This window comes from Dendropsophus ebraccatus, chromosome 7 (genome assembly GCF_027789765.1).
Source record: "Dendropsophus ebraccatus isolate aDenEbr1 chromosome 7, aDenEbr1.pat, whole genome shotgun sequence".
NCBI classification, from domain to species: Eukaryota; Metazoa; Chordata; class Amphibia; order Anura; family Hylidae; genus Dendropsophus; species Dendropsophus ebraccatus.
Window position 1 is genome coordinate 45,968,161 of NC_091460.1, and position 121,896 is coordinate 46,090,056.

A 121,896-nucleotide genomic window follows, 5' to 3' on the forward strand; every position below is an offset into this window, starting at 1 on the left:
ATCATTAGGAATGCTCCAGGCAGATTGTCTCCTATTCATCAGCTGTGAGCTGTGTGAATACTGAACATCGAATTTTCCATATTTCCCAGTGATGGCCACCAGGGGGAGCTCCAGCAGGAAACTGCTGGTAAAAGCAGCCTGAAATAGGGATGCTGAAAAAAAGAGGCAGTCTCTGCTCAGCTGCTGTGACATCATCACCTCCCCCCTCTTTTCACAAAAGAACAAAGAGGGGAAAGGTGATATTATGTGTACTGTTGGGCATCGCCATTTTGTTGTTGTCTGCACAGCAGTACAGCCAGAAGAAGCATGTGACACTGCGGACACCAGAGAACAATAGCCTGTACTCTCCTGTGCGTCTGTCTATCTAGCCTACCTGTGCAATGTGTGACACAGCAGACACCAGCGTGTGTGTGTGTGTGTGTGTGTGTGTGTGTGTGTGTGTGTGTGTGTGTGTGTGTGTGTGTGTGTGTGTGTGTGTGTGTGTGTGTGTGTTATATATATATATATATATACACACACATATACATATACAGTGGTGCCTTGGATTACGAGCATAATTTGTTCCGGGACTGCTTGTAATCCAAATCCACTTTTAAACCAAAGCAAATTTTCCCATAAGAATTCATAGAAATGCAGACAATTGGTTCCACACCCCAAAATAATGATATATTATTCTGAATAACATGTAAAACTAATGAAACAAACATTCAGAAACAGCAGAATATGTGATATTATAAGTTACTGTACAGTAATGGAGAGGATGGGAAACACAAGGGCGGACAGAGACTGCAGGGAGCATGAAGGAATGAGCAGGGCAGATGTGGGCACATACATGCAGCACTCTCTGTCCGGGGAGAGAGGGGTTACAGCTATGAAGAGATTACCTCCACAGTCCTGTCCCCTGATGCAAGCCCCAGCCTGAAGTGGATCTGCTATGATTTGGAAGATGAGGGAGACTTCTTGGGTCAGAGTACAGGGCTGTAGACCCCGCTATGCAGACCATGCCCCTCCTCCACTCGCGCTCCCAACCAGTACAGGGAGCTCTTAAACCAAAGCAATGCTCTTAAACCAAGTCACAATTTTGAAAGACTGAGCTCTTAAACCAAAATGCTCTTAAACAAAGTTACTCTTAAACCAAGGTACCACTGTAATATATATATATATATATATATATATATATATATATATATATATATATATAATGTATATATTGTAGGGATCTTCCCGGGGGATGGTGTGTTTGGACACAGTTCACAGCAGACTTGGACTTGTAAAATAACAGCTTGGCGTTTATTTGCAGCATAAACAGTCCATAACAGAAATATAGCAACACTGTGCTTTAAGAACAAAACAAAAGGTCTTGCCCGTCTGGGCGCTAACTAACAAAGCAGGTTACCTCTCTGGCACTTCAGTCGGCAGTATTGCGGGGTGTGAACAGGCCCCAGCAGCGGCTGTCTTCCCAGCTCTCACCAAACAGACCACGCAGGCTGTTTACTCCTGTCTGAGAGCTAGGACCTGTACACTGAGCACACCTTTTGCCTTCTCAGGCTGATTGGGATCAGAGCTCACCTGATCCCAAAACCCATACTGGATCGGGGGAAGGGAATGGCAAGTCCCACTACCAAAACCTACCTGCCATTCCATGTAAGTCCAGGCCCGGCAATAATAAATAATAGCTCAGCAGCATAATACTGCTGAGCACCGATGCCTCCTGGACTCACCATCTCACGCTATGTATTAACCTGGGTGAGATGTACATCCCCTCGAGCACTTTTCCCGTCACATGTCCACAATATATATATGTATATATATGTATATATATATATATATATATATATGTATATATATATATATATATATATATATATATATATATATATATATATATATATGTGTATATATATGTATATATATGTATATGTGTATATATGTATATGTGTATATATATATATATATATGTATATATGTATATATATGGGGGTGACAGAGGAGGTGAGGGGATGATGGGGGTGATAGAGGAGGTGAGAGGATGATGGGGGTGATAGAGGAGGTGAGGGGATGATGGGGGTGATAGAGGAGGTGAGGGGATGATGGGGGTGATAGAGGAGGTGAGAGGATGATGGGGGTGATAGAGGAGGTGAGGGGATGATGGGGGTGATAGAGGAGGTGAGGGGATGATGGGGGTGATAGAGGAGGTGAGGGGATGATGGGGGTGATAGAGGAAGTGAGGGGATGATGGGGGTGATAGAGGAGGTGAGGGGATGATGGGGGTGATAGAGGAGGTGAGGGGATGATGGGGGTGACAGAGGAGGTGAGGGGATGATGGGGGTGACAGAGGAGGTGAGGGGATGATGGGGGTGATAGAGGAGGTGAGGGGATGATGGGGCATCGGGGGTCTAATCGGGGCAGAAAAATCCTATGCAGACCTGAGAGGGATCCGGGCAGCTGTCAGTGAAGCAGGCCGGCGAGGACTGGTGGTGCGCGGGGCTCCCCCGCTCCGGGCTGTGATAGGAGTGGAATGCAGCCTGGGAGATAGGGCAGCCCCGGCGTCCACCGCCCGCCGCCGCCGCTGTTTCCACCTGGTGGCCCTGGACGCCGGGGCAGCCCCATCTCCCAGGCTGCATTCCACTCCTGTCACAGCCCGGAGCGGGGGAGCCCCGCGCACCACCAGTCCTCGCCGGCCCGCTTCACTGACAGCTGCCCGGATCCCTCTCAGGTCTGCATACGATTTTTCTGCCCCGATTAGACCCCCGATGCTAAATCCGGCCCTATCACCTCCTCTGTCACCCCCATCATCCCCTCACCTCCTCTCTGCTTCCATAACCATCGTGATGCCGGCGCTCTCGGGTCCGGCAACCGCAGGGGGGACAGCATGCAGCAGACGCTGCTGTGCCCTGCTCCCCCTGCCATCAGCCTTACTCTCTCCATCTTCCCCCCGCAGCATCTCCAAGCCCGTTCCCCCACAGAACGCTGCTGAGCTGCTGCTGGGGGAAAGAAGGAGAGAGCTGCGGTGACTGGTGCCGGGACATTGCTGGGTGTTAGCAATGTCCCGGCACCCAAAGCAAATGTTTATTAAATTTCTCCCCCTCCGGCGGGGGGCGGGGGTGGAGAGAGAGCTGCACACAGTTCTCCTGTCCACTCACTGTGCGGTCTCTCTCCTCCCCGGTTCTCGGGCTGGGACCTCAAGAAAATGGCGCCGCCACCCGCCCCATGTACTGTAGCTTTGTACTGCGCATGTCTATGCACATGCGCAGTACACAGTGACGGAGCCTCCAGTGAAGTGAACCAGACGGACTCCGTCGGTTCACTTCAATGATGTGGAGGTGCCGTATAGTGTCTGTGTGTGTGTCGTGAAATGACGTCACACATAGACACTATAAACATGGCAGCCCCCTGTGCAGCAATACATTTTAGAAAAAAATACTGAAACACTACATTAAAAAAAAAAAAAAACATCCAACAGACTTATTTATACTTATTACTTTTCATTAAAAAATTATCAAAAATGTGACACTGTCCCTTTAAGGCACCTGTGCAATGTTCAGACAGGAGAAAATGTTCCAGTGGCATTCCTAATGATGAAGAGAGTGGGGAGGAGGGATGGAGGGGTGGTGCAAAGTTAGGGCACAGATATTCTAAGCCCTGGCCGTTGGGCACGGGGCTGTAAGTTTAAAAGTTGTTTTTTAGGACAATAACTGCATCACCTGCCAAACGGACACCAGGACAGATCTTGGATTAAAAGCAGCTATCCGAAGATACAATCAGTTTTTTGGGGGGGGGCGATTGTGGGTACAGAGTCGCTTTCAACTCTACACAAAACATCACATATGAGAGACGAGTTCAGGATTGCAAAACAGCTTCTAAAAAAATCCATGGACGCGTCACACACATACCCTGTGTGTATAAGTGACTCAGTGTCCCTGGTGTAGCCCACTAAGGGCATGTTATACATACTGTTCCAGTAGCCCACTATGGGCACGTTATACATACTGTTCCAGTAGCCCACTAAGGGCACGTTATACATACTGTTCCAGAAGCCCACTAAGAGCACATGATGCATACTGTTCTAGTAGCCTACATCGGGCACGTGATGCATACTGTTCCAGTAGCCCACTAAGGGCACGTGATGCATACTGTTCCAGTAGCCTACTAAGAGCATGTGATACATACTGTTCCAGTAGCCCACTAAGGGCACATGATACATACTGTTTCAGAAACCCAGTAAAGGCATGTGATACATACTGTTCCAGTAGCCCACTAAGGGCACGTAATACATACTGTTCCAGTAGCCCACTAAGGGCACGTAATACATACTGTTCCAGTAGCCCACTAAGGGCACGTGATGCATACTGTTCTAGTAGCCTACAGCGGGCATGTGATGCATACTAATCCAGTACCCCACTAAGGGCACGTGATACATACTGTTACAGTAGTCCACTAAGGGCACGTGATACATACTACTCCAGAAACCCAGTAAAGGCATGTGATAAATACTGTTCCAGTAGCCCACTAAGGGCACATGATGCATACTGTTCTAGTAGCCTACAGTGGGCATGTGATGCATACTGTTCCAGTAGCCCAATAAGGGCACGTGATGCATACTGTTCCAGAAGACCACTAAGGGCAGGTGATACATACTGTTCCAAAAGGCCAGTAAAGGCATGTGATGCATACTGTTCCAGTAGCCTACTAAGGGCACGTAATACATTTTAAGCTGGACGTGTTTCAAAGCATCCTTTGGCATTTTCCTCAGCCGCTGAGGAAAAAGCCAAAGGAGGCTTTGAAACAAGTCCAGCTTAAAATTTCACCGATATGAACATTTTCCACTAAAATCTCTTTGCCGAATAAACAAGTGGACCTGCCGCCAAAAACCCACGAGGTTCGGCGGGCAACAGGAGACAGCACGCATGCGCAAGACTGCTACGTCATAAAAGCGAGCAGCGTTCAAACACTAATGCGAGTGCCTGGATCAAGCATTGCACATCAAGCATCAGCACCTGTCGGGAGATTATGCCAAACGGCCTGACACCGCACGGAGAAGCTCAAGCGACCAGACTGGTGAGCGGTGCGTACAGCACCATACACTCATGCACTTATCCATAAAAGCTCTACCAAGTCACAATTAACGGGCAACTTATACAAATATAGCCAAGTTGTCATTGACACGCCCGAACAGTCTGCTTCATTACTACCTGACCTATGCCTACTACTGTCCTGCTGCACTAACGGGCCGCTCATTTATTTACAAATATATGTATTTCATCTGCGCATTGCGGCACAAGTCCCGATCCACGGCTGTTTTAACTCGTATGGTCATAGTGACTTTTATACATCTTATACATTTTATTACCTTCTAACATCCCTGGGACTGATCACCCCATGTTTGTTGGCCTTGGACCACATCATCGAAGTTACCTGCTGCATATATGCACTTGTATGTGCTTATTGTTTTTAATTTTTTAATTTTTAACTCTTTCTATTTTATTATTATTTTCATTTTTTCTTTTTTTCTCTAGCGTTACCTAGATATTTATCCATTGCATTTTCTAAGTGTTTATGTATATTTGACACATTATTCTATTACTGATACTCTTTTATGTCATATGTGATATACCATTTTACTTTATTATCTAGTCATTAACTATTTCTTTGTATCATCTTCAACCCTATTTTTTCTATAGACTCTTCAACATATAGCTCTTACTATCAGTCTTCCTTGAGGACCTGTTACCCCTGTTTTACTCTCATTTATCCTCATCTCCTAGGGCAGTGCTTCTCAATTCCAGTCCAATTATGTCACCTGTGAAATACTAAAGAAATCCTCAAAACATGACCTGTTGGTGAGGCCTGAGGACTGGAATTGAGAAGCACTGTCCTAAGGTATAGCAGCCTTACAGGTTCAACTCGTTAGACTCTCACTCAGTTGATCTTACACATACCTTCTTGTACCTCACTGACGTATGTCGGCACAAATCTCCCTTTAAGGACATGGCCCATTTTCGTTTTTAAGTTTTCGGTTTTTCTCCTTGTGTTTAAAAGGTCATAGCACTTGCATTTTTCCACCTAGAAACCCACATGACCCCTTATTTTTTGCGTCACTAATTGTACTTTGCAATAACAGGCTGAATTTTTGCATAAAGTACACTGCGAAACCAGAAAAAAATTCAAAGTGTGGTGAAATTGAAAAAAAAAAACGCATTTCTTTTATTTGGGGGAAATGTGTTTTTACGCCATTCGCCCTGGGGTAAAACTGACTTGTTATGCATGTTCCTCAAGTCGTTACGATTAAAACGATATATAACATGTATAACTTATATTGTATCTGATGGCCTGTAAAAAATTCAAACCGTTGTTAACCAATATACGTTCCTTAAAATCGATCCATTCCCAGGCTTATAGCGCTTTTATCCTTTGGTCTATGGGGCTGTGTGAGGTGTCATTTTTTGCGCCATGATGTGATCTTTCTATCGGTACCTTGATTGCGCATATACGACTTTTTGATCGCTTTATATTACATTTTTTCTGGATTTGATGCGACCAAAAATGCGCAATTTTGCACTTTGGGATTTTTTTGCGCTGACGCCGTTTACCGTACGAGATCAGGAATGTGATTAATTAATAGTTCGGGCGATTACGCACGCGGCGATAGCAAACATGTTTATTTATTTATTTATTTGTTTACTTTTATTTAAAACCTGGGAAAAGGGGGGTGATTCAGACTTTTATTAGGGAAGGGGGATTTTTACTATTAACAACACTTTTTTTTTTTTTTACACATATACTAGAAGCCCCCCTGGGGGACTTCTAGTATATACACTGTGATCTCTCATTGAGATCTCTGCAGCATAGATATGCTGCAGAGATCCATGAGATCGGCACTCGTTTGCTTTCGGCTGCTGCAGCCGAAAACGAACGAGTGCCGAGCCGAGGACGGCGCCATCTTGGACGCGTCCCCGGCCGGCATCAGTAACGGAGATCACAAGGTCCCGGAGGAGCGATCTCCCCCACTAGACCCCAGGGAAACGTTGCCTCCGGTAATCGGAGGCAGCTGTCAACTTTGACAGCTGCCTCCGATTAGCTTATTAGCGGGCACGGCGATCAGACCGTGCCCGCTAATAGCAGCGGTCCCGGGCTACTCGCGGCACCCGGGATTGCGGCACTTCAAAGCGGGGCCGCCGCGCGGCCCCGCTTTGAAGTGCAAGTGAGGACATATGACGTACGCATACGTCCTATGTCCTTAAGAGGTTAAGCGTAACTGTCATTTCAGGGTCATTTTTCTGAAAACATTAAATATCAATAGTACAAGCAATTTTAAGAAACTCTGTAATAGGTTTTATGTACTAAACGAGTTTCCTTCTGTACTGAAAAAGCAATCTCCCAGCCTCCCCCCTCACATCAGATAAAGCAGGATTTTTGTCTCCATTATGTGGCTATGGAGAGGGGAGGGGCTGTTAGGAGTGACTGAGCACGGAGGATTTCTGCACAGCACAACACCCTGCAATCTTCTCTCAGTAAGTTCATAGATAAGCACTGACCTTTCTGACACCTGAATTTAGCGTTTTAGGTGCCCAGACAGTCTACAAACAGCTGACCTTCATGTCACCTCTTCCTGCTCCCTCATCTCCCTCAGCCCCTCCCCCCTTCATAGGCTTACAATGGAGAGAGCAGAGCCCGTCTTCACTGGCTTCTCTGTAATGAAGATGTGTTTGTCTGATAATGCACAGATAAGAAGTCAGGGGGGGAGGCTGGGAGATTGCTTCTTGAGTACAGAAGGAGGCTTTTTTGGCTGATGAAACCTATTACAGAGTTTCTTAAAATCGCTTATACTACTGATTTCTGCAATAAAAAAAAACATGACAGTTACGCTTTAAGGTCCGACCATTTTTTGGGATTTGCCCACGGGTCCTTCGCCTGTTCAGATCCTGCTGGAGGGCACATATCACTTGGCTTAGGACATATCACTTGGCTTAGGGGTCACTAACCCCTTTCATGTGTGTTGGGGTTAGTGACAGGGACATGTTCCAGGGCATAATCCCTCTCATCCATGATTTTGACCATAAGCTTCAGCTCTTCTTGGCCAAAAGGGGACAATTTCCTGGACATTTTTTAGCCTCTCCTATGCTCTGCTCTGCTCTGCTGCAGCCTAATGTCTGTACAGCATGACACGTGATATGCATGAACGACATGACAGTCTACGGACGCACATTGGAATCATGTAACGCTGAGCAAGAAATACGAACGAAATGTGTGAACATTGCCGTAAACGTTTGTAAAGCATTCACAAATATTTTTCCTTTGCAACTGCGGAGACTGGCATTATACTGCAATTTTGAGGTGTTGGGTGCACCCAGGCATGCTTCTCCTAATGTCTCAGTGTCATTCCGGAGGTGTTGGCATCGTCTAGGGAGGTTTCATGGGGGTCTTGGTGACCTCCAAGTGGTCGAATTTTGATTTCCAAGTGCCGAGAATTTTTTTTCCCATAGACTATAATGGGATCGAATATTCGTTCAAATAGTCGAATCTCGGTCACTATTCGATTTAAATTCTCGAAAGTCAAATATTTCACTACTCGCTCATTTCTACTAGCGATGGCATAAGCCACATCAGGGAGCAGAGACTAAGGGCCCCTTCACAGGGCCGGCTCCAGCTTTTTGTGGGCCCTTGGGCGACAGAGCCTCGGCGGGCCCCTTTGAGGAGCAAATCATGGAGAGACAGGCGAGGAAAGATTTGCAGCAGAAGAAACATGCGGCTGCTGCATATCTTTCTCCTCCTGTATCTCCTGATCTCTGCAGTAGTCAGGACTCTGGAGGAGTCAGACACAGTGACAGGAATATATATATATATCATGCTGGTGCTGCTAGTTCTCTAGTATACAGCTCCTTCTGTGTGTGTGTGTGTGTGTGTGTGTGTGTGTATATACATACACACAGAGCAGGAGCTGTATACTAGAGAACTAGCAGCACCAGCATTATATATATATATATATATATATATATATATATATATTTATTTATTTATAATATGAACATGGTGAGACCTCTAGTTCTCCTATATACAGGCCCTGCAGTGATATACAGTGTGTATATATATATATATATATATATATATACACACACACACACACACACACACACACACACTGTATATCACTGCAGGGCCTGAATATAGGAGAACTAGAGGTCTCACCATGTTCATATGATAGATAGGAGATAGGGAAATAGATAGACAGATAGATAGATAGATAGATAGATAGATAGATAGATAGATAGATAGATAGGAGATAGGGAAATAGATAGATAGATAGATAGATAGATAGGAGATACAGATATCTAGTTGTTTTGTGTATAGAGGTCCTGCTGTAATATATATATATATATATATATATATATATATATATATATATATATATATATACTGCTGTAATAGATATAGATATATTACAGCAGGACCTCTATACACAAAACAAGTAGAAGAACCAGCACATACAGGACACTTAGTTTGCAGAGCCTACCTGCTGCCCTCTATCAGGTCATGTGTCCGATCACATGACCCGTGACATCATCAAAGGTCCTTCAGACTCAAAGGTCCTCTTTCCTACTCGGCTGTAGGGAAGATTTGTGATGGAAGACAGGTGCTCGGGGGCCCCAGTATGGATCGGCGGGCCCCTAACTGTCACATGCGGCCTCTAGGGGCCCAGTCCCCTTTGTTACTACACTTTTTTTTCTTTTTTACTAACAAAAAAAATGTAGTAACAAACGGGAGTGGGCCCCTAGAGGAGCTGGGGGCCCCGGCATTTGCCCTACTTAGCCGGGTGCTGACGCCGGCCCTGCCCCTTCACCAGAGATTCTCACAAGAAGGGATGGATTTGCTGTGGCAGGTGACCCCCTAGGCTGCCCCAGGCTTGGCTCGCTTGCTGGGACTTCATCCGACCAGATGCAAGCATCAAAGATTGGCACGTCTGTTCCCAAATGGACAGAAAGTCTTTGACCAGTTTGTCCACAGCTGGTACTTCGGAGGATAAAGAGAGGCAGCGGAGGGTGTAGACAATAAAAAATGGAGACATGCCTGTGGAAATCCAATCCAGGTTATATGAAAATTCTGCCAATACTATCAGACTTGACCAATTGTCCTCCAGACAAAATGGCGGAGATCATTTCCAAGGACCTGATTGACACTCTCGACTTGCCCGTTAGTCTTGGGGTGGTAGGCTGAAGAAAAGTCTAGCTTCACCAGGTGTTAGTAACAGAGAGCACACCAAAATCATTCCATGTCTATACAGCTGGAAGGTGTGCTGGAGGAAAAGGCTGCCAAGATGGGGAGTAGGAGGCAAACCAGCAAGAGGCAGACAATAGGATATTTTGGAAAAATGGTCTGTGACCACCCAAATGACGGTGTTGCCTGTCAAAGGTGGGAGGTCGATAACAAAGTCCATAGCTAGGGTGATCTAGAAGGGGCACAGGCTGACAAAGACTGCCTGGTTTCAATCTGGAAGTCTTCTTTTGGGTACAGGTATTGCAGTAGGACACGTAGTCTTTGATGTCCCTTAAAAGACTAGGCCACCAGTAATGGCGGGAGATCAGCTGCCATTTTTATAGGTTCCAGAATGCCCAGCGACCAAGGAGACACAACCACATTACAGAATTCTCCTTCTAAACAATGGGCGCACATAAGTCTTGCCAGGAGGGACATCCTGAAGAACCAAGGTGGCCACAGGTACTATGGGGGAGACTCTTTGAAAAATGATAGGTGGAATCTGATTGGTTGCTAGGGGTAACTAAGACAATTCTACTTTACACCAGTTTGATAAATGTCCCCCTAAGTGTTCAGGTGTTCAGTGGTGAGGGCTGTTCTCCTGACCAAGAACATCAGAGGCATGAGAGCAGCGGCATTCAAGTTTTTCTCTGCTATGTATGATGAAGTTGAACCTGGAGAAGAAGAGATACCAGTTACTGTTAAATCGTCAGCACTCCTGGTAATTGTTAATTATACTTTTGTCTCACTATTTATAAATTGTCCTAATAGAACAAAGAGACTCCTAAGGACTCCAAGGTCGTTACACCATAAGTGAAAGCAACTTCATTATCTCCTGAGCTTGGGTTAAAACATTCATAAACTTTGTTGCATATTCTTTAAAATTGGCCAATGTGTTTCAGACCCATGTGGTCCTTAGGGCCCTATTCCACTGGACGATTATCGTTTGCATATCATTAACGATTAACGATCGCAAACGACCACTATTGCGAAAGACCTGAAAACGTTCACTCATTTCCATTGAACGATAATCGTTACTTATGATCGTAATTGCGATCGTTTTTTCTTCGCTATTTATTCGCTATTGCATTCGTATCTATTGCGAACGACCGAACGATGTCTTATTCAACGCGAACGATTTGCGAACGAGCAACGATAAAAATAGGTCCAGGTCTTATAAAGCGATCAACGATTTCTCGTTCGGTCGTTAATCGTTAACTGCATTTCAACCGAACGATTATCGTTTAGATTCGAACGATTTAACGATAATCTGAACGATAATCGTCCAGTGGAATAGGGCCCTTAGTCATGGCTCTTAACAATCCTGTGCTGAAATGCTACTGTTAATGATATGATGCAATGTAGTCTGCATGTATACTACATGGTGCCGGTCCCGGCTTCCTGCATCCATCTGTAGACCACAACTTGAAACCATATATCTAATGAATGGAAGGCTAGACTGATTCAAAACGCACTTCTCCAATTTGGCATAAAGACGGTTGGCCTTAAGCTGTCGTAGCACTTGGCATTCTTGAGTCACATGGGTCTGCAAATCAGGGGGGTAGACCAGGATGTCATCCAAGTATACGATGACACAAACGTAGAGGAGATCCTGGAATATATAATTGACAAACTCCTGGAAGATCGTGGGGGCATTGCAAAGATACTTGAAGTGCCTGTCTCTGGTGTTCAAGGTGGTCTTCCATTTGTCACTCTCATGTATTCTGATCAAGTTGTAGGCTCCCCTGAGATCCGGGTTGGTGAAGATCTGGGCTTCGCAAAGACGGTCAAAGAACTCAGAGATTAGTGGTTCAGGCCTTGATTGTTCATACAAGGCCAAAGGGACCTGTCCTTTTTCTGGACAAAAAGAAACCTGCTCCAACGGGTGAGGTGGACTTAACGATGGAGTCCTATTGAAGGTTTTCCTTGATGTAAGTAGCCATGGCTTCAGTCTCCGGGACTAAAAGCAGATACACTCTACCACAAGGAGGAATAGCACCTGGAAGGAGGTCAAAAGGGCAGCCGTATGGCCGATGGGGTGGTAGATTGTCATCCTCTTTTTCAGAGAATACATCCACCAGACTTTGGTATTTGGCCGGAAGGCCAGGCAACGGCTTGGAAGAATATGGTGGTGAAGAAGGAGGTCAGATCAGAGGGATCTTCAGATAGTGGTTGGGGCAATCTGGTCCCCAACCCAAAATCTCCCCAGTCTTCCAGTCTAAGTTGGGGGCATGGAACTGCAACCAAGGAAGAGGAACAAGGTAGAATGTAGAGAGTGATCCTCTCAGTGTGCAGTGCCCCTACTTGAAGTGTCACTGTTTTGGTCTGAAACTGAACAGGCTCACTGAGAGACTCTCTAGTGACCGAGGAGATAGACAGTGGTCTGGTAAGTTGAACCACTGGAAATTGCGACTTCTGGACAAAAGATGCAGCAATGAAGCTGCCAGCAGGGCAAGAGTCAAGGAAAGCTGTGGACAGGAAGCACTTGTTTAGAAGGAGTCGAGATGGTAACTAGTAAAGACAGCCATGGAGAGGATGCATTCACACTAAGGGAGGCCTCTCCTACCGAACCTAGGTGCGGGAGTTTCCTGTCCCCTACTGGGGACAGTTCAGATGGAAGTGGTTGGAGCTGGCACAGTAAAGGCACAAAAATTTTATTCTTTCCTCAGATGATAGATGCAGTCTATCCACCTGCATAGGCTCCTCCAATGCTGGCGGTAATGGAAAAGTGGACGGCCTCTGGAAAGCTGGTGAGGACGGACTACTTTGTGTTCTTGTCGGACCTCCTCCTCCCTCTCGGAGAAGTGGACATCTATCCGAGTAGCCAGAAAGATCAGGTCATTTAGGGAAGTTAGGATTTCATGGCTAGCTAACACACCCTTCACACAGCTAGACAGGCCCTTCTTGAAGGTGGCAACTAGGGCTGCTTTGTTCCAATTAAGTTCGTCCGCCAGCGTCCGGAACTGAATGGCGTACTCACCCTCAGAGTTTCCCTGTCTCAAGTTGAGAAGGGTGGTCTCTGCAGAAGATGCTTGGGTGGGCTCCTCAAACACACAGAGGAACTGAGACAGGAAGGCCCGGAGATTGGCATTAACCGTATCATCTCGGTCCCACAGTGGTGTTGCCCAAGCCAGGGCCTTTCCCTCTAGGAGGCTGATGACAAAGGTCACCTTAGATTGCTCTGTGGTGAACAGATTTGCCAAGAGTTCGATGTGCATAGCGCACTGGGTGACAAAACTCCTTCACTTCTTCGGATCTCCACCATACTTGGACGGCAGGGCAAGAGGAGATGTCACAGGCGCCGGAGTTGGAGACACTGGAGCCTGTTGTGCCTGTTCATGCTGCTGTAAGGCTGCAGATAATTGCTGAATTTTCTGGGACTGCTGCTGGATCTGCTGGGTGGGCACTCATGATTTTAGGGACATCAGGCAACTTGCCACGATCCATGGTTGGAGCCTACTGTAACAACTTTGTGGATCCGCTGTACCACCGCTTACAATGACGTAAGCTGCACCAGGAAGCAGAGTCTAAGGGGCCGCTATTCTTCACCAGTGCCCAACGCAAGGCGGGATGGATTTGCTGCAGCAGGTGACCCCAGGTCGCTACCCCTGGCTTGGCTGGCCGGCGAGGTGCAGCTGGAGACATGTAGGCAGGCAGCAGGAACACAGCAGGACTCACAGCTGGAACCACAGACAGCAGGAACCACTGAGACTATTGGCAGGGACGCGTGACAACGGGGAGCAGGACTGAGGAGTGGTGAGGCGCCCCCAGGGGCCGAAGCAGCAGCGCCAGGCCCCTGCATGTGGGGTCCGGCGTCTGCAGAAGATGACCATGAGAGAGAGCGGGTGCGGCGACCCGGAGCGCGGGACGCAGCAGGCAAAACACTTTCCATATATCTTTGCCTGCTTCCTTGCCCTCTGTAAGCTGCAAATGTACATTGATAAAAACCCTGCACTGCATGCAAATGTGGGTTAACTAATCACCTGGGCGCAGGGCCGTAGCTAGGGGGGGCAGCTGCCCTGGGCGCCGAGACCAGGGGGGGCGCAATCACAGGGAGCAGAGAGAGAAGGATCACAGTGGATGAGGCAGCCTGGAAGCGTCCTGCCCTCTGTCATTGTGGGGAGGCAGGGGACGATTTTTACTTCATCAAAAGAGGTATTTTTCATACTGTACTGTCTCCTGGCTGCTGTTTAGCTATAATTTGTGCAAAATCACAGCGTTTTTACCCCGATTTTGCGCAAATTAGGGCTAAACAGCAGCCAGGAAACAGTACAGCAAAGTTACTGTGTAGATGGTGAAGGACCTTGACATGTGACTATGATGTCACCACAGGTCCTGTATGTACACTGCACTATGGAGGAGGAAGAAAGAAGAAACAGGTGTGTGGGAAGGGGAGGACAATCAGGGGTGTACAGTCTGGGGAGGGGGACAGGGGGGTACAGGGTGACACTTGTCTGGGATGGGGGGCACACAAGAGAGTTGGGGTCCAATGTCTATTTAGCGGTCTGATCTGGCTGTACATTATTCCATACTTAACCCCTTAATAACTGCCCTATCCAAATATATATCACATTTATATAAACCTTACCTAGTATCTGCAGGGGTAGGGAAGCTTGGCTCTCCAGCTGTTGTAGAACTACAACTCCCATCATGTCTGCACAGCCAAAGTTTTAGCTTTGACTGTCTATGTATGATGGGAGTTGTAGTTTTGCAACAGCTGGTGAGGCAAGGTTCCCTATGCCAATCTATAAAGCACCTTTACCTGTCATTTTTCTAAATTATTTCTATTTTGAATTTGGTGATGGAAAACCTTACTGGTGGTTTTACTGCTGTTGTCTCTGCTGCTGAGTGGAGTTGATAGAACCTCGATAAAAAATCCTAGGTTCTATAGAACTCGAACATTCACGAACCTGCCGCATTAGATTGGTGATGCCTTCCCGGTCCGTGGGGAAAGACGAGACAGCCCGGGTACCGCCTGGAAATCCGGGATTGTAATAGCTGGGTACTCTCCTCCTTACCCATGGACTGGGAAGGCATCAGCAATCTAATGCGGCAGGTTTGTAAATGTTCGAGTTCAATCAAACCTAAGATTTCCCAAAGTTTGATCAACTCTACTGCTGAGCGTATCTGTGCATTAGGAGACGGCACCATAGAATCACATTACACTGGGTGTCACACCAGATAGATCAGGAAGCTTTGCCTCCTAATTCACAGGTTCAGACGGCAGGGAGCGGAGACAGCAGCGCCTCCTCAGGTACAGACAGCAGGGAGCAGAGACAACGGCGCCTCCTCAGGTACAGACAGCAGGGAGCAGAGACAACAGCGCCTCCTCAGGTACAGACAGCAGGGAGCCGACACAACAGCGCCTCCACAGGTACAGACAGCAGGGAGCAGAGACAACATCGCCTCCTAATTCACAGGTACAGACAGCAGGGAGCGGAGACAACGGCGCCTCCTCAGGTACAGACAGCAGGGAGCAGAGACAACGGCGCCTCCTCAGGTACAGACAGCAGGGAGCCGACACAACAGCGCCTCCACAGGTACAGACAGCAGGGAGCGGAGACAACGTCGCCTCCTAATTCACAGGTACAGACAGCAGGGAGCGGAGACAATGACACCCCCTCAGGTACCGACATCAGGGAGCGACAATGCCGCCTCCTAATTTACAGGTACAGACAGACGGAGACATCGGCGCCTCTGTTGAGGTACTTAGGGACCAAATTTTAAATGGGAACATTCCAGGTACACAGTAAATATGACATTATGTATGCCATATTGTGAACACCACACTAGTGCTGCCAGTAGAGATGACCGAATCGCTCATCTAAACTATCCCTCACCTAAACTTCATTAAAAATAAAATATATATATATACATACATTGGCTTACTGTGCATACATGGGGGGGTTCGCGAAATTGAATCTTTGCCCCGGGTGCAGGAGAGGCTAGCTACACCTCTGCCTGGGCATTTACTGCTTACAAAGAAGTCATGGTCCCAGGGCTGACCAGTGCTGTTATCATGTCCCTCTGGGCGTGATTTAAAGAAATATATCTTAATTACATCACACAGAGGCGGACCTCGCATCGTATCAGCGCTCCAACATCTTTATTACTGCAGACATGCACAGGACAGAGGCATCCAATCCATAAACAGATGTCGGGCACTGGCATGATGCAAGGCCAGCCTCTGTGTGATGTAATTAAAGAGGATGTACCATCAAGTACATCCTCTTGAATTTGACCCACCGACAGAACGGCGCTGTCATGGGGAAGCCAGTGCCGCGGTCTGTTTTTCCCCACTGGGAGGAAATTTCCTCCCCTCTATGAAGCAGCTCCATTGATTCTAAAGGAGCCGCATCATAGTGCTGGGTGCTGGGACCATGACTAATTCGTAAGCAGGAAATGCACAGCTGACTAATTAACCCACATTTGCATTCAACACGGGGCTTTATCAAAATATATTTGCAGCATTTACAGGGCAAGGACGCAGTCAAAAGACTTTGATACTGACCCCTTAATAGTGACATCCACAGCGGCCTTATAATGGTAAAGAAAATTGCTCGGTTACCATGACAATCTTGTCGAAATCTGTATTTATGCAGTGAGGCAAAATTGTCCAGTAGGGGACATGTGACTGTGTGGATGTTGTCAGGTATTAAGTGAAGGACCTGTGAGTTTCTATTGGCTGCTACATTTCAGCCATTTGCATGTGTGCTTTGATTGGCTAGTTAGTGCTGTGCAGAGTAATATTTAACATTACGCCATTCATTTCTATGAGAAATTCTTGGTCTTTAAACGTAAATGTTTTTAAACAAATGTTTTGACAAATCCTATCAAAACCTAAAATACTTAGCACATGTATCACCACCAAGGGCTTTAAAACACAGTTTGAAAGGAGTCTGTGTGTAAAATAGTTCGGGCAGTATTAATTGCTGAAAACTTGAGCGCTGATTGGCTCAGGGGAATGAATAGATACTTGGCAAAGGTGAGCCAGAAGAGGGAGGTGATATTGGCTTTGTCAGACAATAATCATCCATTGTAGTAAAGCCTTTAGACTGACAGCAGGGGTGAATGACAGGGGTGTGGACGGTTCAGGCAGAAGCCCGAGGCTTGAGGCTCCTGGGGAGCATACAATCATCCAAACAGCCAACATTATAATCGTGTCCTGCAGCTGCACATCAATCGGGGGCACCAGAGGATGTGCAGCTGCAGGGCATTCCCTGAGCACATGCACTAGTACACTGACGGGTAACACAAGCAACTGTACCTGTGCCAGAAGACATATGAGGAGAGCTGTGCACCGGTAGAACTGCAGTAACAGGGACGCGTGTGGCAGGTGAGTTTTTAGGAGGGAGCAATCTAGTATATAGATGCAAAAAGGATGCTATATGGATGCACAGAGGGACCTAATACTATAAGAAGATGGGATCTAAACAAAGAGGCCTAATATTACATGGGACCAGCAGAGAGAGGTCTGATATTATAGGGGATTTGTATCAAGGGGGATATTACTGTATAGATGCTGCATAGAGGGGCCTAATACTATATGGAGGCATAAAGGAGGACTAATATAATATAAGGGCACAGAGTTGGGCCTACCCACTATATGAGGGTGCAGTTGGGAGTCTTGCGCATACGCCGTTGCTGGTCAGGCAACGCAGGTGCACTGAGGCAAGTGAGTTTGTCGCTCTAGGGTCCTGTGATCCCTTGGTTGTGACTGGACAGCAGAAAAGTATTGTTATCTGAGCATCAGATTTTATTGTGAACAAACTGAGATAATAGGAGAAGGTGACTAGGATCCTCTGCTGAATACGACTACCTTTGTACGTTCATAAATCTTTTAGTACTGTACATCAGTGCTTCTCAATTCCAGTCCTCAGGCCTCACCAACAGGTCATGTTTTGAGGATTTCCTTAGTATTTCACAGGTGATATAATTATACTCAGTGCATCAGGTATTATCACAGCTGTCCTTTGTATGGGATAGCCTCAAAACATGACCTGTTGGTGAGGCCTGAGGACTGGAATTGAGAAGCACTGCTGTACATTATGTCCACAATCGTACACAATCCTTGTCCGCAATCCACAAAAAATGCTTCTGTATTTCGTATTTTTTGCGGATCCATAAATATGGGAAGTCATTTGTTAAAATGGCTGTCATGGGAAACTACACCTGTGATATTAGAATTTTTCATGTCATACACCAGGGGCGCATTTTTTTTTTTTTTTTTTTTTTTCAAACTTATTTTTATTGTGTTATAAGGCAAAATAGTTTACAAGGGAACAGTCCGCAATACAGAGGCTGTACACAGACAACCATACATAAAATTTCAAGAGGTCATCATGAAATGAAATAAGGGAGCGGCGACCGTGGGCATAATTATACAGGAAACAAAAGATAGCCATAACACCCCCCTAACCCCCCCCCCCCCCCACTCCTCCCCTACCCCCCCCCCCCCCATCCCTTTCCAGACTCGCGGACAAAGGATTGACCAAGGCTATCCTGAAAGATGGCAATTGTCAACCCGGCTGTCAGGGATGCGTAACACCCCTAAGGTACCAGCAACATCCTTTCTCATGTACCATTTTGTGTCTTTGAACGGTTGGACAATCTCATGAATTTCTGGAGGTGAGAGAAAAGTGATAATAAACCTTTTCCATTTTTTAAAGAATGACTTGGCTCTTTTTTCCCTAGCTGGTTCGGCATCTAGTTGGTCCATAAGTAGGTATCTCTTGACCTGTTGGAGGACATGTTCCACTGACGGTATATCCGACACCAACCAACGGGACAAGAGACAACGTTTTGCCACTAAAATAAAAATGTGTATTAGCTGTGTAATTTGCGAATTATCCGGGGGGATATGGAGCATCAGCAGATGTGGGTCCAGGGGAACAGCCAGGAGAAGTTTAGAGCCTATGAAGGAGAGCAAGTGTTGCCAGAAAGTAATTACCCTTGGGCAAGAATAGAGACCATGGTATAGATCAGTACCAAATTCCGAACAATTCGGGCACGCCTCTATTCTATCCGGATGTAGCTCAGTTCTAGGAAAACTAAATCCGTACGTGGCGTGGTGCATGATGCGGAATTGGGTCTCTCTCCACTGTTCACAGACAATAGCTCTCCTGACCGTCCCCCACCCCTTCAAGATCAGCTGCGTTAGATCAGGAAGGGGGAGTTTATCTCCCCAGTATTTGAACAAAGTATGAGACGAGCCTTTCGTGATGGCCGTTCTCATGGTGATAGATAGAGAGGAAAGAGTATGGATGGGGGTAGATGTCACAATAAAGATTGCCAGTGGGTTAGCCGTGAATTCCTTAGTCAGGTTATGCAATCTAGAGGAGAGAAAGGTATGCAGTTGATGGTATGCCAAGAAATGTCCCTGCCCCAAGCCATATTTGGATTGTATCTCTGGAAAGGTCAAATAACCATGGCCCGACAGCTGCATAACATCGGCTGCCGTCCGGACCCCTCTCATCTTCCATTGCGAGAACATAGCATTTTGGTGACCTTGCGGGAATTCAGGAAGGTGCCAAAGGTCCATATGTTGGCTCACCAGGCTATGTAGACCCAATAATTTCCTACTATGGTGCCAGGCCTTAATAGTATCTCTGAAAATGAGACTAGATCGAATATGAGGCGGGAGTGCCCCGAACCTCGTATGAAGCAGGCCATTTAACGACCAAGGGTGTGCTAAGCGGGATTCCAGTAGGAAATTGGAGTGATTGCTAGAACCTCTGAGCCAGTCCACCCCATGTCTCAATAGGCATGCCAGATTATAACTCCGGATATCCGGCAGAGACAGACCTCCCTCCTCCCTGGGAAGCACCAACTTCAGCCTCGCAATCCTAGGGCGTTTGGAGGCCCAAATAAATTTGGAGAAGGCCGAAGTTAATGCCGACACGTCTCTGTGACTAAGAAGGATCGGAATGGTCTGGAATGGATAGAGGAGCCTAGCAAATCCTATCATTTTTAGCAAGGCCACTCTGGCCATAAGAGACAATGGCAAAGTGGTCCACCTCAGCAACTCCGTTTGGATCCTCTGTATCAGAGGAGGATAATTTAGCCTGTATAAGGAGCTAGAAGATCGTCCAATTTTAATGCCTAAGTATGTGATGTAGTCGGTAGAGCAGCGGACCGGGAGATTTTGTCTAATGGGGAATGAAGTCAGTTTAAGTAAGTCACTTTTGTCTTTATTTACTCTGAAACCAGCCACAGAGCCGAAGTCTTCTAAATGTCGAAAGACCACATCTAAATCTCTACTAGGGTCACTAAGAAAAATAAGTAAATCATCTGCAAATAATATGGCCCTAAGCTCTTCCCCCCCCACCTTGATCCCGTCATAATCCCTGGCTAGACTCAGTCTACGTGACAGTGGCTCAATGGCCAAGTTAAAAAGCAAGGGGGACAATGGGCAACCCTGTCGCGTCCCCTTAAAGAGGGGAAAAGGAGAAGAAAGAAAACCAGGAGTATGGATCCTGGCCACTGGAGAATGGTACAGGTGCCGAACATAGGAAAGAAAAGAACCAGAGAAGCCCATTGTCCCCATCACTCTGAACATCCATCCCCAGCTCACATTATCAAAAGCTTTTTCAGCATCAATGGAAAGTAGGGCTGGGGATGGATGTTTCTCAGGGTACGCCTTAACCTCATCCAACACGGCCATTACCTTGCGGATATTCATTACCGCGGATCTCCCTTTAATAAAGCCTACCTGGGAGGGAGAGATAAGAGAAGGCATGACCGCGGCTAAGCGGTCAGCCAAAATTTTGGACACAATTTTGATGTCCAGGTTTAGTAATGAAATAGGTCTATATGAGTTTGGTGTCTTGGGGTCTTTTCCAGGCTTCAGGAGGACCTTAATGTAGGCCGTGTTGGAAGAGCTAGGTATTGGGGAGGAAGAGAGATAGGTGTCATAGAGAGCTTTTAAGGTCGGTGTGATGTCAGGACCGAGAATTTTGTAGAAGTCTCCCGAGAAACCGTCCGGACCAGGGGCCTTGTGAGACTTCAGATGCGATATAACGCTCGCAATCTCCTCCCCAGATATTGGTTTATTCAGAGATTCCCTGTCAGAGTCCGTCAACGTCGGTAAGTCAAGGTCATGTAGCCAGTCACAATTATCCCCGTCTCCCCCCACCCCCTTGTCATAAAGGCGTCTATAAAAGTCTTGGAATACCCCATTGATACGAGCTGGATGTTTCTGCAGTGTGCCCTGGAGGTCAACTAGTTGCGTGATGGAGTGTTGTGGAAATGGTCCCTTGGCGAACCGCGCCAACAGTCGACCCGCTTTGCCCCCATGCCTAAACAACAGAGCCTCAAAGTAGGACCTATGTAACTCCTCCTTCCGTTTCATCCATTGTTCATATTGGTCTCTGGCTTGTTGCCAGGCCGCCCTCGTGACCTCAGTAGGAGTCACCAAAAATTTAGTATAGGCTTCCTTAAGGGAGGTGCTAAATTTAGAGATATTGGCCGATACCTTCTTTTGGAGAGACGCCCTATATGCCATAATGCGTCCACGTAGGACAGCCTTAGCTGCGTCCCAGAACAATTGCGGCTGTGAGGTGTGTTCAGCGTTAGAGGTAGAGTATTCCAGCCACCATCCCTTAAGGAGAGTCTTAAAGCCGTCATCTTTGGCAAGGCCTATAGGGAACCTCCAAATGAAGTCACTACCCCTGGGCAGTTGAGTAGTTACGGTGCACGATACGGGGGTGTGATCAGATATGACCATATCTTCAATATTGGGGGTTAAAATCTTTGGGAGGGTGCTAGAGGATGAGAATATGTAATCAATCCTTGACCAGGAATCGTGTGGGGCAGAATAATAGGTGTATTCCCTTGAGTCTGGATTGAAATACCTCCACACGTCAGTCATGGATGTCCGCTGTAACAGCGCCAGCAGCGGCGTCGTAGAGGCATGGGAGCCACGGGGCTTAGAGCGGTCCTCCAAGGGCGTTACGACCTCATTGAAGTCTCCAGCTATCAGTTTATTTTGCACTGGGTCTGCTAGGATCTGGTCAGTAAGATTAGAAAAGAAGAGAGAGTTGTTAGTGTTTGGGCCATATACATTATAAATAGTCATGTCCTCAGAGAGCATTCTGACGTGAAGTTTGCATAGTCTACCGGCATCATCATGCGACACCTGTATAACTTCGCCCTGGAAGGAGCGGCTAATCAGTATGAGCACACCCGCCTTACGATCCACTGCAGGAGAACCATAGACCTCCTTGACCCATAATTTCTTCAGGCGGAAAAAATCCTCAGATGTCAAATGGGTCTCCTGCAGTAAGACTACGTCCGGCTTCATACGTTTTAGGTGTCGTAGCATAAGCACCCGTTTCTGTGGGGACCGTAGTCCCTTAATGTTCCAAGACACCAATTTTAACATAGACCTGTATAGTACAGATAAATGACATATGGATTGGAAAACAAAATAGGAACCCTCCGCGAGTCTGGACCCTCCCCCTCCCATCCCTCCCTCCCTTCCCCAACCACCCAACTCCAACCCCCCCTCTAAACAGTAACATACCCGCTATTCTGGAACCCCACCTAACAGCAGTATCCAGCTAGCATTGGGTTATAGACCTCACTTTTTTCCACGCAGGAACTACGCTGTTCCACAAAGAAATATTAACCTTAAACCTGCCGGGTATTCCGGACCCGCGCACAGATAGGGTGATAAACATTAACTATAACAAGGGCAGAACTGCATAGCCAACGTCCCACCCCTTAAGATGGTCTAAATCGTGAACCATGGCCCACCGACTCTAAAGAGTCTAACTCATAACCATACTCAAACGGAGTCAGCTCTGGCCCAGATCAGTCCTGCGGTATGGAAGGACGGCGTTGTCGTTGTTCTCTTGGCGCGGCGTACCAGTCCCCTTCTCGGCGTTGCGCTGAGCGACAAGGGCTGCCGTTGTTATCCCGGGGAGATGACGGTGTTCTGGAGCGTCGAGACGATCTCGGTGTATGCTGCTTATCCATTAGGATCTCCTCTAGGCCGTCCTTGGCTGCTTCAGGTGAGTGGAAAGTGGAGTAGGACCCATCAGGATAGAAAACCCGGAGCGTCGCCGGGAACAGCAGGGCGAAGCGGACATGTTTCCTGAAGAGGGCCGAGCAGATGGGCGAGAATAACTTGCGCCTCCTTGTGGTCTCGGCGGAAAAGTCTCCAAAAATAAGCAATTTGGCCTCCTGGTATGTGAGATCTTGCTGCTGTTTGCGGAAAGCTTGGAGAATCTCCACTCTGTCCGAGTAATCTAAGTAACGCACAATAACTTGCCGCGGGCGCTTGCGGTGTTGTAGTGAGGCATGGGAAGTATCCCCAAGTTGAGTGCGGTCCGGGCCCAAGCGGTGGGCTCTCTCCACTTTACATTTATGTGGAATTCCCAGCAGTGTTGGAATAGCAGACTCACATAACTTTGCCAAGTCCTTTTGTGCTACTGACTCCGGCACACCCACTATGCGCAGGTTGTTGCGCCTGGAGCGATCCTCCAGGTCCTGCACCTTGTCCCAAAGTTTGTGGTTGTCAGAGCGCAAGTTGCTATAGGAGGATTCAGCAGCCTCCATCTGTTCTTCCAGAAATACTATGCGCTTCTCTGCCTCCGTCAGACGGTCGCCATGTTTAGTTACTGTGGCTTGTAGTTTCTGCAAAGAGGCCGCTATAGTAGCCGCCAGCGTCTCCTGGATTTCAGGGACAATCTGTTTCGCTACCTCCGTGGCCAGCCTTTTATAATCCACTTTGAACGGCTCTCGTTCTGCCTCACAGACAGGGAGATCAGTGGAGGAGCGGGACGGGGAACTATCCCGTGAGTCACGTGGTACAGCGCCCGCCATGTTGGGCACAGCAGAGGCCGAATCTTTGTCCGATCTGACCTGTGATTTGCTGCGGGTTTTGGTCTTCATCGTCTGGACAAAGCGGTCCATGCAGCCTCCGCGCCCGTCTGGCGTAATCGGGAGTCGGGTGCGACCGTGGTGCGGGTCTCAGGCAGTTCTATATCTGTGGCGGGTGCGGAGCAGCCGGCTCGTGCGTCCTCACTGCATGGCGCCGGAACCGGAAGAGGGGCGCATTTTGATAAATGTCCTTTGATAAATGCCCCCTTCAGCGCCTACTCCTGGGTCTATCTTTGTTTGACTGTCCCACCGATCGTGGGTCACCGGAGCTCCGTCCTGTGTCTTCGTTCCTTTGGCTGGTAGCATCAAATGACTGATAGCTTGCTAAGCCAATCTGAGCCGAGGAAGCTGTGAGACTACTGCTGAAGTTGCAGAGGGAGGCTGGCAGCCCCCCTCTGGGAAGACGTTATCGACACAAGATGAGATCGAAAGGGATCAGGTACGTATGCATTTTAATAATTCGGGGGGGCACTATTGCCTGAAGAAAATTTCAAAAAACTTGTGCTTGTTTTTAAATCCGTAGTGTATTTGCTTTTAAAGGTGCATAAATTCCATAGATTTGTTGCATGTTTTTCTGTATTGAATTTTATATAAATACACATATATACACCTTAGTAATTCCATAGCATTATCATATTAACACCTGTTCTCTGTACACCTGACTTCCAAGAATATTATCCTTTGGATGCTGGAATAACACACACACACACACACACACACACACAGCAGTTAAAAAAAAAAAAAAAAAAAAACTGCATTGAAGTTTTTGAGCCAAAGCCAGAAGTGTATTATATAATACAATATATAATATAGGAAAATAAAAGGATGGACTTTTACTTCTACTTTCTGCTTTGGCTCAAAAGCTGGAGTGGCAGTTAAAAAAAAACAAAAAACTTGTGTGTTTGATCCCAGCATTATGCATGACTGCTCAATCACCTGCTAAAGTAGTCACATACTGTATATTGGCACATCATTGCTAGGTTTACATTTGATTTACATGAGATAAAGTAAAGAACTTTTTGAATTTAATTGTAATTTTTTTTTTAATCATCTCAACGCACATATTATGATCAAGCATCTTTTATCTTTGAGCCCCACAATAAGGACTTTATCCGGTATTATCTTACATGGGATATACTGTTTATGCCTTGTTTTTTCTCCAGGTGGGATTGGCAGCGCCGGCTCTGATCCTCTGTGCATTTAGCATAATTTATTTGTGTTACTGCATCATTTGTGTAAAGACGCTGCAGTACTGCAATGAAACTCCAGCATATGTGAACGTAACCCTAAATTTTACAGCAGACTATTGCACAATCAGTGAAGTTTCAGCACCTGCTTCTGGCCGGTCACAGATGGTGAATCACTCAGGGGATTGGGGGATCCAGCCAAGCCTCCTGTGACATCTCGCCCTGCCCCCTGTCTGTATCATCAGCGTGCGCTCAGCAAACACACACAATGTGAGACAGAGACATAGAATCTTTGTCTCCTAAGGTGAGAGAGCAGTGGGAGCAGGAGACAATGTGAATTGGCACAGAGGCCATTTTTCTTCACTTCCTGGATTTCTATCAGCTACCAGTGTGGCAGAACCGCACAGATATGGTAATACATTATATAGACACATCTATATAACTTTTAATGTACTTTTAATAGAAAACAAGTTTTCCTTATGTGGAGTTCCCCTTTAACCAGAATTACAAACACATAGCCTCCAGAAACAGCAGAACTCTTGTTCTCAGTTTGTGTTTGGTATTGCAGCTCAGTACAGCTCAGTTCTACTGGGGACAGTTATGTCACACTTTTGAAAGAAATCAGCTACGTTTTTATAATACTGGATAAATATTTTATCTATTTTATCATCTTTCATCTATTTTGGCAGGAACATTCACAGAAATCCACATTTGGAGATCATTTTTAAGTGAATTGCCCCATTAATATGCAATGATTTTGTGTAACACTTCCTGTAAAGCCGGTTAAGTTTCATTTCTCAGATACTGTTTATGTCCTCCTCTCTGCCTCTGGGCACACCCATGTGATTACATAACTGTTGTCTTTATCGTAAGGCTTCATTTCTCTTTATCACAGAGCACTATAGAAGAGGTTCATTCCTGCACTGTTATGGCTACTCGTACTAAAAGACAGAGGACTGAAGAGGAATCTACTTACCGTGTCTGGTTACGGCTGTGTGATCCATTTATCCGTACTGATGGAAATCTGATTTGCCCTATTATCAAAGCTGAAACCTCTATACGAGTTCTCTTCAGACTTCGAGAAAAAGAGTTTGGGATTGTCTTACACAATGTGTACAAGGACACTGGAATAAAAACACAATCAGTCACATTGGTAAAACCACCACCACCTGATACAAACATGCAAGCAAATCTTTTTATTCAGTGTGTATCTCCTAATATCATCAACGAAGACAAACTGAATCAATTTAAGGAAAGACTAACATTCTACTTGTCGAAGAACACCACAGTAAAATGTATTTTAGTTGATCGAGTGAATAGTACAGAAGAGACTATCCCCCAGCCTATGATTTCAGGTAAGTGGGGAAAAAAACCCTGTATTTAATATTCATACTGATGATGTCATGTTTATTAGAGTGAAAGTTTGGATCCGCAAAAACATAAACGTTTGACATTTCCATCCCATGCAGACCGTGGACTATCTGAAAAACTTGGATACAGCTGTATCCATTTTTTCCAGGCAGCCCTCAGGCTGCATCCACCTTCTCAACAGTCACTGAGCTCAAGAAGATCAGCAAAGTACTCTATAAGAGTCTCCAATGATACATTGCCACCTGAAAATTTTGAAGAAAAAAAAATGGTGAGTGGAGCCTCAGTTATTAGGCTCAAAACATGGAAATAGCCAGATATCCCTCCTGGGAAGGAACCTGTTGCTAAGGGGTGTCTTCCAGTGGGGAGATCAAAAAACCACCCTGATACGTAACCCCTTAACTCCCACTCAGTTGCAAGTATTGGAACATAAATAGGGAAATACCAGGGTGGCCCCTTTAGTGTCAAAGTCATGACAAGGGAAAACCAAAGGCAGGCATCCATCTACAGACAGCTGTTTCACACACAGACACAAGGAGACCAGCGAAAAAATCCATCCAATAGTGTACTCATTCAAGAGTTTCCATTGAAACATTGCCCCCTGAAAAATTTGCTATACCCTAAAACAGTTGTCTGTGGATGGATGCCTGACTTTGGTTTTCCCTTGTCACGTTGCAATCCTCGCAGCTGAGTTAGACTTTGATGCAAAAGGGGCCACCTTGGTATTTTCCCATTTGTGTCCTAATACTTGTAACTGAGTGGGTTTCCTTCCCAGGAGGAATATCTGGCTAATTCTGTGTTTTGAGACTTGTAACTGAGGCAGGGGGATTCAAATGTCAATTGTTCGGGTTCGTGGAAACCCAAACTTTTTAGAAGGCTCATTCATCACAGCTATGAATGTGTTAAAAACCTACTCAACATTATGTGGTTAATAGTGACTTATAGAGCTAGATGTTACTGTAAACCTATACAACATGATACATATAGAAATAATTAATAGTATGGTATAACAAATTACTATTGAAGGGAACCTGTTAGGCTCGCTAGCTGCTGTATGATTCCCTCTTAACCCCTTAACGACATCGGGCGTAAACTTACGCCCTCGCGCCCTGGTACTTGGCGCATCATGGCGTAAATTTACGCCCGATGTTTCCCCGATCGCTGCGTGTTCACACACAGCGGTCGGGGAAGATGGCCTGCTATAAATCATAGCAGGCCATCTTAGCTTCACGGCACGGGGGGTGGTTAACACCCCCCGTGCTTACGATCGCCGCTATAGGCTGATCAATTCAGATCAGCCAATAGCGGCGATCGGAACCTTTCCGGGTCATCGGCGACCCGATGACCCGGAAAAAAATGGCGGTCGGTGCTGTCCGAGGACGGCACCGACCGCCATTACTGTAAAAAGTAATGGTGATCGCCGTGCCACCGGCCCGATCGCCGTGAACGGCCGGCCGGTACCGGCCGGCCATTCACGGCGATCGGGCCGGTGGCACGGCGATCAGAGTCCCACAATATAGTAAATACCTGCCCTGGACCCCTCAGCTAGGTAGCCGAGGGGTCCAGAGCAGGTATTTGTACATTACTCACCTGTCCCGGGCTCCTGATCGGCGTCTTCCGGGTTCGCGGCATCCTCGTCTTCGTTCGGGTCTTCGGCTTCTTCCGTGACGTCACGTTCGGCTTCTCTCGGCTATTTTCGGCTCCAGCGTCGGCTCTTTCCGTATTTTGCGCTCTGCTGCCCTCTAGCGGCTGATATGTGTAATACACTTATCAGCAGCTACAGGGATGTTCAAATGTAGAATTTTTTTTTTTTTTTTTTTCAAATTTTTTTTTTTGTATTTTGCGCACCCTATCGCCGCTGAGTGTTGATCAGCATCGCACGAAAGTGCGCTGCTAATCAGCAACTCCTCCTTTTTGGCGTAGGGTGTTTTTTTTCTATATTCTACTGCCACGGTCTGCTTATAAGTGCCGCACATAAGTGCGGCATTTATCAGCAACTCCTTTGTTGGCGTAGGTTTTTTTTTTATACTTACTGTAAAAAAACACGTAAAAAACACTACATTACACCACACTACATTGAATAAAGTTTGACACTACACCACTACATACCCCATATACCAATCCCCGTATAAAGATGGCCCCCAGGGTGTTTTCGGCGTCAGAGGGATACGTTATTATTACCTCCGACACCGAAACAGCCAGTGAGGATGAATGGGGGGATCCTTCTTTCCTCCATTCATCCTCATCATCCTCATCCTCCAATGACGTATCTGGGGGTAGCGTAGCGTACGCTGCCCCCCAGACACATCTTTTCCGCCAGTACCGTCCCAATAAGAGATGACGGTATGGTGTGAAATTCTACAAACTCTGTGAGCGTGCCTTAGGGTACACTTACAGATTTAGGGTACGTGCATACTGCGGAATGGAGAAGGATAACCCTTTGTGCATTCCACAGCTGGCACCCGCCGGCGGACTGATGCAGGCATGTGTCTCCACCCGTGTCATAGAATCCATTCTATGCACGGGCGGATTCCATCGTCCATCCAAAGAATGAACACGTTGGACGGAGAGCGGAATCCGCCCGTGCATAGAATGGAGTCTATGACACGTGTGGAGACGTGCGCCTGCATCAGTCCGCCGGTGGGTGCCAGCTGCAGAATGCACGAAGGGTTATCTGTCGCGATTCCGCAGTGTGCATGTACCCTTAGAGTGTATGTAGGAAGGGACACCCGAATCCAGCCCCCAGATGCCCCCCTCCCCCCCATCCTCGGAGTTAGTGGGAAGATCGTCCGGGAACTGATCTTCCCACTGCTGGATAAAGGTCACCACCTGTACGGGGATAACTTTTATACCAGCGCCCCCTCCTCTGGTCCCTCGCTGCCCTGTAGATTGAGGCACGATCCGAACATATCAGAAGTAGTAATAGGGCCCTAATATTTAGCAGCCATGGAGCGGACCCAGCGCTTCTGGATATGAGGGACCCCGTATCGCACCAGGACAACATTCTCCAGGTGACGTCCCCCACACTGGAGAACAGGAGACCCCAGAAGAAGTGCAGAGTGTGGCGTAACAGGGGGATCAGGAAGGACAACATTTTCCAGTGTGACGCCTGTCCTGATCCCCCCGGCCTCTGCATACTGGATCGCTTCAAGGCGCACCACACGTCACTGGGGTTCTACATTATCTAAATTCTGTTCCTTATTCCTATTTCAGGGGTCACGTTGATCCAGGGATTATTCTGATCGCCATTATGGAGTCAGGAAGGAATTTTTCCCCTGTGATGAGGCTACTGTCGTCTGCCTCACGAGGGGTTTTTTGCCTTCCTCTGGATCAACACAGATTGAGTTTGATGGACACCTGTCATTTTCAACCTTATAAACTAATAATTGGCCTAATACCCCCAAATAAATTAGAATTGTCCCTTTTCCCCAGCTAAATAGGTATGGCCGCCATTCCCATTAGAGGATGCCATGATGCAATTACAAAGCCTCTGTGTGGCCAGGACAGTAGAAACCCCCCACAAGTGACCCCATTCTGGAAACTACACCCCATAAGGAATCTAAGAAGGGGGGCAGCGGGGATATGGCCCCCTGGTGACGGCCACATTTGGGACGTGAAAATGAAAAAAATTGTATTTTTTATTTTCTCGGCACATGTTCTACGTAAGTGCCCGTCACCAGTGGGGTCCATATGCTCACTGCACCCCTTGTTAGATTCCTTATGGGGTGTAGTTTCCAGAATGGGGTCACTTGTCGGGGGTTTCTACTGTCCTGGCAGCACAGGAGCTTTGTAATTGCGACATGGCCTCCATCCTCCATTCCAGCCTCTAAATGGCGCTCTGTCCCTTTGGTGACTTGCCCTGTGCCCATATGGCACATTATGTCCACATGTGGGGTATTTTCGTACTCAGGGGACACTACCCTACACGTTTTGTGTTCATTTTCTTTTTTAACCCCTTGTGGAAATGGAAAAAAAATCAAGGCTAGACCAACATTTAGTGTAATTTTTGTAAAATTTTTACTCTAAATCATTAATCTTGTCATGTTTTTTCATTTTCACAAGGGGTTAAAAGATAAAAAAAAACATTTAATGTGTAGAGCAATTTCCCCTGAGTACGGAAATACCCCACATATGGACATAAAGCGCCATGCGGGTGCAGGGTAAGCCTCCGAAGGGAAGAAGCGCCATTTGGTTTTTGAAGGCTGGATTTGGATGGAATGGATTTCGAGGGGCCATGTTGCATTCAAAAGGCCCCTGTGTTGCCAAGACAGTTGAAACCCCCCACAAGTGACCCCATTATGGAAACTGCACCCCTCAAGGAATGTAACAAGGGGTGTAGTGAGCATATGGACCCCACTGGTGACGGACACAAATGTGGAACAATGTGGCGTGAAAATGAAATATTACATTTTTTACACTATAATGTTGGTTTAGCCTTGAATATATCATTTTCACAAGGGGTTAAAAGAGGAGAAAAAAAACAAAATGTGTAGCGCAATTTCCCCCGAGTCCGTAAATACCCCACATGTGGACATAAAGCGCCATGCGGGTGCAGGGTAAGCCTCCGAAGGGAAGGAGCACCATTTCGTTTTTGAAGGCTGGATTTGGATGGAATGGATTTCGAGGGGCCATGTTGCATTCAAAAGGCCTCTGTGTTGCCAAGACAGTTGAAACCCCCCACAAGTGACCCCATTATGGAAACTACACCCCTCAGGGAATGTAACAAGGGGTGTAGTGAGCATATGGACCCCACTGGTGACGGGCACAAATGTGGAACAATGTGGCGTGAAAATGAAATATTACATTTTTTACACTATAATGTTGGTTTAGCCTTGAATTTATCATTTTCACAAGGGGTTAAAAGAGAAAAAAACACACAATATGTGTAGAGCAATTTCCCCCGAGTCCGTAAATACCCCACATGTGGACATAAAGCGCCATGTGGGCGCAGGGCAAGCCTCCGAAGGGAAGGAGCGCCATTTGGATTTTGGAGGTTGGATTTGGCTAGAATGGATGATGAACGCCATGTCGCATTTACAGAGCCCTCCTGCTGCCAAAACACTGGAAACCCCCCACAAGTGACCCCATTCTGGAAACTGCACCCCTCAAGGAATCTAACAAGGGGTGCAGTGAGGATATGGACCCCTTGATGACGGGCACATTTGTGCCATGAAAGTGAAAAAATGAAATTTTTCCCTTTCACGTCACATTGTTCCACATTTGTGCCCGTCACCAGTGGGGTCCATATGCTCACTGCACCCCTTGTTAGATTCCTTGAGGGGTGTAGTTTCCAGAATGGAATCACTTGTGGGGGGTTTCCAGTGTTTTGGCAGCACGAGGGCTCTGTAAATGCAACATGGCCCTTGAAATCCTTTTCAGTGAAATTCAGCTTCCAAAAGCCAATTGGCGCTCCTTCCCTTTGGAGGCTCGTCCTGCGCCCCCTTGGCACTCTATCGCCACATGTGGGGTATTTCTGTACTCGGGAGAAACTGCGCTACACATTTTTTGTCTTTTTTTGCCTCTTATCCCTTTAAGAAAATGAAAAATTGAAGGCTAGAACAACGTTTTAGTGTAAAAAATAAATTTTTCTTTTTTCACGCCATATTGTTCGGAAAATCTGTGAAGCACCTGTGGGGTCCAGATGCTCACCGCACCCCTTGTTACATTCCTTGAGGGGTGTAGTTTTCTAAATGGTGTCCCTTTAGGGGTGTTTTTTAGGTTTTGACACCCCAGAGCCTCTGCCAACCTGAAGTGGTACAGTCAAAAATGACCAAATATAACGGAGGCGTTGAAATTCACTAGGCGCTCCCTTATATCTGAGGCTTGTGGTTGCGTCAAATAGCGCAATAGGGCCACATATGGGGTATTTCTATAAACTGCAGAAACGGGGCAATAATTATTGGGGTGCATTTCTCTGGTAATAGGTTTATAATTATGAAAAATATTGGATTACAATAAAATCTCTGCACAGAAAATTAAAATTTTCAAATTCCTTACACACTTGGCTTTTATTTCTGTGACTCCCCTAAAGGGTTAAAACACTTTCTGGATGTGCTTTTGCAGAGTTTGGGGGGTGCAGTTTCTGAAATGGGGTGCTTTGTGGGGCTTTCTAACATACAGGCCCCTCAAATACACTTTTAGTAAACCTGAACAGGTCCCTAAAAATATCTGATTTTGAAATTTTACTGAAAATTTGGAAATTTGCTGCTAATGTTTTAAGCTTCCTATCGTCTAAAAAAAATGAAAAATAGTTTAATAAATGCCGCCAACATAAAGTAGACATGTTGCTAATGCTATTTAATATATAATTTATGTGGTATAACCACTTTCTGTATACGCAAAGAAGTTTCAAAGTTGGAAAAATGCATTTTTTCACATTTTTTCACATTATTTGGGTTTTTTTCATAAAGATTTGTTATGAGTATCGACTCCAATTTACCAGAAATGTAAAGTACAATATGTCACGAGAAAACAATCTCAGAATCAGCCGGATAGGTAAAAGCATCCCGAAGTTATTAATGACTAAAGTGACACTGGTCATATTCATAAAATTTGTCTCTGTCATTAAGGCCATTTCAGGCTCTGTCCTTAAGGGGTTAAAGTGTCACCGTCATTTAAATTCTTTTTGCAGAAATAGTACAGGCAATTTTAAGAAACTTTGTAATCGGGTTTATTAGCTGAAAAATGCATTTTTATTATGAAAAAGCAGTTTGAAGCTCCCCCTCCCCGTCTTCATGGTTGGGTGGAGGGAGATGAGGCACCAAAACAGGACAACAAAGAGTTAATTTACAGATACATCACCGGCTATCTCCTCTGAAGTCAGCACTGACCTCTGAATATCGGCTTTCACACAGCTCCCACTCTGTAATCCTTTGTTCTCTTCTCTCTGCTGGCGACTAATCTCCCTCCTCCCTCCTCCCCCTCCCCTCTCCATAGGTTACACAGGGCTCGACTGATGTAAAAGAGTCGAGATTTCCTGATAGTGAATGAGAGAGAGGAGGGGGGGGGGGGACCTCGGGAAAGGCTTTTTGAATGCAGATAATGGCATATTTGACTAATAAACCCAATTTAAAAAGTTTCTTAAAATCGCCTGTTCTATTGATTTCCGCAAACAATTTTTTAGACAGTGACACTTTAACCACTGCAGTATTCATAGTTATATGTAAGGTTGAGAAGGAAATAGACCGGCACCAACTGATGTAACACGCTTCGGCTCGTATATATAAAGGACAGGAAAGCGCCGCCGTCCCAGATGTATCCAGACCACACAAGTCGTGGTGCAGAGACAAAAAAGCCAAAAATGCAATGGGGACAAAAAGACAGAGAATCTCGCACTTACCGACTTCACAGATGCTGGTGGTTTATTGTGGGTACATCAGAATAAGGTGCTGCGGGGAGAGGGAAGATGGAAACGCAGGTGTGTTCACAGGAGCAACAATGTTTCGCGCCTGCTACGGCGCTTCGTCTGGCTAGGAACGATTCATAGTTATATACCTGGAAAGGAATTGGTCTCCAAATCACTGTTAAGGTCCCCATCAGCTTCTCCTTGTTTTTCTGGACAAGGATTGATGTCACCCTATTTGGGTTAGGGTCCTTTTACATGGGCCGATTATCAGTCAGCATTGTTGCTAGAAATGCTCCTGCAACTGATAATTGTGAAAAGAGCATCAATCAGCCAAAGACCGGGCAAAGACGATTTTCAGCTGATCTCATCTTCTGTGCCTGCTCAAAAAATTTATTTTTATGGGCTTTTTATCTACACAGTTCTCCCTGTACAAACAGTGCTTGTGAAGCCGAGAAAGAGAAAAAGAGTAAGTATGGTAAGTGTAGACTGTTGCTTGTGATCTGGAAAATGACAGCACAGATATACTGTATACATATTATCTGTGCTGTCATTTTCCAGATCAAAAGCAGCAGTCTATACTAACCATCCGTATTGCCATCTGTTTCTCCGACCCTCTGGCCATCGGCTGTATCTTCAGGATGCTGACTCCTCCAAATGATTGACAATTGGAGGTGAGGCCTGAAGATGAATGCATGGGTATATACAAATCTGTGCTGCCAGTTGCCAGGGCCTCACAAACAATACAAGGATCATTTATGCAGCCCATCTGCTCGATTTCTCATGCCGTGTAAAGGCATGAGCAGCCCCCACTGCTGAGGAATGTCTTGGTCTAAAAGCACCCTAAGGGCCCTGTTACATCGATAATCGGCCAAATTGACCTCATCTGTGGCGAATATCGCTCCGTGTAATAGAGTATGCGTCCTGGCACTGTGCGCCTGTCTGAACTGCCGGGACCATAACGGCCAGTGAATGGCTGAGTGGCCTGTCAGCTCAGACAGGCTGCACTGAAGCTGCAGGGCGCTGTGCCTGGACACATACAGAGCGCAGGAGAAGACCAGGAGCGTGAACAGGTGCAGTATTAAAAGTATGAACTGTTTGGGCAAGGGCTGCCTAGACATCGCTAACAATGTCCAAGCAGCCCTTGCTAAATGATTATCGGGCCGTGTAACAGGCCCAGTAAATGAGCGCCCATCTAGAAGATTATTATTTATGAAATGCAAATTTTAACGTTAAAAACGCTGTGGCCAGATGTTAGATGAAAGTCACTGGGGGAAAACTGAATATCAACATGACATTTTTTTACTTAACCCCTTAACGACTGCAGGCGTATATTTACGCCCTGCAGCCGCCTTGGGGAGTTCAGAGCGTGGCTGCGCGGCGACCCCGCTCTGAACCGCCGCGGTCCCAGGTGCGGCATGTAGTCCGATCGCCGTGCCCGCTAATCAAGTTTTCAGAATCAGCTGTCAAATTGTTATAGTATGGTGAAAGGCGTAAACGGAAAAAACAAAAAACGCACCAAGAGTGCTGATTTTATTAAGTTATATATTACAAAAAAATTCATAAAAAGCAATCAAAATTTTTTCACCAATGTTACACCAATATGATATTATTAAAAACTAGAGATCATGGCGCAAAAAATGACACCCCCAACCAGCCCTGTAGATGGAAAAATAAAAGCGCTATGACTCTTAGAATGTGGGGAGGAACATTGCATTAATCTGACCCTGACTTTTGTGCATCAAAGGGCTCTGTCTTGAAGGGGTTAAGGAACATATATTTGTTAAAGGGGTTGGCCACTTTATTATAAAATAGGTCAGTACAAAGTATTAGTAAGTGTGCTCAATGTATATACTGACAGCAGCTCCCTGTGTACGTCATAGAACTAAAATCAGACTCCCCTCCTCCAGGCTGTGCTGCCCTGCTCTGTTTTGTTTCAGTCCACAAAATGGCTGACATGGAGGAGCATGTGACCATGCCCTGTCCACTGTGTCCTTCATAGACATATACAGGCTCAGTGGTGGACACTGGGGGGCGGGGCCTGGTCACATGCTCCTCCATGTCGGCCATCTTATGGACCAAAACACCACAGAGCAGGGCAGCACAGCCTGGAGGAGGGGAGTCTGATGTTAGCTCTATGAGGTACACAGGGAGCTGCTGTCAGTATATACAGTGAGTACACTTACTAATACTGTGCACTGACCAATTTTACTATAAAGTGGCCAACCCCTTTAACAATGGTTTGAATTTTTTACAAGCTATTGCATAATATAAAAGTTATACATGTTATATATCGATATCGTTATATATAACAAGTCAGTTTTACCCCACGGTGAACGGCGTAAAAACAAATACCCCCCAAATAAAAACAATGCGTTGTTTGTTTGTTTTTTTCAATTTCACCACACATTGAATTTTTTTCTGGTTTCGCGGTGTACTTAATGCAAAAATTCAGCCTGTCATTGCAAAGTACAATTAGTGGCGCAAAAAATAAGGGCTCATGTGGGTTTCTAGGTGAAAAAATGCAAGTGCTATGGCCTTTTAAGCACAAGGAGGAAAAAACGAAAATGCAAAAATTTAAATTGGCACGGTCCTCTAAGGGTTAAGGCCCTATTACACGGAACGATTATCTGCCATATTCAGCCAATATTGGCCGTTACAGCTCATAATCATCCCGTGTAATAGAAGGCAGCGATCAGCCGACATGAATGATGTTGGCTGATCGTTGCTGTCGTTTGTCTTGTGATAGCTGCGATCTTCTGCTGTCACCCCGTGGAATAAAAGCGGCGGCAGCAGACCGCTGCTACCCTTTATGGGCTGCCTGGACGATCTAGAGATCACCTGGGCAGCCCCCCTGCAGCTCCCCGCTGTCCCCCTTGCATTTACCCGTTCACTGCTGACGCGTGTAATGGCCCCGGTAGCGAGCGGGGATCGAGGAGCAAACCTAAACCTAAAGCAGCTTTAGGGTACAAACCCACACACCGTATACGCAGCAGATACGCAACAAATACGCAGCAGATTTGATGGTGCAGATTTGATGCTGTGTTCAGTTATTTAGATCTAATCTGCTGCTTATTTGCTGCGTATCGCAGCAGTAAATACGCTGCGTATACGGTGTGTGGGTTTATACCCTTAGGCATTTTTTCAGGGCAGTTTGGCATTTTTAAGTGCAGTGCAAAACTTGTATCAGAGAGAGGCCCAAAGGAATTGTCCACAATAGCAAGATAACTATCTGATCAAGAGGGGTCTGGCTGTCAGGTTCTCTGCTGTTGGAAGATAGATATGCTGATATGCTGAGGGACACTGAGGGACACTATAGCAGTTTCCCATAGCAACCAGACTTAGGCTCTACTTTTTCTGAGGCCTTTTTGAAAATGAAAGAAGCAATCTAATGGGCTACTATAAGTGTCTGGAGATCATGTTGTTGCGAGCTAGTAATCTTTATCCTTGCATCTCAGGGTATATTATGTTGAGTTTTAAATATATTAAGTGTATGCTTTTTTTCAGAACCTGATTTTGAAATGTACAAACTGGAACTTTGTTGCAAGACAATTTCTAAGATCCAGCCAGAGTCAGATGAGATGGATTCAGTATCCTTTATTACGGATAGCATAAAAAAGATGATAATTGAACATAAAGAAAAACGCACAAAGATTGCCCTACTGTCACAAAATGGTATGTCAGCTGTAATTTACCCCTGTTACGTCTTCTATTGCCATGGCACTTCCCATTTAAGATTGTACCTTACCTTGTGTTTTATGCATTAATATGATAATTTGGGTTAAAAGAGATATACAGTACTCATCAAGGACACTTCTGGCATAGCCATTGGATATGCCTTGTGTCCCCTAGATGCGAGTCCTACAACTGGGACCTTCACCTAACTTTAGATTGAGGGATTCTTATCCTCTTTCAGCCTTATCGAGGCTGCCGGGGGTGGTCAGAAAGCGGAAAATCCAGCGATTTATGCAGTTTGCGTAACTCATGTTGACATTTGTGACATTGAGAGTTGTGCAAATATATATGGAATATGTCCCCGCCTTTAAACTTTCTACTACATGACTACAGTTTCTTCCTTAATAGAAGCTTAATGGGTGGGTTTATTTTTTATATAACACATGTGATTAATCAGAAAAATATTAGTGATTGTATTAAGATAAAATGTATAAGATGTAATGTATTAGACATCTATGCATTCTTTATTCTTTTTGCCCTAAATTTATGTTCATTCTCCTACCTGGGTCCCCCACAGCACCCACTGTGATGCCATCATGTCTTTCCCTCATCCCCTTCCGGAGTTATCTGTATTGACAGCCAGATCAGTGAATCACTGTCCACAGTAATGTCCCGTCTGACTTAATGATTGACTGAGTGGGCCTTATTTGCAAAATGAGTTTGTATAGAAATTAGGAGACCTGGTTGGAGACCAAACAATGTCACAGTAGTAATGATTGTATGGTGCCTAACCATTGAATTCCCCTTTACACAACCCCCCCCCAATTAAAATGGAGCAGCAGGTCACTCATGTTTGCTGTCACTCTATTTATTCACAATAAGGCTGCATTCCCACATTCCGTGTTCCTCATGGAACACGGACGTGAAATGCCTGTAACGGACTCTCCCTCGTCTGGGCAGCATCTGTAATTAGATGCTGGGAGCGGGGGAACTATACAGATATGTGCTGCACTGTAATGACAGTGCCGTGCGCCTGATTCATTACAGCTCTGCACATATCTGTACAGTTCCCTGCTCCCAGCATCTAATTACAGATGCTGCCCGGGCGGGGGAGAGTCTGTTACAGGCATTCCACGTCGGTGTTCCGTGAGGAACACGGAACATGGGAATGCAGCCAAAGTCTGACCATTGGGACCCCCTTCCCCCGCAATCTTGAAAACAGGGGCTCAAGTCTCCTGTTAACGTTGTGCTAACAGATGAACACTGTACTTAACTGTTTCCATGACCCACTAAGACAATAATGGAGCAGCAGCTGTGCTAACCAGAGACTTGAGCCCCTGTTCTTGAGATTGTGGGGGAAGGGGGGTCCCAATAGCTATACACATCGGGGGAGATTTATCAAAGGGTGTAAAATTTAGACTGGTGCAAACTGGCCACAGCAACCAATCACAGCTCAGCTTCCAGCTCTGGTGAAAGGAAAGCGGAGCTGTGATTGGTTGATGTGGGCAGTTTGCAACAGTTTAAATCTTACACCCTTTGATAAATCTCCCCCATGGAGAATAAATGGAGCAGCGGCCGTTTTAATAGGTCACTCCGACTTTCTGTTGAGCAGCTCATCCTGGCACAGTTAAAGAGCAGTGCAGGACGTGTACTATCACACTGGACAGGGAGGAGTAACTAGACAGCCAATAGAAAAACAGTAAAATAACCACTTTTATTGGTCCGTCATCCACTTATTTACATGTGCCACATATCTTGACTGTCTGTAGCATTGTATGTTGAGTCTAGTCTCAAGTTATGATGGTCCAAAGACGAACATTGTACAGTATGTTAAAAATAGTGTATCCTGAGGCCATTGTAAGTTGAGGGACCACTGTATATTCTTTTTTTTTTTTATTTCATGCTGTATTTTACTTTTTTAGGAAAAGGAAAGAGTTTCTTGCTTAATTTGCTGTTTCTTTTAACAATTGACAATCAAGAAGAATACCAGAACAACAACAAAAACTTAAAACTACCAAAGGTATGTACTGAGTTATAGAAATTATACCTTTATATAACATATCAGCATCAGGTCTAGCAACATAACCCAAATGTTTTGTAGCACACATTTTTTTAATATTAATCCTTGTTAAAGTTACAGTACATAAATACAGTCTTCCATGCTATTTCTTCACTAAAGCATACTTGTCAAAGTGCAGCCTTAAAAACTTCAATTTCTAGGATATTTTTCATGGCAACCCAAACTTGAATTGGCAGCTGCGTCTACACATGAAAGCTTCAAAGGTTGTACTATTGCAGGTATGCTTCAATCCAATACTCAAAAATTTTAGAAAATCCTTTTTCAATTCAATACACATATTTAAAACCTAATTTTTAACTAAGCTGTGGAAAATGTTATTCAATTATTTACAAAAAGATAGGTGGGATGCTAGGCATGGCCGTATTTGCCACTAGGCACCCGCGGTCCGGTGCCTAGGGCGGCGCCCTGCGGGGAGCGGCACCCGCATGACGCTATTTTTTTTGTTGTTGTTGCTGTTAACCCCCGCCGCCCCGCCGGGGTAGTGCGGGGGGGTGTAGGGTCGGCCGGGGGAGCAGCCGGGCGGCAGGAACATAGGCAGGCTAGGAAGATCTCCCCCATGCAGCCCTGCATGGGAGAGATCTTCCTAGCCTGCCTCTGTTCCTGCCACCCGGCTGCTGTCCCTGCCACCCGTCTGATCCCTCGGCCCCCTGGCTGGTCCCCCTGCCCCCCGGCTGATCTCTCGGCCCCCCGGCTGGTCCCTCTTCCCCTCTGCCTTTCACCTCAGCTGCCAACACCCATCCTCTCCCCCTGCAACCCCAGCTACCCCCCATCTTCTCCCCTGCAACCCCAGCTTTCCCCCATCTTCTCCCTTTGCCACCCCAGCTGCCCCCCATCCTCTCCCCCTGCCACCCCAGCTGCCCCCCATCTTCTCCCCCTGCAACCCCAGCTGCCCCCCATCTTCTCCCCCTGCAACCCCAGCTGCCCTCCCATCTTCTCCCCCTGCAACCCCAGCTGCCCCCCATATTCTCCCCCTGCAACCCCAGCTGCCCCCCATATTCTCCCCCTGCAACCCCAGCTGCCCCCCATATTCTCCCCCTGCAACCCCAGCTGCCCCCCATCCTCTTTCCCTGCCACCCCAGCTGCCCTCCCATCTTCTCCCCTGCAACCCAAGCTGCCCCCCCCATCTCCCCTGCAACCCCAGCTGCCCCCCATCTTCTCCCCTGCAACCCCAGCTGCCCCCCATCTTCTCCCCCTGCAACCCCAGCTGCCCCCCATCTTCTCCCCCTGCAACCCCAGCTGCCCCCCATCTTCTCCCCCTGCAACCCCAGCTGCCCCCATCTTCTCCCCCTGCAACCCCAGCTGCCCCCCCATCTTCTCCCCCTGCAACCCCAGCTGCCCCCCATACTCCCCCCCTGCCACCCCCTATCCTCTCCTCCTGCAACCCCAGCTGCCCCCCATCCTCCCCCCCTGCCACCCCCCATCCTCTCCTCCTGCAACCCCAGCTGCCCCCCATCCTCTCCCCCTGCAACCCCAGCTGCCCCCCATCCTCTCCCCCTGCAACCCCAGCTGCCCTCCCATCTTCTCCCCCTGCAACCCCAGCTGCCCCCCATCTTCTCCCCCTGGCACCCCAGCTACCCCCCATCTTCTCCCCCTGCACCCCCAGCTGAAGTCTTCATGATGCTGCGCCAGATGGAGAAGAAAGCGACAAGTGAGTGACAGCAATAGGAGAAGACATCACCTGTGAGTCACTTCTATAGTGTGCAGAGCCTGTGTACCATTGGTGTCTAAATGGGTCAGTGTATTGTTTGCGGTAGTGTACTGACACAGCCCTGCGGTCACTACAGTACACTAGTTTAAACTAGGACCCAACTACAACAGCTGCAGGCACTACAACTCCCAGCATATCTTGAGGGCTGCAGATTATGCTGGGAGTTGTAGTGCCTGCAGCTGTTGTAGTTGGGTCCTAGGTGCATTATACACTGGATGCTTTGTGGAATATAAGAATACAGAGATCTGTGGAGGCTCAGTGCAGGGAAGTGACCCCAGAACATCACTAATAGGGGATAGAACAAAAACATCTACCCCTATCCCTATAAGTGATGTTCTGGGGTCACTTCCCTACACTGAGCCCCCACAGATCTATGTATTCTTATATGCCACAAAGCATCCAGTGTATAGGACCAAACTACAACAGCTGCAGGCACTACAACTCCCAGCATGTACTGACAGTCTGCAGCCCTCGGGATATGCTGGGAGTTGTAGTGCCTGCAGCTCTTGTAGTTGGGTCCTAGGTGCATTCTACACTGGATGCTTTATGGGAGATCAGAATACATAGATCTGTGGGGGCTCAGTGTAGGGAAGTGACCCCAGAAAATCACTAATAGGGATAGGGGTAGATGTTTTTGTTCTATCCCCTATTAGTGATGTTCTGGGGTCACTTCCCTGTACTGAACCGCCACATCTATGTATTCTTATATTCCACGAAGCATCCAGTATATAGGATCCCACTACAACAGCTGCAGGTACTACAACTCCCAGCATTTACTGACAGTCTACAGCCCTCAGGATATGCTTGGAGTTGTAGTACAGTGTAGACTGATGTATTGCTGGACCTTCAGGGCTGATGGTTGTCACCCACAGATTGCAGCCACCAGGAGACTCAGCACACAGTGATTTATTATAGGGTTGTCCTCTCAGAGACTACAACTCACAGCATACCCTGAAAGCTGTATAAATGGAGGGGGTCCTGAGAGTTTTAGTTCGACTGAAAATGTTGTTCACAAGGGATTTGTCACAGATACAGATGAATCCAGGAAAGGAGCGGGTCAGCATGTCGCGTTACATTGGTTTTATATTGGTGGGCCCCAGGTACCCCAGTCCGTCACTGGACAGAAGCGGTCCCCAAACTAAGACGTCCCCAGCCTACTTCCTTCCTCCATCACGTCTGTTTGATGAGAAGAGCCGGCATCAAGCAGAGCGGCACCCCCCGGCTGTCAGTAGTGCTTGGTGCTGGGGTGCCGCTCAGTAGTACTGGGTGCTGGAGTGCCGGCCTGCCAGCTGTGCCAGGGTATACACCATGCCTCTAACCTGTCAGTGCCGAGGGGGAGGGGGTCTGCCCTGGGTCTTAATCTCGTGATAGCTTTTACAAAATTTTTTATCTCAATAATCTGAAAGAGTCTATAGTTCAGTTGTGCAGACAGGGCTGCTATTTGGACCTTAATGGACCCAGGAGTAAGACCTTTGTCAAACCCCTCTTGCAAAAACTCCAAAAGTTGCGGAGTAGAGGGTTTAGTAGAACCCAATCCTTTATCGGTACACCAGGCCTGGAATATTCTCCAAACACGAGCGTATGAAGCATTTGTGGAGTCGCTGCGTGCATGAGATAAAGTTCAGAGAACATTTTCTGAGAAAGTTTCAGGACCTAATAAGGTCCTCTCAGTCTCCAGGCCGTGAGATTGAGGCTGGCTAGATCCTGGCACAGATGTTGTCCCTGAGATATCAGGTCGGGCTGTAACGGCAGTCTCCAGAACTCGCCCCTGCTCATGTTCATGAGCAGGGTGAACCAAGATCTCTTCGGCCAAAACGGCGTAATTATGATCACTGACGCCTGGTCTAATCTGATCTTCACCAGAACTCTGGGGATCATCGATATGGGCGGAAAGATGTAAGCCATCTGAAAATTCCATGGAATTGACATCGCATCCACCGTCGTCGGATGGTCGGCTGAATACAGGGAACAAAACTTCCTCAGTTTGGCATTGCTTGTTGATGCCATGAGATCTATCTGAGGAAATCCCCATCTTTTGGTTAACTGTAGGAACACTTTCCTTGAAAGCGACCATTCCCCTGGCACTGTTAGTCCCCGACTCAAACGATCTGCCAGAGTGTTGTGAATACCTCTGATATGAAGAGCAGATAGTCTGGCTATCCGGGGTTCCGCCCACTTGAAGATGTATTCCACTTCCCTGAGAAGTAGAGGCGACCTGGTACCTCCCTGCTTGTTGATATAGGCGACACAAGCAGTATTGTCTGTCCTGATTCTTACAGCCTTCTGTAACAATTTTGGAGCGAAGTGTAGAAGGGCTAGATAAATAGCCCTGAGTTCCCGTACATTCGATGGAAGGGACGACTCTTGAATACTCCATGTCCCTGACGCAGTACTCTCTTCTAGATGTGCACCCCATCCCGAACCTGAAGCGTCTGTGGTGATCGTAATCCACTGGGGTTCGGTTATGGAGGCTCCATGCTTCACCTGTCTCCACCATGTTAGAGACTGTCGAGTTTCTGTAGATAGGACATGAATCGTATCTAAATCTTCTAGGCTCCGGTTCCATATCGTCAGGACTTCTCTCTGGAGGTACCTCATATGCCACAGTGCCCATGGAACTGCCTCTGTGGCTGACGAAAGGAGTCCCAGGAATCTCATTAGGGTCCGAAGAGACACCTGACGCGGAGGAATGAGAAACTGGGCTCCCTTCTGTATACGTAACAGCCTGGGTGTTGAGAGGAACAGCTTCATCTGCGTGGAATCTATGATGAAACCCAAAAAAGTCTTTATTTTGGATGGCACCAATTCCGACTTCTCCTGGTTGATCAGCCACCCTAACTGCTGAAGAATGTCCAAGACATAATTTAGCTGAACGCTCAGAAGACTCTGAGTCTGAGCCATAATCAACCAGTCGTCTAGATAGGGAATGATCTTTATTCCCCGAAGTCTGAAGATAACCATCATGGCCGACACTACCTTTGTGAACACAAAGGGGGCTGATGTTATGCCGAAGGGAAGAACCTTGAACTGAAGATGTCTTACCTTCCCCTGCAGCTGGATGGCAATCCTCAGATATTTTCTGTGCGCTGGCAGAATAGGAATGTGGAGGTATGCGTCCTGGAGGTCTATCGATACCATAAAGTCGCCCTCCTGGAGGACGGTTTTTACGGATCTGATATTTTCCATACGAAATCTCTTTTTTATCATGAACCCGTTTAAGTAACGCAGATCGATAATAAGCCTCCACTTTCCGGACGGCTTTGGTACGAGAAAAATCGGAGAGTATACTCCCAGACCGACGTCTGACAGAGGGACCTCCTCCAGGGCTTCTATGTCCAACAGGTGAAAGATTTCTTTCTCTATAACGGGATGTTTGACAGGGCCTAAATGATGAGACACCAGAAACCTTGGGGGGGGAGGAAGAAACAAAGGAAGCACATAACCACTTTGAATAATGCTTATTACCCACACATCTTTTATTAGTTTTTTCCAAGCGGGAAGAAACAGAGTAAGACGCCCCCCCACAGGTATGCTTCTGGCGTCAGAAATCCGGCTTCTTGGCAGAATCTTTTTGCTGCTTGCCTGTACCTCTTCTGTTGTAGTACTTTCCTCTTCCTCGGGACTGATAGCGACCCACGTTGAGGAGATCTGCCTCTACGAAAGGATCCGCGAGGTTTTTTGTATGAACCACTGACGTAAGAAAGGGGTAATGACTTACCCTTCTTGTCCGACATCTCCTCCATGATTTTATCCAACTCCGAGCCAAAAAGTCGTCCCGGCTGATACTCCAAATTACACAACTGAAATTTAGAGTTGGAATCGCCAGCCCATGGTCTTAACCATAGGGCCCGGCGACCAGCAGTTGACAAAGCCATAGACTTAGCTGCTAAGCGAGTCTCCTGTGAGGCTGCGTCACATAAAAAATCAACCCCCATGTTGACTTTTTTGAATGAACGGAGGACCTTGTCCCGGTTCACTCCCGACTCAAGATCCTCCTGCACCTTAGCCAACCATCTTCTAAGACTCCTGGATACCTCGAATGCAGATATAGCAACTGCCCCTTGGGCAGCTGCTGCCGTGTATCATCTTTTAAAGGCTACTTCAATTCTCCTATCCATTGGATCTTTGAGATTCGAACCATCATCAGCGGGCAAGACAGTATTCTTGGACAATTTGGCTATGGCAGTATCTACTTTGGGAGGATCGGCCCAATCCTTGCATTGGTCCTCCTTGAGGACATACAAGGTTTTAAATTTCTTACTTAGAACCGGAGCTTTTTCCGGTTTTTTCCACTCAGTATAGAGCATAGACATGGATGTTTCCCCAATAGAAAAAGCCCTAGGCTTTCTCGAAGCTGAGGCTACGTCCTCGATTTCTTCAGGGTGAATTTCAGCCTGAACAGCTCTGCGTAGCTTGTAGATGCTGTCCATAGGGAAATAACCCTTGAAAATCTCCTTTTCATCCTCAGAAGGTGAAGATGAATCAGCTGAGGAGGAAGACCCAACTTCATCTATCACCTTAAATTCTGACCCCTAGGGTAGAAAAAACATAAGCTTAGCTAGGGTAACAAAACCCTGCTGTGCACCCAAATAATATATACTCACAGGATGTGAGGCAGAAGGAGAAATGCTACGCTTAGATTTCTTCTTATGACGACAGTCTCTATTGGCAAGGGATTTTTCTACATAATCCTTCACCCATATAACAACATCCTGAGTATCAGGTTCTCCGGCACTTTTTGGGCGGCATGAAGTACAACGTACTGTAATATACATATAATAGATAGATAGATAAGACATCATGAATATGAAAAAAATTGGAACCTTATAGTTGATAAGTAGTGCGTACGATATTCATATCCATCCGGCAAAGGATTTTCACAATCCGCACAGACCAGATGTTTGCGTTTGGAAGTTCTTTTACCCGATGGGCTAGTTTCCATTGCAGACATCTAATAAAAAAAGGTTATATCAACAGAAATCAATATAAGTACAGGCCTTGCCTGAACTAATAGAGGGTGTCATACACCAAAAAGACCACTAGATGGCAGCAGAGTTACTTACATTTAAACAATCTGCAGTAGTCTCAATAGGAAGCTGAAGAGAAATAGCGGCGCTGGTAGCACAGGATATACACTCTATGTAACCCTAGGTAGGACTCAAGAGTCAGACCTAGTCCTACCTGAATGAAGGAGTCCATTTAAATGGGATGGAGCCTGACAGTGAGGCCGACGCCGACGCCGTTCGAGCCGCACACTTCCGGCCTCCTCCGATGACGTCAGCTACCTGCGCCGGAGAATGACGTCGCTGGAACGCATGTGGAACGCATGCGCAAGCGCAGAAGACTGCAAGCCGCAGAATGATGATGCGGCCAAGATGGCGACCGCCATCCTGGACGCTCCGAACTGCAAGATTGGTACGTTTCTATCCCGCAGGGCCGGACAAGCGAGCGGCCTACCTACATGCAGGAACCAGCTAACTGAGTCCTGCTCCTAAGGTAAAACAACCACTACAATAGTAATACACAAAGAAAAAAGGAGGGAGCAAGGTCCCTTGGGGCTAGTCACTAGGACGAAGAAAAAAGACTGATGTGTGTATGGGGGGGGGCTTATTTATACTTCCTGTAGGAGGGGTTAATAAAGCTTTGCTATTGTTTTCATTAAAAATTCCTTCGTCCCAGGGGCTCGCAGGGGCGAAAATACCCCCTATCGTTGTGATGCCAATGGGACGTAAGGGAAACTGTGTTACAAGGAGAACACAGCAGGTAAAAACAGAAGCAGCTGATAAGTAAAGAAACTAAACAAGAGAATAAAAGAAGGTTCAGACAACAGAAAAGAAAACACCAAATACAGTGCAAGGCTATCAAAAAGCACAGTAACGGTCATGCAGGATCCTGATAAGCATAGCCCTAACACGGGCACAACCTTAAATAATGTGGGTGCACATCCCCCCCAGGTACACTGAGGTCAACACTACTACAACATCAAAAAAGATGTGTACTAACATAAATACACAGAGGGTGTACTCAGAGCATATAAAATAGAAATCTTTATTATAAATTCATGTTCCACAGAAAAACACACACAAAATCACTTAAAAACGCCAAAGCACACAAGGGGGAGAACAAAGCCTCACCCCACAAAAGGGACACTAACTCCCCCCTTCTCTCTATATCAGATGTAACCAAATATAAATAAGATACAGTATATATAATGATTAACACTACCACAAAATATGAAAAATAAATATCTTTATTACATGTCAAAAAGTATTAAAAAACTTTAAAATACATACAATACACTTCACTGGTACACAGTAAAGAGACAAAAGAAAGAAAACAGGGATGCACCCCAGGTTATGGGAGCTAGGCACCAAATATGATGTAACTTACCACATGGGACAGAAAAAACTACTACTGATGCCCTGCTTCACCGCAGCCACTGGGATCCCTGGACTGCCCGACATGCCTTTTACCACCCAGGGATCCCGGTGGCTGCGGTGAAGTAAGGCATCGGTAGTCATATTTTTTGTACATGTGGCTTTTTTAGTTCTGGCAGTGTAGTCTGTGTGCCATGATGTCACGGCCGCGGCGGCGTCCCGTGTTCCGGGCCGCCGCCGCGACCTCCTCCTGCCCCATGCAGCCGCCGGGGTCCTTGTGCAGGGACCCGGCGCTGCTGCTAGTTCGGCCCCTGGGGGCGCCTCACCTCTCCTCCGCTCCTGTCTCCGTCTGTGCCGGCCGGCGCGCGCGTCCCCGCCTCCTAGGGCGCGCGCGCGCGCCGGCTGTCTCAGATTTAGAGGGCCAGTCCGCCCTTAATTGGTTAGTTGCACCAATCACTCCCTATAAATCCCAGCATGCCCTGTCCCTTGGGTTGGAGCCTCTACATGCTTCCTATAGCGTTTGGCCCAGCCCCCTGTTGTTCCTGATACCTATCCGCTACCTGGTCCCAAGTCCTTGTTCCTGATACCTATCCGCTACCTGGTCCCAAGTCCTTGTTCCTGATACCTATCCGCTACCTGGCTCCATCCGCTACCTGGCTCCAACCATGGATCCCGGCGAGGTGCCTGATATCCGTGACATAGCCCGAGTGGTCGCCCAACAGGCGCAACAAATCCAGCAACAGTCGCAGCAGATCCAGCAACTCACTGCCGCCTTACAGCAGCATACTACAGCCCAGCGCACACCACCTCCTGCTGCTTTTTCTACACTCCGACTGGCTCTCCCAAGCAAATACTCTGGTGACTCCAAGTTGTGCAGAGGATTCCTGACTCAGTGCACCATGCATATTGAACTTTTAAGTAGTCAGTTTCCCACCGAGCGCTCTAAAGTGGCTTTCATCATCAGCCTATTGGAGGGTAGAGCTCTGGCCTGGGCCACGCCGCTGTGGGAACGAGATGATCCTGTTGCTGCCAATCTCCGAACCTTCCTAGTCGAGTTTCGCTCCGTCTTTGAGGAACCTGCCCGTGCCTCTTCAGCTGAAACTGCTCTCCTCAACCTCTCTCAAGGGAGCTCCTCTGTTGGTGACTACGCCATCCAGTTCCGCACCCTGACGGCAGAATTAGACTGGAATGAGGCGGCTCTAATAGCCACCTTCAAGAGGGGCCTGTCCAGTCGGGTGAGAGACGTGCTTTCCGCCCGAGACCTACCTACCTCCCTGAACGAACTCATCCTACTGGCCACCAGGGTCGATACTCGTTTTTCTGAGAGAGAGGAGGAGGTCTGGCATGAACGGCGACTAGGCCTGTCCCGTCGCCATCACCAGCTGGCGCCGGTCTTAAAGACTTTGTCGTCTGGAGCTGAATCTCTTCCTCTACTGCGGTGGTTCGGATCACTTTCGGCTGAGATGTCCCCAACGTCCTCAAGCGTCCGGGAAACTCCAGCACCTAGGTCCGGTGGGAGAGGTCTCCCTGAGTGTGAATGCCACCTCTCCAAGTTTGTCTGTGCCAGTTTCCATCCAGACACCCTCAGGACAAATTCACCAGACTACTGCCTTTCTCGATTCTGGGTCAGCAGGCAATTTTATTGCAGCTACATTGATCCAGAGATGGCGGCTACCCGTGACCCCACTAGCCAGACCCCTGACTATCTCCTTGGTCACGGGCGAGATTCTTACCGACCATGTGCACTACCAGACCGCACCTCTAGTCCTCCAGGTGGGCACTTCACATCTGGAAAAGATCTCCTTCTACGTCCTGCCCCATTCTTCTTCCACCATCCTCCTGGGACTCCCTTGGCTGCAATTACATGCGCCTAAACTGGACTGGAGAACCGGGAAGATTCTCAGTTGGGGTCAGGACTGTTCCAACCAGTGTCTGAGGTCACCTCAGCCCAAGCACTCTATGTTGTCACCCGAGCCCGCCAAGCCTTTGTCCGGCCTACCGGCGGAATACCAAGATTTGCCTGATGCCTCCTTCTGCAGGCAAGAAAGAGGGGGAGGCCAAAGGTACTGTCACGGCCGCGGCGGCGTCCCGTGTTCTGGGCCGCCGCCGCGACCTCCTCCTGCCCCATGCAGCCGCCGGGGTCCTTGTGCAGGGACCTGGCGCTGCTGCTAGTTCGGCCCCTGGGGGCGCCTCACCTCTCCTCCGCTCCTGTCTCCGTCTGTGCCGGCCGGCGCGCGCGTCCCGCCTCCTAGGGCGCGCGCTCGCCGGCTGTCTCAGATTTAAAGGGCCAGTCCGCCCTTAATTGGTTAGTTGCACCAATCACTCCCTATAAATCCCAGCATGCCCTGTCCCTTGGGTTGGAGCCTCTACATGCTTCCTATAGCGTTTGGCCCAGCCCCCTGTTGTTCCTGATACCTATCCGCTACCTGGTCCCAAGTCCTTGTTCCTGATACCTATCCGCTACCTGGTCCCTAGTCCTTGTTCCTGGTTCCTGCTCCCCTGTCACTCCATTGCTCCTGTGTTCAGCCTGTCACCTGCGGTTACGCCTACAGACCTCTGCCAGCACTATCTCCTGCCTACTGCTCCTGCCACGCCTCGCCTGCCGTCACTAGCAACCAAGCCAGGGGTAGCGACCTGGGGGTCGCCTGCCGCAGCAAGTCCATCCCGCCTTGCGGCGGGCTCTGGTGAAAACCAGCGGCCCCTTAGACTCCGCTCCCTGGTGAGGTCAGTGCTATCGCTGGTGACGGTCCAGTGGATCCACTACTCCAGGCGTTACACATGATTGCCTGTCTTATATAATATGTACTGGTGTATTATTATTACTTTGTGGTGACCAGGGGATGCTAGGTAGTGTATAGCTGCGCTAGATGGTGGTGCTCCTGAGGCACTTGTCACAGTGGCCAGGAGTGGTATGCGCCCACCCCTGGATACACCAACAAAACACTTTTTAATATGGGTGTAGGTGTGAAATAAATCACCAGAGTCTGGATTGAAATTGTCCAGGAAAATAATTTTACTCTAATTCCTTGAACGCAGTACAGAGTAGTAAGTCTTTCCTTTAAATAGAAGTGCAATATATAAAATCCAATCCTTGAGCTGGGTATCTTTAGATTTGAACACAGCTTCTCGCTGGAGGAATAGTACTTGAATACTTTATTTAATTGGAAAGCCTTTGAATATTGTAGTTTGGCTTAAGGAGAGGAGTGCACTGAGGATTACTACAGGGTTAAGGGGGCCCTCTACTTAGACCCTATGGTATTTAGCTGTGGGCTTTGGGGGAGAGTACCTACGTCCAAGTGTATGTGAGGTGTTCCACCCCCTCGATAGTATGAAGGTGGTGCGGCCGGTCACTTGCTAGGTGGTGGAGTGTGACACCAGTTCTATGGTGGTTGGCCGAGATGTAGCCGGACCCTAGGGTGTTATGTCGTTCCAGTTGGGCACACAGGTATGGTGGCACATCTGCTTTTATTTTAAAGGGCCGGATACACCTTTTTCCCCTGTGGTCAGTGACCTACCGGGCTGCTACAGGGTCCCTTGGGTTGTTATCACGGTGGTCCAGAGTGTAGTAGTGACCTACCCGGACTATTGGTTCTGCCACCCACAGAAAGGGGAAATGTCCCAAGGAGTGTGCGCCTTCTGTGTTGGTTTGGGATGAGGAATCACAGAGTCTCAAACCACAAACCACAAAATCTTGTTTACTCTTAAGGTACTTGTGTGCAACAGAACATACAGTTTCTCTTCAAGTAACCTCGCTCAGCACTATGCAGTGTTAAAACCTTTACAGGAGAGTACAGGTCGGAGATAATCTCAGCCCACGCCGTGGACTGGGAGAGTCACAGTGCAGGACAGTGTCCACAAAGGCAGAGGGCTTAGAACTGATCACGATAGAGCAATGTTGCTGGAAGCCTATGAACTCTATCTCCCAGCGTGGTTGTCAGCAGGGAACCCTCAGCATTCCGCTCATCCCAGGTAACAAGGTCTGGGGCTTGTGTCACCCTCTAGGACGGGTCCCCCAACACTGGTGGGGCAATAGGTGGTTCATTTCAACAAGAGTCGATGCACGGGCACAAGTATTCTCTTATAAGTATTCTTCTATTTCTACCTCGTCCTCCAACATCCTGGCAGAGCACAGTGCTGCTTGGGTTGGGACTCTGGCGGCATCCTCCTCTCTGCTTCTCTGATTCTTCTTTGTGCCTCTTTGCGCGCAGCCCAGTCAGCACGACTGCACTGCTCTCTACACTCTCACCACAGATCTGGATCCTGAACAAGTGTCTTATCAAGTGTAAAAGTATTCTGTCAAGGTAAAGCTGTTAGGTGCGTCTTGGCACTACAGAGTCTAGTGACCAAAGACCTCCTAATAAGGCTGGGGACCTGGCGGAGTGCCAGGGCCCAAAAGAACCACATTCTAGCTTGCGTCCTTCCCCTACAAAGTGATTTCCTCTAAGGTGTGCTGCCTGTAAGGTGTGCTGTGAATGGGTGAAGAATGCATAAAGAAGAAGTAAAGGAAAAGATGATAGGACAGAAAAAGAAGACACTCTCATTGGTTCACAGATCCATGTGACATATAAGCAAACAATAGCCCTTTCCATACTTCAGCTGTGCAGCAACTAAGTACACACACCTATAATAGCGATATCTTGTGGTGAAACTTTATCACTACTACATCACCACTCACTTACAAGAAAGTACAGGCTTTTGCGAAGGATGTAACCAATAGCAACACCCGTGGTGGGCTACCACATATGAATCTTCCGCCTGTTTGCTATCTATGGGCACATAGTGACAAAGGGCAGGAACATAGGTCCCAAGTTGTGGGTGAAGCTAGCCGTTGGGGGGGGGGGGGGTCTAGGGAAACCTAGCAAATTTAAGTGGAGTCTTTGCTTTATCTGCTTACCTAGCCACTGACTGGTAATCCTGCATTGGTTGTCAGGAGAGAGAAATAGCAGCCGCCCAGTAGAGGTGGTCCCTTCAGTCCTTTTTCACCTCAGTCTCCTCAGTATGCCTCAAGCCAAACATGGCTAAGATGGGGTTGACTGGAAAGAAATAATCTCCTTGTTATGGGGTCTTAAGCAGGGAAGCCATAACAGCTCCCTCACAGAAATCCTCTCAGTAACTCGATCTTCCTCAGGGAATGAACTCTTCCCTAATTGGGCAGAAAACAGAAAGGCTTTGATACTTGACAGTGATTGGCCAGATCACTTGAGGTACCCAGCTCATTGATTGGTTAGGGGAATATCTCCCCACACATTAGTGACAGTTAACCCTTTCCTTCAGCTGTGCATCCAATACATGCAATATATTGACATCTAGTGGCATTAATAAGTAGTGCAGGCAGAAATAAAAAATATTGGTATTAATAGAAAATACAGGCAGAGTGCAGATGCCATTGACCCAGAGTGTCCTATACAAAGATACCAGACTTTAGGTAGGCAAGAAATACAGCTGAGGCCACACCTACTCTGGGATACTGCACATACAGGGTTTGCACTTAAAACAACCCTGTACCCACAATCTGACCCCCCCAAACCACTTGTACCTTCGGATAGCTGCTTTTAATCCAAGATCTGTCCTGGGGTCCGTTCGGCAGGGGATGCAGTTATTGTCATAAAAACAACTTTTAATCCGGCAGAGCTGTGTCTAACGACCGGGGCTTACATTTGTATATGCATTAGGCTGGCACACCCTCTCTGTCCTTCCTCCCCACCCTCCTCCTCATTAGGAATGCTCCAGGCAGATTGCCTTCTATTCCCCACCTGTGTGCATAATGAACATGGGCTGGATCGTTAATACACCTGTGCAAAGCTCAAACAGCAGTAAATGTTCCTGGATCATTCCTAATGATGAGGAGGGTGGGGAGGAAGGACGGAGAGGTGGTGCCAGCCTAATGCATATACAAATGTAAGCCCCGGCCATTAGACACAGCGCTTCCGGATTAAAAGTTGTTTTTATAACAATAACTTCATCCCTGCCGAACGGACCCCAGGACAGATCTTGGATTAAAAGCAGCTATCCGAAGGTACAAGTGGTTTGGGGGGGACAGATTGTGGGTACAGAGTCACTTTAACACTTTTATCATGTCACCATAGTGACCAGCAGATGAGACCAGCTATATAATTATATATTCATTTTTTTTGTCCCATGTGGTAATTTCATTTATTTTGTACTACTACTTACATCATAACTGGTGCCTAGCACTCGTAACCTGGGGTGCATTACTGGTTTATTTCTTTTGTCTGTGTAATGTACCAGTAAAGTGTATTGTATGTATTTTAAAGTTTTTTAATACTTCTTTTTTATGTCAAAAGTTTTTTTATGATGACAGGTACACTTTAAGGCTATGTTCACACAACATATCTTTTGTATTAATCACGGCCATTGTTGCAAATTTGCAACAACGGCCATAATTGTTACAAAAGATACATTGCCATAGAAGTCAGAGAAATCCCGGACGGTGTGTATACACATAGTAAATGCTCCAGCCAGGATTCCAACCGGCTGCACAATAAACTGACATGTCAGTTTTGTGCGGCTGCTATTCATGGAATAGCAGCCGCACAGACCTGTCAGTTCACACAATGGAGAGTGCAGCTCCGGCCGCACTTTCCATTGTATGCAATGGTGAATTAGGATGTGGGCGCCCACATTGCCGCATCCCAATTCAACGTAAATGTTCAATCATAAAAGTTCATCTGGCCGGTACTGCAGTAACGGCTGGGATGATCTTCACTGACACCAACCATTCTGTGAACCGCCTGAGTCACTGAACAGCCGGTGTTTCACGTAGTGTGAACCCAGCCTAAGCCTTAAAACAAGGACCATTTTTCATGCAAAAATGCTTCGAATATGCACCTAAAAGGACAGGCAACTTGTTGTTACTGCCATAAAAAGGCTGATATATGCTACATGCCTGGATGTACGGGGAACGAGGAGCAAACAAGCGCTGACAGCGCTCATTTGCTCCTCCAGTTGCCCGATGTAATAGGGGCTTAAAACTACATGAACTGAATGGAAACCTGCTTGGAATAAACATACAATATATCTATCCTAAGTTAATAAGAAAGGAAATACTAAAAACGCAGAATAGATATACCAAGTGGATTTTCATGTTTCGATTTCATCAGACACTATCCCCAGGGAATCCTGTAACTACTGTTCTGATTACTGGGGTGGGGACACAATGCAGCACAAGAACACCTTGTTCTTTCTGAGTAATACTATCCATATATTATTTCAGGCATTCACAAAAAGTTTGACATGAGGGATGGAATTCATGCCAGGGTTGCCTCTAGAACTAAACAGGGTGTGATTTCAGCTGTAAATTCAATCATTTACCATAACGATACACAATAAGGTATAAAATGCATTACGTATAATACACTTTACAAAGAAAGTTAAAAGTTCTATTCCTAAAGTTGATCATGAGCTACAATAACCTATTACATAAAATGTATTGATAATGATAATATTAATAATAATAATAATAAATAACAATTTTAATATGATTCAGTATAAGGCTAGGTTCACATGCAGTATTTGACCGGCCATTCCATGACCCAGCCGGGTCACGGAACGGCCGGTCTCTGCAAAGATCATCCCGGCCGGTACTGCAGTAGCGGCCGAATGATCTTTCCGGCCGCAGAACTCTGATGCTGGCGCATCCATGGGCGCCCGCATCAGAACTTCCCATAGCACACTATGAAGCGAGCGGCCACAGCTGCTCCTCCATAGTGTGCACTGACATGGGTTTCTGTGGCCGCTAGTCAATGAATAGCTGAATATTAACTACGGCTGTTGGTGCAATCGGCAACAACGGCCATAGAAATACAAAAAAAAATATGTTGTGTGAACATAGCCTAAAACAGACCTATTAGTTTGCATCTTGTGGATAATAGCAATCTGATTATTTAGATCAGTCATGTCAAACTCTGGCCCACGGGCCAAATCTGGCCCATGGTGCCATTATTTTTGACCCGCCAGGCAATTCAGAGTTTTAATTACATCTGGCCCCTCATGGCTGCCATGAAAAAGACTATGGGAGAGGGCTGGCTACTATATAAGAGACTATGGGGGAGGGCTGGCTACTAAATGAGACTATGGGGGAGGGCTGGCTACTATATAAGAGACTATGGGGAGGGCTGGCTACTATGTAAGAGACTATGGGGAGGGCTGGCTACTACATGAGACTATTGGGGAGGATTGGCTACTATATGAGATTGTTGGGGAGGGCTGGCTACTATATAAGAGACTATGGGGGAGGGCTGGCTACGACGCACGCTGCTCTGACAGTGCCAGCATCGCAGCATTGGCGCTTCAATAATTATCAATGTTGGCCCGCGATTTTGTCCAATTTTTTAATTTTGGCCCACTGTATATTTGAGTTTGACACCCCTGCTTAAGATGGTATGGTAAATTTATAGTAATAATGACATAAAATAAAATACAAATATATCTCATTAAGCATTGTTTCTGTTTACTAACATAAAACCATGTCTAACAATAGGATGTTACTGGGGATCCAACCATTGAAGAGATTGGAGAAACTTTGAATCAATTCCCAGATGTGGTAAGGCTAATACTACCCTCTATGTTGCTCTGAAAAATGTGACCCTGGAAAATGTTAACCGCTGCCTGACCGCAGCCCTGCTGTGATCAGGCAGGGGTTGACTGCAGCTAAATAAAAAATAAAAAAAACATTTAACTCATCTGGGGCCCGTTCCCGGCATCAGCGTGCCTCTCGTACCGTTCCCAGCGCAGGCAGTGCTATGTACTGTACACTACCTGCGCCGGAGATGCAGATCGCCAAACCTCTCCCGGGCAGCCAAGCGTCTCATCCGAGAGGCTCGCAGATGCTCGGCTGCCAGGAGAGCTTCGGGAAGAAGAGAGAGGCTTCGGGAACTTCCGGCGCCTCTCTCATTCTCCTGAACTCTCCTAGCAGCCGAGAGTCTCCGAGCCTCTCCGCTGAGACTCTCGGCTGCCTGAGAGAGGTTTGGCGATCTCTGTCTCCAGCGCAGATATTATAAGTCACACTGCCTGCACCGGGAACGGTACGGGAGGCCGATGCCGGGAACAGGTCCCAGGTAAGTTAAAAAAAATTTTTTTCTAGTGGTCGCCCCATACGGTGGGGATGGGGCCATTTTTGAGCCCCCCCACCGTATATATATATATATATATATTGTATTTTCTGGCGTATAAGACGTAACCCCGAAAAATCTTCTTAGAAGTCGGGGGTCGTCTTATAGGCCAGGTATGGTCGCCCCATACGGTGGGGGATCTCAAAAATGGCTTCATCCCCACCGTATGGGGCGACCACTGAAAAAAAATAAAAATAAAAAAATAAATTATATATATATATATATATATATATATATATCTATATCTATATATCTATATATATATATATATATATATATATATATATATATATACTGCATTTTCCCAAAGACTGGGACCCCCATTCTCAAGATCACAGGGGGTTCACATGGTTATACTCCATGCAATCTGACACTAAGGATATTTTTATGCTTGTGGGGGTATTAGCTCATGGGATCACCGTCTTCTGGGTTAGACGGGCAACTTTGTTGCTCACAATGAGTTTTTTCCTAGGAGCAGAGAGAGTCATCATCTTGTGAGCTGTCTGCCCTTTTATAGCACACACAGGCTTGCTTCTGAGTAACCAGAGTCACTCCCAATACATGGAGTGGCTAAAGGCCCTATTATACGAAATTATTATTGGCCACATTCGGCTGATATCAGCCGCTACGGACGACAATCGTCTGGTGTGACAGAGGACAACGATCAGCCGACATGAACGATGTCAGCTAATCGTTTTCTGTTGTTGTATTTCAACATCTGCTGCCATTGCCTTGTTGAATAGGAGCGTCGGCCGCAGACCACCACTATGTTGTATGGGCTGCCCAGACGATCTAGCGATCACCAGGACAGCCCCCCACACAGCCCCCCCTGCTCTTGCCTGCTCGCTGCCAACGCGTGTAATAGCTGACAGTGCTCGTTTACCCCTGTCCATCACCCCGTGTAATAGGCACCTAAGTGAAGTAAGAGCCCCCTAGACTCCCCTAGTCCAAAGCAGCCAGGCCCTATTTTCCAGTCTTTGTCAACACCTATAACAAGGAAACAGATTCTCCTTGCTATCCTAACTCTCTTGCTGCTTATTTAACACACATTAGACAGGAACCTTGGTGAAACATACATTCCATCCACCACTTTGCCCCTGGTCCTGTCACACACTGTAAAAGAAAAACACATGTTTGACACATGGGGAGCACACGTATAACATGTTTTTCAGATACAAATAGAACATTTTTATTTTCAGTTCTCTCTATTTTATTTTGGACCTAAAAGGTGGATAAAATTATTTTACAGAGATGCTGAGATTATATAGGGAAACTGAACTATTTTCTTTTTTTCACCATAGGTAAAAGATGTTCTTAAAAGGCATCCAAATTCAAAGGAAAATTTTAGAGCATTAATAGAATCCATGTATTTTAAAACAAAGCCTCCCATTATTCCTGTAAGTGTTAACACTCAAACGCAACAGAAATTTAAAACAATATACTAAATAAGGCTATTATAACTGGAAATTAACATACTTATCTGTTTTCTCTTGTGCAAAGGATCTAGCGGAAACCAAAAAGCTGTTTTTAAGTTTACCAAAATATTTCCAAGAGGGTGGACGAATTGTAGCTGAGCCATATATACTGGCACAGTAAGTACAGGGGGTTAATGATTACTAACTGGACTTTATTTGGGAAAATGTGGCTTTGGGAGAATGGTTATGACTTTGGGTTTATTTTCCTAAAATCTTTATATTGTTTTGTAACCCCTTCACATCAGTAACAGGTATATATACGTTCCTATTGCACATACCCCATGCAGTAGGAATGTATATATACGTTCCTGACTTCAGGGGGCTTTATGATGAGAGCGGGATCGCTGCAGAGATAGCGATCCCGCTCTCATCTGACTGCAGCACCGGAGATAATGAGAATCAGCTGCGATCCCGCAGCTGACCCCATTAACCCCTTAGTGACCACCGAAACGGCGGTCACTAATGGGCTGCTGCCGCTGTATTTCATCTCCCCCCACCGTGAATCCACGGTGGGGGGAGATGAAATAAGTCAAATCAGACCCCAGATCAGCCCCCCTAGTGCCTCAGTAACTAACCCCCCCTCCCCGCGGCGGCCATCAGATCCAAGATAGCCGCCGCCATCGCTGTGAACAGACTAATGTCTGTTCACAGTGATCAAACAGTAAAAATGAATGAAAGCCCCATGCTCTCCGCCACCGGAGGTAACGGAGAGCATGGGGCAGTTATCGGGGACCCCCCTGTGTGGTCCCGGTACAAGCGATCAGCGGTATATACTATATACCGCTGATCGCTTGTACCATGTGCTCCCGGCACTTTTTATCCACTGGCACCATGAATGATTGGTGACAGGGGATAAAAAGTGATGTCCCCCCACCCCCCAAGTCGCAGCCCACCCCCCCAGTCGCCCCCGTCTCCCAGTCACCCCCACCCCATATACTCACCTGATCCTGGGAGCTCCTTCTTCCTCGGCGTCCTGGCTGGTTATGAAGTGCGCATGCGCTCCACAACCAGCCAACTCTGAAAATTTAAAGTGACAGAGACCAATTTGGTCTCTGTCACTGAACTATGATTACTGTGATAGAAAATATCACAGTAATCATAGTAATATAGTGAAAATGAATGTATAAAGTACAAAAAGTGACAAACATACATAAAAATAAAAAACACACTTTTTATTATAGTAATAATTGCAGTTTACTCCCAAATTACCCCTAAACCCCCCCCCCCCCCCCCCCCCCCCAGATTACCCGTAACCACCGCAGGTTGTCCGTAATCACGTCAGATTGCACGTAAGCCCCCGGATTACACGTAACCACCGCACGTTGCCCGTAACCACCGCACGTTGCCAGTGACCCCCTCCAGACTGTCCGTAATCACCCCAGATTGCCTGTAACCACCCCAAATTACATGTACCCACCCCAGATTACCTATATGCACTTCAGTCTATCCGTAACAATTCTAGATTGTCTGTAACCACCGCAGGTTGTGCATAACCACCCCAGGTTGCCCGTAATCATGCCAGATTACATGTAACCCCCAGATTGCACCTTGCCTCTGACCACCGCACCTTGCCTCTGACCACCGCACGTCGCCACTAACCACCGCACGTCGCCACTGACCACCGCACGTCGCCACTGACCACCGCACGTTGCCACTGACCTCCGCACCTTGCCTCTAACCACCTTTAATTGCCAATGACCCCCTCCAGATTGCCCGTAACCAGATTACAGGTACCCACCTCAGATTACCTAAAAGCACATCAGTTTATCCGTAACCACCCCAGATTGTCTGTAACCACCCCAGATTGTCTGTAACCACCCCAGATTGCGCGTAACCACCCCAGATTGTCCGTAACCACCCCAGATTGTCTGTAACCACCCCACATTGCCCGTAACCACAGCAGGTTGCCTGTAACCACCCTAGATTGTCTGTAACCACAACAAGTTGTCCGTATCCACCCCACGTTGCCCGTAACCACCCCAGGTTGCCTCTAACCACCCCAGGTTGCCGTAACCACAGCAGGTTGCCCGTAACCACCCCATGTTGACCGTATCCACCCCAGATTACCTGTAACCACCCCAGGTTGCCTGTAACCACCTCCAGATTACCCGGAACCACCTCAGACTGCCCGTAACCACCTCCAGATTACCCGGAACCACCCCAGACTGTCCATAACCACCCCACATTACCTGTAAACTAATTTTTTTATTTTATTTTAGTAACTGCGCTATTCTAATAACTATTACTAGCTGTGGTTTTGCTCCAGCAAATTGGCGCTCCTTCCCTTCTGAGCCCTGCTGTGTGCCCATACAGTGGTTTATGCCCACATATGGGGTACCGTTGTACTCAGGAGAACCTGCGTTACAGATTTTGGGGTACATTTTTTCTCCTGTTCCTTGTGAAATTTAGAAATTTCAAACTAAACCAACATATTATTGGAAAAATTCTAGTTTTTCATTTTTACTGTCTACATTTGAATACTTTCCTCTAATACCTGTGGGGTCAAAATGCTCACCGCACACCAAGATGTATTCTTTGAGGGGTGCACTTTCCAAAATGAGGTGACTTATGGCAAGATTTTACTCTGCTGGCACTACAGTAGCACTGCAAACGCACCTGGCGCTCAGAAACTTCTTCAGCAAAATCTGCATTGAAAAAGCTAATTGGCGCTCCTTTCCTTCTGAGACCCGCTGTGTGCCCATGCAGTGGTTTATGCTCACATACGAGGTACCTTTTTTACTCAGGAGAACCTGCGTTACAGATTTTTGGGTACATTTTTTCTCTTGTTCCTCGTGAAATTGAGAAATTTCAAACTAAACGAACATATTATTGGAAAAATTTGAGTTTTTAATTTTTACTGTCTAATTTTGAATACTTTCCTCTAACACCTGTGGGGTCAAAATGCTCATCCTACCCCAAGATGAATTCTTTGAGGGGTGCCCTTTCCAAAATGGGGTGACTTATGGGTGTTTTTCTCTCTGCTGACACTACAGGGGCTCTGCAAATGCACCTGGCGCTCGGAAACATCTTCAGCAAAATCTGCAATGGAAAAGTTAATTGGCGCTCCTTTCCTTCTGAGCCCTGCTGTGTGCCCATACAGTGGTTTACGCCCACATATGGGGTAACGTAGCACTCAAGAGAACCCGTGTTACAAATTTTGGGGTGCTTTTTCTCTCATGTTCCTTTTGAAAATGAGAAACTTTAATCTAAACGTATATATTATTGGAAAATTTAAATTTTTCATTTTTTTACGGCCTAATGGTGAACACTTTCCTCCAGCCCCTGTAGGGTTAAAATGCTAATTATACTCCTAGATTAATTCTTTAAGGTGTGTAGTTTCCAAAATGGGGTCACTTATGGGGGTTTCCAGTATACAAACCTCCTAAATCAACTTTAAAAAAGAACTGGTCCCTAAAAAAATCAGTTTTGGAAACTTTCACGAAAATGTGGTAATTTGCTGATAAATTTCTAAGCCCCGTAACACCCTATAAAAAAGTAAAATATGTTTATGAAATGAAGCCAGAATAAAGAGGACATATGTGACATAATGTGACTTAGTAACTAATTTATGTGATACGACTTTCTTTTTTTAGAAGCAGAGAATTTCAAAGTTCATAAAATGCTAATTTTTAAAATTTTTCATGATATTTTGATGTTTTTCACAAAAAACACACAAAGTAGTGACCAAATTATTACAATGGGGCCACAGGACCTGCCTGCAGTGCATGGAGTGCGCTGGTGCAAAGAAGAAACCATCACCAATTGCGGAAACCAGGCTGCATTCTAAAGAATAGAGCGTGCCACCGGGATCCATTGGCCGGGCAGATCAGGTAGTGAAAAAACAAATTCACTACCTGAACTGGTACATTCATTTTAATTGTTTGTGATTCAACGAAGAAATGGCGTCTATTATAATATTATGAATATTCTGTCCATATCTTTATTTTTGCAGTCTTATATACTGTATATATATATGTTGTATTTCTTACAGAAAAAATTTGAAGCACAGTTATGAGTCTACAACAAAGTGCATCATACATCTGAGATACGGGACTGTTTATCAGATAAAAGTGGATTATTTTAGCAGCGAAGATTTGAAACAACAATTGTTTGAACTTGTTTCATTAAGCAGAAGTGGTAAGTGGAAAATCAATAATACTTTTTAGATTTCAATCAATATTGTGCAAAGACATAAGCCAGAATTGTCTCCCTCTACTAGTTAAAATAAACATGCATACTAGCCACTATTTAGGCTTCACGTTTAGTGCAATTGGACAAAAACTACCTTCGGTGTAAAGTCAGCTTAAGGATGGGCGCATGACAGGTATCAGTTCGGGCTATAGGACCTGCCCTGCCAGGCTGGGACTTGCAGCCATAGCACAGATGCAAAAATGCATCCGCAAAATGGAAAAAAGTGCCTATAGTATGCCCATGCACAACTGGTCTAAAGAGGCCAATATAAGAAACTATGTAGTAATAAAAGATATCATACAGTAGCAGCTAGTTTGCCCCCAATATGGAGGTGCGCTCAGGGAAAACTAACAATGTATTGCAGAGAACAATAGTGAAAAATTGCTGATACAAGTTACAAATAATGCTGCTAAAACTCACATGCACGTTACAACTTATTCTGATAAAAGTAGCCAGAAAGTACTGGCACAATTTACTTAGACCCACCCACTGGAAGAATTAAGGACATAAGGTCCTTACAGAAAGTCCCACAGATTGGCAAATACTTTTTCTATTAAATTCTTAATTTGGAAGAGCGACCAAAGATTTTACATCTACTTTTTGTGGAGTTAGCTTCAGAGGGACCAGCTGAAGGCACCTGCAGAAGTAAAGTAATTTTTTTCCATGCTACCAAATTGCCAATAGCCACAGCTACTTTTTACATGCTGCTACTTTTTTAGTCAGTAATCAGGGAGTTTCCCCACTATTGTGTATGCATAAAGCGTAAAGGCCCTATTTCAAGGAACTATATTCGGCCGATATTGGCCGTTATAGCAGTTGATCGTCCCATGGAATAGAAGGCAATGATCACCCGACATCGTTCATGTTGGCTGATCTTTGCTTCCTTTGTCTTTCAAACATGTTGAAAAACAAGCGACTGTGATAGCAGCGATCTGCTGCTGTCATCCCGCGGAATAGGAGCGGCGGCAGCAGATTGCCACTATCCTCTATGGGTTGCCTGGACGATCAGCGATCACCTGGGCAGCCCCCCCCCCAGCTCCCCGCGGTCGTTTGTTCCTTGTTTCCCGTTTGCCGCCACGGCTAGTACATGCGGCGGCAGCGAGCGGGAAACAAGGAACAAACGAGCGCTGACATCTCCTCTCCGTCGGCCCGTGTAATAGGGGCTTTAGAGATGAGTGGGACTCGAAGATGCTCATGTCCGATTGTTCTGCATTTGAATACTGATTGCTGAAGAAGTTGGATGCAGTTTTTTCTGAATTAGGCTCCGTTCACACGGAGTAAAACTGGTGGAATTCTGTGGCGAAATTCTCTGCTGCAGAATCCTGCCAGCCTCCCTGTTAAAATGACAGTCTATGGAAAGGGCTCTTACTGTGCTGAAGAATGGACATGTCCCACAGACTCCCATTATGACAAAGAGACTGGCGGGATTCCTCAATAGAGAATTCTGCCACGGAATTCAAAAGTTTTACTCTGTGTGAATGGAGCCTTATTAGTAGATTGTAATCTATTGATAGAATTTATTTACAGTGTGACATAAACTTATAGTTCAAGTGTTTCCCCTTGAATCCCCAATTAGGCTGTAGGAATAACTACCCTGTTAAATGTATTTCACTATTTCTTATGGGTAAATGATTTTAAAGCAGATTTTTGAAGGTTATATCACATCATAACTACAACGACTTTCTAAAAAGGTTGACAATTTTTGTCAACTGGTGACCGTATTGGTTACTGTGATGTTTTTTAAACATTTGGATACTACATAAAATTTTTCTTTTACAGCAGAACTGAAGGTTTTATATCCCCAGGTAATTCTGCAGGGAAAGAACGCTAAACCCGTTACCATTATCTGTTAGATATATAATAATAAATGGCTATATCATCTGTCCTTATTTTACAGATAAAGCTAACGTGGGCAATGCCGAAGGACTCAATAAGCAAATAAAGGATAAAGCATATGAGTGCTTAAAAACCAGATATGCCCTTTTAACAGATACCAACATCGATAAAATTACTGAGGTAAATGTCTGTCTACATCCTGCTCTTCACCCTGATTGTCTGCATCCTACCCTCAATGATGATCGCCTAAATCCTGTTCTGCGTCATGATAGCCTGGGCAAACGACAGGCATGATGGGAGGCATGATGGGAGTTGTAGTTTTGCAACAGCTGAAGGGGGCCGAAGGTTCCCCATCCTTGCTTTCAATTCTGACGGAAAAATCCTGAACTTTACCATTATCAGCTATATCCTACTCTGCACCTAAGCCTAAATATAACCCAATAGGTATATACTCATAGACCATAGGTGAGACCATACGGCTCACCAAAGACACAACATTTCGAGGGAGATTTATCAAAGGGTGTAAAATTTAGACTGGTGCAAACTACCCACAGCAACCAATCACAGCTCCTCTTTCCTTTCACCAGAGCTGGAAGCTGAGCTGTAATTGGTTGTTGTGGCAAGTTTGCACCAGTCTAAATTTTACACCCTTTCATAAATCTCCCCCTTCGTATGCAAAAGGCAATACACAAACCATACACAGAGTCATTATTCTCATTGGGCAGGGCAGGCGGCTGCACTTGGCCACCTACCCTGTCCAATAGGAAAGGCAGCTCTGCATATGACTATAGGGGGCCCCTCTGTGCTCTGAACTGACTGTAAGGGTGGTATTACACAAGCCGACGGGGGCCCGATAATACCTGTAAACGAGCGCCGATCTGGTAGATCGTCGCTCGTTTACTGGGCCTCTTACACGGCCCGATAATCGTTAAACATGGGCAGCAGGGACATCGTTACCGATGTCCTTGCAGCCCTTGCTTAAACTATATACATTACCTAGCCACGTTCCAGGGCTGCTCCTGCGGTCCGCTTCTCCACGGGTCCCGCGCGTTCTTGCTTCAGAGTGGCCTGTCAGCTGAAAGGCCGATCAGCCAATCACAGGCCTGTGATTGGCCAGGCGGCCTGTCAGCTGACAGGCCGCTCTGAAGCTAGAGCGCGCCAGACCCGGGGAGAAGCGGACCGCAGGAGCAGCCCTGGAACGTGGCTAGGTAATGTATATCGTCAGTCGCCGGCGGCGCACCGCTATTACACGTAGCGATGCGCGGTCAGCACCCGATGAATATAGGTCAGAACCTATATCAACGATCAGCCGATGATCTTTGTCATCGGCTGATCGTTGTATTTATTACATGGAGCGATAATCGGCCAAATCGGGCCAATTCGGCCGATTATCATTCCGTGTAATAGTACTCTAAGACACTGACTCTGATGGACAAAGGACCAATGAGCAACTCGCTAATGTGTCTGTCAATGTCATTCTCTATTGTAGAAACATATTAGACTATTAGCAAAAAAAGAATTTTGTTATTGTAGATTTACCAACCACATCTGTTGGAAGTTTGTTCCAAGCATCATTTACTCTTTCAGTAAAGTATTATTTTCTCACGTTGCTTCTGATCTTTACCCCAGATAGCCTCTTATTGTGTCTCTTGTTCTTCAGTTCAGTGGGTTTTTTTTTTGTTCTGTTTTTTACTAAAAACACTTCCCTCCTGAACCTTATTTATTCCTTTAACATTTAAAGATTTTGATCATGTCCCCACTTTCCCTTCTTTCTTCCACAACTACAGATTAAAATCCTTAAGCCCTTTCTAAAATATGTTTTATGCCTCACACCCTCCACCATTTTTGTAGCCCGTCTTTGGACCGAGGGCCAGGACAAAGGGTAGGCAATGGCCTAGGGCGCCATCTCCTGCTGAATTACAGGGGATGCAATGTAGCTTCAAGTAAAAATCCCCCCACCTGACCACACACGCAGCAGCATCCTTTCCCCACTCTGCCCCGAAGCTGCTGAAGGCTCCAGCCCCGCAACAGCAGGACCTGCTCTCTTCCTCTCTTCTGCTTGGCTCTGGAGCTGAAGAAAAGCATTAATGACTAATGTCAGATGACCTCCAGAGCCAATCAGGAGGGGGGGAGAAGTGCAGGGACAAGTGTAGTAGCAGATGCCCCAACCCCTGCCCCCTCAGCTCGGACCAACACCTTATCAGACCCCACCAACATCGATGTGTCTCTAAAGCAGCCAAAATCGTGACTGCTTGCATCCTTAAGAGCTAAGTATATCATTATCTTCCTCTGTGGGCTATCTGCCCTTTCCAGTCAGTAACTATGGCGGATGCCGGGACTTGACTGCTGGATGCATATACTGGGTCTGTTCAATATGCAGTGTGGCCTAACTATTGGATGCATGCATAGGGTCGGCTTATAACGCAGCATTAGCTAGTTTTCATGCATCTAGTTGGCTAACTGTGTGTTTTTTACCTTACTTTATGGTTGATGCCAGGATCTGTATATAGGGTAGCGATAGATCATAAATTATAACTGAATGAAATTTTAAGATTGTGTGGTTTGTGTAATATCCTATATATATTACAAATACATTCTAATCCAGACAAAATATATAGACACCTGTTTCCCTGATGAACCTGTGTAATCAGACAGGAGAAACGCGTCGGAACTGTATATAGATTACTGTAAATAGGGTGTTGGTGGGGCGTTTTTGTAGCCTCTTTTTATAAACACGTTTTTTTTGTTGTCACTTGTTTGTTATTTTTTCCCTGCACCTAGTGGTTAGGGAGGGACTGGCACCGTGATTGGGGCCACCCTATTAAGGAGGTGGGCAACCCCAAAAGGCAGGGTGAGAATATACACTTGATGTAGCTGTGAGAGAGCACATCCCTCCCCTTTGCCGTATATCTTTGAAAAAAAATTTAGGTCCCCTATATCAAAATACCATTAGGTACAGCGTTACACCAGCACGTTTGTTCACGTTTTGTTTTGTTTTAGTGAGCTTTTAGTCATTTTTGTAATAAAGGTTATGTTTTAATTGCCCTAGGGTGTGTAAAGAGGTCCGTCAGTGATAGTAAGAAATAATTTGTCACACCATCGGGCGCTTTTACATATATAGGCTTGCGGTGGCCTGTTATATTGAGTGTCCACAGTGATAATCTGTTCACACTATGTAAGTTTCATATTAATCAAGTCCGTTGTTGCTGATTTGCAACAACGACCATGAATAATATGAAATTTACAATGTGCTGCCGTCTATGGAATCCCAGCACACGCATTCGAATTCAGCTGAAGTGAACTGATCTTTAGTAACACCGACCATTCTGTGACCTGGCCGGGTCACAGAGTGGCCGATGTTATACATCATGTGAACATGGCCTTAGAGTGATATTTTATATGTTGTGTCTCCTTACGTCTCAATTTTACCAAATACTTACTAGATCTTGTATAAAAGTCTATAATCAGGGCTGTATTTGCCATTGGCACTCACGGTCTATTGCCTAGGGCAGCCGTATTAAGGGCAGCAGTACCTCAGTAAATCTAAAAAAAAAATCTATATATAGATAAACACATACTATTGGTGTAAATATTGCTGCCATGAGTAAACGTGATTTATTCTTACTTTCAATTTATGTTACTATTTTAGAATTTTCTAAAAAGGTTCAACAACTATAGTGACATTGAACTTAGTGAGGAGGTTGAGCAGTTTGCAGGAAGAACTGAGTTATATATCGGATCTGGGAAAAATGCAACTGAGGATCGTCTTGCTTTAAAGGTAATCAAAATCTTTTTGCTACAAGTATGGTGTGAGGGATATCAACATAAAGAGATCCCTTCCAACGTAAATCATGTGCGGGCGATGTCTAATAGCTGTGCAGTGTCTCTCCCACATCACATGTAGATTTGCCTGCATGAAATATCAACTTAGACCCACACCTCCACGTCTTGGAAGGGATACTTCCAAGACATGGAATCTCAGAAAGTAAGCACTGGGCAGCAGAAGGCTTCGGCCTTCTTTTGCTCTTCAGACAACTCCCTTAACCCCTTGCCACATAATCACATACCGGCACATCCATTTCTGCACACCGTTATGGCAGATGGACGTGCCGGTACATGACAGGGATGACACAGGCGCAGGAGCTGCGCCCGTGTCATCCACAAGGGCACCTGCCGGTAACCCTATAGGTGCTGCAATCAGTGGGATCGTAGCACCTATAATACTGAATCTTCCCTTTGTTCCCCATCGCCTTCGTAATGATGCTGATAAGTACTGGAAGACTAGAGATTTGTAAAGTAATTCACAAATCAGTATAACTTTCTGAAACCAGTTGATCTGAAAGAAAAAGAAAAAATACTTCTTTAAACAATGCTCAACTCAAGTAACAAACCTCATTAAAATCAATGAGAGACTCGAGCATTTAACCAGGTTCTGCCTGTTCTGCAGAAGGGAGGTTGTCTGGTTTATCTGAAAACCTCAAAAGTTATGGAAGCACCACATAAATAGAACAGGAATAGTAATGAGATGTCCTGTGGATATTTGGGTTCGAGGGGGTTAGATGAAATTGAAAAAGAAGTCCTGTTCAGATACCTGGGCTTAAAGGGATATTACCCCCAAGATCTAAAAAAATTTAATGGTCCCAAACCTAGCTGGCCTTACTCACAAAGCCCCCGAGTATTTTGAGCCATCTCCCGTCTTTCTAGCTGCTTCCGTTCCTGAGTTACAAGTTTTTCTAAAAGATGGTGTATAATCAAGATAGGAAACTACATTTCACATCATGCAATGCTTATGCCTGAAAGATGGTGAGGTAGCAGAGCTGAGATGGCAATGCTGATGGTGTAGATGAGCTGAGATGGTGATAATGATATAGCAGAGCTAAGATGGTGATGCTGATGATATAGCAGAGCTGAGATGGTGATGCTGATGATATAGCAAAGCTGAGATGGTGATGCTGATAATATAGCAGAGCTGAGATGGTGGTGATGGTCTAGCAGAGCTGAGATAGTGATGATGATGAGGAAGCAGAGACGAGAGATGGTGAGATGGGGGGGTCGCGGGTGGCCACCAGTTCAGATGCGGGAGGGGGTTCTGGGGGAAGATAGTGCGGCCTCCGAGATGGGGGAGGGTTTGCAGTACTGCAGGTGGCCATTACCACCGGGTGAGATGCGGGGGCAGCCAGGTGAGATGCAGGCAGGGGGGGCGGGCGGCTGGGTGAGATGCGGGGGGGGTTGGGAGGTTGGCACTGCAGCCGGCTCTACAGAGGTGACAGGTGCGGGGTAGTGGAGCATGGAGCTGCCGTATACATCAATACATCGTGGCCGGGGACCGGTTCAGCTGTCTGCACCTACATGCCGGCTCCTCTACCTGTGGTTCTCGCGGCTTGTGCAGAACTACAATTCCCCGCATGTACGGAGAGAAGGCTGAGCATGCTGGGAGCTCTAGTTCTGCAAGGACTGGGAAAGCCACAGCTACTGCCGGGTGAGATGCAAGGGGGTGAGATCCGTGCGTGGGGATTGGCAATGGAGGGTGGCCGCGGGCTGTACTATGGGGGAGGATGGGGGTCGCGGGCGGCCGGGAGACCGCGCTGCGGGGGGAGGGTGCCACGGGCTGTAGGGAGGGGGACGAGAGTCGCCGGGAGAGCGCGGGGGGGGGCTGCACTCACAGGAGCGGCCACCGGGTGAGCTGCCGGGGGGGGGGCTGCACTCACAGGAGCAGCCACCGGGTGAGCTGCCGGGGGGTTCACTCACAGGAGCGGCCCCAGGTGAGCTGCGGGGGGCTTGGGGGGGGGGTGTTAACACAGAGTGTGGGTACGCTCCGGGTGGGGGGATACAGGGTGCGGGGCGGGTGAGCGGTAATGGGGTTACACAGTGTGTGTGTGTGGGGGGGGGGTGCTGTCAGAGAGAGAGAGAGAGAGAGAGACAGGGAACAGCAGCAGCCATCTCTGGCTCAGTGTCTTTCACTTCAGTGGACTGGGTTAGAAGCACTAACCCAGCCCATTGAAGAGACAGGACACGTGATGCCGTCTCGGAGGGTGCGGGCCAGGAGCAGGGAGCATGTCGGGTTGGACTGAGAACTGATGATTCTATGCGTTTGGGGGGGGGGGGGTGAATGCATCTAGGTAACAGCAAAACTGTGCAGAATCCATAAGAAGTTTATGTTGGAAAGATGGAAAGCTACGGGTGGGCAACGTATTAATGCAAAAATAATTTTGGATGGAATACCTTAAACCTTTAACCTTAACATGAACCCAAACCCCATTAAAAAACATAAACATCATATGCTTACCTTTCTGTGATCTCCCAATGTCCTCCGCTGGCTGCAGCCACACATGTATGCGGCATGACTTCAGAGACATCAACCAAAACACTGTAAAGACACCATCACGTGTTTGGAGCACAATTCTGGCTAGTGGGAGCAAAGTCTAGGAAGTGCGTTCAAAAGAATGATGATTGACCTCAGGGAGATTAACCAAAACACCACAGAGATGTTTATCAACATCAATGAATCTAGGAATATTGCCCAAGGTTTGGCTTGCTCACTGACATTGAGAAACACGTGATGGTGTCTCCACAGTATTTTTGCATATTTGATTTACCCGGCAATGTGATGGGAGAGATAAGACAGAAAGTCATATCTATTCCTTAACCCCAGCATCCTCACTGTATGCTCCCAGCCAGCAGACTGAGGGGAGACAGGTACTGACTTTTCTATAAACTATTGCTAATGAAAAACACCTGGGTGTAGGAGGAGTGCTGGAATTAAGGCAAAAAAAAAAATAAAAAAAAATAGGGGACAGAATACAAAATGTAATTCTATAAGAAGAAAAAAACACATGGCTGTACATTCACAATGCAAGACACTAATCCAATTATCAGACTTATCTATCCTATAACCAATTTATATAAAATGCCCTACTTACATTGAACCGGTCACTAAGTACATTCCATGCTTGTCATCTAAATACTCTGTAATACACCATAGTTCTTATGCCAAAAGATAACCTTGTATATTACAGGCTATTCTAAAGGCCGTAACAAGTCCACAAAATTCAGACAGTGAAAGACGGGAATGGAAACACAGAGTTGCTGCAGTACAAGAAATAGTGGTATATATACCCAGCAAATTTCTGTATGGGGGAAAAGAAATACTGGAGATGCCAGGAACAGATGATTCGGATGCCCTCGCTTTAAATTTTATTAATGAAGCTCTCACCAAGGTAAGTTGAAACCATATGTGCTATAAAAAAAAGTGTGTGCCAAAGAGAAATGAGTAAAATGAGATTCCCAAGGCATTTTGATAAACAGAAAATTCTTGTATTTGTAGTGTCCCAGTACAGGTAGTCCACAAAGTCTTATTCCACCTTGGTAAAGTGCCTCTGTCATGTATCGCAATAAAAGGGGATGAAGGAGCTTATTTCTATTTCCTCACTAGGTGTCACTCTCTGTTTTGTGTTAAGGTCTTTTGTACGAGCACAGCTGAAGGTAATGGGTTAACATTTGCTTGTCATGTGTTGTCCAATCACGGTTGCAGATGTCTTTCCCCTCACTTTTCAACCTATTACACTTCTTCTCCTGTCCAGAACATCCCCTCCAATCACAGGCCTTTTTGTCAGTAGTGGTGTGGAGGCACTGAGACACAGTCAGATACAGGGGCGGACACAGACTGCAAAGGGCCCCTGTGCAAAAAATGTGTTTGGGCCCCCATAACACATTCGTACACCTGGGTATCTGGTACATGTGTCCTGGTTTCTAGGGAGGGCCCTATAGCACAGATGCCAGGGCCCACTAAAGGACTGTACTGCAGTCTTAGCAGGCCCCAGTTTGGGACTGGGGTACCTGTGGCCAACCAATAGAATTGATCATGGGGGGCACCCAAATAAAGAACCCGTCAAACCTTGCAAACCTTGCCCCATCTTGGACTTATGATATCTGTGACGACAACTCCAGGAATAACAATAAATACAATTCTCAGAAGGCCCTACACTTATGAAGCTCTCAGTGAATGCTGGGAGTTGTAGTTTCTAAGAGGACAACCCCTTGAGTTGTCTACTCATTTGTACTTCAAATCCCAGCACATCCTGAGGACTTCAGACTGCAGTAAATGCTGGGAGTTGTAGTGTTTGCAGCTGTTGTACTTGGAGGGTCCTGGGTGCATTATACACTGGATGCTGTGTGGGGGATGAAAGTATATAGCTCAGAGTGTGGAAGTGACCCCAGAACAGCACTAACACTGGATAGAACAAATGGGCCCTTAATCACTGCTGGGGCACAGGTGAGATACATGTACTGTATATAGCTGCACAGGTGGGATACATGTACTGTATGTGGCTGCACAGGTGGGAAACATGTACTGTATGTGGCTGCACAGGGGGTATACATGTACTGTATGTGGCTGCACATGTAGGATACATGTACTGTATGTGGCTGCTTAGGGGGAGATCAAAGAGAAAAACAACCATGCTGCAGGGGGGCACAGATATTGGCTAAAAGGTATAGTACAATAAAACTTACAGCACCAGAGAGGGGGGTGGGGGCTCTGTGCTTTTTCTTACACAGTCCACCCTCTATCTTACAACTTCCAGCAGCCTGACAGACACACTGACAAAAATCACTCACTGTCAGAGCTGCTGCTGTTGCTCCCTTTTCACAGTCCTGTCCCTGGCAGCCATAACCCTGCAGGATCCCTCCAGCCTCTGTCATCATATGCTCTCTCTCCTCTTCTCCTCACACAAAGGTATGCTGGACAGTGGAGTACAGGAAGGGGGGGTGTCTGCAGCAGCAGCGTGCAGGAGGAGAGGAGAACCAGCTCCGAACGGGCAAAGCATCCAGTGACTAAAGGGGGGCCCACTACAGACATGTGCCATGCTGAGCTGACAATTAAGAGTCTGAGCCTGGTGGGGCCCTCTATTGGCCTGGGCCCCTGTGCAGCTGAACAGGCTGCACAAGTGATAGGTCTGCCTCTGGTCAGAGAGAACTTCTTCTGCTGCAGCAAGTGTTCCAGTATGCAGTAGCCCTCCTCTGAGGAAACCTTATCCATGCCTGGGACCCATCTCCTGTATTCTCAGGGCAGTTACCAAAGCAAGGAACTGACTCCCAGTAGGACAAATAGTGATGGACTGATGTATTATACTGACAGCGCACGGCTCATTTGGGAAGTCTCCGGAAATCTGCTTCACCCAGTGGTAAAGGCCTGAGGCTCGTACTACCTAACCTCACACTTGTTAAACTGGTTAGGGCAGAAAACGATCAGATATATATCTAAATGTGAGTATGAGTACAGTATTCTTCACCTTATCCTTTCACTAAACACTATCCTGGCAGAGTACAATAGCTATCTGGACAAGGCCTCCCAAGATGCTCCCTACACTCCTTATACTCTTAATTCTACTCCTTTCACCTGTTCTCTACTTTCTGTCACCTGCACCTGCTCTCAGAAGTTGTCATCCGTGTTTTTGTTCCTAACTTGTATTACACTAAATATCCTAAGTAAACTGTCATCTTGGTTAAGTGCTGGACTCTGCCCTATTTTTGTGTCACCGCACATGCACCTTACACTTGGGCTACCCTCTTTTTCAGTGCCAAACGGGGTTGGGTACTAACAGCACTCCGGGCCGAGAAGTGCCCAGGTGGCTCAACACCCATCTAGCTGCAACACCACCTAACAGCTGTCCCGGGTCACAGCATTTTCATTCCAGTCTTTTCTGGCCAGTTTTACTTAAAAGAATTCAAACAAAAAATACCCAGCTTTCTATATTCCAGTGCGTTTTAGGAAATTAAAGCTAAAGTGACTGAGAGGACAATTTTTGGGATATTGTGACTATGAGAAAGTACTGCACTGTATTATTAATAATGTTTATCTAGGAGCTTTTACTTTGATGCTATGTTCACACACTGTAATAAAATGTCCGTTATATTACAGCACAGCCCTGGCTGCATTCTAACATGTTCTTGCAGCCGAAACTGCCATATCGGCCACAGGGACATTACTGAATGGTTATTTGAATTGTGGGCACCTTTGGGTGTGCTTGTAATTCTATAAACCGTAGACTTCATTGTGAAGTCCAGCCAGGAAAAAAAGTGCTGTGTGAGAACAGCACTGAACAACAGCCGTTATGCGCAGAATTCCAGCCAGAAATAAATGACATGTTCATTTCCCCCCCCCCCCAGCCGTAATGAACAACGGCTGTTGATCAATACAGTGTATGAACACTGCAGCCGTACTTCGCATTGAAGTCAATGCAAATGTACAAATTTCATTAACAACGATCGTTCTTGTAACTGCAAAGAACAACCGTTGTTAGTGAAATTTGTACATTGTGCGTGCATAGTCTTAAAATGAAATTCTCTATTTTTGTTTGCAGGCTGATGCTGTGTTTGTAATGAGTGAATTTGCTTTCAACAATGCTGAAAAAGATGTTAAAGACATCCTGATTAACAGTGATTTCATACAGAAGTGGAAGAAATTTCCTGAGCTTTTTTCTTTAATGTTCCTTGCATATCCAGAGAAGGTAAGTGGAAAGAAAAACTATATAATGAGATCATTTGCTTCATTCATGAAATAACTTTGCTGTACTATGTTCACACTTAAAAAAAAATAATAATAACTTCCATTATTACCGAATTATAATTGAAGTCTGTGGGATGCATAGAAGTCAATGGAATGACGGCTGCCCAATACACCTAGGGGGAGATTTATGAAAGGGTGTAAATATACACCTGGTGTAAACTGCCCACAGCAACCAATCACAGCTCAGCTTTTGTTCTACCAGAGCTGAAAGCTGAGCTGTGATTGGTTGCTGTGGGCAGTTTACACCAGGTGTATATTTACACCCTTTCATAAATCTCCCCCATAGTGTACTGAATAAATTTTAAGGCTATGTTCCCACATTTTTTTTTCTTTTTGGCCGTTACTTGGACTCAAACTGCCAAAAAAAACCATGAACATAGCCTATACCTTTACTTTTTTTTATTGCGGCATATGGATGAGTTTGGTTGACATGATCAGCACTAAAAATCATGACATCTACCATGTCTAAACATTTTCTAAAGGGTTTGCCCCATTATTAATAATGGTACATTGTGTTATGTTTATCATTTTGTTCTCTCCTTGACTACTAATTTGAATTAATTTTAGAGCTTATAAGGATTTTTCAGTTATATCATGCTCCAGGCTTCAGACATGGGTAGATAGGGAGATAAAGTAACAAACTCCTCCCTTCCCAACTCAAGTGCAATAGTAGCAGTAGTGATAATGTACATCAAACACACATGGCAGGGAAGGGTGGAACCAAGAGGTGTGGACCCTGACAGCTGAGCAACACCTCTTGGACACATAAACTTGGAAGAAAAACATGATTTGTAAAAAGTTATCAGCTAAGAAACAGGTATTTTTTGTTTTATCTGCCCATGACTACAGCTGTTAGCGAATCATAAAGCTGACAGATTCCCTTCAGATTATGCAAACAGGAAAACCCTCTTTCAGTCACCACCTCCTCTGATAATAAGCTGCTGGGCATTTGACTAGAGATGAGCGAACTTCTGAAAAGTTCGGTTCGATCCGGCGAACTTTCGTGAAGTTCGGATTCGTGCGAACCGAACCTAAAACGAACCTTGCTATAACGGCTGAATAATTGCAGCTACAATAGTGGGAGTGTGATAGGGTATAGTTTTGTTTAGTTGCAGTTGCTATTAAAATGAAAAAAGTGGAAAAAATCAAAGTGCAAAAATAATGAAAAAAAAAATAGTGAATAAAATAATAATAATCATAATAAAATATAGTGAATAAAAGTGCAAAAATAGTGAAAAAAATTAGTTGAGGAGGAGGAGGCGGCAGCACTTGATTGCACCCATGCCAGTATTGTTGAGAAGAGACAAGTTAAGGAGGAGAAGGAGGCAGCACTTGATTGCACCCAGGCCAGTATTGTTGAGAAGAGACAAGTTGAGGAGCAAGAGGAGGAGGCAGCACTTGATTGCACCCAGGCCAGTATTGTTGAGAAGAGACAAGTTAAGGAGGAGAAGGAGGCAGCACTTGATTGCACCCAGGCCAGTATTGTTGAGAAGAGACAAGTTGAGGAGGAGAAGGAGGCAGCACTTGATTGCACCTAGGCCAGTATAGTTGAGAAGAGACAAGTTGAGGAGGAGTAGGCAGCACTTGATTGCACCCAGGCCAGTATTGTTGAGAACAGACAAGTTTAGGAGCAGGAGGAGGCAGCACTTGATTACACTCAGGCCAGTATAGTTGAGAAGAGACAAGTTGAGCAGCAGAAGGAGGCACACTTGATTGCTCTCAGGCCAGTATTGTTGAGAAGAGACAAGTTGAGGAGCAGCAGGAGGCAGCACTTGATTGCTCTCAGGCCACTATTGTTGAGAAGAGACAAGTTGAGGAGCAGGAGGAGGAGGCAGCACTTGATTGCACCTAGGCCAGTATAGTTGAGAAGAGACAAGTTGAGGAGGAGTAGGCAGCACTTGATTGCACCCAGGCCAGTATTGTTGAGAGCAGACAAGTTGAGGAGCAGGAAGAGAAGGCAGCACTTGATTGCTGGGGCGCTGACTTAGCGTCACACTCTATGGAGGACTTCAATAAGTTTTGCTGCTATAGATTACTTCACCTATAACAGCTTATGAGAAACAAACTTTTTGTAAACTTTTTTGCTTGCGGCTAAATGGGGTAGACGGCAGAACAGCAGAACAGCAAAGTGTAGCGTGTACTCTCAGTTACGGGACAGGAGCTGGTTCAATGCTACCGGTCCTGACTCTTTTCTCACTTTTTGCTCCCTATTTCTTTTTTATCTCCCTAACTCTCCTAGATCTCACAATTTTTTTTTTATTTAGATGCCTATCTCTCCCTATTTTTCTCTTCCTCTCTCCTGCTTCTCTCACTAACACTTTCTATTCCTTCTCAATCTCACTGTATCTATCTAGTTGTTTGGCTATCTATCTATCTATCTCTTTTCCCTCTCTATCTGATACGGAGCTCCTCTCTCTGTGAAGTCTGGCAACACACTGAGAAGCTGCCGGCGCGCTCAGGCATTTCCTGGTGCTGGGGAGTGATGTCACACATCTTGATTTTCACAGAAAACCAGGATAAAAGGCATTATAGGAGTAATAATCCCTTGTATCCTGGTCTATTATGTGAAAAAAGTTTAATTTTGCGTCACCGTTGTTATTTTTACCAGACTCGTAACGAACTTTCTCAAAGTTCATAACAAATCTGGTTCATAACGGTTCAGTTCGCTCATCCCTACATTTGACTTTTGAGGACCTCAGCAACTTTAGTCCATTAGAAGAGGTTCCAGCTAGTGGACCTTGTATTACACAAATGCATGTGTGAGTTGAATTGGCTAATCTTTACAACATGTGTATGTGACATAATATGCTTCTCTTGAGGCTGTATTAACACCTAGGGGCACATGTATTAATAGCTGACTTTTTTACGCCACATTTACTTTAAATTTTTCCGGGTTTGCGCAGCTGGATTTATCAAGAGGTAAAGTACATGTTTCTCGATAAATCTAGCATAGTGGAGGCTGCTGCACAACAGGCTAGGCACAGAGCTATATACATCTGCCTTCAGTGTTTGTGCCACAGTTTTCTCATAATTTTGTGGCAAATTGTGTAATTGTGTCAAGTTAGCGCACTTTTTCAAGTGGAAGCACAGCCTAAACATTATCTGATATGAGAACATTTTATTTTTCAAGGATATAGAATTTCAGATAAAAAATGAAGATAGAGAGAAAATAGGAGAAATCGAGAATCTAGAGATAAAGAAAAGGTCAAGTGAGTTGAAGGAGCTATTCAAATTGCTTGGAATGGTAAGAATTGTTTCACATGTTAAATTTTTGATTGACTTAGGGCTGGGCGATATTGGCCTAATTCAATATCGCGGTTAATCGCACAAGTAGCTGTGGTAACGATAAATGAATGATAATTATGGCATGCCCCTTTGCAAGTCACACCCACTTGTCTGTGTTAAGCAGTCTGGTCCTCAACTTGCAGACATCTGCTCTGTGCTGCATGTGCTGCCTGGGGAGAGAGGTCTAGGCGTGGAGCTCAGGACACTCTAAGGCTGGGTTCACACACAGTATATTTGAGGCTGTATTTGTGAGGCTGTATAGCAACCAAAACCAGGAGTGGAGTGAAAACACAGAAAGGCTCTGTTCACATAATGTTGTAATTGAGTGGATGGCTGTCATTTAATGGCAAATTTTTGCTGTTATTTTAAAACAACGGCTGTTATATTGAAATAATGGCAGTTATTTACCGTTATATGACGGCCATCCACTCAATTTCAACATTGTGTGAACAGAGCCTTTCTGTGTTTTCAATCCACTCCTGGTTTTGGTTGCTATGAGGACCTGACATGAGGACCAAATACAGCCTGAAATATACGTAGTGTGAACCCAGCCTAAGGCTGCACTCAGCCACGGTGCTCCACGGTGCTCAGTGTCTGCGTCTTGGGGCCGGGGAGGGAGATAAGACTGGGCTGTAGTGTCGGAGCTCAGTGACCCCCTCCTGTCTCGGGTCTGGAATAAAGACTCCCCTAATCCGATCTGCTGCAGCCATGTCCTTCCTGGCTCAGACATGCCGGTATCCCTGCACATACAGCACACAAACCTGTGAGGTACCGCAGACACTGTCCTGGCAAAGTTGCGGTCAGTTAATTGACGCCAGAGAGGGTATCGGTGGGGCTGAGGGGCTGAGGAACTGAAAAACACTCCCAGTGCACCAAATGAGCTTAGGTACATATTTTCTGCGGATAAAAATACCTTAATGCCCCTATTACACTGGGTGATACTGAGGAGCAAACGAGAACTGTCAGCTCTCGTTTGCTCCTCGTTCATTGCTCACTGCTGCGCTATTGCTTGCGTTGGCAGTGAGCAGGTGAGGTGCAGGAAGCTGCAGGAGGGGGGGGGGGCTGCCCCGGGATCGTCCGGGCAGCCCATAGCAGATAGCAGCGGTCTGCTGCTGCCACTCCTATTCCACAGAGCAATGGGAGCAGATCGCTGCTATATGAGTCGTTTGTCTTTCAACAAGTTGAAAGACAAACAACTACAACGATGAGCCAACATCGTTCATGTCGGCTGATCGTTGTGTTCTATTACAAAAGACGATTATCGTCTGTAACTGCCAATATCGGCCAATAATTGTTTTGTGTAATAGGGCCTTAAAACTGCTCAATGGAGGAAGATAAGAAGGCCACTACTGGAATCAGTTTCCCTTCCCCTAAAAGCACATAAGAGCAGGTTCATGCTTGCTGTTAGTTTCCCCGTAGGCTATGTTCACACACTGTAATGCATTCTGAAACATACAGCTGTAGTGGTCAGTGAACACAATGGCTGTAGGTTTTAGAATGCACTGACTTCTAATGATTTTAATAGAACAATGTTCACTGCAGCTGTACAAAATGACCATGTCTATTTTCTATGGCCGCAGATCGTGAACAAGCCCGTAGAAAATAAACTGTTCACACACTGTGTGGCCTTTCTGACAGCCATATTGTGAATAGAAATTAAAGCTTAATTGATTTCCAGTCACACCCATATGGCTGGCAGATTCTATGGGTGTAAAATGATGTCCCTATGGCCGATAATGCATTATCAGCTGGAGGGACATGTTAAACAGAGGCTGTTGTTTGACACTCAAAACAATGGCCATTGTTTTACGGTGTGAACATGGCCTTAAAGTGACACTGTCACCCCCTTTTTGCATTTTGACTGCTCTCCACAGGTGTAAAGGGTAAATGTTACAGCTTTCATTACTTATTTTATATTATACGTCATGGTGCTTGTTCTGGTAAAAAGTGGTTTTTATCATCTGTGGATTGGGATATGTGGGCGGGGCTTCGCGGCCTAAGCACCAAATCGCCCCTCCCCTAGCGCCACTTAGCCCTGCTTAGGCCCCGCCTCCTTATCAGCCATTGGAAAGGCCAGCCTAAAGATCTAGGCCCCACCTCCTAGATTGACCCACACCATTGGCCACTGAGGGGACGGGGCCTATGTGGCGATCAAATCACGCATGGGCGTGGCTAAGTGGCGCTAGCGGCGGGGCGATGTGGCGCTTAGCCCGCGAAGCCCCGCCCACATATCCCAGTCCACAGATGATAAATAAAACACTTTTTACCAGAACAAGCACCATGACATATAATATAAAATAAGTAACGAAAGCTGTAACATTTACCCTTTACACCTGTGGAGAGCCGTCAAAATTTAAAAAGGGGGAGACAGTGTCACTTTAAAGTAAACACACACTAGGAGGACTTGCTGTGGATTATTTGCCTGGAATTGTGTAGTTGATTACAGTAGTGGCTATGTAGATTTTATTTCTTTAAAACTAATTGAATAGCTTTCTCCATAGTAAGTCCTCTCTGTCCAAGTGGGGTAAATCCAAGTAACTCATAAAGGCTATCATGTCTGCCATGATAGTAATCCTAGGAGAAGGAGCAAGAGAAGGTTAATTTGACAAATATTCAAATCCCCTCAGGGTGCCCTCAGACACAGCTTTTTTTTAATTTATTTATTTTATTTACGCAAAAACTTAAACAGATGACAACTGCAAGTCAATGGGATATTAACTTGCAGCTAACATTGCTTGCTTGCTTGCCAGAGTTTTTGCTAAAAAAAAAAAAAAAAAAAAGCCATGGTGTTGTGTTTTCTTTCTTTTTTTTTGGCGTTTTTGCAAAAAGTTTAGCCAGTGTGAAACCAACTTAAGGGGCAAAATGTAAGGTTAAAAAAGTAATGGATGAAAAGAAAACCCTTTACCATGGATCATGTAAAACGGAGGTAAAAATGAATAAATATAATTGTTCTTGCAGCATCTGTAAAAAATATGAAATGCAAAAAATATATAGAATTGTTTGTTTTTTTGTTGTTGTTTTTTTTTATGGCCCTTTCTCTTAAAAACAGAATAGTAAACCAATCCTAAATTATATCTATACATCTCTTATATAGCTCCACTAATGAGAAAGAAAACATGATATGGGTCTTAGAACATGTCGATTCAAAGCCATTTTTTAACTGATTAGAGCCAGACATTGCTCTTTTTCTGATCAGTTTATTTTTTCAGATTTTTTTTTTTTTTTTTACATTTCATGTGATTGATCATGGGGAGCCATGACTGAAATATTTTAACAAAATTTAGAGATATGCTTTACAGCAAGCCCCATTTAAAGAGGCAACAGTAATCTGAAACTGACCTATTCCCATGAACAGGAAACATTTTGGGAATATTTTGTGACCTTTGCAGAGATAATTTCACAGAGAGATGGATTTTTTATTTTTTAAATTATTTTGAACATAAAAACTTAAAAGGCATACCCCAGAAAAAATCTTTATTTATTTTTATTTTTTTCAAATCAACTGGGGTCAGAAAGTTATATAGATTTGTAATTTACTTATTTTTAAACATCTTGGGGGAGATTTATCAATGGGTGTAAAATTTAGACTGGTGCAAACTGGCCACAGCAACCAATCACAGCTCAGCTTACAGCTCTGGTGAAAGGAAAGAGGAGCTGTGATTGGTTGCTGTGGCCAGTTTGCACCATTCTAAATTTTACACCCTTTAATAAATCTCCCCCCTTGTCCTCCAGTACTGATCAGCTGGTGTATGTCCTGCAGGAAGTGGTGTATTCTTTCCAGTCTGACAGAGTGATCGCTGTTGCCACCTCTGTCCTTGTCAGGAACTGCTCTAAGCAATACATGTTTTCTATGGGGATTTGTTACTGCTTTGAACAGTTCCTGTCACAGACAAAGTTGGCAGCAGAGAGCATTGCGTCAGACTGGAAAGAATACACCACTTATTGTGGGACATACAGCAGCTGATAAGTACTGGAAGACTGAAGAGGTTTGTTTTTTTTTTAAATAGAAGTAACATACAAATCTATATAACTTTCTTACACCAGTTGATTTAAACAGTAGGTCACTTTTAGAGGTACCGTACCAAGTTTTTCTTATTTTTGTTTTTTTCTTTAAGCAGTTAAACATATGGTGCTACGTAAAATTGGTGTTGCTGCAATCATACTGTGCCACAGAAAAATGTTCACATGGCATTTATACAACACGATTGTCTCAAAAAAAAAAAAGAAACAACCTGACCCACAAAGGCCAATATACCCCCAAAAAAAACAATAATACATTATATGGCACATTAACATTAAAAAGAATTCAAGTCAATCCATCAAAATACAGGCCTATAAAGACTTATGGCTTTGTGAAAAAAAAATTAACTGAAATGTAACTGTATGTTTTTTATAACTATGTTGCCTCCGATGTTCTTCAATTAATTTAGCTAAATGATGTTTTTCATCTAGGGATCACTACCACCGAACATGGATGATACAATATTTACTTCTTACATACTGCCAGTTCTTCACACATCCATCCACGCTCAAGAGGTAAAGAAATACAGTATATTGCACTGTATGCATTTTTCTTTATTTATATGCGACTGAAATGACAGTCAGTTGTGATAAATGTGCCCCATTATCTTATTTAAAAACACACCATCCTGTATTATGTAAGTAGGCCACAGACTAAATGAGAAGTTCAGGTTCAATTCGAACTGAACCTAAACAAATGATTGCAGAATGATTGCAGCTATATTAGTGGTAGTAGTATAACAGAGTATAGATTCGAGAGGCAGCAGGAGCTATTACAGTAAAAAAAAAAAAAAAATTCATAGTGCCAAAAATGTTAATCTTCAGGCAGGGCATTTAATTTTCACCATATCTGACACGGTACAGCATTGAAGCTATCAGCTCTCAGGACAGCAGTGGACGTGGTGGATCAGCAGCGTAAAATTAAGTCTTCTTCCAGGACAGATGTTGATGTTAGTGAATCAGCGGTGTAAAATGAAGTTTTGTCTATAGACAGTGGTGAACATTGGTGCATTGGCTACGTAAAATGAATCTTTCTCCCAGGACAGCAGGTGACGTTGGTAAATCAGTGGAGTGAAATGAAGTTTTCTCCTTGGACAGCAGTGGACGTTAGTGGATCAGCAGTGTATACCTACATTTTCTGCCAGGATAGCAGTAGACATTGGTGGATCAGCCGTGAAAAATTACATTTTATCCCTGGTCAGCAGTGGATGCTGGTGGATCAGTGGCGTATCAAATTGGCAGCACCATGAGGAGCAACCTGTTTTACCTAGAGTGGCTTAGAACAGACACCTGGAGGTGGCAGCACCAGCATTGGCATTTTTTTAGACCCAAAGATGCCTAGTACAGACCTGGAGGTGGCAACGACAGCAGTCGTAGCCTTCTTGATCCTGAGGGGCCTAGCACCCAGACCTGGAAGTAGCAGCAGCACTCTCCTTGACCTGAAGGGGCCAATGACAGACAGTTGGAGGTGGAAGTAGTTGTATGTTCTCACATACATCTCATACATGAATCCTATGGGGTGTTTAGGCTGTCTCCAGATTGCTGAAACTGGGAGGGGGAAACCCCTAAAGGGGTATGGGAGTGACCCCCCTCCCCCCCCCCCCCCCCCCCAAAAAAAAAAACTCACCCGAATGGTGCATTCACGAAAGAATGCTAAATAACTAAGGCAAGGTAACCTGCCTTTAAGCAACAGATAGCTGCTGATAGTAGCTTTAGAGGTTTTTTATATCACAGTTAGAGGACAGCATCCTTGGTGATCATATACATACACGTCAAAAACCCTTCCTAAACTGTGAAACCGCTCAAGAAACAGCAAGAGAGGTTAAAACTTTACACAACAATAACCTTATCTGCAACCATTGTGTGACCTCTAACTACCCTTGCGATATCTTACAACAATAACCTTATCGGCAACCATTGTGTGACCTCTAACTACCCTTACGATATCTTTAAAACCCCAAGAACAGTTAGCAGCAGCCACTCACCATTCGTGTCCAGAAAAATGGGATCCTAATGGAACCCCAAGGCTAAGGTTAACAAGACGGAGAATGTCCTCTTTGTGAACCATAGTCATGGGTATTTGTGTCTGGATATTACTGTTCTTGGGGCATGGATTGCACAATGTACTTTGCAGAAGCAAAAGCTGGTGTGGATATATATGCCTGTGTTGTAAATACAGTTGTCATAATTCAACGACACCATGGTTAATTTATTTACTGTTAGCATCGTTGATTTACATGTTTCTGAATTGAGTTTGGGGATTTTTTATGCGATTATCAGATTATTTAGGGTCTAAGAGGGAACTTAATATTTAAAAAAAAAAGATTAATTATAATTGGCACATATGGTAATGGAAACTTGAATAGACATTGTCATGTGCCTGAATGCTGGGTGGTTAATTAGTCCTTTACATCAGGCACAGGCGGGTTAAAATCCGGTGCTATGCAAGCTTGATTCATTTTGATGAATGTCAGCCTCTCCACACTTGAGCAAGACAGCCTTGTCCTTCTGGGTGTTACAATGGCCCCTGCCACGCTAAACACCCTCTCGGATGCTATACTGCTTGCTGGGCATGACATCATGGACAGAGCAAACTCTGCCAGTTGCGGCCAGGTGTCTATTTTTTAGGTCCAGGACTGCACAGGGTTTGTAATGTTTAGGGACAGTAAGTAAGAAACCACCTAGTGTTTCAGCTGCTGACGTTCCATTCGGTATTGAAGCTGCTGCCTTGGTCCCTCCCCCAATGGGTGTAGAAATTTGCTCATAAGCAAATGCAGTCTCAAGCAGCTATCAGGGCTACTACTGCTGCCCCTCATGCCTCCACTGCCAGTCATGGGAGTGGAGCAAACTGGGTCACCCCGAGGAGGTCTTATTGAGGATGAAGGCTGGTCATGATGGAATGCCTCGACCAAGCGACTGCCCAAAAGTTCACAGTAGTACTGAATTTTTCCTTCACCATCCACAGGTGGAAAAATTTCCTGCAGGTATCGGGGGTCAAGCAGGGTGGCCAGCCAATAGTCATCCCTCCTTCGAATTGTGTCAATACAACTTTCGGACCGCAAGCATTCCAGCAGGCAGGTTGCCATCCACAAGATGGTCACTGACTGTCTCTCCTCCCCATTCTCCTCTGAATACTTCCATGGTGTGTTGGGGTCATACTCCTCCACAACATTTTCCTCCATCTCCTCCAGATTTAACATGTGGAGAGCTGAGTTCCATCATGTCGGCATGTCATAGATCAACCTAAGTTCTGGCAGACCATGTTGCCGTTGAATCTGGAGGAGAGTGTAACATACAAAGTATGAATGGTTGAAATGTGTGCACAGCTTGCATGACATCTTCTTCAACTCCTTCAGTCCAGTGAAAGAAGATAGGAACCATTGGACTATCAGGTTGATGATGTGAGTCATGCACACTGCATGAGTCAGCCCTCCCTGCTGCAGTGCCGACACAATATTTCACCCTTTTGTCATTGACTACAGTTCTAATCCAAAGTTGGCAAGAGGGTCAGACAGTTAGTGATTACCTCTCCGATGCAGCCAAGCAGTTCCTGTGTGGCTGCATTCGCCTATGCTGCGCAAATGCAGGACAGCCTGACAGCGACAAGCTTTGCAGCACTGGTAAGACACAGGGACAGGATGTACTCCCAAATGTTGAGAAGCTAAGGCCAGGGTGATGGAGGAAGAGGCTAAAGATCCTGATGATAGCCCTTAAGGTACCGTGTAGGCAAGAGTGGTGTGAGTTGGACCAGTTGTTGGTGCTGTTGCTGCAACTCCCCTGGAAGGTTGTTGATCCAGTGGGCAGTGATGGACATATATCGCCCTAGCGTGGAGGTGCACCCAGTTGGAGACTGAAAATCCAAAGAAGTTGGCAACTTTGTTCTACAGGTAGCTTTGAAGCGATGGAACGGCCTGCTTGGAAAAATAATGCCTAATCAGTACTCTTCACTTTTGATGGGCACAAGCCATCAGCTTCCTGAATGGTTTTGAATCCACTACCAGGAACAGCAGCGACTGCAAGGCTAGGAGGTAAGCAGCTTCTGTGGTTGGTATACTGCTGTCTTCGGCCCATGGACTAAGCAGTGGTGGTGTTTGACCGCATGGCCTAATAGAGGAGACAGAAGTGGACGGCACTGAATGAGAGCTGCAGCCTCAAACAGAGGTAGAGGAACACTGGCTTGCGCTGATTGATTGTTGCACAATGGTAGATGCTGTCATTAGTGGTTGCTTACAAGCAGTGGCACTGAGGTCCCGATTCTGCCAGGCAGGGAGGTAGTGGCGTTCCAGGTGCTTTCTCATTGCAGTGGTACCAAGGTTTCCACTATTTCCACGGCTCACTTACTGTTTACAGAGCGAGCACACCGGTTTACCGGTTGACTGTCATTGTTGCCACTACCAGAAAAAAAACTGCCAAACTTCCTGCCGGATAGTCAGCCGACTGGCTGAGGATGTACATTTACCCTTTTGCCTCCTGGAAGTCCACCTTTCCCTTGACACTGGCTTGCTGGCACAACCATACCGTCCTCCACTGATTCTGCCTGTGGCCCAGGTTGCCAATCACAGTCTGCAACATTATTATTTTCGTAATCTGGCATGAATGTTTTCTTGCCAATGCTGTCATCCTCCGGTGTCAGGCAGTGTTATCCAGAAGGTACCCCTCTCAGCCTCTCCTGACTGCCTTGAGGGCTTTCAATGGCTAGAATCTCAACACTGCCTTCCAAATGCTTGCTACCTGAAAACAGAGATTGAGATTCCAAAGGTAGCGCTAGGCTTCACAGGAGTTGGCAGGCCGATGGTGCTTCAAAGGTGTTTGGCATAATAAAGATAGGGAAATAGGCCGAGGACAGAGACTGCCCTAGCCATGTAACTGTTTTGTCTAATGATCCTGCCAAAAGCTGGCTTTGAATATGTCTACTGCCTGGTGTGGAGCTCGAACTCTGGAGGAGCCAGTCCATGACTGCAGGCTGGCTGGTCAAAACTTGACCACTGGCTCATATGTGTAGCTGCACTCTGTTGCCACGCCTGTTGCTATTAGCACCACCAAGACCACTTGTTCCGCCATTTCTCCCAGCTTGACTGCCACTTCTGCTACTGCCACTGGCCATACCACAGAAAGGACCAGACTTTTGCTGCTTAGACATGATGTTCTTATTGCTGATATCCTTGACAGAAAATTTACGTAATAAGCCACATGCCTCTGTGAGTTAACTTCACCCCAGATGGCCAAAAAGGACTCCATTGGTTGATATGACACTTAGGACAGTGCCGCAATTTATCCAAAGAGAAAATGGACATAATATGCCACATGCCTCTGTGGGTTAATATCTCTCTCTCTCTCTCTCTCTCTCTCTCTCTCTCTCTCTCTCAACTAATGGTATGTTTAGACAGAAAGATTTATCTGATAGATTTTTGAAGCCAAAGCCAGGAACAGACTATAAACAGGGAACAGGTCATAAAGGAAAGACTGAGATTTCTCCTTTTCGCAAATCCATTCCAGACTTTGGCTTCAAAATTCTTTTATAACGAACAGAACATGATATCACTTTTCATCTTAATACAAGAAGCACTCCGGTGTCTTGATGAATAATCCGTATCAATCCACATTTCTCTACATTTCTTCAGGTCTTCTCTACATTTTTACATTTCTGTAAAGGAAGAAAATAATTAACATATTTGTATATAAGGACATGCTGAGAAAACTAAGGTTATTCTATTCACATAAATTATAAACAACTATTTCTTCAACAGGGGACGCCTCATCAAGTAATTCAGGAACACGCTAGTTTTCTGAAATGTACTGGAATAGACAAAGTAATCACTCACCTCGATAAATTTATTTCATCTTCAAGAAAAATGGACTTTGAGCAAGTGAGTTATTTATAATACTGCTTACAGTTGTTTCAGTGCTAGAGTTGTTCTATTGTCTGTGCAAATAGCTTTACGCTTTACATATAAGGACCTACAATCAGGGCTAGACTTTGAGTTGAACAAAACATGCTAGTGTACAAGTTACATTGCTCTCCCAATCAGAAGGGGGTGCTACTGGCCATCATCCATGTGTTGGGACAGCTAATCAACAGCAACACAACACTGCTACATGGTTTAAAAACTCCCCTTTACCTTAATGATAGGGTTAAGTTTTCATGAAACTACCTCAACAGTTATGGAGAGAACTGCGCAGCTGTATAGTAGCTACACAGTCTCATCTTCCTATGCTTATTTCTATGATCTATCTAGGAAGTAAACAAGAAGCTACCCCATTAGTGTTTATCTTCATGCTATTGATCGTGCAAGAGTGGGCAGAAGGAGCAATCTTTGAGATAATAGGCATATGAAACAACCGATGTGAGGTGGGGCAAGCACTTCAAGCATCCTATAGTAGCTAAAGGCCCTATTACACTAAATGATTACTGGTGATACTTGGTTAATTACTGACCGTTCAGGCCGATAATCATTTAGTGTAATAGCGCATGTTGAAAGGCAACGATCAGCTGACCTGCAGGATGTCAGCTGATTGTGGTCTTTCAACACGATCATGTCAATGTTCGTCTGCTGCGCACCATTTCACATAACAGGAGCAGTGGCAGCAAAACACAACTAACTTTAATGGGCTGCTCAATGATTTAAGGATCATTCGGGTCGAGCCTCCCGCTGTTCCCCAGTTTCTGTATGTGCAAGAGGGGGGAGCAGGATGGAAGCAGGGGGAAAGCAGGGGGGAAGTTCTGATGTGATTTACAATTTTCTGTCTATTTTATCTTTTCTTTATACGTACAGTTGCAAAAAACGTTGACAACAAACACGACTAATACCTTATTGGCAGAGAATGTCAGAGTACTGATTCAAATGTATCAAAATCGTGAGTAAGTAGTATTGTATAATCTTCTTTATTAGTTTTTTAGAGTGTGTTCTCACAGTCTGGATTTTACAGACTAAGGCCACATTCACACATTGTATGAGACTGAGCGTTCTGTGACCTGGCTGAGGAGATCATCCCGACCAATACTGCAGTACCGGACGGATGATCTTCATTTCTGTTGAATTGGGATGCGGACGTGTGTGCCTGCATCCAAAATCACCATTACAGACAATAGAGAGTGCGGCCGGAGCCGCACTCTCCATTGTATGAACTGACATGTCTTCTGCGGCCACTATTCAATGAATAGCATATTAACATGCATACTATGTTTATACACTCCGGACGGCATCCCATTCATTCTGATGCAACGTATTGTTTGCATCAATCACGGCCGTTGTTGCAAATTGCAACACAGCGGCTGTGATTTGTGTAAAAGATACGTTGTGTGAACATGGCCTCATTATAAAACTTACATAACCAACTATATTTGTATTAATTCAGCAATCTTATACAGCTAACCATTAATTGTTTTTTTAAGTATATTTATGTGCACAACATTGAATAAAACAGGATTTTGAATACATTTAATCATTTAATACAGTGCATTATCAAGGTTTTTTTTTTTTTATTTCACATTCAGATTAAAACAAATGCGGGAATTTAGTCTCTTTTTGGAATATGACAAGCTCAAGAATAATCTGTCTAAGAAGCTGGAAAATGTTTACACAAGCAAACTTGAAGCACAGGTGAGTGTAATACATATACAGTATTAGGCTATGTTTACACAACGTATATTTTTGTAAAACCACATTTTATGCTACCAAGTTGCATATATTTCGTGAGGTTTGTCTTCTCACTCCAAATAAAGAAAAACAGCAAGAAAATGGACCTGGTCAAAAGTTAAAGGAGAACTCCAGCAAAAACAAAAATGATAAAGAGTACACAGTAACGATCTAAGGTGCAGCTCACCTGTATCTGATTTGGCTGAGGTTAACTGGGATACACCATCCAATGCACACAGTGACTACAAATTCTAAACATACCAGTCCTCAAAGCAAAATCTGATGATATACTGTATGTCAATTTATTGTAATAAAATGCAATAAAAAATAATCTTAAACCTGAGGTGTCTTTCTGTCCTTTCCAGGGTAAAATACTCATAAACACATTAAAAGCATAAACCATACAAATACATAAGCCCCGGGGCCCTTATAGTGCAATAGATCAACACAGAGGGTTCAATTCCCTAACCGGGGCTGATGCATTTGTATGTTTTATGCTTTTAATGTGTTTATGAGTATTTTACCCTGGAAAGGACAGAAACACACCTCAGGTTTAAGATTATTTTTTATTACATTTTATTACAATATATTGACATATATCATGAGATTTTGCTTTGAGGACTGGTATGTTTAGAATTAAAAAAATGATAAAGAATCTATACTTACCCATCCCTGTTCCTTCATCAACTCACTCTCACAATCTGATCTGTTTTCTCTCATGTTTCCGGAGGGAAGTGCCCACTCAGTCAGTCAGTGACTGCAGTCGTGTCCGATACCAGTCGCTGACTGGCTGGGCGGCCATTCCTTTAGTAGGATTGTAAAGTTGCGGGATGCCAGTGGGGGTCCATGATCAGTAATGCAACACTGTGGTTGCACAGGGAAGGGTAAGTATAAATTCTTTATTATGTTCCTGCACCCCTAGGCACATACTGTATTTTTTGTTTTTGCTAGACTTCTTGTTTAAATTGTCACTATAATTATAACTTTTAAAATCTCAATCAACAGGGGATGTGATTGACGTGATGTGATGGACACATTGAGCTGTGACACTCTGTACTGGCCGGAATTTTAAAGGGTCTTACAGCCCCTAAGTAAAAAAAAAACTGTATACAGTAGCATTTTAGTCAGCTCGGTATTGGGTGGCCAGGGCTACATGTAGAATTGCTAAATTGTTTATGCAGTCGTTAACCTCTATTATTGGTTGGTGGCACATCTCATATTAAACAAATATGAAACCAACTAAAAAACATTTTTATGAAGAAAAAAAATCAATGCTTGAGTGATTGTTTGCAGGCTTATTGCTGACCTTATTACACAGGGTGATCATTGGCTTGTTCAGTTCGTATTCATCCTATGTAATTTGGGTCTTGGTCTTTGGGCTACATTCCCACATGCTGGTGAACACGTGGAGCTGAAATCGTCCCCCATATATACACTTATAGCCAGACAATGGTATTAGGCTGCACTCTACAAAAAATTATGTGAAGAATCAGTTTATTAGACACATAAACACAAACAGGTTATAAAAATGTTAAAAACATTTAACCCTTTGAAGACCAAGCCCAAAATGACCCAGTGAACCATGCCAATTTTCATTTTTGCGTTTTTGTTTTTTTCTCCTCCCATTCTAAGAGCTCTAGCACTTTCATATTTTTATCAATAGGGCCATGTAAGGGCTTGTTTTTTTTCCGGAAAAAGGTGTACTATGTAATGGCGTCCTTCATTCTACCATAACATGTATGATAGAACCCCCAAATTATTATTTATGAAAATATAAATTGGTGAAATTGGAAAAAACAATGCAATATGGTAACTTTTGGGTTGTTCCTGTGTCTACGTTTTGTTACTTTTCACAAATGTTCAACTATTTACATACAGAATTGCTGCTTATTAGCGGGAAAACTGGCATTTTTTCTCTCTCACCAGCCCTTTGATATTAGGTACAAAGGGGGTGACTGCCCTGGTAGTATATAGCCCCCCTGTTGCTCCCCCAGTAGTGTATAGCCCCCCTGTGCGCTCTCCCCCAGTAGTATATAGCCCCCTGTTGCTCCCTCAGTAGTATATAGCCCCCCTGTAGTATATAGCCCCCTGTGCGCTGTCCCCCAGTAGTATATAGCCCCCTGTGAGCTCGCAGTAGTATATAGCTCCCCTGTGCGCTCTCCCCCAGTAGTATATAGTCCCCCCGTGTGCTCCCCCCAGTAGTATATAGCCCCCCTGTGCTCTCCCCCTGTAGTATATAGCACCCCGTGTGCTCTCCCCCTGTAGTATATAGCCCCCTGTGAGCTCCCCCAGTAGTATATTGCCCCCCTGTGCTCTCCCTCTGTAGTATATAGCCTCCTGTGAGCTCCCACCAGTAATATATAGCCCCACTGTGCTCTACCCCTGTAGTATATAGCCCCCTGTGAGGCCCCCCCAGTAGTATATAGCCCCCCTGTGCTCTCCCCTGTAGTATATAGCCCCCTGTGAGCTCCCCCCAGTAGTATATAGCCCCCCTGTGCTCTCCCCCTGTAGTATATAGCCCCCTGTGAGCTCACCCCAGTAGTATATAGCCCCCTGTGCTCTCCCCCTGTAGTATATAGCCCCCAGTATATAGCCCCCCTGTGAGCTCCCCCCAGTAGTATATACCCCCCTGTGCTCTCCCCCAGTAGTATATAGCCCCCTGTGAGCTCCCCCCAGTAGTATATAGCCCCCTGTGAACTCTCCCCAGTAGTATATAGCCCCCCTGTGCTCTCCCCATGTAGTACATAGCCCCCTGTGCTCTCCCCATGTAGTATATAGCCCCAGAGAGCGCGTATCAGCCGGGGGCCGGGCCGGGAGGCATTGCGGTGGGGAGCGGGATCTCCTAACCGCTCCGGATCCGGTTCGTCCCGGGGCGGTTAGGAGGTCTGACCAGGGGTCCAGACAGCTGGCCTCCGCGGTCCACGCCAGTTGAGGACCCCTCCACTATATGGTAAAAGCAACATGATACCATTATTCTAGATTTTCTAATGATTTTTTTTTTTTTTATTAAAAAATTTTTTTTTGCAATTAGTTGTTAATAAAATGGTGACGCTTTTTTTGCACCATGATCTCTTCTTTTTATTAATACCTTATTTGTGTAGATCGTACGTTTTGATCACTTTTTATAAATTTTTAAAATATATATAATGTAAAAAAAATTGGTAATCCTGGTGCTTTTTCCCTCTTTTTACTTACGCCGTTCGCTGTAAGGAACGATTGTTATATTTTAATAGATCGGACAATTACACACGCTACGGTTTATAATATGTTTATTTATTTAATTATTTTTATATGTTTGATTTATCAAATGAAGGGGGGGTGATTTTAACTTTTATTGGGGGGAGGGGCTTTGGAGTATTGTAAAAAAAAAAAAAATACTTCTTTTTTTTACACTTTTTAAGTCCCCTTGCCGGACTTTTAAATACAATTATTAGATTACATACACTGATCATTGCTATGCCATAGGCATAGCATTGATCAGTGCAATAGGCGCTCTGCTAATTGAGCCTGCCTGTGGCAGACTAAATCAGCACAGCACTGATCGGACCGCACAGAGGGAGGCAAGAGACCTCCGGCGGTCCGTGAAAGCGATCAGTAAGTGACAAAAGCTGCCCTGTCACTTACACTTAAATGCCAAGGTCACGGGTTAATGACAGGCTGCAGTGCGATCGCTGCAGTCTGTCATTAATGGTGAGGGCCACCTGCTATGAAGCACGCTCTGCTCCGAAGCGCGCTTCATAGATCCCTAGAGACCCAGGACGTAAACGTACATCCAGGGTCATCTGGTGACAGACTTCCAGGACGTACATTTACGTCCAGGGTGATCTAGGGGTTAAAAACACAGAAAAAAAAAACACAAGAGGAGAACACTCAATTCACTAAACCTTAACATAACTGGGGAGTTCTGGGGATATCCAATGAATCGAGTGTTCTCCCCTTTTCTGTGTTTTTAATTGTTTTTTACATGTTTATATCCTGGTTGTTTTTGTGTGTCTAATAAATTGATTGTTCACATTATTTTTTGTAGAGTGCAGCCTCTTTTTGGCATGCAAACTTTTTTTTTTCCTTTTTCTGTCTAACTGGTATACTAGTGTGCCCAGAGGTTTGTTGCACCTCTGTATTATATTTTCTATGTTGGTGTTGCACCCTGCATTTACAGCAATGGGCTCTGAAAGTGTTAAAGGAGAAGTCTGGCCAAACTGAAAAATACAGTGCAGACAAGGGGGTCCGGGAACATAATAAAGAATCTATACTACCTGTCCCCTTGCCACCTGGCTGGGCTGACTGGTCATTCCTGAGCAGGGTTGTGGCATTGTGGAAGCAGGAGCTTCAGGGGGCTGGTGGGGGTCTGTGAGCAGTGAAGCAGTGCTGCCGGGGCACAGGGATAGGTAAGTATAGATTCTTTATTATGTGCCTACATCCCCCTGCTTGAACTGTATTTTTCCTTTAATTTAAATGATAGCAGCAGCAAGGTCAGAAAGATCAACCTACACACTCTGGGAGTCTCTTCAATCCATCTCACTGCTGGTATATGGTAATCCGCTGGACCTGGAGAATACTGTCGGGGGGTTTGACTAATGTTGTGTGCAAAAAACTCAACACAATTAAACAACACAGACAACTACCCTGCCCCACAACTCTCCTCTGCTCTGTCTGCTCTACTCTCTGTCCTAAGTACACTAATCATGCTCTCCTGTCATCTGTGGCCGGGTGGCGGGGGGGATCCGTGCCGCGATCCACACTACGACATGTCCTATTTTTTCACGGTGCGGGATCACAGCACGGATCATGTGAATGGCCGCATTCACTTCAGTGGGCCCTAAAATTGCCCGTGGTTACGGATCCGCGACCACGGACAATTTCACGGGACTTGTGAATAAGGCCTAACTTTTGAATAATTATTTTTCAATTTAAATTAGAATTCAATTAGAATTTAATGAGAATCATTTTAAGGTTTACACTTAAGTATATTTTATGCGTTTATATTAAAGCATGTACTATTGTTATTAACAGGTAGCAGGTACTCTTGAGGTCATGAAAAAAGAAGCGCTACAAATATGGGATTTAAATGAATCAAACATCAATTCAATTGGTCTGTTCAACCCATACTATTGTGGAAATCACCCTACATATAAGGTAACATAAATTTTATAAAGCTATTAACACATGGATGCAGGGGCGTAGCTAAAGGCTGATGGGCCCTGGTGCAAAATGTTAGCTTGGGGCCCTCCATCTTACCCGATCAGGCAAAGTCATATCTAATGTTATATCCAATTACTCTAATGTGCCACCATGTTCTAATGCACTGTCACTGCCTCCACCTCATGTACTGCACTACTGCCCCCTATGGACTGTACTGTGTCATTGTCTAATCATTGTATTCCAATCTTTGACTCTCCAGCTGAAAAACTACAACTCTCATCATGAACTGCCAGTTGGAAACGATGGGGGTTGTAGTGCTGCAACCTGAAGAGCCACATGCTGCAAAACTACAACTCCCATAATAAACTGTCAGCAGGGCACGATGAAGTTTGAACTTCTGCAACCTGGAGAAGTCACCTGATATCACCTGCAGTCCTATGTAACACGACAGATAACAGTGATATGCCTCTGAGTACAGATAATGTAGTAGTCACCTGCAGTCCTATGTAACACCACAGATAACACAGTGATATCCCTCTGAGTACAGATAATGTAGTAGTCACCTGCAGTCCTATGTAACACCACATAACACAGTGATATCTCTGAGTACAGATCATGTAGTAGATGTCCCCTGCAGTCCTATGTAACACCACAGATAACACAGTGATATCCCTCTGAGTACAGATAATGTAGTAGTCACCTGCAGTCCTATGTAACAGCACAGATAACACAGTGATATCTCTGAGTACAGATAATGTAGTAGCTGTCACCTCGGGGCACCCCTACTAAATTATGTTCTACAATATAAGAAAAGTGTCATACAGGGACTCACAGGTGACGTCTTCTTTGAGCTGAGGCGTCACTTTCCCTTTTCCTCTCCATCCGGCCCAGACCTCCATGCTGATTCCTTCCAGATATGTTTCATCTTTTCAGAACCTGCGAGACAAACAATTTAGGCTCCGCACATTTCTAGCAACTTCCTTTCCTTTCTCCCTCCTGTAGGCTCTCAAAGTAACTGCGCTGTGTGGGGTGCCCCCTGTATGTAGGATTCCCTGCTGTGCCCCCATGAGCTAATAATGCCCCCAGAGGTGCCCCCATGAGCTAATAATGCCCCCAGAGATGCCCTCATGAGCTAATAATGCCCCCATAGGTGCCACCATGAACTAATAATGCCCCCAGAGGTGCCCCCATGAACTAATAATGCCCCCATAGGTGCCACCATGAACTAATAATGCCCCCAGAGGTGCCCCCATGAACTAATAATGCCCCCAGAGGTGCCCCCATATACTAATAATGCCCCCTGCTGTGCCCCCATGAACTAATAATGCCCCCTGCTGTGCCCCCATGAACTAATAATGCCCCCAGAGGTGCCCCCATAAGCTAATAATGCCCCCAGAGGTGCTCCCATATACTAATAATGCCCCCAGAGGTGCCCCCATAAGCTAATAATGCCCCAGAGGTGCCCCCATATGCTAATAATGCCCCCAGAGATGCCCCCATGAGCTAATAATGCCCCCAGAGGTGCCCCCATATACTAATAATGCCCCCAGAGGTGCCCCCCATGAACTAATAATGCCCCCAGAGGTGCCCCCATATACTAATAATGCCCCCAGAGGTGCCCCCATGAGCTAATAATGTCCCCAGAGGTTCCCCCATATGCTAATAATGCCCCCAGAGGTGCCCCCATGAGCTAATAATGCCCCCAGAGGTGCCCCCATGAACTAATAATGCCCCCAGAGGGGCCCCCATATACTAATAATGCCCCCAGAGGGGCCCCCATATACTAATAATGCCCCCAGAGCTGCTCCCATGAGCTAATAATGCCCCCAGAGGTTCCCCCATATGCTAATAATGCCCCCAGAGGTGCCCCCATGAGCTAATAATGCCCCCAGAGGTGCCCCCATGAACTAATAATGCCCCCAGGGGTGCCCCCATATACTAATAATGCCCCCAGAGGGGCCCCCATATACTAATAATGCCCCCAGAGCTGCTCCCATGAGCTAATAATGCCCCCAGAGGTTCCCCCATATGCTAATAATGCCCCCAGAGGTGCCCCCATGAGCTAATAATGCCCCCAGAGGTGCCCCCATATACTAATAATGCCCCCAGAGGGGCCCCCATATACTAATAATGCCCCCAGAGCTGCTCCCATGAGCTAATAATGCCCCCAGAGGTTCCCCCATATGCTAATAATGCCCCCAGAGGTGCCCCCATGAGCTAATAATGCCCCAGAGGTGCCCCCATATACTAATAATGCCGCCAGAGGTGCCCCCATATACTAATAATGCCCCCAGAGGTGCCCCCCATATACTAATAATGCCCCCAGAGGTGCCCCTAAAAAAACAAACATCATACTCACCTAATCGCGCTGTATGGCTGCAGGCAGCAGCTATTCCTCCTCTTCGGGCTCCATCTTGCGAGCCGCAGGGACGGGACTTCCGGCAGGCGTGATGACGTCACATCATCACGCCTGCCGGACAGGTCACGTCCCGGCCTCCCATAGGCTGCTGGTATGAAGTGCCGGCAGCCTATGGGAGGGAATACAGGAGGAGGACACTGACAGGTCCTGCTCCTGTATTCTGATAGCTTTAATGTTCCGCCCGCTCACTGTGCGGGCGGAACATCAAAGCGATCTCTGCATCCCGAGAAGCTGCGCGGCCGCAGCTTCTCGGGATGCTCAGAGACAAGTGGCAAGGGGGGCCGTGCGGGCCCCCCTAGCGTAGGGGCCCGGTCGCCATGGCGACCGCTGCGACCCCTATAGCTACGCCACTGCATGGATGTATTGGGGAGTATGTTTTACTCTACTGAAAATTAATAAGGGAATTTGTTAGCTCTATTTTCTAGTATGCATTGCCTTTGGATAAATGTTCGGCCATGTTCACACTGCGTAAAAAAAAAAATAGAGAAAAGGTGTCCGCTGTTATTATCGAATTATAATTTAAATCAATGGAATGACTTCAATGACATAGTGTATTGAATAACAGACGTTGTTTGGGAGGACAGCAGATTAATGTTCAAGATAAATATTTACAGACATTATTGTGCAATCAACGGTTGTTGAATTTTTATTATTTACACACATTTTTTTCACCGTTCTTTCACCAACGTTACTACTAAATTCAATGAACCTCCTAAATAGAACCACACCCAAAACGACCTGAACTAGAATAATGTACCAAAAGCCGTCATTTTAATGACAGGCTCCCAAAACACAAAATGACACTTCATTTGGTACTCAAGATGACTGACGTCATTTTGAGGAGGGGGAATAGGAAAAAAAGCACACTGTACCTTTCTACTACCTCCTTAGCACTTGGCTGAGAAATACCATTTTAAAATCACCATCAGCTGTTGGAAAGGTACAGTTTGGTTTTATATCTCCAAGAAAAAAATAATGCTAAAAAATTAAATACATACATTTTAATCCAATTTCAACCTTCCTGCTGATGCTGTCCTGTGTGTATATATAAGGAGCAGAACTGTATCTGTACTGTATTTAGCTTGTATATGGTATTTTTTAGCAGATCTCTACTCTAAAAAATTGTCTTTTAGTTGTTTCTCTCTCTGCAATAAGCGTATGTGTTCCTAGATGACTTTCAGAAGATCTCAAAACATGTGATATTGAGACACATAAAGGAAGAGTGCCTCAGGCAGAGTGCCGATAACACTAATCAATGCTATGCAATGGCATAGCATTGAACAGAATATACAATCTAATGATTGCATATAATAGACCCCAGAGGGACTTAACCCCTTCCCACATAAGGACGTGACGGCATGTCCAAATCTGCATACCGTTGGGGCAGATGGACGTGCCGGCACGTCCTCGGGATGACAGGGGCGCAGGAGCTGCACCCGTGTCATCCTCGGCGGAGCCCAGCTGTCAGTGATAGCCAGGCACCCGCCGCAACTGCCGAGATCTGTGCAATTGCAGCACCTAATAGTCCTCCCTTCCTTCGCCATCGGGGCTGTGCGGTAAGATCGCACAGTCCCGATGGAGCTGTGACGTCAGGGGGCTTTCCCGAAGCCTCCTGATGTCCCAGCTACCTAAGGCCTCCTGATGTCCCAGCTACCTAAGGCTGAGTCTGATCAGCTTTGCCTATTACAGGCATATTGCACTGCAGTGCTGATGAGCACTGCAATGCAATATGCCTGTAATCAGGCAATAGTACAGTAAAGTCCCCATGGTGGGACTAAAACATAAATTGTTAAAAAAAAAGATAAACACACACACACACACACACAAAATACATGCGGTGATGGGAGATGCGGGCAGAGGCGGGGCTGATGGGGGCGGGGATGCGGCGGCAGGCTGATGCGGGCGGGGATGCGGCGGCGGGTGTGCAGGGGGTCAAAGCACATTCTCACAGCGGGATGTCAATCCCGATGCGATTATGTGCTATCATTGGGTTGAATGGTACTGGATCCGCAGTGGATCTCACTGCGAATCCACAGCGTGAGATCCGCTGCAGATCCGGTAGGTGTGAAGGCACCCTTATAATAAAATAAAATTTACATATAAGCCCCATAGCCCCCGATACAATAAAAAAGTACACATATTTAGTATCGCTGTGTGCGTAATGATGCTGGCAATACAAATATTACATGAATCCCTTAGTGACCGCCAATACGTATTTTCACAGCGGTCACTAATGGGCTTTATTCCAATACGTACGCCTCCATGTCAAGTCTTTGAGCGGACATAATAGGCATGTTCCTTATTTTAATAATTTTAATTAAATAACGAAGTGTGAACACAGCCGTCCCTGCAGAAAAGAACGGACACTGATTCCACTGCAGTAAAACATTAGAAAACCTATGTAAACATGCATGTCGCTGTATTCAGACTTACCCACAGAATAAGGTGTTTTACTGTAAAGTGCATTACGTAAACACGAAAAAAAAATTCCAATTTTACCCCAGAAATAATATTTTTTTTTTGTCCATTTTTTTATGGTTGATTGAATTGTGCCATTAAGTATAATTCTTCCTGAAAAAAACAAGCTCTTACATGGCCCTGTAGATGGAGAAATAAAAGCACAATAGCTCTAAGGGTATATGTACACAAAGTAATTCTAGTGGAATCTGCCACTCGCTCCCCCGCACCCCCAGGTGAAGTTCTGCCTATCACAAAGGCTCCATTATATGCTCAGGCAAATTCCGTGACATGACATGTCAATTCTTTGGGGCGGACAGCGAAATCTGCCCCAGCATATGATGGAGTCTATGGAGCCGGTGGACAGGGAAGCGGGAGCGTGCGGCAGATTTCGCAAGTTTTCGGCTAGAATTACTCTGTTTCCATATACCCTTAGAAGACGAGGAGGTAAATCGAAAATGCAAAAATTGGCCTGATCATTTAGGTTATTTTTGGCCAAGTCCTTAAGGGGTTAATAGATTTTCAGCACATCTCCTAACTGAAATCTGTTGAAGGTTGATTATTCTGGGAATGAAAGTTGTCAGGTTTTTGCTCATGTCTCTGCATATTTATTAATTTCTTTTTAGGTGAGAATATCCGAGATGATCTTAGCCAACATAGAAAAATTAACATCTGAAATCTTTACATTTATAAAGAACGAAATAGTTCAACTGCTAAAAGAATTTAACGTAAGTGTTAATTACTTGGTTATTTATAAATAAAAATATTATTCATTCAAAGAAATGTGGATTTAAAGGGGTATTCCTCTCTGGTAATATACATGCTGAATCCTCCCTCCTCCTGGAGAATAACATTCATTCCATACATGTCATTACCTTATCTGTCTCCTTTCCCCAGTTCTGACCTTGCTGTTTTTGTGCTGAAGACACAGAAAAATGTAATAGCTGTTCTCTCTCTCTGTCTCCCCCTCCTCCCCCCTCCCTTCTGAGACAGCAGTGTTCCTGGCCAGCAAATTATGCAATCTGCAATGTAGGAGAGTTAATCTAAGGTCAAGTTACTTGTGACCTTACTGTGCTTAACCATCCTGGCCTCACAGAGAGCAGAAATAGTGCAAATACAGCAGGGACACAGTTTACATGAGCCATCTTGGAAGAAAGGAAGGAGGACGGGGAGACAGAAAGAACAGCTCTTATAGAGCAGCAACCTCAAAATTGGGGGAAGGAGACAGAAAGGGCAATAACATGTATGGAATAAATTGTTAGTCTCCAGGAGGGGGGATGATTCAACACATATTTTACCTAAGGGGAATGCCCTTTAAAAATCTTTTCAAGTATTTTCTAAATAATTGATGGTTGGGGGGGGGGGGGGGACAACTTTATCTGTTACCCTAGCCATGACATCTAAACAGATCATCTCTCACTTTGGAAGATGCAGTATTTTTGCATAATAGTAAATACTGCATTAACATAGGCAGACTGTTGATTTTAAGAGTTATTTCCACTCAATATAATGTTACCATGAATCAGTGTTTTTTTTAATGGTCAGCATGGATACCTCAACACCTTTCATTCTATATGGAGTTGCTGAGAAGAGCCAAGTACGGCACCCTGCTCAGCAGCTTCATTTCTTTCCTATGGACCCAGCAAAAAGAGCTGAGTGCTGTATCGACTCTTTAGCATCTCTATAAAGACAAAATGGACCATATTGTGTGTGGACCCATTGCTCTATTGAAAACAAAGGAATCAAGGCCCTTTTTTGAGTTCATGGGGGCCCCAGGCGTTGGACTCCCCCCACAAGAGGGTATAAAGTTGTTTATCAGTATACTCCTTAATGGATAAAGTTCAAAGTGTCAATGTCATGCTTTAAAAAAAAGATATACTTGAAATCCAGGTCCAGTCTCCTGATGGCAGTTTTTATTGTCTTGTGCTGGCTGAAGGAGATCAAAGGAGATCAAATGCAGGAAGTCCCAGCTCAAATGACTGCCTTCTTTGTGAGCGCCCAGATGACCAGGACTTCCTGTGTTTAGTCTCTTTTTTTTTCAACCAGCACAAGACTAAAAAGCTGCCTTCAGGTTGAAAAATTATTGGGAGGGGCTGCCAAGGTGATCATTGGCACCATTGTCGATGTTGGCGATAGGCAGAGGAACGCCCCCAAAACAGCATATTTCCTTTGGATTTAAATTATTTGAAAACGGTAAGACTTAAAAAGAAAACAACCCTGCTGATGTATTCCCAGGTTTTCAAGGTAATAGTTTCTAAATTATTACTTGTACCATATGCCACATCAGAGAGGCAACAGGAGATCAGGGAGGCATATAAGTGGCTTGGGTAGGAAATCGGGGTTTGGGTTCATGGAGAACTGTGACGACTTCTCTGTTGGTTAAAGACTTTATGGTATGACTCCAGTGCCCAGTGGTATGGTAAATTGCTCTCTGCACAAAGTTTAATAAAACAAATTAAAAAAAAATACATATTAAATATATGCATACTAATGCGAGAAGCCTCACTAATAAAACTGAGCAAATAGAATTAATATTGCAGAAAAATGAATATGCTATAGTAGGAATAAATTAGATTAGCATTTCCAGGGAAATATATAGTGCTTGAAAAGAGAGCCCCTTTAACAGTGACTTCCCTTTAAGAAAAACTTTAACCCTTGATTCTCCTTCCTTTAAGAGCGACTTTGGTACTGTACCTTAAGGAGCAACTTTGGTACCAACCCTTTAAGAGTGACCTATATACTGTCTCTTTAAGACCAGCTTATGTACTGTCCCTTTAAAAGGGACTTAGGTACCACCCTTTGAAGAGCAACTGTAGTGCTGTCCCTTTAAGAGAAACTTTATTACTGTCCCTTTAAAAGTGACTTTAGTACTGTCCCTTTAAGAGAGACTTATGTACCCTGCTGTGTCATGCAGGTATCAGCTCCGCTACAATACTGACTCAGCTCTGCTGTGTCATGCGGGTATCAGCTCCTCTACAACACAGACTCAGCTCTGATGTGTCATGTGGGTATCAGCTCTGCTACATTACTGACTGACCTCTGCTACATCACTGACTGACCTCTGCTACTTATAATGGTAAAGAACATTGCTCGGTTACCATGGCAATCTTTCTCATGTCAGTGAAACACAATTGTTAAGGACCTTCCATCTTCTACATCTTCTATTGGCCAATAGTGGACATGTGACTGCATGGATGTTGTCAGGCATTGACTGACTAGACCTTAGAATCTCTATTGGCTGCTATATTTCAGCTATTTGCATATGTGCTGTGTTTGGATGTTAATGCTGTAGAGTGTGGCCATTATTTCCTATGGCAAATTAGGCGTCTTTAAACGTAAATTTTTTAAAAACGACAAATCCAATCGAAACTAAAAAAAATACTTAGCACACCTGTAACCGCAGAGGGCTTCGAAATGCAGTTTGAATGGAGTCTGTGCGCAAAGTGGTTCAGGCTGTATTAATCGCAGAAAAATAGCTGTAAGAAGAAGCCGAAGAAGAAGAATACAGATTACAATATAGTGCTTTTTGAAGCACTATAATGAGACATGAATAGATATGGGTAATCTGTAGGGTTCAGAATTGACAGTACAAATGAGAAAGGGTTTGCCTATAAGTAAAATCCTGCCTTAAAGAGCACCTGTCATTATAAATACATTCTTTCAGGCATGTAAAAAGATATTGATTGTAATGGGCCTCAGCAGCTGAGACCCACTGCAATACGAAAATATACAACATGGGTCTCCAAACTGCGGCCCTCCAGCTGTTGCAATACTACAAATCCCATCATGCCCAGAAAGCTAAAGCTTTGGATTTGGCTGTCCAGGCATGATGGAAAATGTAGTATAGCAATAGCTGTAGGGCCGCCGTTTTGAGACCCATGATATAGAACAGTCATGTCAAACTCTGGCCCGCGGGCCATTATTTTTGGCCCACCAGGCAATCCAGAGTTTGAATTACATCTGGCCCGCCATGGCTACTGTATAAGAGATTATGGGGGAGGACTGTCAACTATATGAGACTATATGGGGGGCTGGCTACTATTTGGGAGGCAATTTTGGTTGGGTTGGCTACTACATGGGGCAATATTGGGGGGGTTGGATATTACATGGGTTAGGTTTTAAGCATGTCATAGCAATTTATCATGTCATTTATCGTAGTGCACAGTGCTGGGAGATGCACGCCACTAATGCTGCATTCTGCTCTGACAGTGTCAGGACCGTGGCATTTGCGCTTCAATAATTATCAAGGTTGGCCCGCAACTTTGTACAATTTTTTAATTTTGGCCCAATGTGTATTTGAGTTTGACACCCCTGATATAGAAGGTATTTATACATTTCTAGCAAGAAGGGGACTTCAGTGTAAGCAGGACTACACACATTGATGTGCCAAGAACTGGTACAATGAGTGCTAAAGTGCTGATCTCACTGATCAATGCTATCATTGAACAATTGATTGACCAGATTTTCCCCATGTAAACGGTGTACACAAAAAGAGGGGAAAAAATAGCAGAATCCCTTTTTTTCACATTATATATCATAAAAAAAATTAAAAACCAATCAAAACTACCCGTATGCTAAGTGTTAAAAGGTAAACAGATAACAATCATTTTATTTCAGAAAGATGCAGTCAATTTGTTTGCTGAAGAACTGAACAATGTACTTATCTGTAAAATATCTGGATATAATAACATTGATTCAAGGAATTTTGTTAAACAGTCCATTCGGAACGTGTTGTCGGAGGCTCAGCAATGGTAAATATCAAAGAACTTGTTTAGTGAAAACTATGTTAAAAATATATAGACCTTGACATAAAACATATGGAAAAAAAAAAACATTTAATTTGAACAAACCCTGCTTTTTGAAACTATTCAAAGAAAGTCCCGGCACTCACCAATCTTGATGAAGTATTTTTTAATATGTTATTACTTATAGAAAGTTATGCAAATTTCTAATGTACATTAATTATGGGAAATGCACCTATAGGGCTATTTCCCTTGATTTAGTAGATCACGGAGTGTTCAAATTCTCAAAGATTCGGTGACGTCACGAATCAGGGTATAATTCCTATGTAGTGTCCAGCAGGAAGTGCACTATATATAGAAGTCTATGGACTGTATTGTGTCAATGGGGCTGTATGTAATGTAATGGAGTGTTATGTTACTGTACTGTACACTGTGCTTTATTGATTACGTTTATGAAATACTTTGCAGAGCAAGTGTCCCCCAAAGTATTCCATAAACATGGACGGCACTGAGCAGGGAGGGAGAGAGGTGCCCGTGCATCTAAGTCCCTCCCCCCTCCCTCCCTGCTCAGTGCTGCTGCCACATATACACTGTACTACTCCTCCCATCATGTGCTAATAGTATGAGCAGATGATGGGGGAGTAGTACCAGAGCAATGACCAGCATTCCGCCGCAGCTGACGCACAGCCCCCATTACCAGAATCCCCCCAACCAGCCCCTCCGCATGTCACCTTAGATTACCAGCATCCCCCGCAACCAGCCTGCACCGCCGCCGCTTCTGCACCCGGATGCCCCCTTAGATTATCAGCACCCCCCGCAACCAGCCCGTGCCGCCGCTGCTGCCGCCGAACATCTCCTCCAATCAGCCCCCCGCCGCTCCTGCCGCAGCAGCATGTGCCCTTACATTACCGTCATTCCCCCAGCCGCCGCTGCTCCAAGCTCACTGCCGCTCCTGCCGACTCGTTCCCTGATGTCCCCCCGGCAGAGGATGATGAGAGCTGCCGGGGGGGACATCAGGAAACAAGTCGGCAGGAGGCAGGAGCGGCAGTGAGCTTGGAGCAGCAGCGGCTGGGGGAATGCCGGTAATGTAAGGGCACATGCTGCTGCGGCAGGAGCAGCGGCGGGGGCTGGTTGGAGGAGATGTTCGGTGGCAGCAGCGGCGGCGCGGGCTGGTTGCGGGGGATGCTGGTGATCTAAGGGGGCATCCGGATGCAGAATTGGCGGCGGCGCAGACTGGTTGCGGGGGATGCTGGTAATCTAAGGGGACATGCGGCGGCGGAGGGGCTGGTTGGGGTAATGCTGGTAATGGGGGCTGTGCGGCAACAGCGGCGGAATACTGGTCATGGCTCTGGTACTACTCCCTCATCATCTGCTCATACTATGAGCACATGATGGGAGGAGTAGTACTGTGTATAAGTGGCAGCAGCACTGAGCAAGGAGGGAGGGGGGAGGTAGTTAGATGCACGGGCACCTCTCTCCCTCCCTGCTCAGTGCCGTCCATGTTTATGGAATACTTTGGGGGACACTTGCTCCCCAAAGTATTCCATAAACGTAATCAATAAAGCACAGTGTACAGTACAGTAACATAACACTCCATTACATTACATACAGCCGCATTGACACAATACAGTCCATAGACTTCTATATATAGTGCACCCCCTCCTGGACACTACATAGGAATTACACCCTGATTCGTGACGTCACCGAATCTTTGAGAATTTCAACACTCCATGATCTACTAAATCAAGGGAAATAGCCCTATAGGTGCATTTCCCATAATTAATGTAAATTAGGAATTTGCATAAGTTTCCATAAGTAATAACATATTAAAAAATACTTTTGGCCGGACTTCTCCTTTAACTTGCTGTTAAGCTACCTAACAGCCGAAAGGCATCCTACTTGTAGGAAGACAGGTGATAGTCGGATATTTACTACTGTTACATCTATGTGCACCACCCTGAGGACTGCATGCATGCATTTCTTTTTTAAATTGACATAAAACACCTGGTATGGTACTTTTTTATGTAAACATGTATGCCCAACAAAAGGAAACAGATACATGCTAAAATATGTATGTATGTATGTATAGTACAGCAGACATATCACAAATGGGGGTTTTGTCAGAGGGTTAAAGATAATTGAATTCTCGAGAAGGGAATCATTGTCAAGTTCAGGATTGTAAATACAAATACTTTACCCTTCAGTCTGGTCTCAGCTTCACAGTCATCAAAAAACGTATTTATGATATTTCTATTAACATGAACTGTAAACAAAATTATAATAAAATATACAATATAACATGCTGATAAGAATATCGAACTGATCAGTAAATGGATGGCTGACATTTCTATTGAACTGTGCAGGTATATTGGCCGGCAGAAGAAGCCAATTAATAAACATATGGTTGGAAAATGCCTGAAAGAGAGTAAAAAAGTCATCTTGAAAAAGCACATTCTCACACCTGCCTACAACAGGAGTGACCTGGACCTGGCTAAACAACTGGTAATTATGAATTACATTTAATTTAAAATTACATTTAAAAACTTAAAGGGAAGCTAACAGAAGATTCCCACCTAGAAACCTATGTTATTCACGCAGGTTATAATGCTGACTCTGTTATCAGCATCTGATTTTGCTGATTTGCCAATTTTGTGATATAGATACCTGCCAGACAGGTAAACCAGTGCACTTTAGTGTATTGGGTATGGTCCCCCTTTGCCCAATACCACATAAAAACATATATGGGAGAAATTTTGAGAAAAAAATGCTTGTCTTCTGAATACCCTCTTAAGATTGCCATCACACATGGAAATGTAAAAAGGTAGACAGCGCTCCATAGCAAGGATCAGTGGGAAATAGGTGGGAGAACTATAACAGGTAACTCTCACCTGGTAGAGTTGTAGAAACCAAGGAGGTACAACTCTCCCAATATCCTCTAGGGATAAAGACTGAGAAAAACAACACCTTCCACCTCATAACGGGTATAGCTGGTGCAGATCCACTGATCAATGGGGAGCGAAGTCTGATATAAAAAATTTATTAAGACCTAACGTGTTTCCAAACCAATCTGGTTTCTTTTTCAAGAGTCATACATAGTATATCACAAAACAGACAACCACTTCATATAAAGGACAAACACATATGATGTCAAAATGTTAGGGGTAGTCATGTAACGATACCAGAATTTTGAGTTCGATACCAATACCAACTTTTTTTTTCAATGCTCGATACCAATTCAATACTGAATAAATTATATTAAACAAAAACAGAAGAATAGAAATAGCCCCAACCCCGACCCCGGTCAGGTCCGTATGAACCAATTCACATTCCTTTAATTTTATTACTTTAAAAATAAAGTTTCCATTATTTAAAATAAATGTGCTTTAAAAAATTGCCCTATTCACTCTCCTAAAAGTTTGTTATCTTTTACACTGTCTGGCTGTGGTGCGAGGGGTCTTTTTTTTTGCGCTGTGATCTGTAGTTTTATTCAGTACAATGTTTTTCTGTGGTACTGAACTTGGTGTTTTTTTGCACTTGGACTGTTTACTGTGCGTGATCAGGAAGGTGGTAATTTTATAGTAAGGACAATAACCTCCAGCTATCTGGAGACAATGGGGATTGTAGTCATGTAACACACTTCAACTATCAGGGGGAAAATAGGGGGTTGTAGTCATGTAATACACTTCAGTTACCAGGGGGATGATGGGGACTGCAGTCATGTAACACACACCAGGGGGATGATGGGAGTTGTAGTCATGTAACACACACATACCAGCTATCAGGGGGATGATGGGAGTTGTAGTCATGTAACACACACACATACCAGTTATCAGGGGGATGATGGGGTTGTAGTCATGTAACACACACTTCAGCTATCAGGGTGATGATGGGGGTTGTAGTCATGTAATACACTTCAGCTCTCAGGGGGATGATGGGGACTGTAGTCATGTAACACACACCAGGGGTATGATGGGAGTTAAAGTCATGTAACACACACACCAGCTATCAGGGGGATGGTGGGGATTGTAGTCATGTAACACACACTTGTTGATTTGGATGGCAGGGTAATCAGGTTACAGCCCCCTCCCCATTCCCAGTCAGAGCACGGCTGACCCCCTCCTCACCCGCACTGATGTCTTTCCCGGGAGTCTCCTGACGGCCCGGCCTGCCGCTCCTCCTCACAGTCTTGTGCTGCCAGATGTAGTGGCTGCATCTCCTGCCTCCCCCTCCTCCAGCCTTCTCCTGCGTCTTCCTCACCCGGATTGCGCTGCTCGCCCCCTCTTCCAGCCTTCTCCTCTGTCCTCCTCACCCGGATCGCGCTGCTCTCCCTCTCCTGCCGCTGACCCAGCTCTGCTCTTTGGATGACCTGAGCTATGCAATGCTATATATCATTAATGTAGCATTGCATAGATCAGTATCAGTGCTCTGCTAGTAGAATCTGGCTAAGCCAGACTCTATCAGCAGAGACACCAGGAGGGTGAGTGCGGACCTCGGGCTGTGAGGTGACCCACATTGCGGGGGTGCCGATCGGACACTTCACAGCCACCTGTCAATCATCCATTTCAATGCCACGATCGCATTACATTGCGGCATTGAAAGGGTTACATGCAGTCATTAGCAGCGGGGTCTGTTACACATAATAGCCGACCCCTGCTGCATATGGAGCGGCTCAGGAGGGGGGAATGCCGCTGTCAGTGTGACAGCGGCATCTTTACAGTTACATAGCCGGCACTAGCCATCGCTGTGTGCCGGCAATTTGAATTTGGCGCCGCTGGGGACAGAAGGTGCGCGGGACCCAGGAGATGACAGGTGGGAGCAGAGGGCCGCACACAGAGAACATGGCCGGCACTCACATAGCCACCGGCCGTGTTCTCTGCATTATACTTTATGTTAAACTGCGCTATTATGCAGCTTAACATAAAGTATCGATACCAGGAAATCCCAATCTCAGATGATAAATGATCACTTTTTACTGGAACAAGCATCATGAGGTATGATATAAAATGAGGAATGAAAACTGCTAAATTTACCCTCTACACCTGTGTAGAGCAGTCATAATGCAAAAAGGGGGTGACAGTGTCACTTTAATGTGTCAGTAGATAACAAGTGTGACCACTAAAGCAGTAAAGCTAATGCATCAAAATATATATAACAACATATACCAACATATAAACCTAAAGGATACAGAATGTATATATAAAATATTAAACATGTTAAAAATACAAAACAGTTTTGGTATGAATATACTAGGATCTCATTGGTGTTTTAGAACAGTGATTTTCAACCAGTGTGCACATGGTCGGGTGTGCCGCGGGGAAAGTTCTCCAAACTATGGTACCCCTGCAGATCGCCCGCTGCTGCTGTCCGCCTCACCTACTGGCCGCCTGTAGCGCCCAGACGTGCTCCTCCTATCCAATCAGTGGAGACCGGGAGTGTGGTGCGCTGCTGTGGCGGACCGTGATGCACGCATCCAATGAACGTGTGCACTATGGCCCGCCGCTCCGGGTCTCCGCTGATTGGAGGAGCACGTCCGGGCCCTACAGGCGGCCAGTAGGTGAGGCGGACAGCGGCGACCATCTCGGAGGAGGTGAGGAGGAAGGGGGTGAGAGAAACCTGGGGATGGGAGAAAGAAACAGGAGAAAACAATGGGGGAGAGAAACCTGGGAATAGGGGTTAAAAACATGGGGATGGGGGAGAGAAGCATGGGGGAGAAACAGGGGGGGAGAGACAGGGAGAGAAGCATGGGGGAGAGAAACCTGGGGATGGGGGAGAGAAACATGGGGATGGGGGAGAAACAGGGGAGAGAAGCAGGGGGGAGAGAAACATGGGGATGGGGGAGAGAAACAGCGGAGAGAAGCAGGGGGGAGAGAAGTTTGGTGGAGAGAAGCAGGGGGGAGAGAAGTATGGTGGAGAGAAGCACAGGAGAGAAGCATGGGGAAGACATGCACAGGAGAGAAGCATAAGGGAGAAGTATGGTGGAGAGAAGCACAGGAGAGAAGTAGGGGGAGAGGTATGGTGGAGAGAAGCAGGGGGGAGAGAAGTATGGTGGAGAGAAGCACAGGAGAGAAGCATGGGGGAGAGAAGCACAGGAGAGAAGCATGGGGGAGAGAAGCATAGGAGAGAAGCATGGGGGAGAGAGGCATGGGGGAGAGAAGCACAGGAGAGAAGCAGGGGGGAGAAGTATGGTGGAGAGAAGCACAGGAGAGAAGTAGGGGGGAGAAGTATGGTGGAGAGAAGCACAGGGGGGAGAAGAAAACAGGCCCAGGTTTCACACTGAGTCAGTATAAATACATTTAGAATCTATATTATTAACTTTATGTATAATATGTACTCTTTTAGTGTCATTTTGTGCCATTTTGGTTGGTGGTGTGCCCCGGGATTTTTTAAGTATAAAAAATGTGCCGCAGCTCAAAAAAGGTTGAAAATCACTGTTTTAGAAGATAGCGTTTTGACACACTGTGTAATAAAATCCATTTTTAATATTGGCACAATGTGTGTTTATGCGGGACCGCAGCATTTGAACACTGCCGTCTACATGTTGCAGTCTGCAAGGACATTCAAGGAGATACACTACAAATTGTGTGGAACAGCAAAATGTACCCTGAACAGAGAGTGTTTCTCCAGTCACAAAAGAAGTGTGGAATTCAATTACAACATAAACATCTGGCAATGTTACAGCAGATAGTACCTACAGCGGTAGCCATTAGGGATTTCTTATTATCACTGGCAGTGGACTTGCTTAGTTTGTTAGGGGCAAGTTGACTACGCAAACTTCTCTTTTTCCGAAAAATGATGGATGGATTCCTATTCTATTATTACATCTATTTATTTTAAAAAGGTCGATGTTAACAACTTTTTAGAGTACTCCAGCTGTCATCGTCCAAACTGACTTAAGAATGTTCTGTTTGGACAGTACCAATGGATCAGAAAGATTGTACTTTGGATACAGATTTTAAAAAACAGGCTAAAATGTTGTATGATCGTTGTAAAAATAAGGGATACCCTAAAAACGTATTCTGGCTAGTGTAATTAATTAAAAAAGTGATCCTGTTTTAAAATCTGTTCTTCCTAGATATCCGTCCATCATTTTTCGGAAAACAAGAAGTTTGCGCAGTCAACTTGCTCCTAGCAATGGCTACCGCTGTAGGTACTATCTGCTGTGACATTGCCAGATGTTTATGTTGTAATCGGATTCCACACTTACCTGTCTCCCCATTGACTTCTTCCTTGACTGGAGTTCTCCGCTCAGGCTACATTTTGCTGTTCCATACAATTTGTAGTGTATCTCCTTGAATGTCCTTGCAGACTTCAATATGTAGACCGCATTGTTCAAACGCTGCAGTCCCACATGAGCAAACATTGTGCCAATATTAAAAATTGATTTTTATTACACAGTGTGTCAAAACGCTATCTTCTTAAACAACAATCAGATCCTAGTAGTTTATAACATATGGTTTTAGAACACATTACTACTGATATGCCCAATAGATTTAAGCACCTCATAAATAGAGAATCTTACTGGGTTTTTAGACTTTCCTCTCTGTCCCCGAGCGGTCCGAACGAGGTCTTAAAAATACAGAAGTTATAAATGCATACCAAAACTGTTCTGTATTTTTAAGGCTGCATTCACACGTTGTCCGGGAAGTTGTCCGTGATCACGGATCCGTGCGCACGGACAATTTTACAGCCCATTGCTTTCTATTGGGCTATTCAGACGTTCCGTGATTTCACAGATCCGTCATCCGTTCCGTTTAAAAATAGGACATATCATTACTCGGAACCGAAGCACAGAAAGGATTCCCCATAGAAATCAATGAGATCCATGTTTTTCACGGGTGTACACAGATGTGACATCCGTGTTCATCCATGAAAAACACGGATGTGATGTAATCAATGTAATTTAAAATGCTGTAAAACAGATCCATGAAAAAAACAGACACAGATGCAAAACGTATGACTGTTTTGCACGGATCACGGAGGTAGCTACCAGACCACAATCACGGACCGGGAAAATCTCTGAACATGTGAATGCAGCCTAACATGTTTAATATTTTACATATACATTCTGTATCCTTTAGGTTTATATGTTGGTATCTGTTGTGATATATATATTTTTATGCATTAGTTTTCATGCATTAGTGCATTTTCATGCATTAGGGGTTCTCCAGCTAAAAGTTTTTTCCCAGTAATTGTAATATGCTTAAATCACCTATCTGCCCCCTTTCCCTATCTTTCTCCCCCTCAACCCCCCACAGGAAGTGAAGTAAACTCATTCTTACCTAATGACTGTTGACCCCGTTTACCTATTGACTGTTTATCTGTATAGGCTCAGCTTCCTGGTTTGGCATTTCCCATGATGCACGTTGTCTCCTGTGATTTCTAACTAACTCTGTAAAACTGTTAGATAGCTTACATCTTGCTCAGCCAATCAGAGCTGAGCAACCTGACGAATGGAGGCTGGCCTAACAGGGCTTAGACCAGCCTCCCTCTTGATGATGTAATTGTCAAAAAATGGCTGCCACAGACAGCCTGGGGTCAACAGTCATTAGGTAAGAATGAGTTGACTTAACTTTCTGGTGGGAGGTTGAAGAGGGGGAGAAGATAGGGAAGGAGGGCAGATAGGTGATTAAAGCATATTACAAAGTTATATAACTTTGTAATGTGTTTCAATCACTGGGAAAAAGCTTTTAGCTGGAGTACCCCTTTAAGTGTTAATGTTTACTTGCTCCACCTGATGGTCCCACCCCTAACATTCTGACATCATATGTGTTTGTGCTTTATATGTAGTGGTTGTCGTTTAGTGATATATGAATCTTGAAAAGGAAACCAGAACGGTTTGGAAACGCATTGGGTCTTAATAAATATTTTATATCAGACTTCACTCTGCTCCCCATTGATCAGTGGACTTGCGCTAGCTATACCCGTTAAGAGTTGGAAACTGTTGTTTTATCCCAGACAGTGAGCTGCACGCTCCATTGTGTGAACTGACATGTCTGTACAGCCACTATTCAATGAACATGTCAGTTTTTTGTGTGACCGCTAGCGATCCCGGACGGAGCGTATACTATGTGTATACACTCTGACCGTGATTCCCTCTAGCTGCAGCACAATTTAAGTAAAGTATTAATCACTCCTGTGTTGCAAATCGGCAACAATGGCCGTGATTAACACTTTACTTATGTTGTGTGAACATGGCCTTAGACTGTATGAAGGAAGGGACACCCGAATTTAACCCACCAGAATGCCCCCCCCCCCATCCTAGGAGTAGTGGGATGATCGTTTGGGAACTGATCTTCCCACGGCTGGATAAAGGTTACCACTAGAGATGAGCAAAGCGCTCATCTAAGCAAAGCGAATCGCTTTGTTGGATCAGCGTTTCGCTCACCAAGCCAACGGGCTTCCTGCACTGCTCCGCTCCCTGCCGCACCACTCCAGGTGCAAGGGAAAAGCTGGATCCATTCCTGGGAAACTGGCAGAAGTTTTTCAGGATTGAATCCAGCTTTTTCCTGCATCCTGGGAGGATAGTCATGGAGGAGAGCAGTGCAGGAAGCTCGGCGGCATGATCAGCAGAGCGCCGATCAAATGGATCAATTCGCTTTGCTTAGGTGAGCGCTTCGGTCCATCTCTAGTTACCACCTGTACGTGGTTAACTTTTTTACCAGCATCCACCTGTTCTGGTCCCTCGCTGCCCGAGCTACCGTAGCTTGTGGCACGATCCGAAAAAATCAAAGCGGCCTCCCAAGTCATCTGGTAAGACAACCGATGCAGGGGCTTTTCCAGTCAAAATATGTTGTTGGTCAAGTATAAGGACAAACGTGATTTCCTTATTTTGAACACAATACACAGAAATAGCACCACCCCTGTCCCTGTCCTTAGTACCACAAACCTGGTGCAGAAACCTGATTGTGTTCTAGAGTACAATCAGTATATGGGAGGAGTTGATCTCTCAGATCAAGTCCTCAAACCATAAAACGCCACAAAAAAACAGAACGTGGTAAAAGAAAAAAAAAAAAAGGTAGCAGGACATCTGGTCCAAACAGCTTTTTTGCTGTACGGATGTGCCAACCATTCGGGGAAATACCTTGAATTCCAGGAAGCAGTAAATAGCGCCCTAATATTTGGCATTCATGGAGACTGCCCCAGCGCTTCTGGATATGAAGGACCCTGTATTGTACAAGGGCAACATTTTCCATGTGAAGTCCCCCACACTGAAAAACAGAGGATATCCCAAAAGAAGTGCAGAGTGTGCCATAAAAGGGGGATCAGAAAGGAAACCATTTTCTAGTGTGACACCTGACCTGATCACCCCGGCCTCTGCATACAGGATCGCTTCAAGGCGCACCACACGTCATAGGAGTTCTACATTTTCTAAATTCTTTCCCTTATTCCTATTTTAGGGGTCACATTGATCCAGGGATTATTCTGATTGCCATTTTGGAATCGGGAAGGGATTTTTTCCCCTGTGATGAGGCTACTGTCTTCGGCCTCACAAGGGTTTTTTGCCTTCCTCTGGATCAACACAGGTTGAATTTGATGGACTCACTCTGGAAACTACACCCCTTAAGGAATCTAATAGGGGGTGCAGCGGAGATATGGACTCCTTGGTGATGGGCACATTTGTGCCGTGAAAATGAAAAAAAATTGTCCTGGCAGCACAGGGGCTTTGTAAATGCGACATTTACACCCTCCATTCCGGCCTCTAAATAGCGCTCTGTCCCTTTGGTGGCTTGCCCTGTGCCCATATGGCACATTATGTCGACATATGGGGTATTAATGTACTAGGGGGAAATTTCCCTACACGTTCTGCATTTATTTTCTCTAACCCCTTGTGGAAATTAAAAAAATCAAGGCTAGACCAACATTTAGTGTAAAAAATTTTACATTTTTACACAAAATCAGTCTTTGTTTTTTCATTTTCACATGTGAACATAAGGCACCATGTGGCTGTAGAGTAAGCCTCCAAAGGGAAGGAGCGCCATTTAACTTTTGGAGGTTGGATTTGGCTGGAATGGATTTTGAGGGCCATGTTGCATTTAAAAGGCCCCTATGTTGCCAAGACAGTTAACCGCCCCACTAGTGGCCCCATAATGGAAAATACACCCCTTAAGGAATGTAACAAGGGGTGTAGTGAGCATATGGACCCCACTGATGACGGGTACAAATGTGGAACAATGTGGCGTGAAAATGATATTAAATTTTTTTACACTATAATGTTGGTCTAGCCTTAAATTTTTGATTTCCACAAGGGGTTAAAAGGGAAAAAAACACACAAAATGTGTACAGCAATTTCCTCTGAATCCGTAAATACCCCACATGTGGACATAAAACGCCATGTGGGCGCAGGGCAAGCCTCCGAAGGGAAGGAGCGCCATTTGGATTTTGGAGGCTGGATTTGGCTAGAATGGATGATGAAGGCCATGTCGCATTTTCAAAGCCCTCATACAGCGAAAACAGTGGAAACTCCCCACAAGTGACCCTATTCTGGAAACTACACCGCTCAAGGAATCTAAAAAGGGGTGCATTGAGCATATGGACCCCTCTATGATGGGCATATTTGTGCCGTGAAAGTGAAAAAATGAAAATTTTCACTTTCTCGTCACACTGTTCCACATCTGTGGTCATCACCAGTGGGGTCCATATGTTAACTGCACCCCTTGTTAGATTCCTTGAGGGGTGCAGTTTACAGAATGGGGTCACTTGTGGGGGGGTTCCAACTGTTTTGCCTTTATGGGGGCTTTGTAAATGCGACATGGCCCTTGAAATCCATTCCAGTGAAATCCAGCTTCCAAACTCCAATTGGCGCTCCTTCCCTTTGGAGGCTCGTCCTGCGCCCCCTTGGCACTTTATGTCAACATGTGGGGTATTTCCGTACTCGGGAGAAACTGCCCTACATGTTTTGTGTTTTTGTTTTTTCTTTAATTTCATTTAAAAATGAAACATTGAAGGCTAGAACAATGTTTTAGTGTAAAAATTTTAATTTTTCCTTTTTCATGCCACATTGTCCTGAAAATCTGTGAAGCACCTGTGGGGTCCAAATGCTCACCGCACCCCTTGTTACATTCCTTGAGGGGTGTAGTTTTCTAAATGGTGTCCCTTTAGAGGTGTTTTTTATGTTTTGGCACCCCAGAGCCTCTGCCAACCAAGTGGTACAGTCATAAATTACCAAATATAACGGAGGCGTTATATTTTGAAATTTGGAAAATTGCTGCTAACGTTTTAAGCTTCCTATTGTCTAAGAAAAAATGAAAGAAAGTTTAATAAATGCTGCCAACATAAAGTAGACCTGCAATTAATTAAGGTTAATGTCGTGTTTATGTGGCAGCCTGAAATTTGCTAAAGGAAAAAAACAAGTTTTATCTCCTAAAATCCCCACTGTTTTTTGGTTGCTGGGGTTCGTTATTAAAACTACCTATGAAGAATAAAGCCACTAAAAAAAAACATAAAAGCCATTATTAATATTATTATTATTATTATTTTAGGCTAGAAAGAACATTGCTCCTGCTGTGATGGCTTTCAAGACGGAAATCAAGAGCTCTTTATTAATCCTTCATGATATCAGGTATAGTGGTTTTGCAGATTGTACATTTGTCAATTTAGTATTTTAGTTTGTTAGACCATACATCTGGTTATAAGGTTTTGTTTTTTTTAACTACAAAATGTTTCTTGAAAGGACCCAGCAGCATTGACAATATCTATGAGACCCCCGTATGCATATTTCTTTCAAGGGAGGTTTAAAAAACAAAAAACAAACAAACAACATTTTAGCCTCTATATGACCACATATCATTGACAATGTCTCTCTTACATTCCTCCAGTAAGTGATTTCCCCTTGTAGATAGGCCCCCAGTAAATCTTTTCATCTGTAGGTTGCCCTGTAGCTACAACACCAGTAGATAGTTCTTCCTGTAGATAAGCCCCCAGCAGATAGTAACCCTATAGATTATTATTATTATTATTATTAATATTCTTCTTATTATTATTATTATTATTATTATTATTATTATTATTAATAACCCTACTTAACGACATCAGGCATACATTTACGCCCTCACTGCCTGGGACTTAACGCAGGAGGGCGTAAATGTACGCCCTGGCGCGGTCCCGGGCTATGGAGCGGGCTGCTATCTGCGATCACACGGCCGCCCGCCTTTAACCCCTCAAACGCTGCGATCGCGGTGTTTAAATATAAGTGACCGGAGCATCTCCGGTCACTTAACAATCGGGACCCCCGCATCGTGTCTGTGGGGGTCCCGATCGCTTTTCCTGACTGCCGGAGGTCTTCTCCTTACCTCCGTGCAGTCCTCGGATCGGTCCTCTGATTCACCTGCCACAGGCAGACTGAATCAGAAGATCACAGATAACACTGATCCCTGCAATGCTATGGCATAGCAGGGATCAGTGTTACTGATCTCATATATGTAAGTGATAGTTCCCTAAGGGAACTTTAAAAGTGTAAAAAAATAAATGAATAAAAGTTTTACAAAGTGCCCCAAAGCCCCTCCCCCAATAAAAGTGAAAATCACCCCCCTTCCCATTGCATACATAAAACACATAAAAAGTAATAAAGTTAATTAACATATTATACACCGTAGCATGCGAAATCGTCCGATCTATTAAAATAAACGGTGTGAAATGGCGTGAAAAAAAAGCGGTAAAAATACACAGATATCTTTTTTTAATGACATTTTATGTATAAAAATGTAATAAAAAGCGATCATTACATTTGATCTAGAAAAAAATGTTACTAATAAAAACTAGAGATCATTACGCAAAAAATTACACCCCATATGACCCCGTAGGTGAAAAAATAAATGCGCTATAGGAGTCACAATACGGCCATTTTAAATATGCCTATTTGCAAAAAAAAGTTTTACTGCTAATAAAAATAGTAAAACCTAGGAAACCTAGTAGGAAAACCTAGTAAACCTGCATATCACCGTGTTCAGACCGAGCTATAGAATAAAGGAAAAATGCCAGTTTTACCGCAAAGTGGATTACGTAAACGTCGAAGCCCCCCAAAATTTGCAGAATCGCATTTTTTGACCCAAGTTCACCCCATAAATGATATTTTTGGGTTCCGTCATTCATTTAATGGCAGATTGAAAGATGCCATTACAAAGTACACCTGCTCTTGAAAAAACAAGCCCTCACATGGCTCGGTAGGTGGAAAAATGAAAGAGTTATGGGTCTTAGAAGAAAACGCAAAAACGAAAACGCAAAAGTGACAATTGTCCCTGTCCTTAAGGCCATTTCAGGCTCTGTCCTTAAGGGGTTAAAGGGGTATTCCACTCAAGCATAACTTTTCATATGTTTCTGCCCATGGTGAGACTAACAATTCCTTCCATATTTGTTCATCTACACATCTATTCAATCTCCTTCCCACAGTTCTGATCGTGCTGCTTTGTGCTGCAAACAAATAAATCTGTGTCTGAGCTGTTCTCTCTGTCTCTGCTCTAACCCCCCCCCCTCCCCCTTCCAAGATGGCTCATGTAAACAAGTCCCTGGCAGTCTTTATCTAAAACTTTATAGCAAGTTCGTAATGGTGGGAGGGTTGATTAACTGTGACCAGACACAGAAAATAGCTCACAATTTTGAAACAATTATGAAAGAAATTGTTAATCTCACAGTGAGCAGCAACATATGAAAAGTTATGTTTGAACGGAATAGCCCTTTAATATTTATTTTTAAAGTGCCCTTTGATTCCATTGCAATATACAAATGATAAGGGGTTTAAATACAGATTGTAAACACAGAAAGTAACAGAAAATCAAGAAAACTACATGAATAAAGTAAATGATAGACTGGTATATAGGAAGGACCCTGCCTGTGATGGCTTACAATACTCACCTCCTTCCAGCTCCACACAATTAACAGCGTTCTCTCTTTTACAGTGGTGCCTTGGATTACGAGCATAATTCGTTCCAGGACCGCGCTTGTAATCTAAATCCGCTCTTAAACCAAAGCAAATTTTCCCATAAGAAATCATAAAAATGCAGACAATTGGTTTCACACCCCAAAAATATTGATTTATTATTCTGAATAACATGTAAAACAGATGAAACAAACATTCAGAAACAGCAGAATATGTGATACTATAAGTTACTGTACAGTAATGGAGGGAATGGGGAACACAAGGGCTGACAGACTGCAGGGAGCATGAAGGAATGAGCAGGGCAGATGTGGGCACATAAATGCAGCACTCTCTGTCCGGGGAGAGAGAGGTTACAGCTATGGAGAGATTACCCCCGCAGTCTTGTCCCCTGATGTAAGCCCCAGCCTAAAGTGGATCTGCTATGGTTTGGAAGGTAAGGGAGACTTCCTGGGTCAGAGTACAGGGCTGTAGACCCAACTATGCAGACCATGCCCCTCCTCCACTCCCCCTCCCACCCAGTACAGTGAGCTCTTAAACCAAAGCAATGCTCTTAAACCAAGTCACAATTTTGAAAAACTGTGAGCTCTTACACTGAAACGCTCTTAAACCAAGTTACTCTTAAACCAAGGTACCACTGTATTGTCTCTGTGCAGGCAGCTTCATGCCTGCAGCCACTAGAGGCCTATGGCTCCTGTTCGTTTGAGGAGCTTGTGAGCAAAATGAGTGACAACATGATATAAATGTGCATCTAAAGGAAAGAGAGGTACCAGGCCTCTACTGGCTCCAGAAAGTGCTTGTGGACAAGAAGCAAAATGCTGGTTTTAACTGGTCACTGGTCGTTGTGTTGTGGAGGGCAATGATGACTGGGCAGAATCAGAGCAGCAACAGCGAGGGATGAGGGCAAAATATCCTTTTTTTTTTTTTTAAATCAATTAGTTTATAATTTTATTTTTTCTACTGCCAGAATATTCCTTTTAAATGCATATAGTACATACTCATAACATAATCTTGCCATTTAACATAAGATTCTCATATTTCAGATGGAAAAGCTTTTGCAGCCATTTAAAATCAAGACTAAAAGGCATCCCAAAGCCTTGGCAGGTTCTACTTAGTAAGTTAAATCAGTCCTGCGGAAGTACAAATTCTCAACAGCGGAACCCAGAAGACTTTTCAGCTGTGTTAAAGTTGGTGAGCAAAATTCCAATAATTCTCATACTATTATTAATTATTCATTTTGTAATATTATTTTTTTTCTTATTTGCAGATTACAGCTAAAAGTCCAAAGTAATAGAGAGTATGGAATTTCTTCTGTCAAATACAGAATGCTTGCTAATTTTGCCTTTTTACATAAAAACACATAAAGCAAGACAATAATTTAATGTCCCTTTTGTGAATTACAATAAAAACACATACATAAATCGCGCAGCTACGAACCCAATTAAATGAGTGAAAGCATAGCGAGAAAGGGAGATGTTTACATTTTTTTTTAGAATATTTTTTATATTTTTAACAGGATTTTTTAAATTATATTTTTATTCCCCTTTGGGGTCCTACATACGCCATTGTTTGAGCGGACATTACACTGTACTTTTTCTGGAAGTCCACTATAATTACAGGCATTGAATAACTTTCCGGATGATCCTTCTGGAGAGACTTCACCCGAGAGTGTCAGGCTTGCATGATCTTCTGTCTGTTGATGTGTAAAAGAGTGGCTTTTGTATTTTTCTTACTCTGCAGATCATTTCAAAGAATTTTAAAATGTTTTTCATATTTTTGTCAAAATAAATGTCTAAAGGTTGTGCACAATTATTGCCATTATTTAACACATCTGAATGCTAGATTTGCAAAACTTTTCCATTTCTTTGGCATGTTTCCTTGTTTCAGGGAAACTGAATCGTTAACGTGCTTATAAATATTTTTTTAGGCCATACAGATTTGCCTTTCTATGTAGATTAATAATAATCCTTTCCTAGGATTTCAGTATCTCAGGATTCAATGCAAAATCGCATTGTATACGCTCCGGCCGGGATCCCGTGTAGCACCACAAAGAACTGACATGTCAGTTTTCTGCGGCCTCAATTCAGTGAATTGCGCCCGTAGGAAACCCTGTCAGTTCACACAATGAAGCCAGCGGCTCCGGACGCTTGCATCATTGTGTTCAGTGGCAAGTTCTGATGCAGGCGCGCGCTGATGCGCCAACATCAGTACCCTGCAGACGGAAAGATCATCCGGCCAGTACTGTAGTGATGA

At 45.1% G+C, this 121,896-nt stretch overlaps 1 protein-coding gene across 2 annotated transcripts; it reads left to right on the plus strand.

The window, feature by feature from the left end:
* Nucleotides 1–15,730: 15,730 nt before the first annotated feature.
* Nucleotides 15,731–121,452, plus strand: LOC138797379 (uncharacterized). Of its 2 annotated transcripts, none has more exons than XM_069977450.1 (24): nt 15,731–15,791; nt 26,218–26,677; nt 37,540–37,707; nt 39,630–39,727; nt 56,373–56,435; nt 58,305–58,400; nt 58,504–58,595; nt 62,470–62,615; nt 64,567–64,685; nt 68,155–68,283; nt 71,522–71,722; nt 74,867–75,013; nt 78,203–78,316; nt 82,810–82,893; nt 88,125–88,244; nt 89,151–89,236; nt 89,873–89,978; nt 95,028–95,150; nt 100,659–100,760; nt 104,650–104,783; nt 107,138–107,276; nt 117,254–117,333; nt 120,687–120,834; nt 120,911–121,452. In XM_069977450.1, the coding sequence occupies exons 2-24, from the start codon at nt 26,251–26,253 to the stop codon at nt 120,932–120,934; spliced, it is 2,946 nt and encodes a 981-aa protein (XP_069833551.1). In that variant the 5' UTR covers nt 15,731–15,791; nt 26,218–26,250; the 3' UTR covers nt 120,935–121,452. The 2 variants fall into 2 exon arrangements, with proteins under 2 accessions (XP_069833551.1, XP_069833550.1); XM_069977449.1 differs by lacking the exon at nt 15,731–15,791 and adding an exon at nt 25,623–25,734.
* The last annotated feature ends 444 nt before the right edge of the window (nt 121,453–121,896 follow it).

Excerpts from the sequence above, each read along its gene's own strand:
- LOC138797379 (XM_069977449.1), top strand. Across the intron at positions 26,678-37,539 it reads CCCCCAGCCTATGATTTCAG|AACCTGATTTTGAAATGTAC; the intron begins GTAAGTGGGGAA and ends GCTTTTTTTCAG. Across the intron at positions 62,616-64,566 it reads TGTTTCATTAAGCAGAAGTG|ATAAAGCTAACGTGGGCAAT; the intron begins GTAAGTGGAAAA and ends CTTATTTTACAG.